Source organism: Pinus tabuliformis, chromosome 8 (genome assembly GCF_031772625.1).
Source record: "Pinus tabuliformis cultivar Carrire ecotype Pingquan chromosome 8, CPIR1, whole genome shotgun sequence".
In the NCBI taxonomy this organism is placed as follows: Eukaryota; Viridiplantae; Streptophyta; class Pinopsida; order Pinales; family Pinaceae; genus Pinus; species Pinus tabuliformis.
Genome location: NC_142294.1, coordinates 1,437,657,776 through 1,437,801,954, shown reverse-complemented (window position 1 = coordinate 1,437,801,954; position 144,179 = coordinate 1,437,657,776). Strand labels below are relative to the sequence as shown.

Sequence of the window (144,179 nt, the reverse complement as noted above, 5' to 3'; positions counted from 1 at the left end):
AAGGCTCGGGTTGAGCTTTCACTTGGAGGCATTGGGAACCATGGGGATGGAGTCATGGTGTTTGTTTCTAATTTTTTGCTCTCGGTATTTGTGATTTGGTTGTGCTTGATTTCATCTTTGTTATGTCTGGTGCAAGGCCTTTCCACTTTGTTTTGCAGTGTCATATTGTTATTGATTTTCATGGTTTTCTTCTTGTTTGTTTCTTGTATTTACTTTTATGTTTTGAATCTTGGGAATTGGTTTGGGGAAGAGGAAAGTTAATGGAGGTCGGAGAAGGTTGTGTGGTACCTAACATGTGATGTAAGGCTTGGATGAAGCTCTGTGCATGTATAAGGGCATCTGAAGGCAAGCGTATGACAATTAGTTGGATTGGTTGGGTCCATTGAGGTAAATGGACGGTGATATGACAACCATGAGAAAGGTAACAAAAAGGGTAAGTAAATGGATTTGAGGTTTCAGATGCCTTGGATATGCTGGGAAATGTTGTTCTCAATATTGTGCATGTTGTGCATGGATAAAGGAAGTTCTCTTAAACTTGGCCTTATGATATCTAGTAATTATGCTATGATCATGATTGCTTTATGCTAATGTTTATATGCATATATGTATGTATCTACATTGTTATCTGATAGGGTCATTAAGGATCATGATTGTTTTATGTATACATGTATGTATGTATGTCATTGTTTGACAGGGTCACCAGGGATCATTCTTGTGGAGGAATGATTGCTTATGTAGGTGAATGTCATGAAGAGGTTCCTAGTTTATGAGGAATCAAATGGGAAGAGTAGCCATGACAAATATATGGGGTCAATATCATGCAAATATGAATTGTTATTGTATGCTTGTATTATGCCTATGTTTATGTTATGACAGGTAATGTTGAAGGATACATCAACGGAATGAAAACAATGTGCTTTGCAGCATGCTAGGATAAGCATGGATGACAGAGAGACACTGGAAGAAAGGTTGCTTCATAGAGGCAATATGGTTTTGGCTGTGCACTGCTATTATTGTGTATATGTTGTGCATGTTGTATATTCAGTGATTCTACCTATGGTGATGTGTAATGTTGTATATGTAGTATTGTGTACATATGATGTTGTATGCCTATTGCATATATGGTGTTGTGTGTATATTACATATGCAGTGCTTGGTATAGATGGTGCTATGTACATGTTGGATATGTGGTGCTGTGTACATATTGTACTGTGCTCATGTTGGATATGCGGTGTTGTGTGCATATAGTGTTGTGTGCATGTTGTACATGCGGTGTTGTGTGCATATGATGTTATGTACATGTTGTATATGTAGTGTTATGTACATATGGTGTTGTGTGCATGTTGTACATATGGTACTATGTATATATGGTGCTGTGTGCATGACCATACATGTGGTGTTGTATGCAGGTGGTGTTGTGTGCATGTCATGCATGTGGCATTGTATACATGTGGTGTTGTGTACATGCCGTGCATGTGGTGCTATGTACATGTGGTACCGTGTACACATTGTACAAGTGGTGCGATATACATATGGCGTTGTGTACATGTTGTGCAGGTGGTGCGGTGTACATATGGCGCTGTGTACATGTTGTGCAGGTGGTGTCATGTACATGTGATATTGTGCACACGTTGTGTAGGTGGTGTTGTGTACAAGTGGTACTATGTACATGTTGTACATATGGTACTGGTGTTCATGTGGTATTGTGCGCATGTCATACATTTTGTGTTGCAGGTATGCGGTACTATGTATGTGCATTATGTAGTTGTGGTATCGTGACATGTGTAGTCATTGTGTTGTACAATGTGTACATATGTGTATTGTGTTGTGCACCAGATGTAAGAGTATGTATTATGTTATGTTGTACACTAGGTGTAGGTGTATGTGTCGTGATGTATATCAAGTGTAGGTGTATGCATTGTGTGATGTTGTACGCTGTTTGTGGATATATGTGTTGTGATGTACATTGTGTATGTGTATGTGGTTGAAGAGAAGCAAAGGAACTGGGTGCTTGCCAGGCATGGAAACCGATCCAATGTGTGTATAGAAAGAACAAAGGTAGAAGTAAGGACTGATGAAGGATAAGTATTAGTATTTTATTTCAGTTTTATTATACATATGACCTATGATTCTGATTTATGATGGTTATATGTGATCTATGATTTTGGTTTATGATGATTGCATGCGATTCATGATTTTGATTTATGATGGTTGTGTTTTGAGCTAACCCGATGTGATATGTTTATACATAATGATTTTATTAAAGATGTTAGTTTGACTTGTTGTGACAGGAAGTAAACAACATTGCAAGTGTACCTTATTGATGAGCTACCAATGAGGTATCATGCAAATTCATTTCAATTTATTTTAAATATAATGGAAGTTATGTGCTTAGTACAAGAAGCACGAAAATTCCTGGTTGGGTGGTTGAAACTGAGTACAAGGATTAGCAGCAACAAGAAAAGGAATTTGAACATGAAACAATATGCTGGTAAAGCACTTCAGGAGCAAGGCCATTGTGGGATATTGGTGCCCAATAATGTCCATTGATTGCCATGAGCATGCTATAACCAGTATGATGGTTTTGAGGTAGGTATATGTCTTGGTTGTTTGACCTTCTAATGTGAAGAAGCCTTTCCAAGGGATGGATCACCCGAGATAGGGGATAATAGAGAACTTGGAAGGTGAGTGACTACATGGAAGGGGTTGATTAGATCTCTTGAGGGACTATGTAGCAGAGAAGGGAAGGCCAGGGATGGGTTTGTTTTGGTCATTAGCATTGTCAGATGGAATCATATTCATATTGGGAGTGCGCCCTGGAACAATGAGTTAGTAATTATTCATTGAGAGGACAAGTGGCGCAGGATTGTAGTGCTGGACATTGGATGCAGCTTTGACTTTGACAATGGATTCTGGACTTCTTGGGAAGGAGGTGAATCTTGGTATTACCTTGAGGGTGGAGGTGTGAGCCTCTGGATTCCCTTGTTGTTGATGTGGGTATCGTATCCTTTTATTTGCTGGTTGAGTAAATGTGCATGAGTGTATGTGGTTATTATTATAAATACCACAATGAGCTGTCTTATAAAGCTCCAATATGTTGTATGTTGTCATGTTTTCTACAATGGTCATTGTAAATACTGCAACGAGATGGGTTTAAAGCTCCATAGGCAGTATGTTTTGTTTTCAACGGTTTGCTTTTTTATACGTGTTATTGAACACCGAGGACGGTGTTCCCCCAAGGGAGAGGGTTCTGTAACAACCCTTGTCAAAAATCCATGTAAAAAGTTAATAAAGGAAAACATAAGACCAAGGTCATGGGACACATATTCCAAGCTCAATGTTGGGAAAGACATCCTAGTGTGGGTGTTCATTGGTTTATTATGGCTAAGGAAATTGGCAAAGGCAATGGAAAAGGCTTTGAAAAGGAAAATGGCATTTTTGGCACATTTATTTATGAAAATAATGGAAATTAGGAGAAAAGGAATGTGAAAGGTCACAAGTTGCATGTGAGGAGTAAATTGAAGGAAAATAATGGAAAATGAAGCAAAATAGAGGCCTCATTGATAAAAAGGATTCTAAGGATCAGTTGGCAAGCTTTTGCTCAGGCTTGGTCAGTGTAACCTTTTGTCAGTTCAGTTTTGGGGCTCTCTCATTATTCCGTCTCTCTCACTCTCTTGGACACTTGGAGTTTTCTTGGAGCATTCTATCTTTGGAGCAAGGAAGGGAAAAACAAACAAAGAAAGGAAAATGAAAATAAAGGAAAATAAAGAGAAAGCAAGGAAGAGCAGTATCAAGCTGCTTCATCAGGAACACTTGTAGGTAACATATTGCATGTCTGATTTCCTAGTTGGTTTTGACATGCATGGCTTTGCATGTTGATATTTGGTTCTTTTGGTTGTCAGTGGCATGATCTTGTTGGGTTATGACAGTGGTTTTTCGCCTTGCCTTTCCTTTTTTCAGATATCCATGGTGTGATGGGATTGTTTCTCGGTTTTGAGCTTTGGAATTACCGAATGGTTTCAGAATCCGGGGCGGAGGTGGTCTTAGGAAAATTCCCAAATGCCTAGGAATCCCTTGACCATTTTTGGCGGGATACATGGTAAAGCCTAAGGGTGGAGTCTCGGTTTAGGGCCTAGTGATCTGGTGTGGATTGTGGTAAAGCCTGAGAGACAAGGAGACAAAAAATTCTTCAAGGATAGTGATGGAGTTCGGAGGAATTCCGAGATCAGTTTGGTTTTGTGATCTCAATGCCAGTTTTGGTGAGATCACGGTTTGGTGAGGGTAGAGGTGGTTTAACCTCTGGATTCGCTTGGTAATTTTTGGATTGGTTTATCCATAAGATCCCACATTCATGCTTGGAATATGGCACAAGGGTATCTGGCTGAAAGAAAGATTTAGTTCATGCATGTTTATGATCAGGTGGTATGTGGAAGTCCCAAACTTGGTTGGCTCTTGCCTATTTTTAATAAAATTCTCTTGCTTTTGTACTTGTTATTATGTGGCATTAATGGCTATTATCCCATTATTATTTAGGTGGTTTAATGCTGGATATAAGCATGGTTATATGACTGGTTATAGTCATGGTTATTTCATGTATTTACTTGTAACTGAAAGGATAATGGATGTAATACCTAATTGATATCAAAACAGTTAAGGGAAGAGGTTGGCGATCCTTTTTGTCAAGTCTCATAAGAGTTATCAATCATTTATGCTTTGTCTTGTATTCATGTCTTGTAGATTGCATTGATGTCAAGTGTTTGACAAAATGTCAGTCTTGGTTGGGGATGGTTAGGCATAGTCCTAGAGCCAATTTTTGGCTTGCAAGTCTTTTTGTCATGTAAATTATGGATTCTGAAAGCTACAGGGGTTTCTGGTCAGTGACCTAGATTTTTGGGCTTAAAATGTGGCACAAATCTTGGAGTCATAAGCACAGGTCTGAGGAGAAGAGTCCCCAAACATACCCATGCCTTGTTGTGGGAGCGTATGGATCCTCCCAGATGCACCCTTGTCCATATCAAGGGAGCGTCTAGGGGTTTGATGCACTAAAAACTTTGTGGGACACCGGGATTGGTCATAGGGATGACTAGGAAGACTTCTCAAAGTCCTGTAGCAGGTGTAGAAGGTCTGTGTTGTGGATTTCCATCGATTGCACTTCCTTAAGGTCACCTAGGAGGTTGAGTCTTATCATAGTAGCCCCTCATCTGATGTTTATTCCAAGTAAGTAATTGAAAGTGGATAGAAATGAGGGGAGGTGTCCTTACATCAAGACCACAATGGGGGAACAAATTACTTCACTAAGGAAAATATTCATACATGGGCCCTGGATCCAAATGTGGACGAGGGTAGATACACCAACGTAAGGCTAAATGTGGAGAAAGACTAGACTTACATTACGTGAAGGATGGATCCAGGGATTCAAGGTTTGGAGGGGTTAAATGATACCGCTGCATTAAAATGAAAAATTGGGCATAAAAAAATATAACTTGAAAAGGTTATAGAACATGATTGGGATGGACCAGGTGGGCCCCATGCTCTATGTTGACATGGAAAGGCCATTTGTAGCCCTAACACCACCCACTACTTAGTACTCCTTGCGTTTTCTCATCATTGAATGTTGCGGGCAGTGATAACCCTGGGTGGCATGACCTGGACATGGAGGTAGGCCCCTTTATAATGACTTGTCGAGGTGATGAGGAGGCCATGTGGGTGCCACGTGATTTTATCCTTGCCTTCCACTATAAGTTCGACATGTTATATGAGTGCGTTAGTGAAGAGGGGTTGATCCAACCACATTTCCAGTGTGGAGCCCCTACTTCCGCTCGTAGCCTAATGCTCTCATCTCTTTCATTCACACAGGAGCAGTAATGTGCTTGACAACATTAACGTGGACATGGTTCTGGAACAAAACCCAAACACCGCTCATCACACTTGGTTTTCGAGACTTAACAACAAAGGAGAAAATACTATGGAGTGCCGCATTGATCCATCATGACATGGGTCTACGAAACCCACCAAATTAGAAAATGGGTTGAAATGCGTATACCAGGAAAAGTACCGCAAACATAAGAAGGAGCACCCTGTGGACCCTGCACTTGAGACAATGTGGAAATGGTTGTGAGGATGCCATGTATGGGCCCAGACAATATGGAACTATTTTTGATGACATGGAAGAACCATGTCGATTACACATGGATGCCACATGGGACTCCCTTGTTAACATGGCATCATTAAGTGTTAAAATTGGCAACTAGGGCTAAACTCCATGTGGGTCATCTCATTTATGGTAGGTGATATTTTTATTGGATCCCTCTCATCGAGAGGTGTAGTATTGATCTAAAGATCATCCGATTCCGATAAGTATTCATAGAGTTATGAATTTATTTGTGTTATAAGACAAATTGTCAAGTTGGCTAGAAACTTGTGTAGGCTCAAAAGCCCAATAGTCATGTCTATTCATCATCTACGTTTTAGTATAAATAGGTGAGGACTTGAATTCATTTGAGACACATATTCTTCATGTGATCTCCTCCTCTCCATGTCTTGGGTTTTTGGTGAAGGAGAGACACAAAAGAATACGTTGGGCTAAGTGTATGATGCCCTAGCCGCAGTTCAGATATGCCCTAGCTGCAGTTCAGATGTACCCTAGCCATAGTCAAGGGAAGGCTCCTATCCACTGTCTAAAGGAGCTCCAATACACTATCATGTGATGCCCTAATCTGCTGTCAAGTGATTCCCTAATACGCTGTTCAAGAAGCCCTTATACGCAGTGAAAGATGGGGGCCCTAATCCTTATACACAGTCAAAGATGGAGGCCCTAATCATTATATGTAGTCAAAGATGGAGGCCTTAAAACACTTATACACAGTCAAAGATGGAGGCTCTAATACGCTGTCCAAGAGGCCCTTATACGCTGTCAAGGAGGAGCCTTAATACACTGCCTGTAGAAGCCTAAACGCAATCCTATCACGCAGTTAATAATGACCTGTTCATGCAGCAAAGGAGACCTGTTCACGAAGTCAAAGGAGACCTGTTCATGCAGGCAGACCAGATCTTGTATGGCATGATAAAGCCCACGCATCTCTGTAGTCTCACCATGATAAATGAGGACACATCATATAGATGCAAGGATTTGGATAGAGGTATATATTATAGTCTTGCCATGACCTAATAATGAAACAAGGGTCCGATGAAGAGATCCTCAACATACATATAGAAGGAGACTATATCATCACAGATCATGATCATACATAGATGTGATCTCATAGTCTCGGAGGAACTCAATGCAGCAGTGATCCTAGTGATACTATGGTAAAGGCCCCTATGTTGCAGCAGTGATGAAGAGCTATGTTGCCGCAGTGATGAAGATCATGGTATTGTAGCAGCGATAAAAATGTAGCATGATGGGCATGTTAGTAAGGAGAAGCATGATGGTGGGGGCAGCAAAGTGACGCTGTATGATGGGAACAACATAGTGATGGGAGCAGCTCAGTGACCAGGTGTAGCACAATGACGGGTGCAACATGAGTACGAGCTACAACACTATGAAAGATGAAGCAGTCACCTTGAAGAATCAGTTGAAGCAATATGTCTTCTACTGATCTTATGCAGATATAAAAAGTCAAAATGTTGACTCCTATTGTAAATGTACTATCTCTCTCTCTCTCTTTCCCTGCTGAAATTTGAAGAACATAAAAGAAGAATTGATCAAGGGTTTCCCCACATTGGGGTTTGTCCCTGGGTAGCACCACATCTTGTGTCCTCTTGTCTTGGCTTGTCTTCTGTGATTTATGTTTATGTTATATCTACAATTTACTTTAATGCTGATGTGATGTGCTGACTAAGAAAATTGAAATAAATTGCTCTAGCATAGAACATACCTAAAATTAACATGGTATCAGAGCTGAGGTGAAGACAATGCCCAAGCAACAGCAAAAGAGAAATCACCGAAGACAGTTGGGACAAGACAAAAGGATTAACGGGTTTCTCATCTCTCTTCTAAATTCACCAAGGGTGAAGTCGAAGCAGAGCATATTATCAAAATGACGTAGCAGAAGTTTCTGATGGCCTACCTTAAGATCACTTCATTGGGAAGTCCGGATCTAAAGGTGGAAGGAAAGGTAGATGCCTTGGTTGTAATAAGTTCGGCCATTATGCAAAGGAGTGTCTGAGGAAGGGACACATCACTTGATGATGATTGTAGTGACAAACCTAGGGTGCTAGATTAGGCCATATTTATTATCGACCAGGATAAGTAAACTTCGAGGCATGTGTCTAAAATATATAGACATAAAGGATTCCTAACTAAGTGTTCATTGTGGTAGGTTACAATACTTCTTTACGGAAGGTTAAGATATGCTCCCTATCACCTTGACACTCAGGTCATTCAACTCATTTAACTGTCCTAAAGACACTGTGTATTACTAAACTGAGATTTTGGTCCCCTTACAAGGACACTGTGCATAAAAACTCTGTCTAGTGAACACTCAGCATTTAACACTCATCGTTCATGAAAGATTAAAAGCATACTGAAATCAAAAGCACATTAAAATTCAAATGCATGGAAAACAAGGTCTATGAGGATGCTTTAAAAATATAACGAAGGATCAGACCTCTTACGAGATACAGTTCAATGATCTTAACGATAAATCCCTTAAGCTATCATCATAAACATCATTCATAAGGATTGCTAATTAAATCAACGAAATCATAAGCATAACTCTAATGACTGTGCTTGCTATTCAATATTCAAAAGTTGCTAATGAAATGAAAATGATAGTATACCCGTCCACGCAGGGCCCGTCCGCGTTTCAACGGTATACTGGAATGCGCGCAAGCAACTAAGGTATTTAACGCATGAACAAGGTTATATTGAAACCGTGACTGTAATCGAGTTCTGATATTAAGTTTTGAAGAGTATACAAAAGCTCTGTTCTCCAAATGATATACAGAGATCAAACAATAATCATGTAACTGTGTCTACATCCGTGTTTTTAAAAACAACTAATACACCGTTTACATTTGGATTGAATGTACATTCACTATGCAGCTGTTGCCGCTTTTACTATGGAATGATTTTTGGGTCATTTCCATTCAAAACCGATTTCCAAAAAGAAACAAAACGAAACCGGTTTGGAAACCTATGGCTGTTGCTGCGTTTGTCACCAAAAGGCTGGGGCTTTGACCAGCGTTGACCGCATAACAAGGAGTGTTGGATTCACTGTAGGATCGATGTTTCTCCATGCTTGTACATTCTAGTTTTCGTTCCTATCCCTTGTTTTAGCTTACCTGTCATGCCACGTGTCAGATGATGAAGCATTTACAGGATGTTGTAACTTCCTGTAACCTTTTTATTAAAAAATCTTAATTTCTAACATAAAAACTCATAAACTAACTTTAATGCAAACTAACAACTATAATACTGTTAACTAATCAACTCCAAGGAATATAAGGGATCTATGGAGGGAAAAGGCAGATAAATGATGTGTTTCAAGAGGAAAAAGAAGGTCATGGAATGGTACTAACAATAATAACAATCATTCTAGGGACATCTTCAATGATTAGAGGAATGACAAGTAATGCTAGTCATCAAGGAAACGACCGACTCTTCAAAGAATGCAAGGAACCCCTGGTATGAAGAATCAAATGTTGTTTCTGATAAGATAAAGAAGTGTTATCTTGCATTGGCCCTCTCCTTCAGATTATTTGGGAATCTGGCTTATTGATTGCAGTGCTTCAAGGCACTTCATCGGATAGATGGGTGCACTCTCTAATTTGGTAGAGATGGAAACAATCATGGGATTATACTTGGAGCAGATACCAGCTATCCCAGAAAGGGTGTAGGGAATGTTATTCCTCAATTGAATAAGGGTAACTCGATTCATTTACAGAATATCTTTTATGTACCTGATCGCAAGAAGAACCTGGTGTCCATTTCAGCAATGGAAGTTAAAGGTTTCAGGGTGGCACTCATCGATGGAAAGGTCCACAGGTTTGGAACAACCCGAGGGGTTTGAGATTCATGATCGGGAATCTCATGTATACAGGTGGAAGACAGCTCTCTATGGCTTGAAGCAAAACACCCCTGGCATAGTATGAGAGGATTGATAGCTGTCTAATGAAGCTGAGATTCACTAGGAGTGAAACCGATACAAACCATTATTGTGGATGATAGACCTCTCATACTGGCACCTTATGAGGACGATCTATTTTGACAGGTGCAGACCCTCTCATTTGCAGAAGTAAGAGGGAGTTGGATTCCGGATGTCGAATGATAAACTGCATGCCTGTGACTACCTCGAGGATCTTAACTTTCAGAAGTTATATGGTAGTGATGTCGGACCAGATTTGGGAAATTCCCCTGAGTTTCATAAACTCATTCACGTTGATGTTCTTGGTGAACTTCCATCCGGACATATGTTTTACAGTTAGCATGGTGAGCTCATATTTGGTTAAGCCTCACTGGATTGGTGCCAAGAATCTTCTAAGATATCTTCGGGGCACAATCTCTCATGGATTGAGATACACTGCGTGAAATATGAAATTGCATGATTATTCGAATGTTGACTGGACATGTAGTATGGAGGAACACTAGAGCACTTCTCAGTGCTGGTTCTCTTTGGATTCTGCTTTGATGTTATGGATGAGCAAGAAGCAGAAGTCGGTTGCTATAAGCACCGCCAAGACCAAATACACAATTGCATGATTGCAGAAGCTCTTAAGTGAGCTGTTTGTACACATGATGAATACCACTGTGATTCTCTGTGATAACCAGAGTTGGGATTCAACTATTGAGGAAACCTGTATTTGATAGTTGCTCTAGCAGAGAGACATTAGTGACTACCTTATCTGGGATATGGTAAGTCGATGAGCAAGGAGGCTCCATCACGCTGAGATGATGTACAGGTTGCAGACATTTTGTCAAAGCCCCGGGGAAAGGTCAACTCTGTGAATTTCCTGAACAACTTGGAGTTGTTGAGAGACCTTCTTATAAGGGTCCTACATGTTGCATGCATTGAGCTCTGGGAGCTCTGGGGGGCTTGGGTTCTTACTGGAGCAACATATGACGATAGGGCGACTCACCCTCCCCTGGTGGTGCGCTATGAACAAGATGATTAGTTCTCTTGTGGGCCAGGATGATTCGTTCTCTATGGTGACTATGGAACAGGATGATTAGTTCTCCTGTGGGCCTGGATGATGTGTTCTCCATGGCGATTATGGACAGGATGATTTTCTCTCCTGTCGACAAGATGATTCGCTCTCCTGTAAATAGGATGAATCGCTCTCCTGTGGACAAGATGATTTTCTCTCTTGTGGGACAGGATGATTCGCTCTACTGTGGACAGGATGATTCACTCTCCTGTGGACAAGATGATTTTCTCTCTTATGGGATAGGATGATTCGCTCTCCTGTGGACAGGATGATTCACTCTCCTGTGGACAAGATGATTCGCTCTCTTGTGGGACAGGATGATTCGCTCTCCTGTGGACAAGATGATTAGGGAATCCTACCCATGTAGTCTTGGACTCATGGGAAGTACCTCTCATATGATAAATGAGTAGGGAAATGAGGATAGGGACCGTAGTAGTACTGATGGACACATCGTTGTATCTACCGTACTCCCTATGCTAGGATGACCTTCATTGATCTGGGATCAATGATACTAGTCTAGGACTAGTGAGAGTGGTACCCACTATGACACTGACTTTGGGTCGGTAGAGGACTGGTTTAGGACCAGTGGTACACACTCTGAGACTGACTTTGGGTCAGTGGACAATGGTATGATACATTCTTGATCAATTCTTCTTCTTCATGGTTAAGCAGAGCCAGCATGTTAGAAAATTATATATTACGGAGCAATGGAACACATAAAATATTGCAGAAATATAAACACAGAAAATGCATAAAACAAGAGAGACATAGATATACGTGGTTCACCCAGTTGGGGCTACGTCCACCTCGAATAACTAGTCCTTCCTTTCTATTATCCAACAAAATGAATAGACACAACCTACAGCAGATCCGCTGTAATATCCTTTGTTTTCTCTCACAGTCTCACCTCTCTGCTTCTCGCTCGGAGAATACACATATATATTACACAGACTCAATACAATGCCCTCATACAAAGAGGGGGGTTTCCTTCTAGGGCAAAAAACCCTAAACTAAACATAAGTTCTACCCTCAGGTCATACGCCTAATGAACGACCCAGATTGACTAGAAATTACTATACTTTTACAAGGCAATTTTGCATCTGTTTTTAACTTTGGGGGCAGCGGGGGGCTCCCCAAAGGTCGCAGCTGCCCCCCTGCAGCAAATATTTTACGGGCGGCGTTGCCGCCCCATTTCGAACTGGGGTCCAATGTGGAGATACCTTTGAATACAGAAGATTATCAGGCTCCACACCCAACAATCTCCCACTTAGAGACTGATTATAGCAACTCCACCGCTGCTTCATTTGCTGGACAATGACTCCTCTTTGGACCTAGGTGTTTCTCATCTTCATCATCATCCTTGAAGACCAATTGAAACTGAGAATATTCTCAGTTTCTCCCTGGTTACAACTTTTGTTAGCATATCTGCAGGAGCGAGTGTGTATCTTTTCCAACTTCAACTCTCCATCTTCCAACACTGATCGTATGAAATGGTACTTGAGCTGTATGTGTTTAGTCTTGGAATGAAATGCTGAGTTCTTTGCAAGATGAATGGCACTTTGGCTATCACTGTATAACGTACCCATATCATGCTCCTTACCCAATTCACCCATAAACCTTTGTAACCAAATCATTTCTTTACTAGCCTCTGTAGCAACAACATACTCTACTTCTGTTGTTGAAAGTGCAACAACACTTTTGAAACCAAACTAACAGCTGTTCCACCAACAGTAAATACATATCCTGTAGTGCTCCTCCTGTTATCTCTGTCACCTGCCATACCTACATCAACATATCCCTATAGAGAAATGTTTGAACCACCAAAGCATAATGCTTGATTTGTGGTACCTTTCAAATATCTGAGAATCCATTTCACTACCATCCAATGTTCCTTTCCTGGATTGCTCATGTACCTACTTACAACTCCCATTGCATGTGCAATATCAGGCCTTGTGCAGACCATTGCATACATTAAGCTTCCAACTGCTGATGCATATGGAACTTTAGACATATAATCCATGTCTTCTTGGGTCTTTGGGCACATTTCCTTACTAAGTTTGAAATGGCTAGCAAAAGGTGTACTAACTAGTTTTGAATTGTGCATATTAAATCTTTTCAATACCTTTTGTATGTACTCATTCTGAGACAATGCTAATTTACGATTTTTCCTGTCTCTAGTTATTCTCATACCAAGGATTTGTTTTGCAGCTCCCAAATCCTTCATTGCAAATGAATTTGCCAATTTTCTTTTGAGCACATTTATTTCTTGCATGTTAGACCCTGCAACAAGCATGTCATCTACATAGAATAACAATATAATATAGCTACCATCATTTTTCTTTTTCAGATAAACACAATGATCAGAGTGACATCTAGTATAACCTTGTTCAGACATAAACTTGTCAAATTTTAGATACCATTGCCTTGGAGCCTGTTTTAAGCCATACAAGCTCTTCTTCAACTTGCACACTAGTTTCTCCTTCCCTTTCACTTCATATCCTTGTGGCTGCTGCATATATATCTCTTCCTCCAAATCCCATGGAGAAAGGCTGTATTTACATCTAACTGCTCAAGATGCAAATCTTCAACTGCTACTAGACTTAAAATAGTTTTGATTGAAGTCATTTTAACAACAGGAGAAAATATTTCATCAAAATCAATACCTTTCTTCTGTGCAAACCCCTTCACCACAAGTCTAGCTTTGTACCTCTGTTTTCCTCCATCTTCTTCCTTCAGCCTTTAAACCCATTTATTCTTCAATGTAGTTTTTCCTACAGGCAACCTGACTAAGTCCCAAGTCTGGTTATGCATTAAGGAGTCCAACTCTTCTTCCATGGCTACCTACCACTTCTTCTTGCTTTCAACCTGCATTGCTTCTTCATAACATTCGGGTTCACCAGAATCAGTCAACAATAAATAATATAATGAAGGAGAGTATCGTTCAGGGGGTCTACTTATCCTGGTAGATCTTCTAACACCACTTTCAGGTGTTTGGGGTGCCTGTTGCTGTTGTGGTGGTTGTTGTTGTTATGGCTATTGATTATTATTATTTTAAGGCACCTTTACTTTTTCAGTGATTTCATCAAGAACTGCATATTCCTTGTTTTCTTTTTCCTATTTCTTTTCCTGCAACTGATTCTTATACATGACCTTTTCATTGAATATTACATCTCTGCTCCTAATGATTCTGTGATTTTCGTAATCATATAAGCGATAACCAAAATCATTAACACCATATCCAATAAAGGTACATTTCTTTGACTTTGCCTCAAGCTTTGTTCTATTTTCTTTATCAATATGGACAAAGGCCTCACAACCAAAAGGCTTTAAAAAAGAGTAGTTTACCCTTTTACCTGTCCATGCTTCCTCTGGAACACCACCATCCAAGGAACTTGAAGGCCCCTGTTTATTAGATAAACAACAGTATCTACAACATCTGCCCAAAATTGTAAAGGCAATCCTGCATACAATCTCATGCACCTTGCACGCTCCATGATTGTTCTGTTCATCCTTTCTGACACACCATTTTCTTGTGGTGTTCTTGGAACTGCCTTCTCTCTACGCAGTCCATGCTCTGAACAATACCTATCAAACTCTTTGCTGCAATATTCACCTCCATTGTCTAATCTGAGACACTTTAATTTCTTTCCTATCTCGATCTCAACCAAAGCTTTCCATTTGTTGAAAGTATCAAACACATCAGATTTATTCTTAATACAATAAATCCAAGTTTTTCTAGTTGCATCATCAATAAAAGTAACATAATAACGAGAGCCACCGAGAGATGATACCTGAGCAGGTCCCCATATATCTGTATGCACAAGTTCTAATTTTTTGCTCTTCTTTTCTTTCCCAACTCTAAGAAATCTGACTTTCTTCTGTTTTCCATAAATGCAATTCTCACAGAAGTCCAAATCAACATTCTTCAAACGCAGCAGCAAATTCCTTGAGTGAAGAATCTTCATCCCCTTTTCACTCATGTGTCTGAGCCTATGATGCCATAATGCTGCATCTGCTCCTTTGGAAGTTAAAGCATTAACAGAGTTAGAAATACCATTGCATAAATACAATGTACCAACCTTTTCGCCTTTTGCTATCACCAGGGCTCCTTTGGTAACCTTCCAAGCTTTATCTGTGAAAGTTGTCACACAACCTTCACCGCCTAACTGCCCTGTTGAAATTAGATTTTTCTTTAGATTTGGAACATGCCTTACCTCTTTTAGTAGTCATTGGTTTCCATTCTGTTGTTTTACAAGAACCTTACCCATTCCAACAATTTTACAGGGTTTATCATCACCCAAACGAACTTGTCCAAAATCTCCTTGAACATAGTCATGAAAGTATTTCTTATCAGGTGTGGCATGGAATGAGGCCCCTGAATCTACCACCCAGGAATCCGTAATATTTTCGAAAGAAAGAATCAAAGCATCTTGTAACACCTCACTTGTCACATTTTCTTCATGATTGATTTCTTGCTGTGCATCTCCTTCTTTCCCCTTCCGAGATATACAGTCTTTCTTTAGGTGTCCTTTCTTTCCGCATTTCCAGCACACTATCCCCGATCTATACTTGGATCTGCCTTTCCTTGATTTACTGCGATATCCTAAGCTCTTTCCTCTTTCCATTTTTCTTCCCTTAGACTCTGCACTCAAAGCATTACCCGATGTCTCACCGGAGCTTTTCCGTCGCATGTCCTCGCCAAGGATAGCACCAACAACATCATCAAACTTTAAAGTACTAGATCTAGAAAGAGAGTTACTAATGGCCACTACTAAACCATTCCAACTTTCTGGTAATGAGCACAAGAATAAAAGAGCTCTAACTTCATCATCAAAGTTTACCCCTACAGAACATAATTGACTTGTAACAGTATTAAAATCATTTAAATGGTCTGCAACAAATCCACCTTATGACATCTTCATATTAAATAACCGTTTCATAAGAAATACCTTGTTTGAGGCTGAGGGTTTTTCATATAGTTTCTCCAACGCCTTAATCAAACCCTCTGTCATTGTTTCCTTCGAAATGTTGAAGGCGACCGATGCTGCAAGGCACAACCGTACTGTTCCGAGTGCCTTTCTATTGAGAAGGTCCCATTCTTCATCTGTCATTCCCATCGGCATCTTTGTTTTCCACCCAATGGTAGGTACAGATCTTTTTGATACAGATAATCTTCCATCTGCATCTTCCACAGCGAGAAGTTTTGGCCGTTAAATTTCTCGACCCTAAACTTACCATCTTTCGCCATTGCTCCCACTCGAACGAGGAACCCTTATTTCCTGCGAGTTTATCAACCAAATAGACCTTCGGCTCTGATACGGTTGTTAGAAAATTATATATTACGGAGCAATGGAACACATAAAATATTGCAGAAATATAAACACAGAAAATGCATAAGACAAGAGAGACACAAATATACGTGGTTTACCCAGTTTGGGCTATGTCCACCTCGAACAGCCAGTCCTTCCTTTCTAATATCCAGCAAAATGAACAGACACAACCTACAGTAGATCCGCTATAATATCCTTTGTTTTTCTCACAGTCTCGCCTCTCTGCTTCTCGCTTGGAGAACACACATATATATTACACAGACTCAATACAATGCCCTCATACAAAGAGAGGGGTTGCCTTCTAGGGCAAAAAGCCCTAAACTAAATATAAGTTCTACTGTCAGATCATCCACCTAATGAACAGCCCAGATTGACTAGAAATTACTATACTTTTACAAGGCAACTTTACATCTGTTTTTAGCTTCGGGGGCCCGCCAGGGGGAGGGCTCCCCAAAGGTCGCAGTCGCCCCCCTGGACCCCCCCTACAACAAATATTTTACGGGCGGTGTTGCCGCCCCATTTCGAACTGGGGTCCAATGTGGTGATACCTTTGAATACAGAAGATAATCAGGCTCCACACCCAACATAGCAGAGCTAAGCAGAACTGAGAAGAGCTAGCAGAGCTGAGCAGAGTTGGGCAAGGTAGAGCAGAGCAGTGTAGGTCACTGATGGCAAAGATAGTACAGTGGGACATATGGATCAACATATGGAGTTCTCCCTAGTTGAGAGGAAGTGTTAAAATTGGAAACTAGGGCCAAACTCCATGTGGGTCATCTCATTTATGGCAGCTGATATTTTTATTGGATCCCTCTCATTGAGAGGTGTTGGATTGATCTAAAGATCATCTGATTCTGATAAGTATTCATGGAGTTATGAATTTATTTGTGTTATAAGACAAATTGTCAAGTCGGCCAGAAACTTGTGCAGGCTCAAAATCCCAATAGTCATGTCTATTGATCATCTACGTTTTAGTATAAATAGGTGAGGACTTGAAGTCATTTGAGAGACATATTCTTCATGTGATCTCCTCCTCTCCATGTCTTGGGTTTTTGGTGAAGGAGAGGCATAAAAGAATATGTTGGGCTAAGTGTATGATGCCCTAGCCGCGGTTCAAATATGCCCTAGCCACAGTTCAGATGTACACTAGCCGCAGTCAAGGGAAGGCTCCTATCCACTATCTAAAGGAGCACCAATAAATTGTCACGTGATTCCCTAATTTGCTGTCAAGTGATGCCCTAATACGTTGTCCAAGAAGCCCTTATACGCAGTCAAAGATGGAGGCCCTAATCCTTATACGCAGTCAAATATGGAGGCCCTAATCCTTATACGCAGTCAAATATGGAGGCCCTAATACACTTATACACACTCAAAGATGGAGGCTCTAATATGCTGTCCAAGAGGCCCTTATATGCTATCAAGGAGGAGCCTTAATACACTGCCTGTAGAAGCCTAAACGCAGTCCTATCACGCAGTTAATAAATACCCGTTCATGCAACAAAGGAGACTTGTTAACACAGTCAAAGGAGACCTGTTCATGCAGGCAGTCCAGATCTTGTATGGCATGATAAAGCCCATGCATCTCCGTAGTCTCAACATGATAAATGAGGACACATCATATAGATGCAAGGATCTCGGATACAGGTATATATTATAGTCTTGCCATGACCTAATAATGAAACAAGGGTCCGACGAAGAGATCCTTGGCATACATATAGAAGGAGACTATATCATCACAGATCATGATCATACATATATGTGATCTCATAGTCTTGGAGGAACTTAGTGCAACAATGATCCTAGTGATACTACGCTAAAGGCCTCTATGTTGCAGCAGTGATGAAGAGCTATGTTGCCGCAGTGATTAAGATCATGGTATTGCAACAACGATAAAAATACAACATGATGGGCATGTTAGTAAGGAGCAACATGATGATGGGGGCAGCAAAGTGACGTTGTATGATGGGAACAACATAGTGATGGGAGCAGCTCAGTGACCAGGTGTAGCATAATGACGGGTGCAACATGAGTACGAGCTACAACACTATGAAAGGTGAAGCAGTCACCTTGAAGAATCAGTTGAAGCAATATGTCTTCAATCGATCTCATAAAAATATCAAAAGTCAAAATGTTGACTTCTATTGCAAATGTACTATCTCTCTCTCTCTTTCTCTGCTAAAATTTGAAGAACATAAAAGAAGAATTGATCAAGGGTTTCCACACATTGGGGTTTGTCCTTGGCTAGTGCCACATCTTGTGTCCTCTTGTCTTGGCTTGTCTTCTGCGATTTATGTTTATGTTCTATCTGCAGTTTACTTTAATGCTGATGTGATGCGCTGACTAAGAAAATTGAAATAAATTGCCCTAGCATAGAACATACCTAAAATTAACATCAATTCAGTTAAATTTTAAATGGGCATAGCTTTCAATCTAGAGTTAAATTGAGATCATATTTATATCACCAGAAAAATATCGATGAGATAAATGCAATGGTGGATTTGTTTTTGAGTTTTAATGAGAGTGGAAAAAGTGAAATTTTGTGACCCCATCTTTATAACAAACCTTTAAGGTCAAGTTAAATAACAAATAAAAACTTCCATGGCCTAAGATGGTACAAGGGGGTGAGATGGAGCATTACACCTTCAACTACCTTACTTGTCTTCTCTTCATTCAACCTTGTTCGTCTTTTGTCTTGTTGTCTTTGGTTCTTCTCCCCATTCCTGTCTAGTTATACCTTCATTCCATCATGAAATTCATGCATATATATGACTCATGCCGCAACAGTCGATGCTTAATTTCATTCTAGACAACACCAAATTTTGGCTTGCTACTCATCTTGTCTCACCTGATTGATGCCAAATTTCGGCATACCCATCTCATCTCACACAATTGACGTCAAATTTTGAATCGACTCATCTCGTCTCACCCAGTCGACGCTAAGTTTCAGCCCGAATTGTCTCGTATCATATTGGGGACTCATCCCACCATCCATTCCACCAAGGTTCCCTCTCCCTAGTCCAACTCATCCAAGGTCAACCTCATCTACCACTTGGTTGCTCATTTAGGCTCATTTTTTCCCATGTCTTGGGGTGTCCTTGCTTCTCCTCATGGTGTCGTCCTAAGCCTCCTCACCCATCATTAGGCCAATTTGGGCCCTCTGACACCTCGTGTTAGCAGGATCTCACCTAACATCTTCTTTTGTGGCATTTCTTGTGATATCTTCATCGCAAATCGTGCGATAGAGATGTTTCCCATGGCATACATCTCAATTAAAGGCACAACCAACTCTAGGGCCTAACATCCTCCCCCACTAAAAGTTATTATCGTCTCTTCAACAGTCCAACCATAACCTTCCACTCATCTTCGATTGGATGTCATCACCATGTTGAAGTCCCTCTAGATGATATCTCTAACTACGTCTCTGGAAATCACTCCTACATCCCAAGATGTGTTGGATTCCCCCATGAGACCTAGCCAATCAAATAGTTAATCTGATCGTTACACCAAGCTCCATAAGAACTCGTCCCACAGTGCAATATCCTCGATCTCAAATCATCAGAACTCCACCAATCTGCTGCTATGGAGGCACCACCCTAGGTACCCCCATGGTCTCAACTCACTATCTATATGAAAAAACAAGCCACCTCCTAATGGATTAATGAGCTGAATAGGAGTGTTGGTCATGGTGATATCCACTCACATCTCCCATCTAATCTCTGAGAATCATCTCTTCATACTTCCCCGTCATGTAAGTCAAAGAAGGAGGATATAACCTTATCCTACCTTCAGCTTCCTCAACAAGTCTCTCAAGCTCTAGATCCAATGTCCAACCTCTTGGGGTCAATGTCAATGTACTAGCCTCCTCCTTGGCCTCATCATACTAAGGCACCTCTCCTTGGTCACATCTTTGAACCACTATTGCCATCTTGCTTTCCTCTGCCTATTCCAATTTACTTGTCCTCTTCTCTAACTTCTCTACTCTATCTGTGAAAGTGGACATGATGTCCACATGCCGAGAGAAAGGATAGTACACATCACTTTTTATCAACTCTATACATGTAGCACCACAATATTGCTAATCATTGTCAAATATTGTAGCCATCCTCACTGTTGTATTCAAGTCTCCTCTCTAAGTCTTCACTATGATTAGATTAGGTCATGAAAAAATGAATCTAAACCCCATATGAGGAATCAAGACAACTTTCTCATCAATCAATAACCCGCACCCCAACATTAGGTCATAGTCATCAAGGTTTATCACTGTACAATCCACCTTTCCATGCCAATCTCCCATCTGAATAGGCACATCATCAACCAAACCAATCACCCACATATCTCTAGAGTTGATAGTCTTGAAAGATGCCTTCTATAGCTTGACCCATACACCAAGTTTCCTCACTACTTATTCTTTCACAAAGTTGTGGGTAACCCCATTATCAACCATTTCTATCACATGCATGCCTCCCAACTCTACCCCAAAAAATCCAACCAGGTACTCTCCTTACCCTTTCTTTCGTCTTGTGGGAAGATACTGCTCCTATAACCTACACCATACCAACTTTAGCTACATCTTTCTACTCCAAAGTAGCCACCTTATGCTTTATCGGGTAATTCTTCACCAAGTGATCCTCTTCACAGATCCAAAAAATATGGGCTTATTCTCTTTAGCTACACTTGTTGGTTTTCCATCCTTGTAAGTATTCCCTTTTTCTTGGTCCTTCTCACTCTACATATCCTCCTTATCTTTACCATCTGTTTGGTATTCTAGAAGTTTATCTAATGAAGTGATGGTTGATGAAAGAGATTGGACTCCCTATTTCATAGCTTCCTTCTTCGCCCATGGTTGGAGATTGTTGATAACGGCATATACCCTGTCCTTCCTAGGCATATCTCTAAGCTCCAACATAAGACCTGAGTAATTTTTGATATAGGTTTAGATATTAATAGTGTACTTCAACTTCCTTAGGTTATCCCTTGCCACCCATTCCTGATTCCCTAGTCAAAAATGCACATATAAAGCCTCTTTTTAATCTTTGTCCATGTCTTAATTATGTTTGTGATGCGACCTACTATGAAGTACTCAACCCTAGTTCTCTACCAAAGCTTCATTGTTCCTATGAGATACATGGATACAACATTGATTTTTGTCTCTTCAAAACAACCCTTCATTTATTCCAACATTTGTTCCACATCCCAACAAAAGTTTCCCAACACCTTAACTCCTCTTGTCCCATTGTACATATCTAGTTCTTTCAGTTTCTCTTTAATAGATGAATTGCCTAAACTCTACCCTATGAATTCCTTAAATATTACAATGGTATCATCCTAGTCTCTTATGAGTGCCATAAGTGACTTCACCTAATCCTCAAAGTCCTTCATCAGATTTTCCTAATCTTGGGCTTGTCTCACCACAAATTCAAGAGAGTAGGACCTTGACTCAGTGACCCCCTTAATCTCTTGAATATTTGCACAAATTTATTCAAACTCCTTTCCATGAACTTTTATACCTTAAACCATCCAGACCAAATTCATTTCAAGATCTTTGAATTTCTCTGATAGTGCCATCTCATCTTAGTCCATTGAAATAGACCTAGTGTTCACCATTGTGACTTGCTCCTTCCAGGTGCAACCTTGTGAGGTTCACTTCAACTTTATCAACTACAACCTATACTAAAAAAAAATAACCAAAACCTCTTTTCTTACTTGGTAATAGACTACAGTAGCACCTTCTCCTAATAACCTGCAACATAAGGCAACTGTCCCTACAATCTTTCTTCAACCATTCTCCCTTTAGTACAAATTGGTTTGAAAGCACTTGTTCAATATTACTATCTTCTTTTATGTGTGGTAGTTTCACACCAATTTTGAGTAGGAGAATAATTCTACAACTCTTCTACCACTTATTGGTATCGACTCAAATACCATTTGTCATAATCTATGGGTTTCCTACGGTTACAAGGTGCTTTTGGGTGCATTATGATCCCTCGAGCATGCTGCACCAACATTCTTCACCTCTGCCTCGTGGAGCAGAGAGCTACTTCACCTAGACTATGCCTCACAATAAGTTTAATTATATAATCTATATACCATTAGTTATATAACAAAATATTACACCTCCTTGATACACTGCAAGCAATCTTACAGTCACATCTACTTCAATTAATTATTTCATTCATAAACATATGAACATTATATGCAAGACATCAATCCATCATTATACACATGCATATATTTATAAATGAAACAACCCTCCAACCTTCTACTTTTATTAAATCCACATATTACAAAAATTCCCCAAGAAAAAGGCTCAGGCCATAAATTTACAGAACAAAGAAATCCCAAGCAATTACAAATAACTTTTCTTCACAGCCTTAAGACCCCATCGGGTCACCCTTCCACCTTACCTTGGGTCGTTTCAACACTTGTGCGAGTCATCTTGCCTAAGACAAGCCTAATTGGTTAAGGTTGTCCCATAGGACTTTGAGCCTTACATGACTGTAAGTCTGAGCTCATTCTGGCTCCCCTCACTTGTCTAAGACTCAAGTGCGACTTCTCTTTGGTTCTCTTGATTGTATTCTCTTCATTCAACCCTGTTCATCTTGTGCCTTGTCATCTTCAACTCTTCTCCCCCTTCTTTCCTGATTCTTCCTTCGTTCCATCATGCAAGGCATGCATATATATGAATCTTTCCACTTATTTCGTCTTGACCGACGCTGTATTTCGTTCTAGTTGATGCTAAATTTCATTCCAGTCGAAGCCAATTTTTAGCTCGCCTGTCTCATCTTCTCTTGTCTCCTCTGGCCAATGCCATTGAATTTCCTGGTTGATGCTAAATTGTGGTTCACCCATCTCGTCTCGCCCAACTTATGCCAAATTTTGTCTCACCCGTCTCGTCTCGCCAAGTTGATACTAGATTTCGGCTTGACTCGTCTTGTCTCACCAAGTTGATATCAAATTTCAGCTTGAATCGTCTTGTCTCACCTAGCCCATGCAAAATTTTGGCTCAACTTGTCTTGTCTCATCTTAGGGACTCAAACCACCATATGTTCCACCAAATCACCCTCTTCTCAACCCAACTCGTCCTGGGCTCACCTCATCTACCACTTGGTCACTCGTTTAGGGGTGTTTTGGCCCATGTCTTAGGGCGTCCATGCTTATCCTCATAGTGTTGTCTTTGTTGAATGATGTTTTAATTGATTTCAAACTAAATTGTTGATGTATATCTTCATCATTAATGAAGAGCCATGAATACTTGAATCCAAGCCCCTAAATGAAAACTTTTATTATATGTCAATGGGTCACACTAATTGGAAGTACTAATGGATAAGAAACCCTAGAAGAAAGAAAAGGAATCCCATAGGCAAGACATGAAGCCCCACATTCCCCACTCTTGTTATGACAAATGAATGTTAAATTTCACTCCAAACCATCATCATCTAATAGTACTCATCACACCATTTCTAATGGTTGGTGGCACACCACATGGTTCCTCTCGGTTGATGAGATATGGTCATTTGAAGATGGCGTGTTCTAATGCATGGACCAATTCACCCAAAGCCAATAAATAATAATAATAAAAATCATAATACGTGGCCTTCACCCAAGAAATTATGACTTGGTTCGTCAACAAAATCATCATGGTCAAAAGGAGGGCCAAGTTGGCCCTAAAAGAAGGAATTTTATTGTTGAAAAATAATTTCACGAGAAATATAAGGTAGGCCTCTTTTATTGAGGGTATTTTTAATTGAAGTTAAAACTAATTGATAGGTCGCTCCCCTCCCCCCACTTAAGCCCCTCATGGCAACTATAAAGGGAGGCTTCCATATGCCCATATGAGATATGATTTGACAATTAAAAAACACTCTGAAACTCTAAGGCCACAAAATAAAGATCATGTATAGAGGCTGAAATTACTGTGTCTTGGGGCTTAGTTTTGTTCTTTATTTTTGTTGGTGGTTCGTTATTTGTAGGGATTATTTTGTTGACCTAGACCGAGTCCTTAAGATCCATTTTTGAAGTTGTTTAATTCCAATTAAGGCTTGTTACAAGGCCTGAGTCTGAGGCTTATTAAGGGCATTTTGAAGGTCTGTTTAGGGGCTTATTTAGGCCAAGTTTTATTTGAGTAAGTGAATTGTTCTAAGGCTGAATTTTGAAGCTGGCTCCGAAGCTTCCTTTCTGATGCAAGTTATGATGTTATTCATGCTCGTTATGAGGTCCATTTAATTGGTGAATTGAATTATAGGTGGGGTATGAAAAGCCTAATTCAAGGCCACATTTGAATTAGTAAAGGCCGAGGCATTTCATATTCGAGAAATTCATTACTTTCTATGATTGTTCATTGTGAGATCAATTCACTCCTGCCTCATATTGTTCACTTTTGCATTGTTACATTGCTGCATATCTCTATAAGCACACTCTCCATGATTTACTATGTCACACTTGTGCATTCACTGTGGAGGTACACACCTATCTTGTTGAGGAGTCCTCATTTAATATGCAAAAAATTGTCTTTCTCCCTATTAACCAACCCACGTGAGGAAATGTTGACTTATGAATATATTGTTTCCATTATCATTATTTCTTGTGGTTAGAAGCTCTATGTTAGTTTGAGTTATAAAAACGTGAGCAATGCAGGTACAACGATGATAGTGACTAAGAAAAGTAGTGACCCAAGTTGTTAAGGGTTCAACTTAACGCTAAGTACAAGACACATTTGTTGGACAATAGATTGAAGACATAAATGAGCAGATCTAAAGCAGATTTGAGAGAAATAGACCTATGACACATTGAAGTAGTTTTTGAACAAGAATTTTGGACAAAGTTTGTTCACAACATTTACAACCTTCAGGTACTGCAACAACATTGCAATACATATGTCATCTGAGCAATGATCTGAGGTTGATGATTTTGTTTTATTAAGCTAGTAGTTAAGATAAATTAAGGCTAGGTACAAGAAAAACCAATGACATATTGGATTGAGCATGTGGGGAAGCATTAACAGTGACATGATTTTTCTTTTGTGAAAAATTCAGTGTTGAGGAGAACTATCTCGTTGGTGATAACTGTGACAACAATGACATTGACAACAATATTGTGAAAATGTTATGATAATGTACTAGTAGGTGATTATTGGACAGAAGAAAAGGCAATGCAGTGACAATGTGTGGTGTGGAAAACAGTTTAACCGAGACTATTGGCAAAAATGGTTGGATAGTAATCAAAGCAGTGATTATGAAGTGCAATGACCACCCTGAAGTGTTCTCCTTCAGGTTGCTGCTTGAGAACACTTCAGGGTGGTAGGATGGTGCTAGTTCAGGTTGGTGATTATGCAGCAGATCGTGTTAGTGAATCCTTTCAGTTTGAGTTGATAAAATTAGGGGGTCGGTGCCTCCTTCCAATCTACACTAGTAAATCAGGGAGTTGGAGCTTCCTTCAAGTTAATGCCTATAAATCAATGGGTTGGTAACTCCTTCCAGTAGTGCTGGGGAATCTTGGAAGTTGGTGCTTCCTATTTATGTAATCTTTAAGAAATATATTAAAAGCATTCCATGGTTTTCTCACGTTTAGGTTTCCATGTAAAAAAAAATATTTTGTGTATTATATGTGATGTTGTGCATTGTTGAATGGTATTGTTAATTGTTAATATTTGCATGAGATAATTGAAATGGTAAAAAGTGCCCAATACTAATTCACCCCCTCTCAATGTTGGTGAATATTCCAACAGTCTTCGGCTTCCTCACCCATCATTAGTCCAAGTTGAGTGCTCGACCACTCACATCCACCATGCGACCAAGTTGCCCATGCATGCCTAATGGAAACCCCAAGTGTTAGTTTTTCGACGCCATGTGTTGGTGTGCTCTCGCTCAACATTTTATTTTGTCACATTTCTTGTGATATCTTTGTTACAAATCATGCGATGGAGATGTAGCCCATGGTACACACCTCGATTAAAGGCACACTCAACTCTAGTGCTTGACACCCGACAATGCTCTAAAGTCTAGAAAGGGCCATTTCAAGAATAATTCATCATGTTTCGTACCTCAAAACAAAGAGATCTAAGATTTTGTAAGAAGACCGCATCCAATTGAAAATGATACAACACATACAAACATGAGCCACGTGGTGGCATGCCAGTACTTTTTTTTTTTTGTATAGATGAGTTTCATGCATGTAGTCTTAGTTTGTTTGACTTGGACATAATTTGATGGAATTTTGATTTCAAAATAAAGTTTCATTCAATGGGTATGATAATTGTAAATTTGAAACTAGCATGAATCAAGAAATCTATCAAGTTGTATCAAACTCAAAAAATTCTATTAGAAAAATATTAGAAGGACTTGGAAGACCATAAACTATTACCCTCTGAACTGCAAAAAATGCAAGAAAATACTAATACAATTGATTAAAATTACCATATCCCAGTAAAACCTCATTATAACAATCTTCCATAACCAAATGTAAATTATAAAATGTTGGTCAACTCCATATCATCATAGCTTCACAAGTTTATTCAACTTTTAACATATTCACAAGCCATTTCAAACATCAACAATGGCAAGAAGAAACGTTCCCTGCCATATTGACAGGGTAGAACTATACATTCAAGCTTTCATGAACCAAGGCCAACAAGGATATCATAGAAAATAGGGCATCCAAGCTTTCATAAATCAAGGGCAACAAGGATATCACAGAAAAGAGGGCATCCAAGCTTTCATAAATCAAGGCCAATAGGGATATCACGCAAGAAAGAGCAATCAACACACATAAATAACTTATACTTAGAGGAAAGGTATAATAACCAACTTCAACAGAGAAGACGATTCATACAAATATGGATGTAGGTGACAACAGAAGAAGTTTGGCAGAGGATAATTGACTTGTCAAAAAGCAGTTAATTCAGGAAGGATGAAGGGATGGTACTCAGAGGAATGAATTGGGAGAAGGAAATGGAAGATAGAAAGGCTTGTGTCAAAAAAGAATTGAAGGAGACTAGCCAAGTGACTTCAATAAGATGACATCAACATTTAATGAAGTAAGAACTAAATCAAAGACTACAAGAGGAACCTGAAGCAAGGTATCCCCCAATGGTCCGAAAACGAGTTGATCAATGGGCCAAAGAGCGAGCATAACTCAGAGAATGGTTTCAAGAGATTAAGGATAATATGAATCACTGGTTCCAATTTTCTCCTAGGAAACTCAGGAAAGATAAGAAGAATAGGGTCGGTCTATAAAGAAACCCTAGGCATGTCTTGCTTTGTGGTTGCAAAGCAAAAATTGGATGAGAATATTCAAGGATGCGTCGAGAATGTGAGATAAGGAGAAATTGATGCTCAAAGATGAGATGAAAAAGCTCCCATAAAAGATAGAACGCCAAATCAACATCATCAGTACTACACAAACCCTGCTGCCATCAGAGAAATTTTGAGGTCTAAAATGAGTCTCCTAAGGAATATTATAAAATAAATTGATTATGATACTGATCAAAGCTACATGAAAATTGTTAGAGAACTAGGAAGGTCGAAGTGCTTTATTATTCGAGTGTATGATGCAGATAAGAGCTGGGAAGCTACAAAAAATCCCCATAGAAGTACAAATAGCTGATGTAAGGGAAGTATGATTCCGACACAATCTTATGCTTGTAGCTATCTCCTCTCTAGTTTAGAGGGAGTGAGTATGGACACCATGTTCTCCATGTGTCATGTACTATAGCCAAGACTAACAATTGTAATCCTAGTGCATGAACACTGGTAGGGAGAATGGTGGATTGGATAAGCATCAGGGATGTACATTCTTGAGTCATGTATTATGGTTGACTAGGATTAACATCCTAAGATTGGATATATGGACTTGGTAATTTTTTTTCAAGTGGACGTTGTTTTCCTTGGATTAGGAAATGGTCCTAAGAGGTCATACCCTGGGAACACCCGGGTGGGATATGTGCCTTGAGAGGTGGTGGTGTTCAAATTTATGCCTCATAGCATCTGCTATGATATAGTGGAGAGATAAAGTGTACTTGTCAAGGCCTTGGTATTTTGAAAATGTTAGTTACAATGATGTAAATTTCATATCAAACCAAATCCTTTCTTATATGGATATTTCAACATGAGAATATCTTCTTGAGTCATTATGAATACCTCCCTAGTTAAGAGGGTGTGTTGAAATTGTAACTAGTGTCTGTCTTCATAATGTAATGTAACTTCATCATTAATGTATTTATCATATCGATTATTATTAATATTTTGTTTTGATCGAAGCATGTTCTTCATGCTTATAGAGTCAAAAGACTAAAAAATAATTTATTATGAGTAAGAAAAAAATGTATTTGAGTCAAGTCCCATTTGGACTTTTGTAAGATTTTTTTGTTTGAATTTTATGTTGAATCAATAAGTCCATAAAATGTCAATTCGAACCTCCTTGGAACAATTAATCCTGGGCCTCCAAGAGACATTGGTTCGACCTCCTGGAAAACTATATATAAGAAGCAAGTTTGACCCTCTTGGAGATCATTCATTCACACACAAGAAGTACATATGAACCATGCAAAGCAATACAAGAAGCAAAAGCAAAAGGAGAGAGAAATGAAGTCAAAGAAGAGATAACTTTTCTTGATTGAATTTCAAACATGAAGCCCAAATTTTTCTATGCTACTGCAAGCCCGAAATTTCAGGAGTTGACCAAATTTGGAATAGTTTGACCTTCGTTGACTTTGACATTTAAGGTGACTTGGCATTTTTGGTGGTAGTTTTAGTCTTGGTCTTGGTTTTGGATATCTCATTTTGATCTAATTCTATAAGAGAAGGATTGTTGGGTTTTCCCCCTTGTGGGGTTTTGTCCTAACTTGTTGCCTAATTTTTGTGTCTCTTTTCTCTTTGCTTTTCTTGAAAGACTCAATATTTGTATAATTCCTTGAAGAAGAAATCTTAAGAAGTAATAAGAAGACATTAAACATTCACAAGTAATTATCAAGTTAAGAGGAATCAAGCCTAATCTACCCTATGCTTGATTTCTCAACAGATATTGTATTCCAAATTCAAGTAAAAAAGACCCAACTCTGCCTCTTCCCAATAACATGATGAGGTTCAATTTACCATGATTTTAATCAGTTTTAGAGAAAATCCCTGTCGTAAACATGTGAGGATAAGCTTGGTATGGATGGCATACCTTCCTAGCTACTTAATACACATTCTCAAACACTAAATAGGTTCAACTTACCTTTATTTTGCTCATTGTTTTTTCAGAATCCCTACAATTATCCACTTTATTGTTCTCACTATCCCCCATACCGTTGCCTACTAAAATAGGAATGATGTCCCAATACTACTATGTGCGAAATACCAGAAAAAATAACACGTGAAACAACAAAGTTCTCAGCCTATCTTATGTAAATGTTTACACGTATCCCCTGCAATCAATTCTTATCTATTAACAATGCTAATTATGTTACCCATGTTTCTTTCTCTAGAAAGTCGTTGTGTAAGTTCTTGAAAACGAAAATGATGAATTTTTCAGAAAATGAGTATGTAGATTTTGTGATTGCATACTTACATTCAAATTTGTAATTTGAGCTTACTAAAAACAACATAAAACCAACCACTCTTTTGGCATAGCCTCCTCAATGTCACTTGCAAAATCATTCTCAACTGTTCACTCTAAAAATAATATTAGCTCAACCTTTAACCTCAACGAACTTTCTCCTCCTTCAATTTCCATTATTAACACATAACAAAGTTTTGACATCATTCCAGGTCTCCTCACTAACTGGCTCAGAATGAAGATCTTGTAGCTTTCTTTGTGCCTACAATGACTCTTTGTTTTCTTGGAGGCGGGGCATTGCTTAGTGGTAAGTGATCCATCTGCTTCTAAACTCCCTTTTCTTCTGTACTCTTTACCTATATAGCAAAAGAACCTACTGAAATATGCTCATTGAATATAGACTCATTGTAGAGTTTATACTTAGTATTATAAATTATGCCAAAGAAATACACACGATATATAGCCAATCCTCTACAAATCCCTTCACATGTTCCAAACTTCAAAAATACTTTTAAATTGCAAGATACTAGACCAATAATGCAAGAAGCAACATGTTTAATCCTTGAATTTTCAACGATCATCCTTTAATTTTCAAATATTTTGAGGAAAAACATAAATCCAGAGAAAAATTAAAAAAATATTTACATGGACGTTGCTCTTTACTGTCTCTAGTCGAATAACGACATTTTTCTCCTTAGTTGTGTCAAAGAAAATCAGTCCACCTCCCAAGTAATCAACCTTTAAGCGAGCATAAAGAAGAATGAAAGGAATATCATGTGAATAAAAGCAAAATGAAAGCCACTACAAGTCTCCAACTTGTTGCTGCATGCCTCTTTCCTCTCCTCTACTTCACCTTGATCCTTTGTTAGTTCTATGAAAGTAAAAGAATCTGTTATTTGTTATCAACAAGTTTTTCAGTGATCAATCTATATGTTGTTGTCAATGTACTTAGAAATATTTATCGAATCATGCCAATCAAGTAATGCAGCGTTGGGCTTTATCATGTTTAGTGGGGACCACACCACGTCCCGAGACTAGACTAGGGATGCAAATATACATTTCCAGCTCACTTTCAAAACCACCCACAAGTCATTTCATGCTAATATTATAATAATGGCATTGGACAGGATAATATTGGCATTGGGTAGGTGTTGTTGGATACCTAATCCTCAATGGGTTAGTGTGGAAGCCGAATAGACAAAAGGAAGTCCAAGAGACCTTGGGATGTGAAACCCAACGATCAAACCATGTACTATAAATGTATATGTTTTGTTAATAAAATTGTACTCTCATGTTTTATCCTTTAGATACTATTGCTGCCCATGTTTTTTTAACATGGTACTAGAGTGGGTACCTTCCTAACCTGCTCAATCTCATATTTGAGCCACTTGTTTTGTGGTCTCTCTATGCATATTTGGAAAAGCGTTTCTGAGCGAGTGAGCATCTTGAACTGAGTTTTGTGATTTCTCCGGTTGACTGGTGAATAACATAATTCTCACACTGTGTGCATACCATGCTGAACGCTGCACTGTCCTATTGATCTGACATTCTGGATGCTTTGTCATCTATTTTTGAGTTGGGCTCTCTCCATACAATCTTCTTGCAAAAACGTTACATTTACCTGAGAACTAATCCTGACAGCTATTAATCATTCACTTGTCACTGCACCTTATTATAGCCTGCCTTCTACAGTGTCCTTCCTGCAAAAACGTTACATTTACCTGAGAGCAAATCCTGACAGCTATTATCCTTCACCTGACGCTGCACTTTATTATAGCCTAATATAACGTTCCTATCCTCCATGGCAAGTGGACCAGGCATTTTCAGACCAGCTTCAACCTGCATTCATTCATATGCTGACAACATTTCATAGCTTAGTTGGTGCATTGGAATTAGCGTTGAAGACTGGATTGTCTTGCTATTCTTCGAGCGTTCAAAACTAGACAACAGAGAGCAGTGTATGGAGCTTGCTACAAACAGAGAGAGCAATGGAACGTTGCTACCAAGTCCACCAATCCTGCTTGCATCGCTGGAAACCTGTATAAGGAATAGGAAGAAATATTCCAGAGATTTGCACTAGGTCACCCGGCCCAACCTTCCTCGTAAGTTCTCCTCTTATGTGTACTATCATTGATCTAGGTATATGCCCTTTGGGCACATGCTCTAACAGATCCTGAATTTTAGCCTCTTGAAACTTCAAGAACTTTGAGGCTCTCAGTTGCAGAATGAGGTTACCCTTTGCATTATTTGTCCTACAACGATTTGATGGGCATTCAAAAAGTGGCATGAAACTACGAGATGTGACTTGTTGATATATTTCAAATCCGCATTCCTCACAAGTGTAGACAGCGACCTGCATCAATGGCTTGACATCTGAACAACGAGTAACAATACCAACAACTTTGACAAGTTGTCCGATGTGGCAGGCCTTCACTTCCCTCAGTGTGAAAGCCTTCTGTTTTGCAAAGCCGTTAATATGAACTTCAAAGAAACGCTTGATCTCTGGTGGCATCTTTTGAAAAGGGTCTACATTGTCTGCATTTTCACCCGCTTCTTACAATCTCTGTCTCATTAGAATATCATAATCATTGTCCCTTGCAATAACTTCAGTGGGTTTGGGCAACAATTCATCTATTGCTTCTGCAAAAATGCCGACGTACTGACGAGTATTTGTTCTTACTCTATCCAAGAACTCCTCATCCAACCCCTTGTAGCTGCCGATGTCATCGAGTTCAATATCAAAAGAATGGATTTTCCTATTTGCAACATCTTGCAGTAGATCCATGTACTTCATAACTCCATTCTCCGCTACAAAATTCTTCAAGAAGTTTGTAGAACTCTTTGTCAGCTTTGAAGTCTGGACTAGGCATTTTCAGACCAGCTTCAACAATGCAAAAACCCGAAATCGATACAAATAATCTTGTTTCATCGGTATCACATCATCTACATTGTATGCATATATCTTGTATCGCCGAATCAAGTACTCCAACGTCTTTTGAGAATGTGCAAGAAGCAGATATCTAGACAGTAAATGCAAGAATGTGGCAATAGATTTATCTAGTTTTGCATTGTATTCTCTATTCTGAAGCTCCCTATCTATCTGTAGGCTTTCTAAATTGAAAAAAGTCTTCATAAATGTAGCAAAGGATCTCAATTGTGGAGAGTTCATCAAGCCCTCTGAGAGCAATATCATAAACGCTTTCCAAACGAACGTCTGCTGCTTCAGTGGGATCGAAAAGAATTGATGGCCACGTGAAAGGCCTCTTTTTCAAATCCTCAACTTGCACATGGGTGGAGACAATAGCTTTAAGTTGTGATTCCAGAGAAGTTGCCATAGCTGCGATTCCAGAAAAGTCCCCTCGAGCTGGAACTTTGGTGGCTGCGAAAAGAATAGCAGGGTCTTACTTCCTCTTGCACCTAGATTGTATTCTTAAAAAAAAAAAAGGGACGAGTTCAACTCTAATGCGGGGATAATTTTTCATGAAGATAATTCTCAGATAAATGGGCTGCTGATTGCTATTATATCAGTGGGACAAAATTTATCAAGTTCAGTGCAGATTTAACAATGGACAATTTTATGAAGTTTACTATCATTCCCTTGGCATAGCAGGCAATCCTAGGGCTGTAGCAGACTCTCTAGAAGTTGAATTTGTTATACAAGTGGCTAGGTCAGGTTCCTTTTCAATTTGTGCACTGTATTTCTTGAATAGATGACTGTGTAAAGTTTGCATCCTTGCTGATATATATTTCTGAGTATTCATAATGGAGAAACAAGTATTTTATTTGTTGTAGCATTTGAGTCTCATTGTTTGGGAATGCACAATATACTTTCCTTGTATATGAATGCAACCAACCATCGTTGTGTGTGGATTTGGAGAATAATTGTAGAGTTAAAATCTTGCTTTTGGTTCATTCCTTAAGGAATAATATCACTTGATTGTTGTAGTTTTCTGGGAGAACAAATTTTGGGAATACCTTGTAGTGATATTGGTTCATAGTTGGTTTAAAGTGTAAGATTGGAGAAAATGGCCAGAATCAATGAAGTATTAGAGTTCCTCAAAACTTTGATATTGTCTACTACTCATGATACATTAAAAGTCAACAAAGTTTCTCTCATAGACATTCAGGTCTGTCTACAAAATGAACAAGAGAAAATTGATTTTTTGTAGCTCGAATCTCAGCTACAGCAAGAAGAATTAAAACAGAGGAGTCATTCTGAACCTGTTTCTGTTTAGAACAATGAAACAGACTCCCATAAACAGCAAGACAATATTGTTGAAGTTCATTTAGATCCAGTAGCAGTTGTACATGCAGATGCAGAAACTCAGCTTGCACTTCCCAAGCCCATCATCAGACCTTGGGAAGAGCTTGTCCACAACAAACACAGAACTGGTCTTGGATATGACAAGGATGTGTCCTTTCATATTCTAGACTACTCAAAGCCCATTCAGTTTCAGAGTGTTGGATTCCTTCATGACAGTTCACATCCAGCTGTTCCAGATTCTGCTCCTCTTCCACAGCAACAACAACAAATTGTGAAATGCCAACACTGTGATCGAGTTGGCCATTTGAAAGATCACTATTTTGATCTTCATCCATGTAAGCATTGTCATAAAACCACCCATTCTTCACATAGATGATTCAGAAACAAATGTCCTGCAAGAACAAAGATTCATCTTGGATGGATCGCTTCTTGGCAATGGGCATCAACAGCAAAGAAGATATTCCAATCACATGTCAAAACTTGTTCCAGAGTATTGAACAGTCTTGCAGTTGAGTTTTCTCCATCATCTCACCTTGTATCTGACATGGGGGGAAATTATGGTCATCTACAAGCTTCAAAGGCACATCAAGCGAGCTTGAGCCACAACCTGTCACACCAGTTTCAGAGTTGTAACCAGATACAAAGATGCCCCTGAGCATGCCTTTGGTTGGTAATCTGGGACACTTCCTCTAGCAGAAGACTTCACCTTCTTGCCAGTTTCAAAAGAATTCCAGAAATAAATTGGGAACACTTCCTCTAGCAGAAGACTTCAACTTCTTACCAGTTTTGGAAGAGTTCCAGGAATTGCATTAAGCATTCCAGAGTTGTTGGTCATCCTTAAACCATCACAGGTTGAGACTTCCCTTTTTAGGTTGAAGTTCTCCCTTTTATGTGGGGTGAGACCTCCCTTTCATGGTTGAAGGTTTCCCTATTCAAAATAATAGGAGCACTTCCTCTAGCAGAAGACTTCAGCTTCTTGCTAGTTTTGGAAGAATTCTAGGAATTGCACTAAGCATTCCAGTGTTGGTGGTCATCCTTAAACCATTGCCCTTTATACCAACATTTCAGAGAGCACATTCAGCCTAGTGTTGCCATGCATTTTTTGCACATTTTGTATTACAACTCTCTTCTTGGACTCATACATAACCCTTCAGATTAAGGGGGGGAATGTTGGACACCTAATCCTCAATGGGTTAGTGTGGAAGCTGAATAGATAAAAGGAAGTCCAAGAGACCTTGGGATGTGAAACCCAACGGTCAAACCGTGTACTGTAAATGTATATGTTTCGTTAATAAAATCGTACTCTCATGTTTTATCCTTCAGATTTTGTTGCTGCCCATGTGTGTTTAATAGGTGTATGGGGATGTGCCACTGCATTAGGCTTTGGAGCCCTGATACTGTGCCACTACTGACATCATCCCTAGAAAAATGCGGAAGACAAAGTTTTTTTTTTGTTTTTTTAAAGAAATGGGTAGTTTTATATTAATCTAACTGGAAAACAAGCCAACTCCTTTACAATAAAAAACCGTTCTTCTTCAACAATGTTCCAACATTGTTCAGAAAACAACCTACATCTACCCTACCTTGTCTTGATTATAATTCTAACAACATTTATCTTGTAAAGTCTCCAGAAGACTCCACAAAATATTACATAATTACAAAACATTCAAAATTATGACAACAAATTAAACAAAAGAACTACAGGCCGCCTACATTCTCAGCACGAGGGCTTCCAAATGGTTCATCTTGATCAACTTCCATAGGAAGAAGGGGTGCCAATCTCATTCCAAGCTCTCCATCATCTTGCGGGACTACTTGTTTTTTAATTTCGTAGCTCAATGACAAATTCCAATCATGGGACTAGATTCCTCTTTCTGAGAGGACCAATTTTGACCTTTGAAGCATTGGATTTGGACAAGGGAAAGCGTATTTTTGAAGTGAAGCCCATAATGTCACATTTGATCAAGTCAACCCTAAAGTGAATTGGACACCCTTGGAAGCTTATAAATACAAGTCAAGTGAACCTCATTTGGACATCATCATCAAGCATCTTGTTCTTCTCTCTTCTTTGGTATGGTTCACGTAGGTTTGATGTGGGATTGTACAGTTCCGCAATTACAGGGTCTGAAGCTCACATGCGTGATTAGGGTTTTTTGGTTCTAGGTGCAGGTTTGACACAAGAAATTTTCGGTTGCAACCGTATTCACATAGGCCTATCCATGTGGTTGGAAAGCTTTAGTCGCATGCATGACCCTCCCTCCATGCCGCTGGGACATAGGGTTTCATTTTTACAGGTAACTGCAATTGACTGTAGATTGGGAAAACTAACTCTGATTAGTATTGTTGTTGGGATCATATATTTTAATATTGTTTGGTGGAATTTTGATGGATAGTTTTGTATTGGCACATTGTACTCTCTACTGAACATTTTATAACAATCTAATAGAAGAAGAATTTCAAAGGGTTTTCCTCCTTGTGGGGTTTTTCCCTGGCCTTTGGCCAAATCTATGTTTCTTGTTGATGCGACTGATTGCCTTATATTGTCATTGCATTATTGTTTTATCTTTAGTTACTATTGTTTGATGGAAATAATGATTTCTTATTGAAAGTTTACTAATTGAAGAATTGAATTAGGATAAAGTAATTGAAACAACATAGAGCAATGTAAAAATTAACATGGTTTCAGAGATAAGGTGAAGGACAAGCCCAAAGGAGACAAGAGTTGAAGAAATCATCTTTGGAAAAGTTGAAGGAGCCTATCTAATCAAGTCAAGATGTCAACCTCTTACTTCAAGGAAAATGAGAAGCTGGGTGACTCATCTAACTTTGTTGCTTGGAAAATCAGGTTAGAAATCATAGCTGATGACAATGATGTTTGGGAATACATACAACGAAAAGTACCTGAGCCTTTAGAGAGTGCTTCTGCTGTTGCCAAGTGTTGGGCCTCATAATTGTTATATTTTCCTTACCTTATTTCTTATATTCTTTTCCTAAGTCTTTCTTGCATTTAGGACATGATAATCTATGCAATATGGATTCTAGAAGCATTTAATGTATTTATATTATTCTATTGACTCTATGAAATGACTCGATCGCAAAAGCATTATTTACTCACAGTTGGATTCTTATTTTGAACAGGAATCTATCGATGAGCTGGCACTTGACTATGTTCCTTGGATTGATCATAGAAGATCATATAGCTTGATGTTGTTGATCCTTGTTTGGAACAATTCTGTTAAGGACAGGCTTCCAACTTAGTCATCCATAAATATTAAGATTTCTTGTAACCTCAAATGAGCATCCTGAGAAACTTCAGATTCTCAGGATTTTTCTTTGTCAAAAAGAGATTTACTACAGTTGTAGTATAAAGACTAGGAATTGAGCCTCGAGAGAGGTTGTTCAGCTATAATACCTTTGACATAAGTTGTGAACTTGAGAAGACATTGATTGTAATCGATCCTCTATAATTCAATGAAAGCTTTTATTATCTAGAGTTAATTTTCTGTGTTAATTACTTTTACAAGGCATTTTGATTCTGGTGATTTGGGCCTAATCCTCGAAGAAACGTTGTCTTCATCTATATCATTAAATCAACGTTATGTTCTTTCGCTTCAATTATTTCTTTTTTTAATCATTTTCAATTTACAATTGCCTGTTAGTTAAGTAATTGTCAAATCAGTTGTTCTGTTTTACATAGAAATTACAATTGGTTGTTGCAGAGTGGATTTACTTTAGCTAACTCATTTGGGATTGCTGTTACTTTATTGCTATTTCTTTTAGATTATCATAGGATCATCATTTTGCGTTGCTTAAATTCCTTTCGATAATATAATTCTGTAGTGTTGTTCTATCATTTTGTAGTTGTTGTTCTTTAGGTAACAACTCAATGTTTGATAGTTTTTCTTTCTTGTTTCTTGCATAAAGTATTTAGGATTGATGCTTTGAGTGGTTTGGTTTCGTTAGAAGCAAAGTTCTTAATTGTGTTATGGGTTGATTCATTTATTATTGCAGTTTCGCTTTCCATTAGGATAATAGTGATTAGTCATATCAACATCTCTCTTGCATAAACTATGGATAACCTTGAAATAGAAAGACAAGACCACAGGTTGACAATCTTGTAGGTTTTAACCCCGTACAGAAATTACCTGCATACGAATTCTAGAACACAGAAAACAAACAATGCGAAAGCATAACACATAAAACACATATACACAGAGATTTTGGATCCCAAAACTGGGACTACCAGCTTGATTTTTCATTATGTTCCTTTCAATGTTACAATACATATTTATACATGCCGAAGCATCCAATACCATGGACCAAAAACCATCGCGTCCAAAAACATGTGCGAAAATCATGCACAAAACCATAGGTGGGTCCGCCCAACCTAACATAGGGTCCAAAACCAAAATTTACCCCATAAAGTGGGGTTACGAGTGCCCATCAAACCCCCTGTTAACTACGTGGAAAGAATATAACACAACCCAACATTCTCCCACTTGTTGTTTTCTTTCTACAGGGGGGCACAAGAGAGTTTAGTCATTTTTCCAGCCCTGAAATGCCCATTGTCTCTCTACACCAAGAGAACTTCTCAGAGCACACAGATTTTGTCAATGCATCTACAATATTCTTCAAAGTGTCCACCTTTACCAGCAATACCTTTTTGTCTTCTATCATATCCCTCACAAAGTGATACTGAACATCAATGTGCTTTGTCTTTGAATGATATGCAGGGTTCTTTGCCAAGAAAATTTCACTTTGGCTGTCACAGTCTATCCTTATAGCTTCATGTACTAACCCCATACTTGAACACAATCTCTGCAACCAAACTGCTTCCTTGCTTGCATGAGTGGATGCCATGTATTCTGTCTCTGTAGTTGACAGTGCCACTACAGATTGTTTCTTACTCATCCAACTGACTGTACCTCCAAAGAGGTTAAACACATACCAACTTGTAGATCTTCTTTGATCCAAATCTCCAGCCCAGTCTGCATCAACAAAGCCATGAATATCCAATACTCTGTCCAATCCTGGTCTTCCTTGATAGCACAAACCATAATCACCAGTGCCACGCAAATACCTGAAAACCTGCTTCACTACTGTCTAGTGCTCCTTCCATGGTTTTGACATAAACCTGCTCAATACTCCCACTGCATGTGCAATGTATGGTCTAGTACAGACCATTGCATACATCAGGCTATCGACTGCACTTGCATATGGAACACGAGACATGTCCTCTTCCTCTTCTTGTGTCTTGGGACACTGTTCAACAGATAACCTCACACCTACAGGAATAGGAACCTTCACCGGTTTACTATCCTGCATATTAAACCTTTGCAGTATTGTCTCGACATACTTCCTCTGGTTTAACCAAAGCTTCCTCTTTTCCCGATCTCTTTTAATTTCCATGCCCAAAATATAGTTTGCAGCACTAAGATATTTCATGTCGAATTTGGAGGACAATTGAGTCTTCAAATATTGGATAATTTCTTTGTCATTTCCAACCAACAACATATCATCCACATACAAGACCAGATAAATAACACGGTCACCAATTAATTTAAAATACACACAGTGATCTGCTTTGCTTCTAGTGAAGCCAAGTCCCCGTATAAATGTATCAAATTTTTGATACCACATCCTTGGTGACTGTTTTAACCCATACATAGACTTCTTTAACTTGCATACCAGTTCTTTCTTACCCTTCACTACAAAGCCTTAAGGTTGCTTCATGTAGATTTCCTCTTCCAGATCCTCGTGAAGAAATGATATCTTCACATCCATTTGTTCTACCTCAAAATCAAAAGCAGCAGCAACAGATAAAAGTAATCTAATAGAAGTTACCTTGGCAACATGAGAAAAAATATCACCAAAATCGATTCCTGGCACCTGGGAATAACCTTTTGCTACCAACCAAGCTTTGTATTTCTCCACTTTTCCTTTTGCATTTGTCTTCTTCTTGAACACCCATTTGCTGCCAATGGGTTTCCTTTCAGCTGGCAACTCCACCAGATCCCAAGCCTCATTTTTGTGCAAATATGCCATTTCATCAACCATGGCCTCTTTCCAGAATTTTCCATCCTCTGAATCCACTGCTTCCTTCACAGTTCTGGGATCATCATTAGTAACAGACAAAGAAAAATTTGAACAGAAAGCAGATGGACTATACCTTTCTGGCTGCCTTCTTTCTCGAACTGATCTTCTCATAGTCGGAGTTTGTGGCTCTTCATCTTCTGATTCCTCCTCTGCTGTAGAGTCTGATTCTTCCTCCTTTAGCTCAAACTCTATCTTCTCAAGTTCCTTTGGTTGGACTTCATGTTTAATAACATCTTTCACCTCTCTGAACACCACATCTTGGCTGTACACAACCTTTCATGTGACTGGGTTCCACAGCTTATAACCCTTTAAACCATCCTTATACCCAATAAAGATGCACTTTTCAGATTCACTATCCAACTTGGTTCGTTTCTCCTTTGGAACATGTACATATGCATCACATCCAAATACCCTCAGATGTGAAAGAGAGGTTTTCTTACCAGTCCATACCTCTTGTGGAGTCTTATCCTCCAACGCTGATGAAGGTGACTTGTTGACCAGGTAACATGCAGTATCCACCGCCTCTGCCCAGAATTCCTATCCTAACCCGGCACCACTGAGCATGCTTCTTGTCCTTTCCATTAACGTCTTGTTCATTCTTTCTACAACTCCATTTTGCTGAGGTTTATATGGAGTAATTTTTTACCGTGCCATACCACACTTCTTACAGAATTCTTCAAATTCCTTACTGCAAAAATCTCCACCATTATCTGTTCTCAACACCTTTATCTTCTTCTCTGTCTGGTTTTCCACCAGAGCCTTAAATTCTTTAAACCTGTCAAAGACTTCATATTTCTTCTTAAGGAAATATATCCATGTATTCCTTGAGAAGTCATCTATAAATGATACATAGTACACAAACTTACCTAGTGATGGAACCTTTACAGGTCCAAACACATCACTGTGCACAAGTTCTAATATCTGTTTCGCCCTCTTACTACCAGAGGGTAAACTCACCTGATTCTGCTTCCCATATACACAATTTTCACAAAAATCAAAATCCAGAGAGCTATTACTCATACCTTCTACCATACCTTTACCATGAAGTATCCGAAGACCCTTTTCTCCAATATGTCCAAGACTTTGATGCCACAGCATGGTCTTTTCTCTAGAGACCACTAGATTTTCTGCTCCACTTTCAGGAACCACGGAACTGTTGCACCCATCAACAACAGTGCTACCTTGCAGCTTGTACAGAGTTCCAATCTGAACTCCCCGCATCAATACCAACGCTCCCCGAACCATCTTTCAGGTATCCTTCTCGAACACTGTTTTTACACTTGCATCATCCAACTTACTAATAGAAATCGGATTTCTGGCTAATGCAGGAATATGTAGAACACCTGGAAGTGTTCTAACCCTTCCACCTTGCAACTTCAACTTTACTTTTCCACGACCAATGATTCTAGCCTTCTTGTCATCCCCCAAGAAGACATCACCACCATCATATTTCTCATACTCACAGAACCACTCTTTATGGGGAGTGAAGTGAAAGGATACACCAGAGTCAATCAACCATGCCTCATGATCTACATGTCTACTTGAAGAAGCCAAGTACACATCCCCACCTTCATCTGAGGTGGTTTTCACCTCTGTAGAAGGAGCCTCATCAAATCCCTTTCCTTTGTCAAGAGCTTTCGATTTACAGTCCCTTTTGTAGTGCCCTTCCTTTCCACATTTCTAGCACACCACCTTTACAGGTTTTCCTGGAGATTTAGATCTCCCACTCGATGACTTATTTTTGTTTCTATTCTGGGACCGTCCTTGTACAGATAAGGCATCACTATTTTGGCTCTCCATATTTTTCCATCTCATCTCCTCCGTCAGCAAGGCTGAGACTATTTCATCAAACTGCAAGGAAGTTGCATTGCTACCTATTGCGATAACTAGACTATCCCACGGATCTGGTAGAGAACACAACAAACTGATGCACTTATCTTCATCTGAAATTTTAATATCAACAAATGCTAACTGACTTACCACAGTATTAAATGCATTCAGATGCTCTGTCACCGAGTCTCCATCTTTCATCCTCAGGTTATACAACTTTTTTCGCAGGAACAGTTTATTCACCAGAGACTTAGATTGGTACAAAGTCCCTAACTTGTCCCACAAAGCCTTTGCTGTAGCTTCCCCTGATACATTAAACAATACTGAATCTGAGACACACAATCGTATTGTGCTCTTTGTCTTCCGATCCAAATTCTTCCATTCTTCATCAGACACTCTCGTTGGTTTAGTTCCCGGATCTACCGCGATCCATTGATCTTTATCCACCAATAGATCCTCCATTTTGAGTTTCCACAACTCAAAACTCTGACCATTAAATTTCTCGATCTCTATCTTTCCACTGCTCGCCATTTTCTTTCACCACTAGAATCGATCTCGTAGATCTCCCACTGAACATGGTCTACCACAAACCCGAGCGAAACCCCTTAGCAACAAAGGCGTCCCCTTGAAGCCAAATCTGCTCCGATACCAAATGTAGGTTTTAACCCCGTACAGAAATTACTTGCATACAAATTCTAGAACACAGAAAACAAACAATCTGAGAGCATAACACATAAAACACATATACACAAAGATTTTCCCCTAGATCCCAAAACTGGGACTACCAGCTTGATTTTTCATTATGTTCCTTTCAATGTTACAATACATATTTATACATGCCGAAGCATCCAATACCCTGGACCGAAAAACATTGCGTCCAATACCATGGACCGAAAACCATCGCGTCCAATACCATGCACTGAAAACCATTGCGTCCAAAAACATGTGCGAAAATCATGCACAAAACCATAGGTGGGTCCGCCCAACCTAACATAGGGTCCAAAACCAAAATTTTCCGAGGTGCTGCCCTGGACCCCATAAAGTGGGGTTATAGGTGCCCCTCAAACCCCCTGTTAACTACGTGGAAAGAATATAACACAACCCAACAAATCTAATGTGCAGTAGTTAGTTGGTCCTTTAATAACAATTAATTGGCTCAACACCAAGAACTAGTACAACAATGGTGAGTTAAAAGCAAAGAAAATTACAACTGATGGTTTACAAGATCATTTACTTGCATTCTGCATATGTTGGAAATTTGAAAAAGTTTAGGATATGTATGATAAGCTAGATGACGTATGAATTCAACAATTTGAATGAAATTATCTCCTTGAAAGATCAACTCAAAGATATGAAGATGAATAAAGGAGAGTCTGTGCAATCCTACAATATGAGGATATCTCATCTTTGAGATCAATTGCAGAGAGTTGGAGAAACTGTATATGATAGGGAATTAGTGATTGTACCCTTAGAGGTCTCCCTCACATTTGGGAACCTTCATTATTAATATAAGTAACAACAATAATTTCCCGTCATTTGATGAGATTGTTGGAAAGCTTGCTCAAGAAGAATCAAGACGATTTCTAGAGGCATGATACAAAATCATGAAGATGGAGAGCTCATTGCATTCATCACTCATAAAAAGAAAAAGAAAGGAAAAGGAGGTCCATCAAATTCAAGGAAGCCTACTCGAAATTCGAAGAGAAGGAATGAAAGAGAAGCATCGTACATTGAATGTTACACTTGTCACAAGAAAGGTCACTATGCCCGAGATTGACCTAAGATGAACAATGGTCCACGCTACAACACTAGAAGAAACAATAACATGTTTAATAATCAAATAAGAAGAGATGATCAAAGGAATGATCGTAATGGAAGAGATGAAAGAAGAAGAAGAGATGCTCTGACTGATCATGAAGAAGACCATCATCCCGAAAAGAAGTCAAGAAACACCAGGCATGAAAATAATGCTGCTTATCAATTTGAATATATTCTTATTTTTGCACTTTCTAGTTCCTCTCCTCCGAATACTTGGGACAATTGGTTGATTGATAGTGGGGCCTCTCATCATTTCTGGGTATAAGGAAGTTCTCACTAATTTTGTGGAGAGGGAGTCAAGTTAGCAAATTATTCTTGGATACAACTCCACTCATGCCGTTAAAGGTTTTGGGTCTGTTAAATATCATTTGGACTTTGGGGAATCTGTTTAGCTTCATGATGTGATGTATGTGCTAGGATTGACGAAGAATTTGGTATCTATATCTGATTTGGAAGACAAAAGGATGAGGGTATCTATGCCCGCCGCCAGGTGGTGGCATTTTTTTTTAAATATGATTTTTTTTTTAATAAAAAAATTAAAGTTGTTTAAAAAAAATTAATTTTTTTTAATATATATCTATATATATATATATATATATATATATATATATTAAAATAAAAACAAAATTGTTTAATATATATATATATATATATAAAACAAAATTTTGTTTAAAAAAAAAATTTAAATTTAAATTTTTTTATTTGCTGGTTTTTAAATAAACAATGAAAGTTTAATTAATTAATTTTTATTTTTATTTATTTATTTTTTAAAGTCAAAAACACATATTTTTTTATAAGTTTACCTTTTTTTTTTTAAAGATGTATATTTTTAAAATTTTGATATATATATATATATATATATATAAATTTGAGTTTATTTTTGTTTTTTTAAATGTTTTTAATATTAATTTTACTAGTTTTTAAAAAAAAATTTGGGTGAGTGTTTTTTTTTTTTTAAATCTAGTTTGTTTTTAATTTTTTTCCTAGTTTTTGTTAATGTTTTTTTAATCTTTCTATTTTTACTTACTTAATTATATATATATATATATATATATATATAATTTTGTTTTTTTTTTTTTGTTTTTGTTTTGTATTGTATTTTTTTTTTTCCAAATTCTTTTATGGTTTATGAGATAATTTTTTTTTTTTATTTTTTTATTTTTTTTGTTTGTCTTTTTTTTTTTAATATATATATTTTTATATTTGTTTTTTTAAGTAATCAACACTTAAAAAAGAAAGATAAAACAACTTGAAAAATAATCATAATTTAAACAAAAAAGAATTGGACATAAATAAATTTTAAAGTGTGAAAAATAAGTCCTCTAAAAAAAGGTATGCTGCATCAACACGTTGCATCTACACATTTCAAAATCAGCATGAAAATCACTAATATTTAAAAACAAATATTTATATTTGATATATAAGAAAATTTAAAATGCCAAAAATATGCTCCCAACAAAAAGAAGTGTATTCTGCATAACCACTTTTGAAAATCGGGTCACGTTTTTACTACCCCTACGAAACGGGTAATTGTATCAGCTATTTAAAGTGCCAAAAATTATGCTCTAAAAAAAATATGTGAGTTCTGCATCGCCCCTTTTCAAAATCGGGTCATTTTTTTGCTATTTCTATGAAATGGGTAACGCTATCAGTTCCCATTTCAAAGTTTACGTTATTCTATCTTTAGTCCTTGCCAAAAAGATAATACTTTTGCTGGGCTATTTGATATTATTCCTAACCCTAATCAATTTTCCTCTCTATTTCTCCTTCGGGATAATAAAAAATCCCTCCACTCCTACCTCCCCAAAATGCAAAAACCAAAATTAATTTTACACATTGTATAATTTTTTATACAAACTACTAACCCAATACAGATCCTATATGTCACTATAGTGACATAACAAACATCTTTCTATTATAAAGTATCAACATTCCATAACAATGGTTAGAACTTCATTCTAAATAGAGAGGAAAGCATTGATTGGTGAACCAATTATCATTTTCAAATCTGTTCAAACCAAACCCGCGCCTCTAAATCGTATTCTACAAATATTTGATATTTTAAAAATATATAAACTAGCATTTGCACCAGATGTTGCAAAGAAAACGCCGTAAGGCATAAAGTGCAGAAATCCATTATCCATGTAGTGTGTGCATTATTCAACAAGGTGGATCTCTCTAAATTCGTTGCAAACATTTATGTTGTTGCATTTCTAATTTATTTAGAATCTACTACCACCTCCTCTTCTTGGAATATTAAATTTCTTATCACCCCATGATGACAATCCCTCTAATTATTGGCATCTCAGTTTTTTCCACTTTAGTGGGTTTACCTTCAACCTAAAGAAACATGAATTTGAGTCACTCAATTAAAAAGAAATTGCTAAATTGCTATTTATCAGGTTTTGAGTAAAAACAATTAATAACTCATATTTACAACCCTTTAAATATTTATAACCTTTTAAGTCTTGTATTTATAACTCATATTTATAACCCTGTAAAATGAAACTGACTATCTATATTTTTATTAATAATAAAAAGAATCTTCTTTATAAAACCGACACTCACATGCTACTCCTATATATTTATGTTATATCTAATATTCAGTGTCCATCAATTGAATGACAAGATGAAAGCTGAACTTAATTGCACCTTTAAAACGTGACTTAAAAGTTTAATTGGTAATTATTTATTTAGTAATTTGTACATTGTTAATTGCAATTTCTCTTGAAAACCAATGTTTATATCAAAATTTTAAAAATTAACACTCACTTCTCCCGTAGTCCGGTGTTTCTTTATTTGATCGTGGTACTCAAGATTGCCTTTCTCCAAAGTATCCAATGTGAAGATGATATCTTATGTGTTTCCGTGTTTCTTTATTTAATCATGGTACTCAAGATTGCCTTTCTCCAAAGTATCCAATGTGAAGATGATACCTTATATGTCTAAATAATATATACATATTTGGTTATCAATAAGACATACATATATATATATATAGAGAGAGAGAGAGAGAGAAAGAGATTTTGTAACTTAAGGTTTTATATTAATCAAAGACCATATTTACATGGGTTTATAAGGATTTCTAGAGTGACCATGGAGGATACAACCTCTCATCGTTTGCTCCCTGAAAATATACCTTCAAGGTTCCTTAGGTGGATAGCAGAGCTACTATACTTGACATTGGCAGTGTCCAGTAGCTTTTCTAGCCCAAAACCTGCTATGTATGGCTCCATGTCAAAGCCTAGAAGGATGTTGCTTGGCTTAATATTTCCATGAACAAACTTCCTTTCATGTAAATAAGCCAGGCCTCTGGCTACTCCCTTTGCAATTTTAAATGATAAGTCTGTGTTTACAAAACATAATCTACTGCAAGGATGCTAAGCTGGAAATGGCTATCTACCTTTCAGCGAGCATTGTTGACCCTTCCTCAAAGATTTCCTGGACAATGTCTATATTTTGCTGCTTTTCAACTGACTTAGACGATGAATCAGTAGATTTCCTTCTGAAAAGAATTCTTAAATTTGCCTTCCTTCTTAACTGGAGCTGGTGGTGCGGATTTCTTAGGTGGGATCAAATCCACTACAATGCATGTAGTGTCGTCCCTAAGTCCTCTTATCCTCAAAGCCTCCTACAGTTAAAACGGTTAGGCTATGATAGAATATAAACTTAAAGATGGTGACATTGGTCGCTTATCCTTGTCAACAGTGTTTGTACCTTAACAATTTGTTTTGCAGCAAGTTATGCTGGCAAGCCTCGGCAGCAATTTGCAGCCTTCTCAGAGCTCAATGCATCCCAAACACCATCAGTTGCAATGATAAGCCTTCCTCCAGCATTTGATAGCTATTGAAACAAAAAATTACCAGTCTAAATCAAACAGACACATTGTGACCAGGTATTTTTTTCCTCCAGTAAATGGATAAAATCCATCCCCTGCCACTGCAACAATAATACACCATATATCACCTTCCCATTAAAACTGAGAATGAGCTGCAAGTAAACTGTGAGAATGTGGATGCCTCATAAGCATGGAGTTAAGTTTGATCCCTGAGCTTTGCTACAATTCTCAACTGTAGAAATATTGAAATTCTTAAGAAGACTTTGGCCATTTCATAAGCAGCTGAGTTGACAGCAGAGTTTGTCTGTTGCTGAGTCCCAATCATAGAGATGTCTATATGAGTTATGTCAATGTCTAAGTAGAGTTGTTGAATATGGAATGTGGGTGTAAGTCCTCATCTCTGTCCAACTTATGTCAAAGCAAGGATGCTACATAGGAAGAAAGAATTGGTTAATCGGTTGTGGATGATGGCATTTTTTCTAGAAAATGCAATACCTTCATCATTGATGGTCTCTTTTGAGGGGAAGCAGAAGCACAATTCAATGCAATCCCCACAGACACTGAGATTTCTTCCCTTCCTTCAACATCTGGTCGAAGAGTAGGATCTATGATGTGCAAAAGGTGATACTTGTCATCTACAAAGTTTTGACCCTATGCTGCAAAATCCTTATCTGAAGACCAGCATGCACAGAAATGCCCTCAATAGGTGTGATGTCAGTTTGACAGACAAGAAGCTGCCTTTACTTTTATAATTTCGAAAAACAATGTGATAGAATGAATAAAATATCATAAAATATCATAGACTGAAATGAACAAAATTATAATAAAATATAATATAATAGACTGAAATGAATAAAATTAAAATAAAATATTGAACAAAGAAAGTAGTAATCTTTCCATACAAGTAAAATTTAGTAGCTAATATTGCAGAGGGAAATCCCATCATATTACAGAATTAAATCCCATCCTATTACAAGTAAAACTGAGAAATTTCATATACCACAATACAAGTAAAACTGAAACCAATCTTGTAGAGTGAAATCCCATCATATTACATAATGAAATCTCATTCTATAGGATTTACTAGGGTCATTACAGAGAAAATAAACATAAGTGGAGAGCTGATTCACAAGGCATGACATGGACTCTGTAGAGTGAATCCCCTAATCTTGTAGAGTGAATCCCATCATATTACAGAATGAAATAGCATTCTAAAGGATTTACCAGAAACATTACAAAGATCGCTATCACAATGGAGAGCTGCTTCACAAGGCAGGACATGGATTCTACTTACAGGATGTAAGCCCTTCATTCACCATAGAAACTCTTGTTGTTGAAGATGAGAAGCAGCACAAAAGTTAGTCATTCCACATCTACTTCAAACTTACAACAATATTAACATCCTGCAAATATTCTCATCTATGAGGAGCTTTGGGGGCCTATAGATTACAAGAGAATAGCAGAAATTCTTCACCAAACATGTTAGTAGCGTACTGATCATCTTGGTTGTTGGAGACAGAACTGGTGTTGAAGCTCTCTTTCCTCACAAACCCGGCAGGGGCTTTCTTGTCATAATTCTGAGTAGAGAAAGGTTGGGTAACCGAGCTGTATGGCACGTATGGCCACAGTTGTGCATGCTTCCCAGTGCGTTTCACTTTCTTCAGTACATTGTTCAGCTTCACATATCCCATGACTGTCACTTTCTGCATCTTTCTATTTATATACACCATTTGAACTCCTGCACAAAATGTCCCACAGAAGAGAAACAAAAGTTATTACAATCATCAAAACCCCAGCTTATATTAACGTAGAAAAGAAAATGATGGGCCACTTTGGCCTGTGGCTTAGAGGTAGATCTCGGTTGTAACAGGTGACAAAAGTTAGCATCTCCTTACAGAAATCAGTAACAAAGCTAATGGATTGGTAATGAGCAAACATAGATCCTGAGGTGCAACTTTTCAAAAGCCCAAAGCTAAAAAAATTGGTAAAACAGAGCAAACATGAACTCTGAGCTGAAAAACTGAAGAAACTTTAAAGAATTAATCAGCACACAAGTAGTTAATGCTGAAAGCATTTGCAAGGCAGTGTATCATTCTTCCACTTTGATCCGCATTTCCACCATATGTGTCAGTTCTCCTTGTGGTTTAAATAACCAAGCAATGCCTCTTAGTTTTCCAGTATTGAACAACAAATTTCAATGACAGTTTCACCAGAGGCGAGGGAAAGATTTTAGTTAAGTAGTTTTCAAATACTAGGTTTCCCTAAGCTAGATACATTTGAAGAAACATCTTTGTTAAGCCATGGAGAATTAGTATGTAGATTTGCTTTTCAACTGAAAATACTTAGGCATCCATATGCACACAATAAAGATATCATAACCTACAACGATAATTTACTGTATGTGCTTTTGTGAAGATGGACATTGCAGTTCATAAGATACTTTTGTTTGGAATTAAATAATCAAATAGCCATTTGGAAGATGGAAACAAGTATAAGAGTTTGACACAAGCTACATTGAGGATTTGAACAAGTATCTTTGAGATGGGTTGCTCTTCATTTGAAATTAGGTTTTATATCATAAACCACTTGTGAATTTGCTTAGCAACTTGGAAGGCTACTCAACATAGTTTTTAAAGAAATTAAATTAATAAGATCTTCCACAAATGTTTTACATCATAAACCACTTGTGAATCTACTTAGCAACTTGGAAGGCTACTCAACATAGTTTTTAAAGAAATTAAAGTAATAACATCTCCCCATGACCTCTGTAACAACGACTATGGAAATATAGTGTCTCACCCCTATGCATGAGTGAAATTGGTCTGAAATTTGTTGCACATAATATGCCTATATAGAAGGTTCACATAAAGAAAGACAATATGGAAGGTTCCTTGTGGCTGCTAGACTCAATGTCTGTGATATTATAACCTTTCTTGATCACTGATATACCTAGTCTTTATTTTCATTTTTACAAAATTGAAAAACACAAAATCCCAATACCACACATAATTCTCACAAATTTAAATTTAATTCCTTTTGACAAAATTTAATAACATGGAAAACCCAAAACCACACAAAATTTTCACAACTTAAAACTCTAGCAACTTTGAACAATTCTCTTACAAAAAACCAATATTACACTAAATTCTCACAACTTAAATTCTAGCAATTTGAATTCTCGAAACTTAAAATTTAAGAACTTTAAATAGGTACTTGCTACTTTGTAGCTACCCTTGTTTAATAATAGCAGAGGACTCTATGAAAAAAGTGGTAGATAACCCTTTCTCACTAAATATTTTTCTTGGATGAAAGATTAAAAGTGTGTTTGAATTTTTTTTTATATGATAAAAAGGATTAAGTAATTTTTCCATTAGTCTATGACACGTAGTTGATATTTAGAGAAATTAGAAGAGAATGACTTAAGAATTTTATGCAGACCTTTAGAAAGTGAATACAAGTTGTATTTCTCAAGTGCACCATCTATATAAGGTGGTTAAATAGTGTGCAAGACAAGTTTGATTCCAAGCATCAAATGAAAAGGGAAGGAAATATTTAAGTATCACTCAACCTTCTTATATTTATGAACACACTATTTGACCACAAAAAGGTAATAAGAAAATATTTATTGAAATATTAGTGAGACAATCATATCAGCTGAAAAAAAGATAGTTCTGTGATGAGACTTATCCTACCAAAAAACATTGAATGAAAAGGAAAGGAAACATTTAAGTATCACTCACCCTTTTTATATTTAAGAAGACACCATTTTGACAATATATATATATATATATATATATATGAAAAATAAATTATTAAAATATTAGTGAGACAACCATATCACCTGAAAAAAATTCATAATTTCGTGGTGAGACTTATCCTATCAAAAAGCAATTATAGGATTAATACATCACATTAAAGTGATAACATTGACATTAAATTATATTTTGAAATGAAGATCTAAAAAAGATTTAAGAAACAAATGTAATGTTAATGAAAAGTATTGGCCACATAATCTAATAGTTTGGACAAGCCATCCTTAGATAGTGAAAGGTAAGGCATGGTTATATAGTGTAAATACGAGAGATTGATTATTGTTAAAATGGAGCTGCACACTATTTCCCAGTTGATGTGTGTAAGTTTGGAACTATGATCCTTTATTAATTAGTAATGCACTTGCAAAATAGACTTCAAACCTATGTTTATTTAACAATAAAAATTTATTGGGACAAAATATGATACACGACTTCTCCAAAATGCTTAAGATGTGCTCTTTAGAAAAACTTTACAGCTGAATTTTAAAAGGTCAGATTGTGAAGTGAAAGGATTTAATGTGCATGTCAAAACATTATTGCCAAAGTTATCAGAACCACACAGGTCAAGAACCAAAATTTCCAAAATCACAAAATAAACTGTACTTACCAAAAAAGTAGATTAAAACATTGGGCAACCGAAAAATACATAAATTCCCATGGATCAGCGTCATCCAGTAAAGTTGGAAAACACAGCTCCAAACCAGTTTAGGGGCAAAATTGGTCTGAATCAGAACTGAACAGTTTTCATAACTATGGTTCATGCAAGCTGGTAAGTGACGTACATCAGACGGTCATCGATTAAAGCTTGGTGGATTGGACCATCGAATTTCAGAAAGAGATAAAACGAGAATGACTGGAGCCGGTGGAGTCACCAGGAAGATTCTGGCCTTGAAAAGTATGGCAGTTTGGACAGTGCAGCGCTAACCATGTGCACAACTATCTCAACGAGCTTGCAGACCAAGTAATAAGGATCACAAGACATAAGGACGAAGATGCTGAACAAGCATATGAGATAGTACACCAAAAAGTGAGTCAGTAGGAAGGATTTGCACCTTTTTTTCAATATCTTATTACAATATGCCAATGTGTAACCTTACAAGAAATATTGTAGTTTAAGACCCAAGTTCTTTTGAAGAAGCTGGATTATATGGGAAATTGTGCATTGACCCAATTTTTTCAATATAGGGAAACTTTAGCAAGAAACATGGTAATTTGAGCAAGGTAATGCATCTTAAAATATATCTATAAATCCCAGCCTAGTGTGCTATACCCAGTGATGGTTTAATACGGAGAGAAACATACTATATCCAGTGAATTAGAAGCCATCGTAGAAACCTCATAAAACTCATCCTCAAATTCACAAGAAAAGAAAGACTAGTGAATAGTTGAAGAAAATCAAGAAAGGTATCCCAATTCCAATTTCAGGAAACTCTTAAAACACTCACAACTTAATGCTATGGAAAAAGATCTTAGAGTAAGGTGGCTGCTTTTCACTTCTAGCCCTAAGAATGAGAAAATGGTGAAAATTATTGATGGTCATCCTACTAACTAATAACCATCAAACTCTACCTTGCCATTGGGCTTACTTTGGTATCAGACATGGAAGCTCCTCAAAAAAGAGAGACGAATCCAAATTCGTGACCCCAACCATGCATCCTGCTTTCTATGTCCTCTATTGAGCCCCCGAGAGCAAGTCAGTATTTCCATACTCTTAATTTTCAGATTTGATAAGTTCAAAAGCTTGCCATCAAATATCTAATTCCACATCATCTAATGAAAAAGAAGTCAGTCCTTACAAAGTGAATAAAACGAAATTGGCACAAAGTGCTCAAGCAATTAAGGACCAGGAAATCATTAAAATAGCAAAGAACAAGAAAAACACAACAGGGTTATTGTGGCCTTAGCAATGTTCACATGTCAAGAAAATCAAATCATGACATAACTAGTCAGTGTCATTGGAAGATGTTTACACCATGATTGATAAGGATGATTCAATATTCATTCAGGTTATGAAAGAGACGTCATTAAATTGGAGAAAGATCACTTGCAAAACCGTGGGAAAAAGTTTAGGTCCTTCAAAATTGTTCTCGAGATACTCAAGTAAATCGGGCAAAGCTACAGAGGAAGAAGAAACAGAGAGCAATTGTCAGGACTCAAAACCGATTGATCAGTTCTCTGTTACAAGTATCAAATCGGCACAGGTAACTTAGATCTCTAAAGGAAATCTTCTCTGGCAGTAAATATTAAACACAACCGTGATTGATGTGTTTGTTTGGATTAATCGGTTTTATCTTGCACTTTATATATCTTTTTTTTTTATTAATAAGAATACGAATTTATAATAGAATATAAAAACTGGTCAGATTAGTTAGGTGTAGTGGACAGTTAGAAGAGGCTTGCTTGAGATCAACTCCCCTCTCTGCCTACCTGTCATCTTGTAAGCCACACGATTATATGTTAGACGTTGATTCTTGATTCAAAAGGGTTGCCCAAACGGTTTGGGCGTTTCATTTGGCATCGAATAGTTTCATCCGGGCAGCTGGGTTTGTGCCTAATTGTTCATCATTTTGTGCTGTTATTGCCGCCTATGGAAGATTGGGTTCCAGAAAGTACTTCAAAGTTCAAACTGTAGATGGTTTTAAAAACTTAAAAAGAGAACCTATCCAAATAGGAGATCAGATGATCAAGACATGGCAGTTTAAAAGCCATACCAAAAGCATGTTTCTACTACGGCCGTGACTATTATTTCAAAATTTTGGCTGTTTTTCATAAGAAAATTCTAGGTTTGAATTACCCATTGGAAGTCCATATTCTTAGCTTCGTATTGAATCTTGATAATATCATATGTTTTATTTGGGATGTATAATGAAAGAAGTTACTGATAATTTCAAATTGGATGAGCACATTTTTAATTTCAGGACATGAAATTTTTTATATATTGCATATCTCATAACTTTTGATAGACTATCGAAATTGAAGGCAATCCAACACGACTTGAAAGTTAAATTCTGCGACGACAATATGCTATATTATTTGTTATAATTCTGAGAGATGTTCAACGAGTTGCATTTTTTGAAGGCTGCCATTCTTTTTCAGCTTCAAGATCGCTGAGGAAATGGGAAAACCACCATAATTTCAATTTGGGGCAAGCAAATCAAGTGCCGTGTTTTACTGTTTCATGAAACAACTCAAATCAACTTGCATACACATTCTTAGTCTCACATTTGTATTATTAAGGGAGATTTAGTGAGTGCAACTGATCTTTTATTTTTTGTATGAAATCCTAGCTTGGAAAAAATGTTGAAAAAACGAACACATATTCAAGCAAGGCTAGGATGGAAATGTTGGAATAAAAGATGGATGCATGTGACAAGTTTATTATTTCAATTGGCATAGAAAGAGAAAATAAATGCATGGTCAGGTTTGGGACTGGCTTGTGAAGAATGATATGTAGACATCATCCAACCATGTGAACATAATTACTTTTAGCTTCTGGTTCTGGTTGAAAAAAAAATCACATTTTCAAGGAAGGCTATGATGGAAACCTTGGAAAAAATGATGGATGTATGTGACAGGTTTATTATTTCAATTGGCATAGAAAGAGAAAATAGATGCATGGTCGGATTTGGGAGTGTTTGTGAAGAATGATATGTAGACATCATCTATGTGAATATAATTACTTTTAGCTTCTAGTTCTGAATATAGTCCTCTGTATGATGAATCTCCATGTGAATAGGATTTAGAAGAGGTAACGAAGATCTCTTAACTTCTCTTTGATGGAATTCTCACCTTTTATCATAAATTTTCTGATCAGCATCATGTATTGTTTGAAAAAGAAACAAAAGTCATTGAAGGTGGTCATGGGCAAGTGGTGAAAGAGTGTTTTTAACTTTTTACCTTGAATCACCTCCATTGGTAATGTTGTCACCAGCAACACATTTGTCATTTTACACCTATGTGGATTGACAGTGTTGGTTACCCAATTCCAAATGTTTTGCTTGAGCCATACTTGGATCTTTGTGATCCTATTGATTGTTTTCAGCAGAGTAGAGTGAATATCCATTCATTAAAGTAGATTGTTTTATTAGATTACATGCATTTGGATGAGTGCATACCATCATGTCCAACCCTGAAGGGTTAGCTCAGTCAGTTGAACCATCACTTGCAAAACCGTGGGAAAAAGTTTAGGTCCTTCAAAATTGTTCTCGAGATACTCAAGTAAATCCAGACTCTCTCCTGTGGCCTTGCCATTGTGCTCAAGAGAAGGAACCTGAAAAATTGAAAATAGCGAGTTATTTGCAAGTTCCGCTCTATATCTTGCAGACATTTGGCCCTTTTGTAACATTTGACATTTGGCACTTCTATTTCTGCACATTCCTTGCTTGAAAGATTAGTGATGATCACACAAAAACACACAAGCAATAGGTCTTCCTAGCTGACTAGGAATGTTAAAAGCAATCCCAAATCTGTGTTGGTCTTTCTTATTCCGTGCCCAAATTGTAAAAGGATAAAACCGTGATGATCAAAAACTCATTGCAGCCTCTCAAGCAACAGTGAGAGGATGGCTCATAAACTTGGAGTAGCATTTGAACTCTAAGCTTCAAACCTATCAGGACACAGTGAGAAGTGTGTGGATCTTAAGCTTGGAGTTGCATCTGAACCCTAAGCAACAGTGTGTTATCTCATAAATCACTTATTAATTCAAGTTACATCTGACAACATACTAATTTGTAGCCAGCACAATGCACATATAATAAAAGATTTGGGTTTGTGGCAAGACAGACCCCAAATTTGGCAAGGTAATAACCTTATCCAGCTCATGCAATAACCCTATGATCCCCACCCCAATTTACTTGGTCATAGATCAAATCTACTGAGCCAAACAGAATACTCTATCAATTAACAAAAGGTTGCTAGACTGCTGGTTAATGTGCAAGCGTGTTCCCTTTTACCTGAGCTAAGGTAAAACGAGGACCAACCCATCTAATTTCTCTTTTGCATCTACTTGGATCAGGATAAGAAACTAATAGCAAAGTTTTTACACTACAGGCCCTAATTACATAGCAATTAAACCATGACCCAAATAGCGGATCCAACTGCCCTTGAGTAACTAAAAGTAAAATAAAATTAGATAAACATAGAAACAAGTGCCAACCTTGTTCGGAGGATAAACTTTCTCCTTGTACCATGCTGGCATGTCTTGCAAATCAATCGTAACTATCTGAATCTCACCAAGACCCTGCATTTTATTTTCAATCGTTTCAGACCCTGCATTTTCTTTTCAATCGTTTCAGTCATTGCATAATGGTATCTTATATCAGTAGAAGAACTACCCACACAAAATAGGGGATCAACATGATAAAAACCTTGATGTTCCTGGCACTCCAAACTCGCTGGGCATATGGGCATGTCACACTGATATACAATCTGCAAACCCCAGATCAATTTCAGTATTTAATCGCTAAACAGAGTATGATACTATACACATTCGAACAGAAAGTGATGATTTAGATACAGTAACGATAAAAATTTAGCTACCCACCTGGTCGTTCCATCAAACAATGGAGGAGGCTCTGATTTGGACGTGAGAGCGGGTGGAATTGCATAGCTGCAGTCAAGCAACACGATGCCACAGAAAATATTTTGGTAAATCGGGTACAAGTTTGGATATAATAAATTAAATATATAATCAAACAATGTATCGACTTACAGTGCTGCCATCTTAACCTGGTTGCAGTGTTCTGGTAATCATCATAGCCGTTTTCAAACCACCCCCTGCAGTGTTCTGAGAGACCTTACTGCATACATGATTGTTTCCTTTAGATCTCTATGCTTCCTATTACCATGGAATATTGACAAAGTTACAATAAACCCATTGAAAGACATCACTGTCAACATGAGCAAATATCCCAGCCCTGCATTCAGACCAAAAAGGGCGGATTCCATGACCCTAAATCCAAGTGCTCTAAGGTTTCTTCCAATCAGAGGAGCATTGAGGTCCAAGGCAGCTTTACCACTCAGAAAATCCCCTTGAAACGAGACCGCAGATTGACAATATAGTCATGAAATACAGAAAAAAGCAATACAGCAAGAAGGGTAAGCGAGTAACCAAGGCATGATTGAGTCTTCCAGCCGTTGAACAACAGCTCCTGCAGTAAAAAAACATTATGTGCATCATCTGGGAGGTCTGGAGTTCGAATCCGGATGAAACTCTTTTCCACAATTTCCCTGGAAATGCCCCTAACAGATCCAGGGCCTGGTCCTCCATATTGAAATAGATACAAAGCAGATCATTCCGATACGGTATATTCTTCTCCATCCAAGACTGCCCCCTCCAGCATGTATACAGAAACGCTCAAATGCAAGCTTGAAATCAGAAATATACGCCTTGATTTTCATCTTCAGAGGTTTTCTTTGCACATCAAAAACCGCTGCTGACCCATAAAATTTCGCTGTGTCGCTTGAGACCTCAGGCCGAACGACCCAATTTCGCTGTGTCGCTTGAGTACCCAATTTCGCTGTGTCGCTTGAGACCTCAGGGCGAACGACTCTGTTGCAGTGATCCGATGGCTGGAGATGATTTAATCGTCTAACAATCCATCTAACGGCCCACATCGAGACACGGTAGCATGGAGGGGAGTTCGCTTCAGAGGGAACGCCTTACGGCGTAATAATAAAAATATTTATATAATAAAAATATTATTTTTTAATTAAAAAATTAAACGTGAATTGGTTTATTGGCGTGTCATTATAATTTTATGTTTTTAAATTTTATATTAAAATATAAATTTATATATTTATATTGAAGTGAAAGAATAATTATATTGAAGTCTAATTTTATGCATTTACGTTGAAGTCTATGAGGATTTTTATTTTTATTTTTTTAAATGTAATGTATTATTAATTTATTTTTATAATTTAATTCTAAATTTTTAATTTTAAATTTAAAAATTAGTTTAGATTTTTTTAGTGGTAAGTTTATTATGTGTTAAGAGAGATTATTTTTTTTGAAGTATTGATTTTTTAAGAGTGAAAAGAGATTTGATTTTTTTTGGTGTTTGGTAGATGTAGAGCGAAAATGAATTTAGATTAGTTTAAATATAACCTTTAAATAAGTCACATTAGAGAAAAATACCATGGGAAAAAACCATAGATTAAAAATATAATAGGAAAAACCATGGGTTGGAAATTTTTTTATTTTTTATTTTAATTTTAATTTGACTAAGTCAAAATGTTAAACATTGTAACATCTCTCTAAAATAATTAAATTCAATTTAATTCCATGCTAGCTCCCATCATTTTTCTGCTCAGAAGATAGGCGTTCTCAACACCTTAGCCACCTTAGCCACTTCGGCGGGCGTTGCGAGTTTATGACGAAAATCACCTTGAAGATGAGAAAACCCACCTCCTGAAAGTTTTTAATAAGAATGGTTATAGTAGGTCTCAAGGTCTTAAGGCTTTTCAAAATGCTGAAAAAGGTCCTAAGAGTAAGATTGACCCCAAGGATTGGTCTTCTGGTGTTCATCTTCCTTTTATTCAAGGGACCATGGATAAAATTGCTAGGATCTTGAGGAAGCATAAGATTCATTCTTCTTTTAGACCCCTTAACACTATCCGAAGTTCTCTTTATTCTGTTAAGGACTCGATTAACCCCAAGGATGGGAAGGGTGTTTACATCATTCCCTGTTCTTGTGGAGCTCCTTATATTGGTGAGACCAGTCGATCCATTAACCAAAGGATTTGTGAACATGCTGCCGACATCAGGCATGGAAGGTCTCGCTCCTCCGCTTTGGCAGAGCATGCAGAAAAAACCAATCATCACATCTGCATTGAAGAGGCTAAGGTCATTGCGAGGATTGACCATTTTCATCATTGTAAATTTAGGGAGGCCTTAGAAATTGAAAAAAGACTTGTTAATTTAAATAGATATGATGGCTGGAGTATCAACAAATGCTAGATTCCTGCGCTTTCTTCCTAAAAATTTATTTCTATTTATTTATAGATTAATTAATTAATTTTTTTTGTTAATCCCCATATTTCTTAGTTTATGACTCTCTTAAATTATTTTTGGTGATATGAATAGGATTAAACCTTAATATTAATATATTATATATAATAAGATTCATTAATAAGATTATATAGGGTTATAATAAATATCTTTTATTAAATCAACTTATTATTTTATTAAAATAATTTACCTTTTTTGTCAAAATCCTTTTTAATTTTTTAGCCTAAACATTTTTTTTTAATACTATTTGTTAATCCCCTATTACCTAATTTATGACTATCTAAAAGTATTTAGTATTTATTTGAATAGGATTAAACCATTAATTCTTTTTAGAATATCATATACAATAATATTAAATGACTCTTTAAAATTATTTAATATTTATATGATTGGGATTAAGCCTTTAATATTTTTTTAGAATATTATATTGATTAATATAGTTATAAGCAGTTATAAAAAGCTTTAATTAATTAATTTATTAACATATTATAACTTTTTATATAATATTAATTTTTCAAAATTATAACTTTTTATATCATTATTTCATTTTTTTTTTTTCTTCTTTTAAGATTCCCTTATTTTTTTTTAGTCAAAACCTTGTCTAATTTCTGTCCTTAGTTAAGCTAGGTGTTCCTTGCCAACGACTAGTTAGCAGCTCTCTACATCTATTTATCTTAATGTCTGGATCTGATTCCTTATCTTGTCCTGAAGATGAACCACCCACACTGGGTGGTTCGAAAAGCGTTGACGAGAATATCTCTTATATGATTTTTACTTAAAGATGTTGTTATAATTATTATGGATCATAGAAGTCTAAGTTCAAAAATAAATTCAATTTATTTGGATGAAAAATAATTTTATTAAAAATGTGAAATATTAATTTTTATAATATTATTTAAAAAAAAGTTATTTAACATAAAAATTAATTTTGTGCTAGTGGGCAGTTCAATGGGTGATTGAAATAACGTGACTAGCAGGCCTGGAATTTCAAATTCCATCAGCTGGTCAAATGAAAATTTCACGACGTTTTTACATTTTACATGCCCTTCACTTTACATTTTACGCTAATAAACCACTTTTCATACTAATAAAATAAACTAGTAGCATTGGATCTTCCTGCATTGAACTCTTCTATGTAATAATCAAGAAATAATTCTATGTTTGTTCATAAAGCTTCAAAGTAGAATCATATGGTTTTCACACCTTTCATACTAATAAACTAAACTAGTAGCATTGAATCTTCCCGCATTGAACTCTTCTATGTAATAATCAAGAAATAATTCTATGTTTGTTCATAAAGCTTCAAAGTAGAATCATATAGTTTTCACATAGATGCTAGTGAGCAGTGTACAACATCCGCAGTGTGAGCATGGTCATCCAAGCCTCCAATGTGAGTATAATACTAATCATCTTACACTGTATGATGTTGAAAATATAGTGAAATTATGGTAATTTACTAAAAGTAACAACTACTAGCATTTATTCATGCTTAACACAACATTCTTTAAACCAAATTACCAAAGTTGTGCTTATAATTGCAAACTTTCAGACTTCACATAGATATATCCATCTCTAACAAAAACAAATGGCTGAAATATCAACAGGTGATCCCCAATCTGGACAATTATATCAACAGGTGATCCCCAATCTGGACAATCTTCAAGCAGCAGAAAACTTGAAAGCAAATATGGACAGTGTGGACTTTTAGTTAACCATTCAACTATAAATTTTCACCATTAAAGCAAGAGGATTGAACAATTACAAATCGTTCTCGTAAATTTATCTTTGGGTTGACAATTGGATTATCCCAAATGATGCTAGAACATTAATTTAGGATTTTTTTTACACAGATCAAGACTAGAGTTCAATTCATAAATGGTTCAATTCATAAATTCTTCTCATGCGTGTACAAACCAGATTGAAGTGATTTTCCTCATAAACTCCGAAATAAGGAAGGGAAAATTATAATCACTAACCTTTTTCATTTTTCTAAAAAGGCTCAGAAAATTCTAATCACAGACCTTTTTCATTCTTCTAAAAAGGCTCAGAAAATTCATTCAAATCACACACATTTTTCATTCTTTTGTAATATTTTATGTAATCACACACATTTTTCATTCTTCTGTAATATTTTATGTAGTTTTACCATTAACAACACATCTGCAACAATGTATAGAGGACAAAATGTTCAAACATTTGTCAACCCGGAAACATTATTTTTAACATATTCTGGTCTATAAGTATATACATTTGTCAACTCAGAAACATTATTTTTAACATATTCTGGTCTATACGTATATTATATATGAAAATTTTCAATCTCCCCTCACTAACAGACTCGAATTCTAGTTTTATTACAATTTCCAGATCCAAAAAAATAGGATCAATTTGACTAAAATTAAAAAGAAATATTTGTTTTTCATTTTTTTAACTTAAGTAAATAAAAATAAAAATACAACTGACACTAGTTAGTTTTCAAACTAGTTTTATTATAATTTCCAGATCCAAAAAAATAAGATGTCTCACTAAAAATAGAAAACAAATATTTGGTTTTCATTTTTTTAACTTAATTAAATAAAAATAAAAATACAACACAACAATTAGTTTTCAATCAATCATGCAGATTTTAGCAGAAGTCATTTATTGTTGTGCACCTCACTACCATACTCAAACAAATCTAGCATTATAGAAGTCAACAAACAAAATAAAGAAATTTAATGACACCATGCATCATTGTACGTGGGTAAAAATAGTGGAATTGTAGTCTATCATATTTATAGTCCAAATTTATAGTGAGACTATTTAAACAATGAAAACCATGCAAATGTAGTATAAATAAAACATTTAGTGGAATTTTTCCAAACTATAGTGTATTTCATTGAAATTCAAACTTGTTAGAGAAAATACAAAAAAGTTTTTAATAATAGATCGTAATTATACTTCATTTAAAGTCAATCTTTCTAGAGAAACTACAAAAAAACTTTTCAATAGGGATATCTTAACATAACCTAGAAGAAATTTCAAAGCTCAAGAATCCTTCTTGACTTTGTATCAGTCCATACCTCATATACTGCATGCCAATCAACATTAGATGATTCAGGTCCATTCAAAGATATTCTCATTAAAGCATCCAATGTATCCAACCCTAGCCTTGATTTTCTGATGTCCTTGATGATGTTTTTCTTAGAAAATCCCCTTTCACAATCTACTGTACTTGTAGGAATAGTGAGCACGACTTGCCATAATTTCATCATATTAGGATAAGTTTTGTGCCATTGTTTTGTGTTACAAAAGACTTTCCATGCTTCTTTCATAGAAAAACCCTCACAAGCCAGATTTAATGAATCAACAAAAGGGTGCAACTCTCTTTTACAATCTTTAACATCAAATAAGGCTACAAATCCAACATCACTTGAAAAAGCTTTAAAAGCCAACGTTCTGAATTTTTCTCATGATTACGACGCTCTTCTGGATAATAACAAGGGCTGAACAATTTTGCTGCATTAAAAAGATGAAGGTTTGGAAATCTTTCATTTAAAGAGTCTATGAGAGTCTCTATATAACCTTTTGTGAGTTGCTGACAACTCTCTTGTGTACCTTCAATACAAGGTTTCATAGATTGTTTCCTTACTTCATTGCATTCAATATCCATGGCTGAGATAGAGATGCATCGTAATTCATGTCTATCTAACAATGTCCCTTCATCTTTAATATCAATGTATCCATTTTGAAAATCACTTAAAAATTTTGAAAGATAAATTGTGTCTTCTGCAAATGTCTCTTTTCTCAAAAACCATCTAGATAATGTGCTTATAGTTACTTCAAGAGCCAACCCAATAGTTGTAATGTCTACATTTTCTTCTTGAAAAGTCATATTCAACTTGTTCAATTCCCCTAGAACATCAGCAAGCATATGTAGGTAATATTGGATAGAATATATCCATGCCTTATCATACCATGATGAAGTTTTTTTTTCATTTTTCCACAAAGTTAAAATTGCTGGCATAAGCTTCACAAGCCTTATAATAACTTCCCCTCTCGATAACCATCTCACTGAATGTATTTGTAGAACATCAAGAACATTAATTTGCATGACTCTAAGCAAATCATTAAGTTCATTATTTCTTTTTGGGGAGTTTTGAACCCATGAATACACTTTGTTTGCAATTTTTTCAACATATAATAACTCAGGTATTTTCTTAGAAGCATCTGCTGCTACTAAAGACTCACGATGAGCCACACAATGAACTGTAATAAGGTTTGGATTGTTCTTTTTCAAAAATGAAACAAGACCATTTTCATGTCCAATCATTGTTGAAGCTCCATCTATAGAAACAACTATCAAATCTTTATATTGAAGGCCTCTAACATTTATTAATTGATTGACACTATCATATATTGTTTTCCCTTTTCCATCCACTACATCATTGAGCTTCATAAATTGTGAGATAGGTGGCCCAAGACCCTTTGAGTCTAAATATGTTGCATAAACAACAAGGTGTTGCTCTAAGGTTCGATCAGTGCTTTCATCAACCATTAATGAGAAGAAAGGGCTTTCCATCATATTTTTTATCTGAATCTGTTCAAGATGTTTTGATATGCAATATATAAAATCATTTGCAGACTTACGATTTGTGTATGAAGAGTACTCTTGAGACTTTGGCATATATGGAGTTTTTGCATCCATTAGAAATTTGCAAAGTTTCTCATACTTTGAAAGAGATAAATCTTCTTGACAAATGAAATATGCTACTTTCATTGTAGAAATCACTCTTTCCTTATTGGCATCTTCAAGCTGTCTAATATGATCTGGAATTGGTTTCATCTTTCCCTCTAGAGAATTTATCCATCTTGCCTTCGCATCTTTATGCACCAATGATTTTTCATGAGTAACAAGAGCATCATGTTGTAATGTTGTGCAACCATTACCTAAACCCCATGGTCCATTCATCTTATACTTCTCACAATAACTACACTTCATAGCTATTTTATCATCAAACCTCACATAATTCAACCAAAGAAACTTATCTAACCATTCCATACAAAAGTGTCTTTTTGTTTGCACTTTCATTTTTGAATTATTAGCAACTTCTTCTTCAACTTCATTTGTTTCTTCATCTAGATCATGATCATCTAGATCATGATCAGAAGAACTTCCAAAAATTTCATGTAATTGTTGTTCCACATCAGCATTATGGGTTTCTTCACATGTTTCTAAGTCGTTTTGAGTCTTGGAAGTTTTTCCTTTTGTCCATCCATACATTTCCCCAATTGTAGCTTGTAGTGTTCTCTTTTGAGACATTTGTAAATTTGTAATCACCTATATAAAAAATACATATGAAAATTAAAGTTCATTAAATCATACAAATTGGCCGAGTTAATACTTTCTAATAATGGATATTTATTTATTACCTAAAAAAGCATAAACATTGTTAAACCCATTACAATTTTTTTTTTTTGTTAAAAAAATATTAAATGTTAAAAAACAAGGTATTAACAATTGCATTTAAAACAAAAGAAATTGTTAAATAAAATTTAACTATTATATATAACTCAATTCAACAACCTCAACGACCTTCACGTGCAAATCCATAATCACGTAAAGTTATACCATCACATCTAATTATAAAATAAATTTATATTCATTTCAAACTATTTAAAACCAGACATGAAAATTTGAAATAACACTCTCATAGTTCTAAATTTTATTAATACAATTTTATGAGTTAATAAATAAAATTAATATTCATGGCGAACCTAAGTTGCAGGAAACGTGGCCCTAGGGGGCGTTTCGCCAAGGGAAACGAAACGAAACGCGTTTCCCCGTACCGTACGGCCTGGAAACGCGTTTCCGGCCGCACGGCCACGTTTCCCGAAACGGAAACGTGGCCGTACGGCCGGAAACGCGTTTCCAGGCCGTACGAGCCACGTTTCCCCCAAAAAAACATTTGTTTTTTAATTTTTTTTTTCTAATGTAGATCTCTTACATTTGTTTGCCCTAGTGTTGATATGCAGTTCATGGTAATGTTAAATTCTTAAAGTAAAAGTGATATTCTCCTTTATTTTTCATTTTCATCCTTTTACTTAAATTTTTAACATTACCATGGTAATGTTAAATTCTTAAAGTAAAAGTGATATTCTCCTTTATTTTTCATTTTCATCATTTTACTTAAATTTTTAACATTACCATGAAATGACTCAGGATGTTTGAGAGTGGTTTCGCCGTCATTGGATTTCATATGGAGAAAGTAGAATTTTAGATCTTACTCAAAATCCAGCAGACTTATCTGTTTTTCAGGATTTCAGGATTGGAGGGATTTCAATGTTTCCATTGGATTTTATCATGTACTAGGGTATGGAACTTGTATTTAATCGAGAGAACAAAGCCCTCTATGCAGGGGAGACTCCCAATAATCAAGAGAATGTAGGGTACTAGGGTATGAAACTTGTATTTAATCAAGAGCACTAAGGTCATTCGACTATGTAGGAGGAGACTCCCAATCAACCACGAGACAAAAAATTAGAAATTTCTCGTGGCTGATTTTGGATATTTCTATTTTCATTATGTGATTATTCATGAGTAAATGTGATGTAAATTTAGATGCTTATAGTCTATGCATTGACAATTGACAATTTTATCATAATGTAATAAATTAGAATGTATCATATATGCTTTATGATTGCACATATTTCTTAAATTCCTAATATATATATATATATATATATATATATATATATATTCGCGTTTCCCCGTTTCCAAAATTTGGGGAGGTCGCGTTTCGTATCGCTTCCCGTTTCAGATACTCGTACCCGTTTCCCGTTTCGTGCAACCTTGTGGCGAACGTTTTCAAAATCTTAAAGTCACAGAAACGATAAGCTTTAGGATAGAAATTTTTCAGCTCCCTTATAAGATCACGGTTCTAAATTTTACTAATATAATTTTATGAGTTAATAAATAAATTAATATTCTTGCAGAATGTTTTCAGAATCTTAAAATCACAGAAATGATAAGCTTTCGGATAGGAATTTCAGATTACGTTATAAGATGATGAATGATAATGAATGGTTTCAATTTTGAAGTCACGTCCCTGTAAATATAGAAAGGATAAGCTTTCAGATAGAAATTTCAGATCACATTATAAGATGATGAATGATAATGAATGGTTTCAAATTTCAATTTTGAAGTCACGCCCCTGTAAATTTTAGCCCCTGTAAATTCAAAATCTTCAACTTCCCATTCCAGAAAACTACCAAATAACATTAAACCTCTTATCCACTGCAATTTTGAAAATTCAAAATACCAAATAACATAAAACCATAAAACACATAATAGATTAGAATACAAAAAATAAAATACACACTTTTTTTCTTGAATTTGAGGGTTTATCGCACTACCAACTTGAGTTTGAGCTGCTCCCCAAGCTGGTTGGAAGAAATCACGCCTTAATTTACTTCAAAATTTCTTTAGGGGCTCCCTAAGCTGGTTGGAAGAAATCACACCTTAATTTACTTCAAAATTTCGTGAAGGGCTGTATACCATATCAAAATGTACATATAACTTGTAAGTATTTTTCAGGTTTTACAATAACTAACTACATAAGTAAATAAAGCAACCACGCCTTAATTTACTTCAAAATTTCCTCAGGGACTGTATACCATATCAAATTTGACATAACTTGTAAGTATTTTTCAGGTTTTACAATAAATAAAGAGTACATACCTCATAGGCTGATACCACTCAAATTTGACATAACTTGTAAGTATTTTTCAGGTTTTACAATAAATAAAGAGTACATACCTCATAGGCTGATACCACCAGTATAGCAGTTTTGAACGAGAAATCATGCCATATTCAGAGGCTAACAAATTCAACACTGCAGTAGAGTAAAAACAAATTCAAAAGCAACCACGCCTTAATTTACTTCGGGTAAAAACGAATTCAAAAGCAACCATGCCTTAATTTACTTCAAAATTTCGTGAGGGGTTGTATACCATATCAAATTTTACATAACTTGTAAGTATTTTTCAGGTTTTACAATAAACTAATGACATAAGTAAATAAAGAGTACATACCTCATAGGCTGATACCACCAGTCTAGTAGCCATGCCATATTCAGAGGCTAACAAATTCGAAAGCATGCCATATTCAAAGGCTAACAAATTCAACACTACAGTAGGATAAAAACAAAATCAAAAGCAACCACGCCTTAATTTACTTCAAAATTTCCGGAGGGCTGTATACCATATCAAATTTTACATAACTTGTAAGTATTTTTCAGGTTTTACAATAAACTAATGGCATAAGTAAATAAAGAGTACATACCTCATAGGCTGATACCACCAGTCTAGCAGTTTTTAAGCATGCCATATTCACAGGCTAACAAATTCAACACTCAACACTGCAATAGGGTAAAAACAAATTCAACAGTGAAGTAGGGTAAATTAAAAGATTGCAGGGATGTTATTGCTTTTCCCAATTAGCAAGAAAGAGCAATCACAGAGGAAAATGTAAGACCATAAAATACATAGTAAATTCTAAAAGCGAAAGTAGTAACTGGACTTAAGGGCCATGCCTAGGAATTTTAATGAATGCCTCAACATTTACATAAATGTATGATCCACGAGGGCAAGCAAGTCCGAATTTAAAGATGTAATTCGGCCAAAGCACGTAGGGCTTCCAACCTGTAGGGCAAGAGTTTGCCAGGAGTCAAGGTCTTTTTTTTCCAGAGCAACATTTGTTAAAATGTTCAGAAACCAAGCCAAGGTTCAAAATGTACCTGTAAGAGGACAATTTAGGGTCTGTTAATGAACCAATAATAAGAAAAAAACAGAGATAAAAATATTCAAATATACAATACTAAGAAATAGAGATAAGAAAAGCTTATCACCTGAGAAGGGGCTTCCACGAGATTCATCTGGGATACTTGCTGGACAAGAGAACACGTAATTTTAAGCAGAGGTCGAAACAAAAAACAGACACATCAACATTTCCACATTTTTCTCAATTGTGTCAGACAATGACAGGGTTTAATCCCTTGCAAGATATGAATAAGGAAAAACCCTGAAAACCCTACTAAGGGTTAAGCCTTGTCATTAGGGTTGGCATAACAACCCTAGCTCTCGTCTAGATTCAAATATGTTTTGGAATGAAAAATACGTCCCACAGGACATCAAATTCAAGGCTGTTTGGTAGGTGGCGTGCCTTTTAAGAAACCTGATTGTTCAATCACACACCTGGGATTTACACCTCTAGCAGGCTCGAACCACCGCCTCTTGGCAATGCGAACAATGCATGCCCTGATACGCCACTCTCATCAACTTTCCCTTAAACACCGGCCCCGCCCAGAGGGGCTCCATGGGGAGTAACACATCGTTATTTCCAGGCATCCCCTCTTTGTAAATACGCTCAAGCCGATCTAACAATGCTGCCTAAGAGGATCGAACAAATTTGGTGAGTTTGCAGGGTCGGGAATCGTCCAAGGAGCTCAAGCTCTCGCCTCCCTTGATGGGAGATACGCACATCTCAAAGCCATAGCCATAGGCCTGTACTAATATATTGACCTGGAAGCCCTATGCGTATAGACATAAGGTAATGAGGGAGAGATTCACAGATATCTATGGATAGAGTTTACTATATAATTTCCCATAATTAGTACCAGTCGTATACTGATAAATGAGGTATCATAATGTTTGACTGCAAGCTGGCTACTTTGTCGCGCTCCAGGTACAATAGATTTTTACGTCTTAAATTTGACATTGAACGTCAAAATGACAGCTTCTGGATTTATAAACACGTCAAACCTGATGTGGAAGAATTTCAACCACATGTCAAATACGTTTAGAAATCGAAAATATCTCCTGCTGGACGTTAAATTCCAGGCCTGCTCAGAAGGGTGAGGTTACCGTAAAAAAATGTTAGTTTTTATTTCTACTGGTTCTTTTTTTTATAAATAATATGAGGAAATGACCTCTGAAGGGCTGCGACAAGGCAGATATGTATGGACCCTGGACCTTACATAGCCGTTGAACTTCCTATGTTATGCGTTATTCAAGGAGTCGTCTACGAAGGCCCGGGAATTGACGGAGGATTAAAAATGGTTAGAATCTGAGTAAAAAAATTTCAAAAAACATGTAATAGCAATATTTGAATCATATTTTTGATAATGGAAATAAATTCAACACTATTAAAAACTTCTCTGACACCCAAAATATTGAAGACTAACAGCTATAACTAAAATTTAAAAAAATTCCTACCAAATTTTTTCAGAGCAGAATTTCCATAATTTTCGGAAAAAAAAAAACAATATGGTTAAACTATGACATTATTTAATGCCCCTAAGTACATCCTCTGCATCTCTCCATAAAGACGAGGCACATACTGCATAGCTACCGTGAACATGCATGTAATTTCATCACCGTATTTCCGATCGCTCAAACTTTCCAAAGTAAGCTTGCCCTCATTTTCCAACTGACGACGATTTGATATAGTCACTGTGAACTTTGAAGTGCTGGCACAACCATAATTAATAGTTAATAAATAGATATGTGTAATTATTGAAAGCGTGGGTGCAGGTATGAGGTAATAAAAGCTCAAAAAGCGTGGGTGCATGTATGAGGTAATAAAAGCTCAAAAAGCGTGTGCAGATAATGGTTTAATAACTGGAACATAGTACACTGAGTTTTGTTTCGGATTAGATTCGCTTTCAAAACTTTGCTTCCTCCATTGCCAAACAGGGTCCTATAAAATTATTTAGACTTAATTAAAACTCACCCCTTCACTTCAGAGATGTGATCATGTGGATAGAATAAAATAACTAAAGACATGACGCTAAAATAGAATTTTTTAAAATATTTTAAAAAAATAGAAAACTAATAAAATATAAATACGAAAATATTAGATATTAGTTAATAACCTATGTGTGGGAAAGATATATTCAAGGGTATAAGTAAAGAAATAGTTTAATTTTTTTTCATAGAATTATATTAATAAAATTTGGAGTGGTAAAAATTGCGAGGACAAATTTATTTATAAGATAGGAGAGAAATAAATATATCATAGTTAATTTAGATTTTATTATTTATGTAAAATCACCGTTTTTTTTTTTTAACATAAATTTGAATTTCATATTTTTGAAAAAAATCAAGTTATATGGATAACATTTTGTTTGTCTGATATTAATTTCTACTCAAATTTCCATTGTTTAAGAGTTTTTCTGAAAATAAGATTAATATATAAAATTTGTGGTGTATGATTTAATCTCATGAAAATAACAACTAAATTTATAATAATTATTTGAGTAAATAAATATTAAGGGAATTTTGAGATCAACAATGAACCTCAAAACAAAAAAAATGTATTAACAAAATACAATTTAAAAGAACAAATAATATTCAAGCAAGCAACAAACGAGAATCATAGCATTCGTGCGACGGGCAGGTGAGATGGATCGGCAAGCCCAGACATTTAATGAATGTCAGATAAGGCGAAGAAAGGATATAATGGACAGGCATGCTGTAGTACAGCAAAAGTGTGCGTCGACAGGAATGAAGAAACCACCTTGCAGCAAAACAATTAACGCAAGTGATCGGAGAGGAGGAAAAATAGGTATGTCAGAATTCATAAATGGAAATGAGGGAAGACGGATAATTGATAGGAAAGGCAGAGGGCAAAGCAACAGGTGGCAATGGAAGGCCAAGTTGACAGGTAAGCGGATTAGAGTAAGAAGGATTATAAATGGGCGGAAACAAAGGATTCGACAACGAGAAAATTGCTTAGGAACTCAGAGAGCGAGGAGAGGAAAGGTGGTGGAGAGCTGTTACAGAGCGAGGTTGCGCTGAAAACCTGCGGAGATTGCCATGGAAACCAGGAAGAGAGCAAGGGTAGCAGAAGAAATGGAAGCCGAGGTACGCAGAGAAAGGGACAGAAAAGGCAAGGCGGTAGCGAAGGAAGAGACAGTTGAGGAGATATATGAAATTTACGATGATTCTGAGGAGGAAGAGGACTGGCAAGACAAGTGTAGGCGGGATAAGGAGCGAAGCCGAACTGCAGAAGGCTGGGAGAACCAGCAAACCAACGACGAGCAGCTCGGACAACGGGGAGGAAGGGGAAGGCAGAGTGGCAGACAGAGGGGAAGCAGACGCGCGGGAAGCGGGATGGAACCGAGCAGCACGAGAGGCAGAGGAACGAGCAGATACCGAGGAGAAAGGGGAGGACGACGAGGGCAGAGGGGGAGACCGGGCAAAAAGACAAGCCGGTCGCTGGATAGGAAAATTCAGCAAGCAGAGAAGGCATATAACCAAAACACGAACCCCAGAATTAGAAGAATTATTCAGAATATGGAGGAAGACGCCATTCAAGCTCAGTCCGACTCCGAGATGGAGGAATGGGAGTTCCTTCTCCATGACCCTGGTAACACTAGGGGTAGAATGTCCTTATTTAAACAGTCCTTACATATATACTGGGTGATGAAAAGATTGCTGGCTAAAGCTCTGGAGCAAGCTGCAACAGAGATGGCTGAACTTGCGCAAGGAGTTCCCAACCTGAGGAGGGAGCTCAGAATTATCCAGATTACCTTGGAGATGCAAGAGAAGAAGCTGGAGGAGATCCAGCAATTGATAAAGGAAGGAAATCAGAATGCAAACAAGGAGACTACCCAGCGTCCAGAGGCAGAAGCTGATTAATTATAGATATGTATTAATTTTGATGAAACTGCATAGTATAGATAATTTCAGTCTGTTTCAAGTATTAGATGTAGAAAATTGTTATATGCAAGCAAGTAGGATTAGAAACCTGAAAGACTGTTTAGTGTATTTAGCTTGGATACTCAGACTATGGATCTTTTATTTCTGGTCGGCTATTAAGAACTTTAGGTGGCTTAAATACTCGGTTTCCCCAAGAGGGCGAGTTGAAGGCAACCTTATTTTTGATGTGTATTTTCATTTGAAGTAATAGAAAAAAGAGAGCAACACCTTAGCCTACAAAAAAAAAAAAAGAACAAATAATATTCAAAATGATAAATAAGATTAATATATAAAAATTGTGGTGTATGGTTTAATCCCATGAAAATAACAACTAAATTTATAATAATTATTTGAGTAAATAAATATTAGGGGAATTTTGAGATCAACAATAAACCTCAAAACAAAAAAATGTATTAACAAAATGAAATTTAAAAGAACAAATAATATTCAAAATGATAATAGAGTCTTTCAGAAAATAAGATTAATATATAAAAATTGTGTTGTATGGTTTAATCCCATGAAAATAACAACTAAATTTATAATAATTATTTGAGTAAATAAATATTAGGGGAATTTTGAGATCAACAATGGACCTTAAAACAAAAAAATGTATTAACAAAATGAAATTTAAAAGAACAAATAATATTCAAAATAATAATGACATCCATGGGGTAAATATTTTTGGAGGAAAACAAATAATAATATTATATTCACCTTATTTCAATATAGGTTTACTCAAATGGAGTTGGCACTTCTTGGATGCAAAATTCAATTCCTCATCTAGCAAGTGCCCACTTGATGCCTAAAAATTCAATTCCTCATCTAGCAGGTGCCCACTTGATATTTGAGTAAACCTACACTTGATATTTGAGTAAACCTACACTTGATATTTGACTAAACATACATAAAAAAAGTTTTCTTTCTTTTCATTTATAAATTCATAACTCTTATTTTATTGTTTTAATTGTTATTTTATTATTTTAATTGTTATTTTATTATTTTCCTTAAAAAGCCCATTTTAAACCTCAAATTTCTCTTAATAAAAAACCTATGTGTTAGAGTATCATTAAATAATGATTTTTTTAGAAAAATATTGTGATAAACTGAATATGGATGATTACAATTGGATATAGTTTCCATTTCATATTACTTAGCAATCAATAATATGATTCTATATATATTCTCAAAATAGAATAAAGAGCCACATTTTACAATAATACTCAAAAATACCAACATGATGATATCTAAAATCCTTTCATAAAGTGTCCTCCCATTTGCTACTAAATTTTTGGATAGAATGGGGTGAAACCTTCCCAAAAGTTTTAAAGTTAGACCTCCTCAATTAGATGAATCTAGGAAGTGGTAATGATTGCATTCCAATCCTTTTATGCTCCACCAAGAGCCAAACAAAAAGTGTCCATCCATCTAACATGGCCCACATAATTATTGTACTTACACCAATTTGACATATATTAAGGCATCCTTATTCTTAGGCAAATAATTAATTGAATTTTTAACCCATCGATCAATCAAAAATATGGTGATGAAGTTACATGCATGCTCATGGTAGCCATGCAGTAATCCATGTTTTTCGTCCTTATGGAGAGATGTAGAGGATGTACTTAGGGGCATTAAATAACACATAACAAAGGAAAAAAGGCTTGCCTTGTTTCAATGGTTGGTTGTGGCACTTACTTCGAAAGTTCGAGGAGGGTTAAAGTCATTGAGACATCATTTCAATTTTCAGTTCCAACAATTACTTCGAAGTCATACGATTTTGTAATTAATAACTATGACTCTCCAGTGACCTACTAAACCCTCGCTTCCCTGTACAACCCTTTATTGTCTTGTGCTGCTAATTTCACAGAAAATCCAGTCAAAGTACTTGGTTCTGCCATTTTAGTGTGTTTCTTCATTGAAACAACCATTTCTTGAAGATCTAGAGGCGAAGTTAGGTTTTTAAGATCTGTGCACAAATGGTAGCAATGACGATGTTGGAGTCATTACCGGAGGAGAATGTATACATGGCAAAGATGGTTGAGCAGACAAAGCGTTATGAGGAGATGGTGGAGTTCGTGGAGAAAGTGACCAAAGGCATGGAGGTGGAGGAGCGCAACCTGCGATCTATCGCCTACAAGAACGTGATTGATGCCCGCATGGCCTCCTGGAGGATCATCTCCTCCATCGAGCAGAAGGAAGAAATCAGGGGCAATGATGAGCATGTGGTGGGAGTATAGGAACAAGGTGGAAGTAGAGCTTTCCAAGATCTGTGAGGGCATTCTCCGCCTCCTCGACTCCCATCTCATCACTTCTTCCACCGCCGCGGAGTCCAAGTTCTTCTATCTTAAGATGAAGGGTGATTACCATCGATACATTACGGAGTTTAAGACAGGCGCCGAAAGGAAGGAGGCCGCTGAGAACACTTTTCTTGCTTACAAGTCTACGTAGGATATTGCTGCAGCAAAATTGACTCCAACACATCCTATTAGGCTAGGGTTGGCTCTTAACTTCTCTATATTTTACTATGAGATTTTGAATTCACTAGAGCCTGTAATCTCTTAAAACAGACATTTGATGAGGTGATTGGGGAGTTAGATACATTAGGTGAAGATTCTCCCAAGGACAACACTCTCATCATGGTTCGTGACAATCTAACATTGTGGACCAAATATATCCAGGAGGATCTGTGGAAGAGATCAAAAATTAATTTATTCAAAAAGTTTTGACCATTGTTGAGAACAAGAGAAGACATTATTGAGGGCGGGATAAAATATTAGAAGATGGATGGGAATGTGTGTGTATGGAGGCACCAAGGCAACCACTCCCATCACATGGAGTTCATTTCTGTATATAACTCTTCTGAGGGGCCTCCTCGGCACAAGGGAACTCCACATACAAACTCTCCAGGCTCTGGGTCTTTTCCCATTGCATCACACTATCGTCAAGAATAACACCTTCACGGTCAGAGGTATGATTAACCAGGTGTACCCTTCAGCCACTCACACCATGTCATTTTTTTTAATTTTCCAGAGAAACCATGGAGGAACTATGAAACTCTTATCATGTACAACAACATCGTAAATGTGACCTATTTCTAGCTTTACATGCTCGATAAATATGGAATAAAATGCATCATTTTCAGACTAGACTTTGCTCTATTCCAACCAACCAAATCCAACCCAAATCACTAGAAAATTGGTTTAAATTGGTTTAAATGTATGCAACCGATGCAATAGATCAAGGGGGAGACATAAAAAATAAAAAAAACATGCAATCTCAACAAATAATCCAAAAAACATGCAATCTCAACAACTAGATTTCACCATTACATCAATGAAAAACCTTACTTTTGTTTTTAAATTTAAATCTTCAATGAAAAACCTTACTTTTGTTTTCAAATTTAAAACTTTATTTTATGGTTACATATTAAAGATGCTGATATATGTGTGATGAAATTTAATTAAAGATGTTGATATATTTGTGATGAAATTTAATTAAAGATTGGATGTTTTTATTTTTCAATTTATTAATATAATTTGTTATCTCCATATTTTTGGAAAAAAATCAAGGTTTGACTTTGATTATGCTAGAAAAGACCCTATAAACCAAACCAAATAGTAGGACATGAAAAACAAAAGGTAAAAATCAAAAGTGATTACTTTGATAGAGAAGAACAATACTTAAGTGGTCATTTAAGTTTTTGGGACACATTTGTTATATAATAAAAATTCGGGATAGATGGTTTAAGGACCATTGTTGGAATAAATTTGATTGAAAATGAAATGTAGAAATGATATATTGTTGTTTGTTAAAATGTCTTTTTTTTTGGAAGTGTTGCATGAATATATGCCCTTTTAATTGAAATTGATGTATGAGACCCCCTTGTTTGTGGGACAAGAGACCCACCTCCACGGAACAATTTCACTGCTAAGTCTACGAAGGCATACATACGGTGATCTATTAGGAGGAAACACATGCTCTTAACCATTAGGCGCACTCACGCTGTAATTTATTTATTGGGATAACATTATTATTATTTTATTTTGAAGTTAGGCACTTTGCATTATGTTTAATAAAGACTACATATAAAAAAAAAATTATTACTTAGTATGGATGAAGATAAACTAGACCATTAACATAAATTCAGAGTTTTGAGGTTGCCAAGACCTCGTATAACCAAAACATATTGTAAATAGAAACTTATAAAAATAGACTAGGTGTGCTAAATCTTGACATACAATGACATGGGAAGGCAAAAAAGATAATTCCTACTGCAAGCAAAAAGCCAATGAGTCATAGCAACCATTGTGCAGAATCTAGCATCTATGCTGAGTGGTCACTACTCTCATCCGAAGAGAATGATATGTTAGCTAATCTCCTGGCTAAAATGATCACCTTGCCGTCTACATTGTTATTTTTTTCTTTTTTTGCACCAACTTTACTAATCTATATAATTCTCCTATTGAGTCCTCTTTTACCTCCCTATAAAACTTGCAATATTCAATATTCAAATGATATTTAAAGTTATGCCAACTTTATACCATTATAGATATAATGACTAAAACACATATAATGGGCCAATTATAATAAAAGTTATAAGCCCCTTTCATGCAAACTAGCATCAAATCAAGAAAAAACGAAAGTTGAATTATTAAGATAACATTATTGCTTTATCATCTTTAATCATATTTTTGAATCTAAAAATAAATTTTTCATTTTAAAAATGAAATTATTTTTAAATTATAAATATATAATATGATTGTTTTAAAAGTACATTCAAAATATCGATATCTAAAGCATATTCTTATAACATATCTGGGTAGGTTTACAGTGTAAACTCTTATCTTTGCATTTTGACTTGTCACTCTTTAAGTTGGGAACGTGAATAATTTGGAATTTTTTTTTTTTAATTATAGATACTTTAGATAACATTTATTGTTGACACCTAATCAGAGGGATTGGGTGTACAACTGTAATTAATGTAAATAAATAATAGAGAAGATAGAGAGTCATCGGGAGATGAACCGAACAGTCACTCCCTCTTGTATATAATAATGAACAACCTGAATGAATATATGAGTTTTTGATTTGAGGAGTTACCTCTTGGTCTAACATGGTATCAGAGCAGGCACCATTTTTTGGCTTCCTTTTAATTTGTAACTCCTATTCTGTTTTGCCTTTGTTTTGCATCTTTTGCAGGCTGACATTTCTGTCATAACCCTGCGAAATCTCATTCATTGTTGTTGCGTCGAATGGTGCATTGAAGCCGAAGGAGAGCTTTCGTTCATTTTTCGTTTAATACATTTGTCGAAGGTGCTGTAATGACTTGGATTTCCTCCTGCTCTGAGTATGGTATATATACCCTTTCGCATTGAAAAACCATATATCTTTTTTCGTATTCACATATATCCTTTTTCGTATTCCCTTGAGCTGGATCTCAAGTATTATAAACCCATATATAAATCATCGGGTCCACTTTTTAATTGCATATCACAAATCTCTTTCCTCGATCAATACCGCTGCATGTTTGCGATGCGATCATATCCTTCATTAAACCCGCTCGGACACAGTTCCCAAGGTTTCACTTTATCTGGCTCATTCTCCACCGTTGATCTCAACCTCCAGATCCGACGACTGACATTGATTTCGGAGGGGACCACTTGCACGAGGTTACCCGCCCGAAAAGTGCCTTTTAATCTCCACCGTTGACTGTAACCTCCAATCCGACAGTTTATAGCGATTTCGAGTGCATTAGTTGCACGAGAGTTACCCTCTCGATACGAGCGGTTTTTACTACGTGTTAACCCCTCAGTGGAATCGGGCGCTCCCCTCTCAATACCACTTACCATTTTTATCTGCCCGAAATCCCACTTGTAACCCGAAATCTGCCTTTAGCCGTGGTTATGCCCCGACTTGTTTTTCTTGTGATAATCGTTGATCACTTACCATCGATGACCCTCCTCTGCTCATCTCCGCTGTTCATCTCTTAAACATCAAACTCTAGTATACGGGTGAAAGAAGGCGATACCAGGTTGAACGATGTTGGTATAACGATATGCATTCAAATATATCTATTGTGAGAATAGTTCTCATTGGTAAGGAGAATTATCCTAAATGGTCGAGGAAAATCCAACACACTCTCATTTTTAATGAGTTATGGAAAGGAGTGTGTATTGGAGAAGGAGACGAAGTGCCAGTCCAGCCTACCTCAGACATGGAGCTCGCCATTTGGGAAAATAAGAAAAACAAAGCCTATGCATTGATTGCAGCGTCTGTAAGTGAAGAGGTGAGTCGACACATTTCGCCATTTTCAAATGCATTCGAAACCTTACAAAAGCTGAAGGAACTCTATGACTCACACTCTGCACTTGAAGTTTTTCAACCATGATTAAACTCTTCACCCTTGAATTACAAAATAATGATCCTCTTGCTCTTGCATCCGAAGTAAAATCTATAATGCATGATATCAAAGCCACTGAGGTTGAATTGGATATTCCTCTTATCGCTTTTCTCAAGGCACTTTATCCTACTTACTCCAATTATCTTGAGTCATTGCAAGCAAATGGAAATCTCAAAGATATTACCTTTGACTCTCTTGTGAAAAAATTTGCTGAAAGAGAGAAAGCTTTTGGAAAGAAGATAGCCCCTGAATCTTCTGAAGAGGTTGTGTGCTTTGCTCATAAAGAAAATAATTTTACCCAAGATTCTTCCAGAGGAAGAGGTGGTCGAAGAGGAAGAGGAAGATATTTCAGAGGCAGGGGGGTAGACACTCTCAAGGAGAAAAATCGGATTTTCACTGCATACGCTGCAAAAGAAATGGATCACATGATGTCTCCACATGCAAGTTACCTTGGGACAAAATTGAGCAACAAAGAAACCAACCCAAAGGTAAAACTAATGACACAAACAAAGGTAAAGCACCTGAATCCACTCATTATGTTGTGGCACAATGTAATATTAGAGTAAATGAAGACTTATTTAATGCTTCACTTGCTTCTTCGAAAAATGATTGGTTGCTTGATTCAGGAGCAACTTGCCACATGACTCATAGAATTTTTTTTTTTGAAGAATTTATTGACAATGTTGATGGAGCAGTATACTTTGCAGACAAATCAAAAATCAAGCCATCAGGGCTTGGCACAATTAGGCTTAAATTTCCTGGTCTTCCAGACTTTCTTCTGCATCACGTTCTATATCTCCCACAGTTGAGGAGAAACTTGCTGTCCTTGGTCCACATCCTCCAGCAAGGTCACTCCATTCATATGTTTGATGGCAAGCTTGAGGTGAGAAAAGCATCTGACCACTCACTTGTCATGACAGGGATAGAAGAAGAAAGGCTTCTCAAGCTGCAGGGTACCTCTGCTCGTGCACAACATTTCTCATACAATTCTCATTATGAAGAAGGTACACTTCCATCAAGTTTATCATGGCATGATAGATTTGGAAATTTGAACTATGAGATTCATCGGGAGATGAATCGAACAATCACTCCCTCTTGTATATAATAATGAACAAATTGAATGAATATATGAGTTTTTGATTTGAGGAGTTACCTCCTGTCTGACATTTATAATTAAATTATATTTCCTTGATCTTGGTTGAAATTCCAACAATATTATTTTTAATTTTAATTCCAATACTATCCTCGTTACAATTTTTTTTTTTTTTTTTTCAAACAAAACAATTGGAAAATGCACCAACAAATCCCATTTTTTTAATCTCAATTCGGATACTATCCTATTACCATTTAAGCAATTGGAAATGTAGAGATGCTAGAGATTTAAAGAGGTTTAAATTGAGTTTGGACAGTTAAGACTAGCTTGTCATATAGTCTTCCTTGAAAGATGGCCGCACCAAGTCGGTCGCGAAACCTTCTAGAAGCATGACGAGGGGATCAGGGATTCTACCGGTACATGGTAACCAGGTGTTGATCAAGTCATAGATAGAACACAACATATATTTAAGGTTCTAGTAGTTTCAAGTTTAGACCTTAACTTTGTTCAGAGAGCAGTAGTCGGATATGGATGACGAGAAGATTCAGTCATAGCCTATGGAGTGGAAGATTAATGTCAAGGAAGGAAGGGCTGTGAATACCATCAAACCCCGCAAGCCTATGGTCGGGAGAATTTTTGAAGCTTTGTGGCGATGGGAATTATCTTTTTTTTTCTGTGTGCAGGAGGATTTGGCAAGTGGGTGCAGATGATCCTCGAAGAGTTATCCATTCCATCAAAGTTGGTCTGGAACCGCCTTTGGTGTCTCTTGTGTACTTCGTGAGGCCATTGTTTGACACCGTTGCAGTCATGACTGTCAGCCTGGTTGTTTGACACTGTTGGTGGAAATGCCATATGGGCGGTCATGACTGTTGGCCTGGTCTTTGGATTCAATGTAGGTAATTATTCACAGAAAACATTGATTAGTTTAGAGCTATTCACCCTCCTGAACATTCAACTTGGGATCCATGGATTGTAGTTACAGAAGGTTTAAATACTTAGTAAATAGTAAATCTGAAAACATTATTATTATTTTTTGCTGTTATTAGTAATTAGTAATTAATTATATTGGAATATTTTGAAAATTTGATAAACAACAACAAAATTTCACTCCTTCCCATCCCATTTTCTAAATATTCCTAAATTTACAGTTACTCAAGTATCTATTGCAATATTGTTCTCTCTGGAATTATAGAATTTGGATATGAAGATTTCGTGAGTATATAGTATCAGTAGAAACTTACTGCGCTCATTCGAATTATTTTTTTGCTCTATAATGATATATTACAGGTGCCACGTTGGTCAAAATTCTGAACAGATGTTGTGCCACTTTGTTAGCTGTATTATTCGGAGTAGAAGTCAGTTGTGTTGTAGAACATGCATGGAAAAATTTCGAACTAGTTATACCGGGTGTCTCTGTTTTTTCCTTAGGTCATTACATTCTCATTTCCAACATTTACAAATGAGTAGTGAGTCATATATTCAAATTTTTAGTTTTCACGGTTCTGATACATATGCTAAATCGTTTGGGTGATGCAGGCGCAGCGTCCACATATTCACGTTTCTTTCCAGTGATCAAGAAAAGATACGATTACGGGGTGGTCATCTTCATTCTCACCTTCAATCTCATCACTGTCGTTGGTTACAGAGTGGGAAACCTTTTCAAAATTGCCAGTCAAAGGATATCTACAATACTCATTGGTTGTGTGGTCTGTTTCGTCAATAATTTGGGTGTTTTCCCTATATGGGCTGGAGATGATCTTCACAATTTGATCATAGGTAACATGGAAGGACTGGCTGGATCTCTTCAAGGTACGGTGGGGTTGAAACAATAATAACAGACTAATCAACGTGAATGTTGAGAGTATTGTAGATTTGGGAATGCTCTTAACAAAGTTAATTGTACCACTGTTTGATTTGGTTTATATTCTTTAAAATATTCTAAAATTTATAAACATTTTAAAATTAAAATAATATTTATATAATATTTTTTTTTATATATATATATATATATATATATATATATATATATATATATATATATATATATGATTTTTTTTTATTTTTTCAACATATTTCAAAATATGTCTTTTTTCTTATGCATTCACAACCTAATTGTTTAGGGGCTTAATAATTTTTGATAATATGAGAGTAAATATTAACTATGGATAGATGTGTTTATTTTGGAATAGAATTTTTATAATTTTAATTTAATTATTTTTTTCAATAAAATTGGTACCTTTTTTATTAATAAACCTCGAAACGGCTCAAGTTCCATATATTCAAGGAGAGCAAGCTCTCAATATTTTAACCAGAAAGACCTTATTGCAGGTCCCACATATTCAAGGAGAGAAACCTCTCAATATTGTTCAACATTTTAACCAGAAAGACCCTGTTGCTACCTGTGTTATTTACATACGAACCTTTTACATAGTTTATACTATAGAACTTCGAAAAGACTGCACCATACTCTATTTTTCGAAAAAAATATATATGTAAACTAGAAAAAGACAACTATTACGCTGCTACCAAGGTCAACTTCTCCCAGAGCCTCGTTAGAGGCATGACTAGTTCTTCAACTCTGCCAACCCTAGGATCCAGGTCCTGAATTGTAGCACTACGACACCTTTATCATGAGGGACAAAGGCATCCCCAAATCCAAAGACTTCTTTCAACACACCCATAGTCGTTGTCTCAACTTTAACTTCAATGTTTTCAACCTTATGGCCTTGGTTCAAGACATATGTGTTTAGACTTTCCATGGTTTTCTGAAGCAATTCCATGTCCTTACCAAGACCCGACAGTTGGGCATACAAGACCACCATGTTTTCGTTGTTTTCTTTCAATATTTCCTTGATTACTTGCTTGCAGGAGCTATCAACAACGTCCCATATGTTCCCATCGTGTCCTGACTTCGTAGCGTCACCACTTCCATTGCTTCCATTGCTTGCTGAGGCCATTTTCTTGGCAATTCTCCCATGTACTGACAAAATCCTTTGGTTTATCTGCCACAACCAACTACTATAAATAATAGCCTAGTTCATCCCGACATTCCTTCCTATCTTTTCCTCCATAAATGAGCATCGACTCTGCATTATGGCGAAACAACTAATCAAATATTTTAAATTCAATTTATAATAAATTTTCTAATATTTATTATACATAATTTAAATATATATTATTAATATATAAGTATTTTTTATCCTTTTATTATGATTATACTATATTATGATATCATAAAAGAGGGAACAAAAATATTTAGCAACAATGAATAACAAAGCAAAGATGTGATGGAGCTTCAACGAGAGTGTAAGGAGACATTTAATTCTTGTATATTAATCATCGAGTAATGTCGCTTTTGTGCTACATTCTGTTAACACCCAGGTTGTTCCCTTTGACTCCTGAGGGAATACGGCCGGGGTAACCACTAACCAAGCTTTGGATTACAGGTTCTAGCCAACCTGTAATCAGAGAGGGCTCTCTCTTTTAGTTTTTAACTTTGTTCTTGAGGATTTTAGGCTAGTTATGAGGTGGGATTTTTGATTTAAATTTTGGTTGAATGATGTCTTCCAGTAGTTAAGATGAGATCTTCAGAGGGTTTCAGTCCATTGGGCAATGGAGTCTGTGATTATGGGTTGTTTGAGATATTGAGTAAGATTGCTAAAACTGCAGGGCCATATAGATATATCATGAAACAAACTTAAAATTGTGAAGATGAAATATGTCTAGCCAGTGAAAGGCAACTAAGAGTTTTTCACTAAGCTGGTGATGTGAGAAAGAGATATATCACTCAGGAGCAGATTTGAATTCTTGAATAACACTCACTGTGAAGTTTTATTCTGAAGGTGAAGCAATTAAGAATTACACTTTCATAACTAATACTAGAGGAAAACATTCATAACAACATAGATTGAGTTCAGGGTATTCAATGAACAAATCCTGAAACTATTCTTTTTCTGTGCTATTAAACTGTGAAATATAGAGCATGAACGGACTATGATAGAATGAAATGCATAACAAGAAGGTTGAGGAAACTTATTGTGCCATAAAATATGTAGGAATCCTGCAGCAGTAAGCAATCACACCAGAACAAAACAACTCAGAACTTTAGAAATTCCATCAGCTCCCTGTATTAAAAGTCTGAAATTTACAGCATAAGTTCTCTAGAAGAGAAAATCAACAACCCCAGCAAGCTTATGCGAGGGGAAATATATACAATCGGTTTTACAAAATATCTGAACGCTGAGTCATTTGTTCAATAACTGCGTTCACCAACTTTCAGAAATAGCAGATAAGAAAGTTATTGCTATTCTAAATATACAATGAATACCCTTCAGTTCTGTCAGAAACCTTTTTGACTTTTGGAGGCCACTGAGTCGGTTGAGCGCTCTGCATTAATTCTGAATGATATGCCTTTAATGTTCTGTCGTGCTGTAGCTTTCTTGGCCCTGTCATCTGCATCTGTCGGGGTTGCTTTAGTGGCCAAGTTAGTTTGCTGAGTTGGCTCAGTCCACTCTTTTACAGTCATAGTGAATATATCAACTGTCTGAACATGATGATTTGTAATTTGATGTAAAAATTTGATGAAAACCTGTTTGTTCACAGCAATGTCTGTATCATGCTGGTCCACCATTCCTGAGTAGGCAACTGATGTCTCAAAATTGTGCCTAGTGTTTCATCTGCCTCAGTATATCTGTAGTAATTAGGAGGCACTTCAAACAGATGTCTGATTTCATTCATGATAAAAAATAAATTTTCTATTTTCTCATAGAGGTTCTGCCCAGATGCAGGCCCTGTTTCCTCTGGGGTACTTGATCCTACAGTGATCTGATTTGTGGCAAATGTATTTACCCTTTTGGCATAATTTTCATGGGACAACAATCTACCTGCACTGATTAGCAGGCTGGGAAGGCCTCTGTTATGCAATGCTGTGAATTTCTCTGTGAACTTGTTCACCTCTGTTTGCATTTCCTGGCACCTTCTATCCAATGTTTGCACCAGATTTCTCAACGTGAGGACCCTCTTTATCAGTAAGATGGTGTCAGTTCTATTGGTGATTCCTATTGCTGCCAGCTGAGGGCCTGTGCGGTTGTTCATGACATTGATCATCCTATTGGCTATCTCAGGCATAGTGCCTAGAGATGCCCTTGCTCTTTGACTTTCCTTGTGAGCCCTGCCTATGAGGTCCATGTGCTCATGAATGGTTTCTATGTATTGCCATTGATCTGTTATAGATTGACCAATATTGGCCCATAGGACTTTCTTGATTTCTGCCACTATTTTGTCAAGAGAGAGCTCTTTCTCCAGCTCTTTTATCCTTTTCTCTAGAGCCTTCACTTCTCTTGTTTTTTCAGCTACAGTTTGCTTTGATTTATCATACTTTTCATTAATTGTAGCCAATTTTTCCTTGGCCTCATTTAGTTCAGCCATCTGGGCTTCTAGAACTTGAATCTCCTTCATCATCTTCTGCATATCAAGGCTTGGTGCCTGTTCTGATGCTGTTGCTGGTGCTGATGTTGATGGGCCTGTCCCAGCTGCTTGTTTTGTGGGAGGACTGATAGTTTGAGGAGGCTCCTCAAGATTAATCACTGGCTGAGGGGGCTGAGATGTCTGGCCTCCTTCTTTCTGCTTCAGGGCTGCCTGTAATGCAGCCTCTGTTTCTACCAATTTCCCTTCTGTTTGCACCAGCTGTTTGTGTAGTGTTAGCAGCATGGCTGCTACATCTTGGTCCTTCCTCTGCTGAGCAACATCTTCTGTTTGAGGGTGAAGGGTTGCTGGAATTTTTACCATCTTCCTCAAAGCTGCTATATCTGCCTCTTTTTCTTTTAGCAATGCCTGTACAGCTTTGGGATCACTTGGGTCATGCCCAAGCTCTATAATAATATCCTCCAAAGACCTAATCCTGTTGTCTTTGGCTTGTGAAGAGGCCTTCTCCAATTCTAATTGGGCAGTTGTATTATGAAGACTGTTTTGCAATTTGTGTGCAAGGAAGGTCTTGTCTGCAAGAGTTGAATAGACCATCTCACCCGTTTTTTTGTGAAGCTCTACCTGGTCCATTGGGTGGATGTCTTTTGCAAGTACCTCAAGATTGGTTCTTATGTAATCTGCAGCTGACTGTGGCTGCAGCATAGTAGGCATGAAATGACTCATAGTCATTTCCCCCTCTGTTATGTCATATGCTGACATAAGCCTTTGTTGGTTTGTGGGAGCCATTTTAAGCAAGTGATTATATAGCTGGAGTCTAACTGGCTCATTTCTCTTCTTGATGTCAATAAATTGTTGCTTTATGCTTGATTCAACCCTCCTTTGCTGGCTTGAGGAGCTGACCTCTCCTCCAATTGTTCTTTCTTGTTCCTGCTGAAAGGAACTAGCAGATGCTTCCATGCTAGGGGGGCCCATACCCATGGATTGCCCAATAGGCATCTCTTCCTCAGAAAGAGGATTTATTCTCTGCCTTTTCTCCCCTTGTTGATTTGTTGATGTAGTAAGGGGGGTTTCCTGCTCTCTATCCCTCTTCCTGCTTCTTTCTTCATTTAGTGGAGTTTGGAGCACCGAGGTCTCCACTATTGTTTCCTGCCTTGGAGGCACACTTTCTTGAGCTTGCTGCTCTGTAGATATTGGGGCCTCAGCCATTTCCTCTTGCTGTTTGGGCTGCTCTTTCTGCTGTTCTGCTGTTGGGGGTGGCTGCTCCAGTTCCATCTCTTTTTCTTTACCTTTGTTGGTTGCCTGAGGAGTAGTTTTAGCTGCCTGCTGGGGGGCTGTAGAGGATGAGGCAGCTGCTCCAAGAAGAGGAAACCTACCCACAATTTTCCAAGTCAGCTTCCTTCTCAAGATTCTTTGCTTCTTTTTGTAGAATTTACTCTTTAGTACTTGCCTCTTCTAACGTGCCCTCTTTCCATCTTAACAGATTGGCATATTTTTCAATATGGGGCAGCCTGACATGATCATAGCTAGCCAATTTATACTTGACCCTTCTAAGGCTAATGAAGTGATTTGGGTCATAGGGTATCCAGAGGAAACTAGTTTGCAATCCAAGGCGTTGCAGGATCTTGTCTGCTTCTTGCCATGCCTCTTCTCTTTTATTATAAATGAATGGGCCTAGTTGATTTCTGACTTTTAGCTGTACCTTCTTGTTTTTGCTGTGGAAATGGACCATGTTTGCATTTCCAAACTGCTTGAAATACTCTAAGGCAAAGAGTCTCATAGGGACATATCTTGGCAGCCTATATGGGGCTAACTCACAGCCATATATTCTGATCACTGTATGGTTTTGGTAAAAGTACCAATCCCCAATGCTGTAGGCCTTTGAGAGCTGGAGAATCCTTTGCATCTCATCTGTTAATCTTGGAGGAGGGGCACTCAACAGCAAGGACATGGCTGGATGGATAAACAGGTCTATGAATTCACAATAATTGTATGGTGAAAAAGATATGTGATGGAAAACTGAAGACCAAAACACTACAAACCTTTGGTTCCCTTGGGCATCAAGCCTCTTGAGAGTAATAGGGAAGCTATCAGGCTGATAGAATAGGAATAAGTGATAGATGTAAGAAGTATATCTAAATATCCTTTCCCTCTCTAGATTCATCAATTGCTCATGAATCTTATTGGCAATGTAGGCAGCATAATCATAATGAACAGTAGGAGGCTTTCCAGGGGAGAAGATGGACAACATGGCCAGAATGGTTTCATCAACATCCTCAGATGTTCTGTATCCCAGGACATAACTGATCATATCCACAAGCATTTTGCCCAGTTCATTTAGATACACATTTCCAATAGGGGGAGTCCTCACAGTTTCAGAGCCTGATTGAATGAATAATTGATTGATTTTTACAATTTGGGCACTGGACAGCTTGCCTCCTTTCTTTATCAAATCCATGATGGAGAGGGGAGTCAATGGCCTTGAAGTTTGAAAGTGTAGCATTTCATTTATGGCCTCAGGGGTGACATGGAACAAAACTGAGCCTGAGGAATTGAGGACAGCTCTCTGACAGGGGTCATAGTTGGCACTGCATCTGTGAATCAAGTCTGGGAGGATATTGAATTGAGGGAGATTGAAAATGGGCAAATTGGAGTCCCAAATCCCTAGGATATCATTCCCACTGAGGTGTTTGGCTTTAAGGTCATTGAGTACTTGAATGTGGTACTTGCTATAGTCTGGGATTCCCTCTGCCATTTGGTAGTCTCTGTCAGCTAAGGGCAGCCACTCTAGCTCTCTTTGTGGGGCATTTAGAGGTGTAACATTCAATGCAACTGGAGTTTCCATGGTTTTGGTACTTTAAATTGTATTTGAACTTGCTTTTCTGGGCTCAGCAACACAGAGCAATGAATTTTGCAGGAACAGGGCAATTTGCAGGGGAAAGAGGGTGAATTATGGTGAAAACAAGTTGAAATGCTCCTGAGAAAAGTTTAATGAGAAAATACTGGGATTTAAGGGTGGTTTTCCCGGTGAGCTAGTGCAGCAGAAGTTTTAGTTTGCGAATGCGCAAACAGACTGTAAATTTGTGGAAATTTGGCTCAATGCAGACAATCTGTAGGTAAATTCGACCGTATAGCTGGAGATAAATGGTGGTCACCGAGAATTTGCTGGTAATTACAGTGTTTTTCTCTCTTTTCTCGCTTGTTTTGGTGAATTATGCAAAAAACCAGGCGCGGAGGGGAGATTTTGATAAATACCTGGTAAACTCTGGCAATGGTGGCAATGCAGGCGAATTGAGGGCGCCCACGGTCTTTAAATCAATTTCTGCAGGTTGGCGGCGAAATGGTCGTAAATTACATGCAGGGAGCACAATAGTTCTTTTGTCAAAAAATGAGAAAAAACGCGAATTTTGGCGAAAATATGGACATTTTGGGCTTTTGGCGCGTTTTTTGGATGACGTCAGCATGACGTCATCGGGTGGGGTCGGGTACGGCAAGGTGACGTGGCGGCCTGTGAGTGGTCCATGGGAACTGCTGAGGTGGCAGACAGAGTGGAGCAATGGCGGGCTAAGCGCTGATGCGGGACCGACTTGGCATGACATGGGCGTGACGTGGGCGGGCGGTAAACAAAAGTGGTAAGTGGTTCCATCGGACCGCTCATGGTACGGGGGCGGTATTGGCAGGCGGCCTCCCGATATAACTTGGAAGCGACGCGTGGCCGAGCCCTGACGTCACCCTCTGACATTTTTCAGGTGCTAACGTCCGGACATTGGGGGCGGCCCGATATTGATATAAGTCGTCGGATGGGAGGGCCCAGATCCGACGGGCGACGGGTTGTGAAAACGATAGGACAATACAGCGGGCCCCGTCAGCATTTTTTAATGATTTCCTTTATTTTTTATGAAATGCGCATTATAACCAAAACTTTGGATAGGCGGCAAAAGTGGGTTTTAACAAGGTTTTTGCAAATAGGGCGGGTAAAACATTGCAAAGGGGTTGTAAGGGGACAAGGGTAGAGTTTAGGTTATTAAACCAACCAGGGGTTAGTTTAATCCCTGACTTTACACAACCATATACAACAAGACTTTATTTCTGCATGGTTTTCCAATATTCGAACATATGGCTATAATGCCAAAGGGGAGGGATATATACATATTTTTGGGGTTTTTATACACAATAGTGCTATAGTAATAGGGAAAGGGGAACATAGGGAGTTAAGTATAGATAGAGTTAGTAGTTAGTATTGGATGGAAGATATGGAGAAGAGGAAGCAAAGACTAAGTTTTATAGGAAACAAACTTAGTTAGGAGAGTAGATCAAAATGAAAAGACTTTTACACAGGAAATGTGGCTCTTTATGCAACAAGGATCAATCAATGAGTTTCTTTTCTCTCATGAACAAAGGTGGTATTGGGATGTTAGCAAGGAATGTGATGGGGGATGATTGGGAAGTTAGACATGCTTCATTTTGTTGCTGCAAAACTGCTGAATAAGAGATCTGCATTGGCCCTCATGTGTTCCCTTTGCTTAGGCCAGTGATATGAAAGAAATCATGCTTCTGCAACCCCATCTACCTACCCATTCTATTGCCTAGCATTTTTTGTTACTTCAAGGAGGGTGCACTTAGACTTGCAAACCCTCATTTGCCTTTTCTTTTCCTTTGGCTTTTCCTTTTGATTTTCTATCTAAGGCTAGCCTTATTACTTCCAAGGCCCCAGATTAAACAGTTGGGAACCTTCGTTCTCTACCTAACTACTTACCTGCCAAGATTGAACATTTTGGACAGATTTCTTTCTCTAGTCTACAACAAGAAATTGAAATATGGCATGACCTAGCTTAGACTGTTGGATCACCCATTCAGAAGTAGGACAACATCAACCAACTGTGGATATGTGTTTTCCACAACAATATGAGATCTTTGCATCACCAAAGTAGATCATATTGGCACTTCCCCTGCCAATCATGAAAAATGAAACCTATTGGTATAGGTAGCTAACAATGGCTCCACTTGGGGATGGTTTTTCTACTTGAAAGACCAAGAACAGCAGGTCAGAATGCCTTGGCTTTTGACTTCTTCTCAAAACTTGCAAACTTTCTCTTTGGACCTCAAAACTGGAATCTGTCACCATTGTGGAACTTCTGAAATAAAAGCTTTTCCCTGCTTATTTACAAAGCTTCTTAAACTGAACTATCTATATGCTGGAAGAAAATAGTATATACAACTGATTATGTACAGGGGAAAGCCATGCTATATACATGGAAAGTAATCAAAATAGTGCTTTAACATCTGGCCATTTACAGGGCCCTCTTCAGCTTTAGTGCCATCCAAATTCTTCAAGAAATAGGTGTTATTTCCTTGTACTGCTTGAATAACAAAAGGCCCCCTCCAAAGGGAGTCAAATTTTCCATGCTTTCCCTTGTCTTCTCTTCTTGAATCCCATTTAAGCACTTTATCACCAATAAAGAAATCTTCAGCCTTGGTTCTTCTATCAAAGGCCTTCTTCAGTTTCTCTTGTAGGACCTGAACTCTGCTGTACACTTGATCTCTGGTTTGCTGTAAACAGATAATCTGATTGATTCTTCTTTGCATGTCATTTGGTTCAGCTTGACTTTCTTGAAGTAGCTTCATGACAGGGACCCCTAATGATGAAGGAAATTTGGCTTCCATCCCATAAACCAACTCATATGGGCTGACCCCAATAGATCTTTTGGTTGTTAGCTTGTCTGCCCATAAGGCATTTACAAGCTTCTTGTGCCAATTTTTCTTATTCTCCTCCAGTATCTTCTTAATGATGTTGATAAGAATTTTGTTAGATGATTCAGCTAAACCATTGCCTTGAGGGTAGTATGCAGTAGAATGGCCCAAAGTAATGTGGAATTTGTGGCAAAAGTTCACCATCTTCTTGGATCTAAAAGCAGCAGCATTGTTTGTTATAATCTTGTCAGGACAACCAAATCTGGAGAGAATATTAGTTTCAAGGAACTGAATGATAGTAGAATCATTTGCTTGTCTACATGGAACAACCTCAATCCATTTAGTAAAGTAATCTGTGGCTGTTAGAATCCATCTATGTTGGCCTGAAGATGAAGGATGAATTTCCCCAATGAAGTCCAAACCCCATTGCTGAAAAGGCCTTTCTGTTGTAATAGGCTTTAAGGGAAGTGGTAGCAACTTTCTTTTTCCCTCAAACACTTGACACTTGTGACATGAAGTGGTAAATTTTTTAATATCAGAGAATAGAGTGGGCCAATAGTAACCTACTCTTAATATCTTATCCACAGTGGACTTCCAGTACAAATGTCCACCACAATCCCCTGCATGGAATTCTTTTATAACATTGTTAGTCTCATCCATATTCAAACAATTCAGTAGTATACCTTCATGATTTCTCCATAGTAAATTACCATCTATAACACAAAATTTTGAAGCTTTCATTTTTAGAAATCTAGATTTGGTTCTGGACAACCCTGGGGGAGCACACAGGTTTTGCAATATATAACAGATTTCAGAATACCACAGGGATTGTTCAAAGGCTACATTGATCTTTGGAGTCGCCAGCTCTGGTTCATTGTCCAGTTGGTTAATGTCCAAGGCTTGGAAGTTTGCTTCAGACATCAATTTAGCCAAACCTTGCCCCTTTATCAGTTTTGTAGGTCTTATTTCAATGGCAAATTCTAATATGTTAGCAATCCATTTTCCTCTTCTTCCCTCTAAGTTTTCTTGAGTCAATATGTCTTTCACAATGGGATTTGGTACATAAGCAATAACATGAGAGTATAGGATATAAATCCTAAAGTCTTTGATAGCTTTGACCAAAGCATAAGCTTGCTTTTCCATGATCTGGTATTTCAGAGGTGCATCTCTAAGAGCTCTGCTAAAGAAAGCGATAGGTTTTTCATTTCCTTGATCATCTTTCTGCAATAAGACAGCAGCAATGGTATGCTGGGAGGCAAAAGAGAAGATGATAAATTCTCTGTCAAATTTAGGATTTGTTAAGACTGGGGTTTGGGTAAGGGCCAATTTAATACCTTCAAAAGCTTGATTTGCTTCTACTGTCCACTTCACTTTTGAATCCTTCTTTAGCATGTTGTTTAGTAATCTGATCAATTCTGCTAAGTTTGGGATAAATCTCCTTAGAAAGTTGATCTTTCCCAAGAAGGCTTGTAATTCTTTAATATTTCTTGGATGGGGCATTTGCAAGATGGCATGTATTCTGTCTGGGTCAATTCTAATGCCATCCTTTGAAATGATATGACCCAATAGCTTGCCTTCCTCCAAACCAAATAGAGACTTCTTGGGGTTTAAGGAAATTCCATATTTCCTACATGTTATGAATATTTGTCTCAAGTGTTTCAGATGTTCTTGGTCAGACTTTGAGAAAGGTGTGAGGTCATCTAAGTAAATAACAAGGAAGTCACGAATCTCTTTAGCAAAAGCAATATCCATTGCTCTTTGAAATGTAGCTCCTGCATTTTTCAACCCAAAAGGCATTTTAACATATTTGAAAGTTCCCCATGGGGTTGTGAAAGCTGTTTTATCTTGATCATCAGGGTGGACTAGGATCTGATTGAAACCTGAAAATCCATCAAGTAATGAGATTCTTGAAGCCCCCACCACTCTTTGGAGAATGTGATCCATTTTTGGTAAGGGATAATTGTCTTTAAGGGATACTTGATTCAAATTCCTTAGATCAACACAAAGCCTAATCTCCCAAGTTTTCTTTCTTGTGGGGACCAAGTTTGAAATCCAGTCTGAAAACCTGATTGGTGCTATGATACTGGCTTTGAACATTTTTTGTACCTCTTTCTTTATTCTTCTCAATTTTTGCTTGAATGGCTTTTGATTAGGCTTGAGAGGGATAGTGTGTTGAATAACAAAGGTGTCATAGGATTTCAAATCCTCATAACTCCAGGCAAACACATCTTGGAACTCTTTAAAGAGGTCAATGTATTTAGGTTTCTGGTCAGGAGGTAGAGAGGCAGACAATTTTATTATCTTGGGCTTTTCAGTAGTTCCAATGTTGCATTCTTCAATGGCAGCATTAAGGGGTTGCATTTTTGGTTTTCTAGGAACATCACTTGAGTCAAAAATGTCCTCCAATGGAGTTAGGCCTGTTGGTAGAAAATTGTCTTTTAGCTGTATGACATCAGCCTCTGCACCAGTTGTTTCATCAAAATGCAATTGTTCAAGTTCTTGTATATTTTCCTTGTCAAAGGTTGTCGGACAGAGTATTTGATTTGCTGTTTTGAGTGATATAGCTGTTTGATCCTGTTCACTTAATGGTTGTGTGTCTTTCACAGAATCAACATCAATGTTCAAGCCTGAAAATTCATGCTGCAAGGTTAAGAAACTGTTTATCTGTGTGTCATCCTCAAACACTTGCCAATCTTTGACATTGTTTGGGACAGAAGGTCTGTGTTTTATCTCAGCTATAAAACAATGGTTGGGTTCAAAAGGCAATTTGCATGTACTGGAAAATGTAGCTAAACTGTGTGCATGAAGGTTGTGGGTCCTAGGTATTTTGGTCATTTGAAATTCAGTGAAAGCTTTGAGTATTTCAATAGTGGCAGACCTGTATGATCTTAGTCTTTTGTCATTGGTGACAAAATTGCCTTTCACTTGTTGAATAATAAGGTCTGAATCTCCCATGATTGAAACTTTTGTGGCCTGTAGGGATTTTACCAGTTTGAGGCCTAACAGGAGAGCCTCATACTCTGCCATATTATTAGTGCATATGAAATTAAGCCTATAGGCTCGACCTTCTGCATGATTTCTTTGTTTGTTATGAATCCACACTCCGGCTCCTGCCCCTAATTTGTTGACTGATCCATCAAACTCAAGGAACCATAGGATCTCTTGTTTTAGGGGATTTTCAACATCTCCTTTATGACTTGGGATTATGAGTTGGAGTTCTTGTCTTTCATCTGGTTTGTCTTCTAGAATTGCCTCATTAATTGATTTCTCAATCTTGATTTCTTGGGAACTTGGTTGCTCACTCGTATGCAGATCTTGTTCAAGTATGACAGATTTGTTATCACTCATTGGACTTATATCATCATTGAACAGAATGAAGGAATCCAGATCAGAATGGACTGCATAAATATGGAAATTTTGAAGTTTTTCTTCACTGCCCACCATGTATTTCATGAGTGATTCTCTGTATAGCCTCTTGGGTTGCCCAAAGACAGAGATGGTGGCATATGACATGTCTAATTGCAGGGAACCTTGGAGTTTAGCCCCCCATGATCTTGATAACAACATTCCATACTTGGGTGGGATATCAGCAACTACCACATCCATTAAGATTGTTTTATTTGGGTACTGGACAAGGGACACACATAGATCTTTTATCAAGCCTAAACACTTAACTTGGCTGGAGTCAAATGAAAATAGGTCCTTATATGGTCTTGTGATGTCTAGATTCAGTCTTTCCATTACTGACTAAGGCATCAGGTTATGAGAAGCGCCTGAGTCAAACATTGCATTGTGTAATATCTTATCATGAACATGTAAGCTGACATAAAAGAGATATATCACTCAGGAGCACTTCCCCTGCCAATCATGAAAAATGAAACCTATTGGTATAGGTAGCTAACACATTCTTTTAATCAATATGGATTGGATGTGCCTGTAATCTATCAAAGTTTTGGCCAAAATCAATGCCATTGGTGTTGCTTTTACCCCATAATGGCAAATTATGGGGACTTGGACGATGACTTGAAGCATTCAAAGATTGGTAGTTTTATTTGCAAGCCCAAGACTAAGATCACAGACAATGTGCTTGGGATCTCATAATTGACCTAGAAATTGGTTGGTGAATTCAAGATTGTCTACTTTAGAAGATAACTCATATTAAAAAAAATATTATGTAATTGTAGTCACCACAAGTGAGATGTGCTACCTTTTTTTAAAGGACTTTTATATTATCATGATTCCCATATTCACAAAACTTAGAATACAAAAGTTCAAAACTAGCACATAAATGAACTTAACCAGAATATGATTAACGAAATTAGATTGTTTTTCCTAGAAGAGTGTCTCTCTTTCCACCTCTGAAAGAGCGTCACTCTACTCCAATTCCACTTCCTCTGTTGTCATCCCCATTCCTCTTGCTTTGACACTAGACTGTACTGAAGGAACTGAATGATGTCTTTCTGAATACCAAAAATGCCTTCTTCAATCCTAATAATAGCCTAATTTTACTCATTAGTCATTAAAATCTAATAAGCAAAATCCTCTTCAGAAATTTGTATACCCTTTTTAACTTCTCTAAGTGACTTTAGATATCTGTCATCTACATATTCTTATAGAAAAATGATTTTACTTGCATTAAAATGAGTAACAAAATAATCTTCCGAAATCTTCTATTATACTTTACACCTTTGAAAACCATTACTCGTTATTGATTAAACTAAATAATAAATATCCCGCAAGAAAGGCTAACGATGTGTTGGGTGTGGAGCCTGATTATCTTCTATAGTACCGGCATATTGGACCCCAGTTCAAAATGGGGCGGCAACGCCGCCCGTAAAATAATCGCTGCCGTGGGGGGTCCAGGGGGGGGGCGGATTAGGCGGATGATCTGACGGTAGAACTTATGTTTAGTTTAGGGTTTTTTGCCCTAGAAGGCAACCCCTCTCTTTATATGAGGGCATTGTATTTGAGGCTGTGAGATAGATGTGTATTCAGTGAGCGAGAAACAAAGAGGTGAGACTGTGAGAGAAAACAGAGGATATTACAGCGGTTTTGCTGTAGGTTGTATCTCTTCATTTTGCTGGATAATAGAAAGGAAGGATTGGCTGTTCGGGGTGGACGTAGCCCAAACTGGGTGAACCACGTATATCTGTGTCTCTCTTGTTTTGTGCGTTTTCTGTGTTTATATTTCTGCAATATTTTATGTGTTCCATTGCTCCGTAATATATAATTTTCTAACAACTGGTATCAGAGCCGAAGGTCTATTTGGCTGATAAACTCGCAGGAAAGAAGGGTTTTCCTGGTTCGAGTGGGAGCAATGGCGGAAGATGGTAAGTTTAGGGTCGAGAAATTTAACGGCCAAAACTTCTCGCTGTGGAAGATGCAGATGGAAGATTATCTGTATCAGAAAGATCTATACCTACCATTGGGCGGAAAAACAAAGATGCCGACGGGTATGAAAGACGAAGAATGGAACCTTCTGGATAGAAAGGCACTCGGAACAATACGGTTGTGCCTTGCTGCGTCAGTCGCCTTCAACATTTCGAAGGAAACCACGACAGAGGGTTTGATGCAGACATTGTCGAAACTATATGAAAAACCCTTGGCCTCAAACAAGGTATTTCTTATGAAATGGTTATTTAATATGAATATGTCGGAAGGTGGATCTGTTGCAAACCATTTAAATGATTTTAATATAGTTACAAGTCAGTTAAGCTCTGTAGGGGTAAACTTTGATGATGAAGTTAGAGCTCTGCTATTCTTGTGCTCATTACCAGAAAGTTGGAATGGTTTGGTAATGGCCATTAGTAACTCCGTTTCTGGATCTAGTACTTTAAAGTTTGATGATGTTGTCGGTGCTATCCTTAGCGAGGAAATGCGATGGAAAAGCTCCGGTGAGACATCGGGAAATGCTTTGAGTGCAGAGTCTAGAGGAAGAAAAATGGAAAGAGGAAAGAGCTCAGGATATCGCAGTAAATCAAGGAAAGGCAGATCCAAGTCTAGATCGGGGATAGTGTGCTGGAAATGTGGAAAGAAAGGACACCTAAAGAAAGACTGTAAATCTCGGAAGGGAAAAGAAGGAGATGCACAGCAAGAAAACAATCATGAAGCAAATGTGACAGGTGAGGTGTTACAAGATGCTTTGATTCTTTCTTTCGAAAATATTACTGATTCCTGGGTGGTAGATTCAGGGGCTTCATTCCATGCCACACCTGATAAGAAATACTTTCATGACTATGTTCAAGGAGATTTTGGACAAGTTCGTCTAGGTGATGATAAACCCTGTAAAATCGTTGGAATGGGTAAGGTTCTTGTAAAACAGCAGAATGGAAACCAATGGCTATTAAAGGAGGTAAGGCATGTTCCAGATCTAAAGAAAAATCTGATTTCAACAGGGCAGTTAGGCGGTGAAGGTTGTGTGACAACTTTCACAGATAAAGCTTGGAAGGTCACTAAAGGAGCCCTGGTAATAGCAAAAGGCGAAAAGGTTGGTACATTGTATTTATGCAATGGTATTTCTAACTCTGTTAATGCTTTAACTTCCAGAGGAGCAGATGCAGCATTATGGCATCATAGGCTCGGACACATGAGTGAAAAGGGGATGAAGATTCTTCACTCAAGGAATTTGTTGCCGGGTTTGAAGAATGTTGATTTGGACTTCTGTGAGAACTGCATTTATGGAAAACAGAAGAGAGTCAGATTTCTCAGAGTTGGGAAAGAAAAGAAGAACGAAAAATTAGAGCTTGTGCATACAGACATATGGGGACCTGCTCAGGTATCATCTCTCGGTGGCTCTCGTTATTATATTACTTTTATTGATGATGCAACTAGAAAAACTTGGATTTATTGTATTAAGAATAAATCTGATGTATTTGATACTTTCAAGAAATGGAAAGCTTTGGTTGAGATTGAGACAAGAAAGAAATTGAAGTGTCTTAGATCAGAAAATGGAGGTGAATATTGCAGCAAAGAGTTTGATAGGTATTGTTCAGAGCATGGAATTCGAAGAGAGAAGACAGTTCCAAGAACACCACAAGAAAATGGTGTGTCAGAAAGGATGAACAGAACAATCATGGAGCGTGCACGGTGCATGAGATTGCATGCAGGATTGCCTTTACAGTTTTGGGCAGATGCTGTAGATACCGCTGTTTATCTAATAAACGGAGGGCCTTCAAGTTCCTTGGATGGTGGTGTTCCAGAGGAAGCATGGACAGGTAAAAAGGTAAACTACTCTATTTTAAAGCCTTTTGGTTGTGAGGCCTTTGTCCATATTGATAAAGAAAATAGAACAAAGCTTGAGGCAAAGTCAAAGAAATGTACCTTTATTGGATATGGTGTTAATGATTTTGGTTATCGCTTATATGATTACGAAAATCACAAAATCATTAGGAGCAGAGATGTAATATTCAATGAAAAGGTCTTGTATAAGAATCAGTTGCAGGAAAAGAAACAGGAAAAGGAAAACAAGGAATACGCAGTTCTTGATGAAATCACTGAAAAAGTAAAGGTGTCTGAAAATAATAATAATCAACAACCACAACAACAGCAACCACCACAACAGCAACAGGCACCCCAAACACCTGAAAGTGGTGTTAGAAGATCTACCAGGATAGGTAGACCCCCTGAACGATACTCTCCTTCATTATATTATTTATTAGATATCATTTTTGGGATTCAACTGCGTTAAGTAAGTCATTCAAACGTATGAACATTTCCATGAGAGGTAGTCGTAACTGACTAATTTCTCATGATTTTTGAATAGTTCACTTAGCACTCATTGCATCGGGTGATGCTCACAGGGGTGAAGAAGTGGGATTGAAACTAGTGAAATGTGGAGAACGAATCACATAGCATCAATCATCACTTCCGGGGCTTGCACCCGGTAACCAGGACTTCCCAGGAGGTCACCCATCCCAGAACTCCTCTGGCTCAAGCGCGCTTAACTGTGGAGTTTTTCCCCACAATCAAGCCCACTTAGCTTGCTACCCCATTTGCAAAACCTTAGCAAGTATTGTGCCTCATGAACCATTCAAGTAGAGATCCCTTGACTCTTTTTGAATTTAAGTATGGGGGATTTACGCAGTGCATTATATTAGATATCATTTTTGGGATTCAACTGCGTTAAGTAAGTCATTCAAACGTATGACCATTTCCATGAGAGGTAGTCGTAACTGACTAATTTCTCATGATTTTTGAATAGTTCACTTAGCACTCATTGCATCGGGTGATGCTCACAGGGGTGAAGAAGTGGGATTGAAACTAGTGAAATGTGGAGAACGAATCACATAGCATCAATCATCACTTCCGGGGCTTGCACCCGGTAACCAGGACTTCCCAGGAGGTCACCCATCCCAGAACTCCTCTGGCTCAAGCGCGCTTAACTGTGGAGTTTTTCCCCACAATCAAGCCCACTTAGCTTGCTACCCCATTTGCAAAACCTTAGCAAGTATTGTGCCTCATGAACCATTCAAGTAGAGATCCCTTGACTCTTTTTGAATTTAAGTATGGGGGATTTACGCAGTGCATTATATTAGATATCATTTTTGGGATTCAACTGCGTTAAGTAAGTCATTCAAACGTATGACCATTTCCATGAGAGGTAGTCGTAACTGACTAATTTCTCATGATTTTTGAATAGTTCACTTAGCACTCATTGCATCGGGTGATGCTCACAGGGGTGAAGAAGTGGGATTGAAACTAGTGAAATGAGGAGAACGAATCACATAGCATCAATCATCACTTCCGGGGCTTGCACCCAGTAACCAGGACTTCCCAGGAGGTCACCCATCCCAGAACTCCTCTGGCTCAAGCGCGCTTAACTATGGAGTTTTTCCCCACAATCAAGCCCACTTAGCTTGCTACCCCATTTGCAAAACCTTAGCAAGTATTGTGCCTCATGAACCATTCAAGTAGAGATCCCTTGACTCTTTTTGAATTTAAGTATGGGGGATTTACGCAGTGCATTATATTAGATATCATTTTTGGGATTCAACTGCGTTAAGTAAGTCATTCAAACGTATGAACATTTCCATGAGAGGTAGTCGTAACTGACTAATTTCTCATGATTTTTGAATAGTTCACTTAGCACTCATTGCATCGGGTGATGCTCACAGGGGTGAAGAAGTGGGATTGAAACTAGTGAAATGTGGAGAACGAATCACATAGCATCAATCATCACTTCCGGGGCTTGCACCCGGTAACCAGGACTTCCCAGGAGGTCACCCATCCCAGAACTCCTCTGGCTCAAGCGCGCTTAACTGTGGAGTTTTTCCCCACAATCAAGCCCACTTAGCTTGCTACCCCATTTGCAAAACCTTAGCAAGTATTGTGCCTCATGAACCATTCAAGTAGAGATCCCTTGACTCTTTTTGAATTTAAGTATGGGGGATTTACACAGTGCATTATATTAGATATCATTTTTGGGATTCAACTGCGTTAAGTAAGTCATTCAAACGTATGACCATTTCCATGAGAGGTAGTCGTAACTGACTAATTTCTCATGATTTTTGAATAGTTCACTTAGCACTCATTGCATCGGGTGATGCTCACAGGGGTGAAGAAGTGGGATTGAAACTAGTGAAATGTGGAGAACGAATCACATAGCATCAATCATCACTTCCGGGGCTTGCACCCGGTAACCAGGACTTCCCAGGAGGTCACCCATCCCAGAACTCCTCTGGCTCAAGCGCGCTTAACTGTGGAGTTTTTCCCCACAATCAAGCCCACTTAGCTTGCTACCCCATTTGCAAAACCTTAGCAAGTATTGTGCCTCATGAACCATTCAAGTAGAGATCCCTTGACTCTTTTTGAATTTAAGTATGGGGGATTTACGCAGTGCATTATATTAGATATCATTTTTGGGATTCAACTGCGTTAAGTAAGTCATTCAAACGTATGACCATTTCCATGAGAGGTAGTCGTAACTGACTAATTTCTCATGATTTTTGAATAGTTCACTTAGCACTCATTGCATCGGGTGATGCTCACAGGGGTGAAGAAGTGGGATTGAAACTAGTGAAATGTGGAGAACGAATCACATAGCATCAATCATCACTTCCGGGGCTTGCACCCGGTAACCAGGACTTCCCAGGAGGTCACCCATCCCAGAACTCCTCTGGCTCAAGCGCGCTTAACTGTGGAGTTTTTCCCCACAATCAAGCCCACTTAGCTTGCTACCCCATTTGCAAAACCTTAGCAAGTATTGTGCCTCATGAACCATTCAAGTAGAGATCCCTTGACTCTTTTTGAATTTAAGTATGGGGGATTTACGCAGTGCATTATATTAGATATCATTTTTGGGATTCAACTGCGTTAAGTAAGTCATTCAAACGTATGACCATTTCCATGAGAGGTAGTCGTAACTGACTAATTTCTCTTGATTTTTGAATAGTTCACTTAGCACTCATTGCATCGGGTGATGCTCACAGGGGTGAAGAAGTGGGATTGAAACTAGTGAAATGTGGAGAACGAATCACATAGCATCAATCATCACTTCCGGGGCTTGCACCCAGTAACCAGGACTTCCCAGGAGGTCACCCATCCCAGAACTCCTCTGGCTCAAGCGCGCTTAACTGTGGAGTTTTTCCCCACAATCAAGCCCACTTAGCTTGCTACCCCATTTGCAAAACCTTAGCAAGTATTGTGCCTCATGAACCATTCAAGTAGAGATCCCTTGACTCTTTGTGAATTTAAGTATGGGGGATTTACGCAGTGCATTATATTAGATATCATTTTTGGGATTCAACTGCGTTAAGTAAGTCATTCAAACGTATGACCATTTCCATGAGAGGTAGTCGTAACTGACTAATTTCTCATGATTTTTGAATAGTTCACTTAGCACTCATTGCATCGGGTGATGCTCACAGGGGTGAAGAAGTGGGATTGAAACTAGTGAAATGTGGAGAACGAATCACATAGCATCAATCATCACTTCCGGGGCTTGCACCCGGTAACCAGGACTTCCCAGGAGGTCACCCATCCCAGAACTCCTCTGGCTCAAGCGCGCTTAACTGTGGAGTTTTTCCCCACAATCAAGCCCACTTAGCTTGCTACCCCATTTGCAAAACCTTAGCAAGTATTGTGCCTCATGAACCATTCAAGTAGAGATCCCTTGACTCTTTTTGAATTTAAGTATGGGGGATTTACGCAGTGCATTATATTAGATATCATTTTTGGGATTCAACTGCGTTAAGTAAGTCATTCAAACGTATGACCATTTCCATGAGAGGTAGTCGTAACTGACTAATTTCTCATGATTTTTGAATAGTTCACTTAGCACTCATTGCATCGGGTGATGCTCACAGGGGTGAAGAAGTGGGATTGAAACTAGTGAAATGTGGAGAACGAATCACATAGCATCAATCATCACTTCCGGGGCTTGCACCCGGTAACCAGGACTTCCCAGGAGGTCACCCATCCCAGAACTCCTCTGGCTCAAGCGCGCTTAACTGTGGAGTTTTTCCCCACAATCAAGCCCACTTAGCTTGCTACCCCATTTGCAAAACCTTAGCAAGTATTGTGCCTCATGAACCATTCAAGTAGAGATCCCTTGACTCTTTTTGAATTTAAGTATGGGGGATTTACGCAGTGCATTATATTAGATATCATTTTTGGGATTCAACTGCGTTAAGTAAGTCATTCAAACGTATGACCATTTCCATGAGAGGTAGTCGTAACTGACTAATTTCTCATGATTTTTGAATAGTTCACTTAGCACTCATTGCATCGGGTGATGCTCACAGGGGTGAAGAAGTGGGATTGAAACTAGTGAAATGTGGAGAACGAATCACATAGCATCAATCATCACTTCCGGGGCTTGCACCCGGTAACCAGGACTTCCCAGGAGGTCACCCATCCCAGAACTCCTCTGGCTCAAGCGCGCTTAACTGTGGAGTTTATATTATTTATTGTTGACTGATTCCGGTGAACCCGAATGTTATGAAGAAGCAATGCAGGTTGAAAGCAGGAAGAAGTGGGAGGTAGCCATGGAAGAAGAGATGGACTCCTTAATGCATAACCAGACTTGGGATTTAGTCAGGTTGCCTGTAGGAAAAACTACATTGAAGAATAAATGGGTTTACAGGCTGAAGGAAGAAGATGGAGGAAAACAGAGGTATAAAGCTAGACTTGTGGTGAAAGGGTTTGCACAGAAGAAAGGTATTGATTTTGATGAAATATTTTCTCCTGTTGTTAAAATGACTTCAATCAGAACTATTTTAATTCTTGTAGCAGCTGAAGATTTGCATCTTGAGCAGTTAGATGTAAAGACAACCTTTCTCCATGGGGATTTGGAGGAAGAGATATATATGCAACAGCCACAAGGATATGAGGTGAAAGGGAAGGAAAAACTTGTGTGCAGGTTGAAGAAGAGCTTGTATGGTTTAAAACAGGCTCCAAGGCAATGGTATCTAAAATTTGACAAGTTTATGTCTGAACAAGGTTATACTAGATGTCACTCTGATCATTGTGTTTATCTGAAAAAGCAAAATGATGGCAGCTATATTATATTGTTATTGTATGTAGATGACATGTTTGTTGCAGGATCTAACATGCAGGAAATAAATGTGCTCAAAAGAAAATTGGCAAATTCATTTGCAATGAAAGATTTGGGTGCTGCAAAACAAATCCTTGGTATGAGAATAACTAGAGACAGGAAAAATAGAAAATTAACATTGTCTCAGAATGAGTACATACAAAAGGTGTTGAAAAGATTTAACATGAAAAATGCAAAACCAGTTAGTACACCTTTTGCTAGCCATTTCAAACTTAGCAAAGAAATGTGCCCAAAGACCCAAGAAGACATGGATTATATGTCTAAAGTTCCATATGCATCAGCAGTTGGAAGTTTAATGTATGCAATGGTCTGCACAAGGCCTGATATTGCACATGCAGTGGGAGTTGTAAGCAGGTACATGAACAATCCAGGAAAGGAACATTGGATGGCAGTGAAATGGATTCTCAGATATTTGAGAGGTACCACAAATCAGGCATTATGCTTTGGTGGTTCAAACATATCCCTACAAGGATATGTTGATGCAGATATGGCAGGTGACAGAGATAATAGGAGGAGCACTACAGGATATGTATTTACTGTCGGAGGAACAGCTGTCAGTTGGGTTTCAAAAATCCAAAGTGTTGTTGCACTTTCAACAACAGAAGCAGAGTATGTTGCTGCTACAGAGGCTAGTAAAGAAATGATTTGGTTACAAAGGTTTATGGGTGAATTGGGTAAGGAGCATGATATGGGCACGTTATACAGTGATAGTCAAAGTGCCATTCATCTTGCAAAGAACTCAACATTTCATTCCAGGACAAAACACATACAACTCAAGTACCATTTCATACGATCAGTGTTGGAAGATGGAGAGTTGAAGCTGGAAAAGATACACACTAGCCAGAACCCTGCAGATATGCTAACAAAAGTTGTAACCAGGGAGAAACTGAGAATATGCTTAGTTTCAGTTGGTCTTCAAGGATGACGATGAAGATGAGAAACAGCCAGGTCCAAAGAGGAGTCATTGTCCAGCAAATGGAGCAGCGGTGGAGTTGCTACAATCAGTCTCCAAGTGGGAGATTGTTGGGTGTGGAGCCTGATTATCTTCTATAGTACCGGCATATTGGACCCCAGTTCAAAATGGGGCGGCAACGCCGCCCGTAAAATAATCGCTGCCGTGGGGGGTCCAGGGGGGGCGGCAGTGACTTTTGGGAGCCCCCCCCCTGGCGGGGGGTTTCGGGGGCAGCGCCCCCGAAGCTAAAAACAGCTGTAAAATTGCCTTGTAAAAGTATAGTAATTTCTAGTCAATCTGGGCCGTTCATTAGGCGGATGATCTGACGGTAGAACTTATGTTTAGTTTAGGGTTTTTTGCCCTAGAAGGCAACCCCTCTCTTTATATGAGGGCATTGTATTTGAGGCTGTGAGATAGATGTGTATTCGGTGAGCGAGAAACAAAGAGGTGAGACTGTGAGAGAAAACAGAGGATATTACAGCGGTTTTGCTGTAGGTTGTATCTCTTCATTTTGCTGGATAATAGAAAGGAAGGACTGGCTGTTCGGGGTGGACGTAGCCCAAACTGGGTGAACCACGTATATCTGTGTCTCTCTTGTTTTGTGCGTTTTCTGTGTTTATATTTCTGCAATATTTTATGTGTTCCATTGCTCCGTAATATATAATTTTCTAACACGATAAAGTTTACGTAAACCAACAATATATTATCTTTAACTCTCGCTCATAACAAACAATTAAGATTATATTAAACACGGTATTGATAAGTTGTAACATCCTTAAAAAATAAAAGTTAAAAAGGATTGTCATGAAAAAAAAGTAATAAATTTTCGTCCAATATTTAAAAAACATTTTATTATAAAAAAGTTATTTTTTTTAATATGGTGATAAGTTAAATTATATTTGTGAGTGGTAGTTTGTAAAGAGTATTTAATAATGACTCTTTTTATTTATGGTTAATTTATAATAGATTTTCTAATTATGAAAAAAAAAAATGTTTTTCATTTCAAAAGCAAAAATATACTTGTGTTGTTATTATTATTTTGTGAAATTTTATTAAATTATTTAATTTCTTTAAATTAGAGTTTTATCTTTAATCTTTATCATCAGGGTTGAACTTGAGACTTAATAGAGATTAAATCTCACTTAAAATTATAGTTTAATTCCTTTAAAATTAGAGTTTCATTCTTAATCCCTATCATGAGGTTTGAAATTGAGACTTAATAGAGACTAAATCCCACTCAAACTAAATAATTTATGCCTCATCATAAATATCTATTTAATTTTTATTTTTGTGAATCAAAGCCATTCTATTAATCATAAAGATTTCTATAGTGCTTACATTTTCTCAAAGATATGTTGGCCTCACTCATATCAGATTTATTGGCCAAAAGATAGATCCCCAAACAGATAGGTAAATGCCTAAATATTCTAAGTAGTCTAAACTTAATAGAACAAACATACCAAAAGGTGTTCAAAATTAAGATATATCCAACAAACATTATGCACATGAGAAATTAACTAGAGCTCGGTGATCAAGACCAAATCCTAGAGATGGAAAGGGTTTGAAATCACATTGAATGTGTTTCTCCATGTGGGCTAGCCTTCCTTCAATATTCTCCATCTTTTCTTACAATCTCCCTTTTCCTCTCTAAATACTGGCCAAATAGTTTTGCATGTGCCATTAGTTGTGTTGTAGAGCATTCATGAAACTTATAATAACATTGCGATCCTCATGCTGATCCTCACCAAGTTGTTCCAACAAATGGGTAACTTCATTGAGTTGATTCTCCAAAGATTCCAAGGAAGGGGGATGAACAACGTTGCCTTTGTTTAAGGGGAATGAGGGTCAACTACCTCACCATGGACACGACCACTCAACCCATCCTCGCCCAGGTGGCTAATGTCCCCTATACCCCTCCTAGCCCACCCACAATGATGAGGCATAACTAATTCCCCAACAATCTTAAAGGTCCATGAAATGGATGAGGAATGGTTCATTCCTGAAGGAATAATGTATCTATGTTTACTTATGATTCATGTGTCGTATATTATATTTTCGCACAAAGTTGTTAACTGCCTAGATTAATGGTCAAGGATGTGAATTGGACATGAAAAATATATTGCAAGTGCTGTGAATATCTTTACAAGAATATGCTTATTTCTGTGTGCATTCTGGGCTTGAAATTTGGCTTAAGGTCTGTGTATGGTGAGATAAACATATCTCTATTAATTAAATAGATAAATAAACTAGGAATGAATTGGTTGTTTGGCCCTGATCTAAATCCTGCAAGCTTAGGAGGAATATTAAGGAAGGCCTGCATACACCATTGTATTTCCAACTCCACTATTAATTCCATATAAGTGTCTATAAATGCATTCCTTATTATTGAGCTCATTATTGAGCCATAAGCCATTGTTGTATTTATTATAAGAATGGTTCATGGTTCACTATGGTTGGAATGGTTAAATTCTGATGGATGTATGCTTGTTACCATGAGGATTGCATTACTTTCCTTTATGCAGGAAACCCACACATATATAATTATCTTGGTGATGTTGTAGGACTAAGTCATGCCATTATATTAGATATGATTGTTGAATGTCATCTGTGTTGGTTTCAGGTCTGTAGCAATGAATGTTTGATGACCAACTATGTGGCTCATGCCTGGAATTCTCATCCTTAAGAATGAAATGCTTGTAGGCTTGTATTATAGTCACTTATGTGCTTGTATTTATGGCTTATGTCTATAATCATACCACAAAGGAGGATTTCTTGTTTATTTGAGGAACGTTGAACTCCTTGAGGCCTATAAAAGTATGCATCGAGTATGGTCTGTTCCCTGTATGACTCGTTGGACGCAAGGGACTACAAAACTCTTATAGACTGGATGGATGAGTCCCTGGGTTGTGTTTAATAGCTCTGCCATCAAGGACTCAAAGATGGTAACCTTGCTGTAAGCTTAGGAGGGATATGACTAATGTTTGGTTCACATAACTTCAATAGTGATGGTTGAACCTTGTTGTAAGTCTAATCAATTGTAGAATCACCATGGCCAATCCATGGTTGATCCTTTTGCAAATGGCACAAAGTGTAGTGTGGGAGAAAGAATTTGCTACATTCTTAGCCTCGTAACCTTATCCATGACTTGGATGGACGTATTAGGCTCCACGAGGATCACTTGAAATCTAAGTCACTAGCCATATGACTACAATGCATAACCAAGCACGAGGCCAACTATGGAAGGCCAAGATTAAGTGGGGAAATCAACAACTGAGCAAGGAAAGATATATATATATATATATATATATATATATATATATATATATATATATATATGTAGATATAGATATAGATATATATATATTATTGCATAACATAAGGTTATGGAACTCAACCCATGAATGGGTCAACAACAAATAAACCACTGCTAGGTGGCGCCAACAAATTAACTATGGTAACCACGTGGTAAGGCTGATGATGTGGCACTCTCTAATTCACTAGAATTTCAAGGTCATATCTCTTGATCAGAAGGCCAGATTGAGGAAAATTTTTATATCCCGAGAATCGTTTTGATGAGATGAACACAACAATGATGTCTAATTAAGGTTTTAAGATAGTTGAAGAGATCAAAATTTTTAGAAATCCAAAAATCTCCTAGTCTACCATGATCCATTGTCGTGTGCTTTCGAATGCAGGTGACCGTGAGAGAGTATAAGGCTCTTAAGCTGCGCAAGGCAGATTTCAAGTTAGGATGCGGGCTATGGGCACTGTTGGTGAAAATTGCGCAGAGGTCACTGGGAGACTAAGATGGACAATCCAGATCAGCAGTGACTGTCTGCGGGAACTGGCTCGGTTAGAGGGAAGATCTGTGCAAGTTTTTCAGGGAGGTAGTGCAGGCAACAGAGGGGGATTGGCAGTAAAAACTGTGCAATATCTCTGGGGAGCTGGTAGCAGGCTGCAGGAGTGTTGCTGACAAAAACTACACAATTTTTATGGGGAGATGGTAGTGAGCTGCGAGAGTGCTGCTGGAAATAACTGCGCAATGCTGGGAGGTTGTCCTGCTGGACATCCTTACATAGTTTCTGAGCTGAGCAGGACAACTGGGGAACTCCTCATGAAAACTGCATAGTTTTTCGAGCGAGCAGTAGTTCGGCTGACTGGGTGACTGGATGGAAAAACTGCGCAATTTTTTGAGGGAGACAATGACGGACACAGCGTGTCTATCTGACATGTCTACATAGTTTCTTTAGTTAGCGGAGCGGGCATGCTTTGAAGCTTTTGCACAATTTTTTTGGGGAGTGAGACCTAGGATCACTACACGGTCAAACTCTCCAGTTGACCAGCTGGAGGCTCGGTTGATGTGCTTGCAGGCAACATAGATTGAAATGGTTTACTGGGAAACTTCTGCGCTGTTTTGGGTGATAGTCGATTGAGTCGATTCCAGTATTCTAAAGTTTAGAATGCCTAGGAGGAAACCTCAAGCTCTGCACAATTCTAGGCAACAATACATGATCACTGAGAGCTGAAACTGTGCAATGTAGCTCAGTGGATGTCTGGCTATTGGAGGATGGTCCAATTGACAAAGTTTCAACAAAATGACCAAGTGTGTGAATGAGTGACTTCGTACATGCATGACCTCGCGAAAACACACTCAACATGACTTGACGACAAGACACCTCGAACCATCAAGACAACATACACTCAGTGTGACTGACTGACGGTGTGAGAGACAAGTGCGACACTTGTGATAGATCGTTGAAAAACCGCAACGACGCTTGTGCGACAGTGCATACAACTTTGCATATGAGTGTGACAAATGTTTACATAGAGAATACAAATTGTACACACAAAGAGGGAATTTGTGTATGGCAAGAACATGAATGAAAGCATGACATTGCAATTAACATGCCGAAGACGACAGTTGGTCAAATAAGTGAAAATGAAGCAAGACATGTAGAAGAAACACACAAATGTATTTTCGTATTTGCACACATGCATGTCACTGAGGACAGGATGATATGACAATGACGAGCAGTTCTGAAAACTCAATTAAGAGGTGTACTTTGAAAGGTGTTCTTTACTTACCATACTTACCCTCAAGATGATCATGCATCTGACGGAGTTTTCATGTGGTCCTGATCTTTTCCATTACTTGGTTCCTTGGACCTTCTCCTCAACTCCTTGGAAGTGATTTCATCATGTCACCTTTTCTTGTAGTCACTGAGAGATAGATCTGCGCAATTTTAGCGAACAATGACTGTTGCCATAATGAGGTCCTAAGAGGCCCATCTGCGCAGTTTCTGCATGCAAGACAGACAGGGCATCTTGGACAACACTGCGCAATTTTGAGGCACAGGACACTGCTGCGGGATGGGGGTCCTGGGAGGACACCGCTGTGCAATTTCTGAGTGCAATGTAGTTGGAATGCTCTCTGCATTTCTGGAGAGCAGTGCTGGCTGCCTGACTGCTCTACGCATTTTTGGAGAGAAGTGTTCGCTGGGTTCTCTGCGGGCTGCGGGGTTTCAACAGGCAATGGAGGTTAGTGTCTCTATGCACTCGAGGTTGCATCAGGCAAGGGAGGAAGCTTGATGGTTGCAGAAGCAAAGCGCACTGTTCCAGGAGGTTGGATGGGGCTAGGTTGCTCGATAAAATGACTAAGTCTGAGATTAGTGAAACATATGTAAACATTGGTAGGACTTGACTGTGATCGCACACGGACACTTAGTGACACAACGTAGACCATCCAGAATGCATGAGACATACTTTGCTCGATGCAACAACCTTTGTGACAAGAGTGCCTGAAGTGCGTGTAAAACATGCCTATGTGATGACAACCACTCATACACACACAATTCCCTTGAAGCAAGACAATATTCCCTTTGCATGAGAAACAACAACCCCTATGCCCGATGATGACACATGCTGCATGAAGATGAGAACGCAAACAACTTTTAGGATTAGGGAGGGGAGCTTGAAATCATCAGCTTACCAACAAGTGACCAAGGATGATTGATCACATGATCCAAGGTAGGCTCCGAAATTTGCTTGCTAGCCGAAATTTTGGAGGGTGATTGTTGGCGCTACAACACTTGGCGACACACTGGTAGAACTCCAACTCTCTGTATGGATCTTGTTTTGTGAAAAGTGAGTCTAACCCTTCCAGAAGTATTGTTCAATTCTTTGATCATCGTGGTTTCCACACTAACTTGGTTGAAAGATGTAGTCCCTACCATTCTCTTGATCAGTCAACACACATCCAAGCCAAGTCAACCCAGTTGTTTCGATTGGGGATGAGGGGTATATTGGTGCACAAGTAATATGACAATCAGAGTTTAAGTTTCATCTCTGGTGTTGCTCCACTACCAACAGGCCTAGACAGTACCCCGACAGAGTCACGCAGGAACACAAGCATCGCTCCACTACCAACGAGCCTAGTCAGTACCCCGGCGGAGTTACTTGCATCACCTCTCTGCGCAGGAATCCTTTCTCTTCTTTCACCTTATTCATTTTTTTTTTTTAGAATTTTTATATTTTCATTTTTCAAAGAACTGTGTGTAGGCACTTATTTATTTCAGAGGCAGAAGAGGGATCTTGACTTATTGAGAGAAGAAGAGGTTGTTCCTTCAGAAAATCATGTTATGTATCCTTTGACATAATTGTTAAGGTTTTCCCCTCACCTTACTCTACTTGAATGAGCTGACAGGGGTTAACCCAAAACAACCGACTAGAGTAGGTGGTGCTAGTTAGAGCGCAAACATTGTGTTTTCACCAAGACTCACTTTATACAGAACATATTTTCCATCAAGGCATCATCGACTGAAGACAACAAGCTCTTCATAAAGAGAGACGACAAAAAATAACCAAGTGTTGATAGTTGTACAAGTCCTCTTAGATTTTCCCATCTTGTCTCAAGAGCCAAACACGGTTTCACGAGAGGCTAACCTACAAGTACAAGCAAGCAAAGAAAGAAAAAAAAGAAAAAAAGCAGAAGTAAAGCGAAATAAAAACAAGTAAGCAAAGCAAGAAAGCAAGAAAACCAAACTAAGTGAGTAAGCAAACAAACATGAAAACTAGAAAGAAAAGAAAATCAAAGCAAGAAGAAAAGACTACTCCTACTCCTATGCTAAACAATGCATGGGCCTACTCACGTGAAGTAATATTTCCAATACAACCACTGGCGCATTGGCTGACCCATGTTGGTGAAGGCATGGTTAACAAGAAAGATATGCATGTAAACCAACGAACAAGAAAGATAGATCAACGAAGACCAACACGCTCTGAGTTCTAAAACATCCACAGAATAGAAAAGAGTGAATGCACAAAACAAACATTTTGCAAACGTACCATGGTGTTGCGACGCACTGCGTGCAGACAGTAAACATACACACTCTTTGGACTGTGACATATGAGCGAACATGAGAAAGACCAACAACTTATGCTTTGCAAGCGCGCTCGTTGTGTAAGATTCCTCCAAAGCTTGAGCGATGGGATCATGTGATTCGAGTGGAGGAAGAAAAATCTGGGTGTTTGGTTGATCTTCAATGCGAAGAAGAGAGTGATGAGGAGCCTTGGGTGTTTAAATTTTTTTTAGATCGAAAGTGGAACCAACCTCAGGACAATGAGGGCCTGACATAACCATCAGCCCAGGCTGAAGTGCCTCGACAACTTGCAGGGTTTCCACTCTTTCAATAGGTAGATCATCGGAGACCAGTGGCTTAGAGAGATTAACAACGAGTGAATCAACATCGTGATCAAATGAAGAAGTACAAATATCATGACAACCACGATCAGAAAATTCGGGATGTTCATCGACATCCTCATGATTTGATGAATCATGCAGAGGGGTAGATGAGAAGAAAGGATGTTCACCCTCTGTGTTTTCAGAAATGATAGATGATAGATGGGACAAATTTTCAGAGGAAGATGTGTCCTCTTCGCAATGTAATGACATACTGACATTCGGTGTGTCCTGTGAACGATCGGAAGTAGAAACATCTGGAAATGAGTTTTCACAGGGAGAATCAAAAGTGGCAGAATCATAAGGGATGTCAGGATAGAGTGGATGATGCACGGATGGAAGGGAGTCATCCTTCACAATGTGTTCTTCTTTAGATTCCCGCACACACTCATCATGAATAATAGTGCAGGTTGGCTCCAAAACACCAACTCCGTCAACAACTTGATTCTCGTTCATAAAAAGTGTGGAGTTCGGAATGGAAGAACACAAGACAATACAATACGGAGGACCATCAGAACGCGAGGATGGAGGTTGAGGTAACAAGTCCACATGACAACCAGCAGGATTGCAAGCCAAATATGCATAGATATCCAGAGCAAGTGGGGTAGGAGGATGTGACAGTTCAACAGATGTGCACGCACCTTCTCCCACCTTGCATTGCAAAGCTAGCACTGTTTCGTGAGAAGAGGATAGACAATCACTTGTGACAACAACCTTTCCCGTCTTAGATTTAGCAGCTCTAACACCGAGGTATGCTGGGAGGGGTTTGAATGATTTTAAGAATTGCGAATTTTTAGAAAAGTAAAGAAGATACTCAATTCTTCCATCAAGAAATTCCCAATCAATCTCATCTTTAGGAAATCAGTGTGCAAGATTACAAAAGCGTGTGTGAAATTTCTCAACGGATTCATCAAGTGCTTTCCATATTCAAAATTTCTTTATTGAGTGTTTTATGATCAAAATGATTGAAAGCACAGTCTATCTCTGTGACCAGATGAGGGAGAGAGTGAATAGATTTTTTGGGCAACATGGCACACCAATGTAGCGGGTGCCCTCGAAGTGTGCATGCGAACAACGCACAGGTCATGTAATCTTCAAAGATTTCATTCCTTTCACAGGAGCCTACAATGCCAACCGTGTGTCTAACCAAGGCTACTTGGCCTCCACCATCGTATGTTTTATGTGACAAGTTATTCCAGAGCTCTTCCGAGATTTCAAAGTCATTTCCATAAGACATACACTCCGGAAGAGAAATTTTGTGTTTAGTCATGATAAGTATGTGGAGATTCAAAATAGATTGTGAGGACTTAGCTTGTCATCTGGCCCTCCTTCTAGTGCTAGAAATGTTGACGGTACTGGACCCACCAAAATTCAAGGGATCTCCCTGGTATGAAGTCCCAACTAGACCTCACACCATTTGGTGTAGGAGTCCCAACCGGTATGATGGCCCAGTTGCCATTATCTTAAAGATATGCCTTGGCTCTTGCTTATTAGCACCTAAGAGTGGTTTTCTTTGTCTTTGAACAACGAGATTCGCATGCCTCGCGAGTTCTTATTGCTGCTTGTGTCAAATTTCTTTCACTAAAGAGGGAGAGGGTGGAAGTGAGTTTCAAGTTGAAAGGGTACAGTCCAAACTTTGCTAGAGAACAGGACATGCACAACTTCCGGCGGAGTAGCCCACACGACTGCGACAATCACAAACATAAGGTGAGAAGATAGCACGTACAACACCCAACGGAATAGTTCACATGAGTGCGACGGACATTATTACAAGTTTACAAGAATGAATCTGTCGAGTGTTTGTAGGATAGCCCACATGGGCAAGAAAACGTTAACAACTGATACAACACATTTCCAATAACATATGTACTAAAACAACTAAAATATTTCAACTGTCTTAATACAGGTTAAAGCAACATGCATTACAAGCTTCCAAAGAATAGTCTTACAAACAAATACAACACATGTGTGAAAACATCCTGGCCTATTAACAGGCTTCTGAATTAAGCGAAAGTTCCAAGACACATTCGTACACCATTACATCACTAACCCCAATAGTGGGGTGTTGGAGCCACGACTCGCTCTTCAAAGAAAAGATTATAGACTCTCAAGGCTATGTGGGAGGAGCCAAGGTGAAAAGTCTATTGCATGTACAAATGAAGGGTATTTATAGCCAAGGGTAAAATTGGTCCTTGTGACTGTTCGACTTCCCTCATGAATGTTTGACTTACATGACTCTTTAGATTTACATGTGGGTCTCTTGGACTTCCATGTTACATTACATTGATTACAATAGCGTGGCCCACAGTAGTGATGTGGCTGATATGACTCATGACATGACTCGACACGACAAAGATGGTGTGTTCATGCTGGTGGTGGTGTACATTTCAAGCTGCAGTGTTTCTAGGTGATGGATGTCCTCTTGGTGTATCATAACTTCACCTCCGCATGGCAAGGTGTGTGGAGTGTTCGATGGTCTTGGTGTTCGCTTGATGTTGTATCTACATGTCGCTCCTTCGCTTGTACTTTGGCATGTTTCATGTGTTCTTCCATTCACGAAGAAATATCCTTGCATGAATTCCTCGTTCGTTCATTCGCAAAACAATCCCCTCGCATGCATTCCTCGTTCGTCCATTCGTGAAACAATCTCCTCGCATGCATTCCTCATTCTTCTGTTCGTGAGCAAATCTCCTCGCATGATCTCGTTATTCATCCCATTCATCGTTGCATCATGTCTCATCCATGTACCTGTATCTGCAATCACTCATGACGAGACGATCTACCATGATGAATTGTCGTTCGATTTTAGATGCAGGTGATTGGGAGAGAGGAAAAGGATATGAAGCTGTGCAAGGTAGATTTCAAGCCGATATGTGGGCTTCGAGCATTGCTGCTGAAAATTGGGAAGAGGTCACTGGGAGACTAAGATGGACGATCCAGATTAGTAATGATTGTTCGCGGGATCTGGCTTGACTAGAGGGCAGATCTGCATAATTTTTTCAGGGAGGCAAGGCAGGCAGTAGAGGGGGATTGGCAAAAAAAACTACGTAGTTTCTCTGGGGAATTGGCAGCGGGCTGCAGGAGTGTTGCTGACAAAAACTGCACAATTTTTCTAGGGGGCTGGCAATAGGCTGCAGGAGCGCTGCTGGAAAAAAACTGTGAAATGCTGGGAGGTTGGATTGTTGGATATCCTTGCATAATTTCTGAGCTAAGCGAGATGTTGGGAATTTGGGGAACTGCTCATCAAAATTGCGTAGTTTTCTGGGCTAGTAGCGGGCCAGTTGACTGGGTGACTGACTAGAAAAACTGTGCAATTTTTTGAGGGAGGCAGTGACGGACACAGGGTGTTTATCCGACATGTCTATGTAGTTTCTTCAGTCAATAAAGCGGGCATGATTTGCAGCTTTTGCACAATTTTTTGGGGGAGTGAGGCCCGGGGTCACTGCTCGTTCAAACTCTCCAGTTGACCAGCTGGAGGCTTGGTTGATGTGCTTGCAAGCAACACATATTGAAATGGCTTGTTGGGAAACTTCTGCACTATTCTGGGTGACATTCGGTTGAGTCGATTCCAGGATTCTGCAGTGCAGACTGTTTGGGAGGAAGCCTCGAGCTCTGTGTAATTCTAGGAAATAGTACATGATCACTGAGGGCTGAAACTGCGTAATGCAGCTCAGCAGATGTCCAACTGTTGGAGGATGGTTCGATTGATAGAGTTTCAACAAAATTACCAAGTGTATGAATGAGTGACTTCGTACATGCATGACATTGCGAACACACACTCAACATGACTTGACGACAAGACACCTCGAACCATCAAGACAACATACACTCATTGTGACTGATCAGCGATGTGAGCGACAAGCGCGACACTTGTGATAGATCGTTGAACGATGACGATGACGCTTGTGCAACAGTGCATACAACTTCGTGTGTGAGTGCGAAATATGTTTACATTGAGAATACAACTTGTACACACGAAGAGGGACTTTGTGGATGGCCAGAACATGGCTGCAAGCATGACATTGCAATCAACATGCCGATGACAATAATTGGTCAAACAAGTGAAAATGAATTAAGGAATGTAGAAGAAACATGTAAATGTATTTTCGTATTTGCACACATGCATGTTACTGAGGACAGGATGATATGACAATGAAAAGTAGTCCTGCAAACTCAATTAAGAGGTGTACCTTGAAAGGTATTCTTCACTTAACATACTTACCCTCAAGATGATCATGCATCCGACGGAGTTTGCATGCGGTCCTGATCTTTTCCATTACTTGGTTCCTTGGTCCTTCTCCTCAACTCCTTGGAAGCGATTTCAACATGTCACCTTTTCTTGTAGTCACTGAGAGATAGATCTGCGCAATTTCAACAGACAGTGAATGCTGCCATAATGAGGCCCTAGGAGGCCCATCTGTGCAGTTTCTGCACGCAAGACACACAGGGCATCTTGGACAACTCTGCGTATTTTTGAGGCACAAGACACTGCTGTGGGATGGGGGTCCTGGGAGGACACTTATGCGCAATTTCTCAATGCAGTGCAGCTAGACTTCTCTGCGCATTTCTGGAGAGCAATGTTGGATGCTTGACTGCTCTGCGCATTTCTGGAGAGCAATGTTGGATGCTTGACTGCTCTGCGCATTTCTGGAGAGCAATGTTGGATGCCTGACTTATCTACACATTTTTGGAGAGCAGTGCTGGCTTGGGTCTCTGCGGGCTGCGGGTTTTAGAAGGAAATGGAGGTCGGTGTCTCTGTGCACTGCAAGGTTTCATCAAGCAAGGGAGGAAGCTTGATGGTTGCAGAAGCAAAGCGCACAATTCCAGGAAGATGGATGGGGCTAGGTTTCTTGGGAAAATGGCTAAGTGTGAGATTAATGAAACATATGTAAACATTGGTAGGACTTGACTGTGATCGCACACAGACACTTAGTGACACAACGTAGACCATCCAGAATGCATAAGACATACTTTGCTTGATGCAACAACCTTCGTGACAAGAGTGCGTGAAGTGAGTGTGAAACATGTCTATGTGATGACAACCACTCATACGCACACAATTCCCTTGAAGCAAGACAACATTCCCTTTGCATGACAAACAACAACCCCTATCCTCGATGATGACACATGCTTCATGAAGATGAGAACGCAGACAACTTTTAAGATCAAGGAGGGGAGCTTGAAATCATCAACTTACCAAAAAGTGACCAAGGATGATCAATCATAGGATCCAAGGTAGGCTCCAAAATTTGAATGTGAGCCAAAATTTTGGAGGGTGGTTGTAGCCGCTACAACAAGATCCCATTTCCATAATGACACCTTGGATCTTGGGTCAGCATAGTAACCTCCTCCTCTTAATCTGTGTTATGGTAAGGATTAGGAGAAGGGATGTTACAATTATCAAAACAAATAATAATATTATCATAACGAATTCCTACTATTATTTCACAAAGGTTTCTCTTATTTGATCTTGCATACTATATAGTGAAGTAATGTTGTTGAGATGTAACAATTATTACTTTAAACAAAAATATTCTAGTTAGTTTTATTAAATCCATTCATGCATTAAAGCAGTTGAGAAATTTATAGAAGCTTAGGCAATATCTAATTGCATAAATTAACTAGGTGTTGAAGAGATAGTATGAATACCCTTTGAATCTAGGAACCAGGCATAAGGGATCTCAGGAGTCAAAACCCTCAAATGTTCCTTCATTTGTTTATGTTGATTTTGCTCCGTAATGATATGAGTCATCCACTATATTTCAACCTCTTCACTGTTCTGAAAATCTCGAGATATTTTTCTTTTAGGCTTGCACTCGAGGGGTTGATTTGGTGTACAACAAGAAGTTGAAAAACTTGCTATTTTTGGGGTGTCTAAGGACATGATTGGTTGTTGTTTGTCAAATGAATGTCCCATTTTCATAGCAGTTGGCAACATCGATGGATAGATTGAGCTCATGATTCAAATTCGATGTCTTTTCATAAGTTGAAACATCATTCACATGTTCTAGATGATCTGAACATGAATTACCATCGGTGTGATAATTTCCATCATATTCAATGGCGAGGGTTATCTATACTTCATGAATATCTTGATCCAAGTTCTTATGATCAATTGGCTTCTGATGATCGACTGCCAAGACATGGAACTTGAGAAAATAAACTGGATCAAAACTGTTTTCTGGCCCTGATCTTCCAGTGGCTTCATTTTCACCATCCATTCCCTGAATTAAAGCCACTTTAGATCCATAATCTACAAACTACATCACATATACGAAGTTGATGTTTTCTAGAGAAGTAGAACATCCAATTGAAGATCCTAAAGATATATGATGAACGTTAAACATATTGAGAATCCCGCTTCCCATGGAGTTGTTGTCAGTATTCTTTATGAAGGTTGTAGTCCTAGGAGGCTTCCCTAACTGTAAGTGATCCAACGGATGTTCAATACAAGTTGGTGAAAACATTTTTGGCACCTACTACAATGAAAAACAAATTAGCCTCTGAATTTTAAAGCAATATAACAAATGATACAAATGGAAATCCATATAAAACTTGTTAAAAACTACGGGCTCTAGGTTACATGATTTGAACAATTCCATGTGTAATAGAATTGATATTGAACACTGATAAAAAATTATATTGAATACAATCAAGTTGCTTGCTCAATTATGTTTTGATCCTACCAATGTTAAGAAGAAAAATGCAAACTTTAAATTTTATCTCTCAGTGCATCCTGAGAGAATTTTTTTTTCCAAACTAAGATAATTCTAAATAAATTAACTAGAGATGCAGCTTAGATATATAGACAAGTACATTTCTCAGAAAACCTACAAGGAGAGTTGCAATTTCTATTCTTATTATATGATTGTAGAGAATATGAGTCTATGTAATTTTTCACAAAATTAACATAATACCCATATCAATAAACATATCGAACTATTTTCTTCCTTCTCCATATGGTTAAGAAATCTAAAATTGACCATAAAAAGAGCCAGACCAACTCTTATTTTCCTTCAAAGATTTCCACTGCTTACAAATAGGCTTCAGATACGAAATTTAGATTGCACTCATTCTGAAAACTCCAAAAAATTTCCCAAAACACAAAAAAATGAAACACAATACATATAGAGATATAAAAAAACCGAGTTCTGCAAAATAAGGCAGTCTTGTCTCATTTTTTTGAAGATACAAACATATATTTTTCAGGCCTAATGACAATAATAATCATATATGATAGTAAGTTGTAGCCTTAAAAGAACATACCTAATTTTGAAGATTCTGCAACTATTAAGGATGGTCCTTCAAAAGAGACCAAATATGCTTGATTGTTGCATGCAAAGAATATTTTTTGTCATTACAAGCCACTAGAGAAATTTTGACGTAAAAAATGGGCCTCAAATAAAAAATGTACAACCAAAATTAACTTTATAAGAACCAATAGGACTCAAGATGGTGATGTCAACCATGGGGGATGTTTCACTATTTTTGGAGTTAAAAAAATAAAAAATAAATAAATAAATAAATAAATAAATAAATATTTTCAACTCGTATTTTCAACTATTTCCCTACGGTTTTACTCAAATTTTGAGTGAGAGTACTCTTTGGATGCAAAATTTAATTCCTCATCCAAGGAGTACCCATGTTGCATACTTTCAATGGACCCTTGTTATGAAACCAGCTCACAAAAAGATAGAAAATATAGATCAATGCCTTAGAAATAAGCCTCTTTGAGGGGGCAACCTCCTTTACATTACACAAATGAACAATTCTTAGATGATACAAATGAAAAGACCTCCTTTCTATATATAGGAGTCTATGGGGTCATAACATAACCAGAGCCAACATAACAATAATAATGTAAAGGTACAACAATAACAATAGTGGGCTTCTATGGGGCAGAATAATAACAATATGGGGACTAAATAGGTACAACAATATAATAAGGGGGTTTCACTATAACAATAAGGGGTTACACTAGTAGTATAGGTACCTAACATGCCCCTCTCCTTCAAAAAGTGTTGTCCTCAACGCTTGAGTAGTTCTTGATGCTTCTGTATAAAATTCTTGTCCTCCCATGTGGAATCTTCAACGAGTAAGTTCTTCCACTTGATGAGATACCTTGAAATTGATCGATTTCGTAGCTTTTGGGTTCTTGTTTCTATGACTACTCCAGGTTAAAATATGATTTTTCCTTCCTCGTCAAGTTCTGGCAATATTGTTTGAATTTGGATCTTTTGCAAATTTTGAATGAGTGGCCACACTTCTTCGTCCTTCTTCCATTCATCCCTTGCTTCGTTTATCCAATCTAGTTGGATAATAGAAATAACACAAAACAATGCTTCCACATCCTCATCCTTTCTTGAGAGTGCATTTGCAACAACATTTATCTTCCCTTTTTTGTAGATGATTTCAAAGTCATAACCCCACATATTTGTGACCCATTTTTTCTGTTCTTCTAAAGATAATCTTTGTTCTAAAAAGTATTTAAGACTATCATTATCCATTTTTACCTTGAAGTGTCTTCCTATTAGGTAAGGTCGCCATTTCTTAAGTGCATGTAGTATTTCCAACATTTCCTTCTCATAAATAGCTTGCTTGAGATGTAGCCGTAAAAATACCCAATCACTTACATCAAAACTTCTGTCATTGCAATGTTGATCTGCCTGTTGTTTCATTCGATTCTACACCAAAGTGGCGTTATCCTTTAAAAGTTGGAGAACTTGTTGTTGATGCTCGATGTGATCTTTCACTCCTTGAATCTTTTTCTTCTTGATATGTCCTTCTATCTTGAGAGTTTTAGGAGTGGTAATTTCTTCCAATGCATTACAAGATATGGTCATATTCATTTCTTGATGCTCGATTTGATCTTTCACTTCTTGAACATTTTTCCTCTTGATATGTCCTTCTATCTTGATAGTTTGAGGAGTGGTAATTCTGGCCAATGCATTACAAGATATGGTCGGATTCATTTCTTCTTTCTCAATGTGATCTTTCACTTCTTGAACCTTTTTCTTCTTGATATGTCCTTCTATCTTGAGAGTTTAACGAGGGGTAATTCTTGCCAATGCTTTACAAGATATGGTCGGATTCATTTCTTCTTTCTTTGGGGTTGGTTCCTAGTGTATATCCTCTTCTTTTGATGTTTCTTGATCCTTTTCTTCCTCCTCTTCATTATATATGTAAAATAATTTCTTCTCAGCACACTTATGACCTTTATTGTATTTTTTATCACAATTGTAACAAATCCCTTTTGCTCTTTTTTCTTCCAATTGTTGTGGTGTAAACCTTGTAGGTTGTGTAAGGATAGGAGAAACAATACTTCCATCTTTATAGTTGTGAGGGGTAGACTTCCTTGTTTCCATAATTTTTCTTTGGACTTTTCTTTCCCTCTCCAATGAATCAGGTTCCCAATGACAAACCTCATGTTGAATCTTATCCTTTAAAGTCCCTATGGAGACATCAATCCTCTGCTTCTATGGAATATCATTTTCCCTTATATTTAATTTTTGAAAGTCCTCAATGTTCTCTGCCATTGAGCACTTTTTTTTTGAGATTTATCAATAGGCTAAAGAAGGTGTTGCTCTTTGTATCCTCATAATGTGCTATCATTTCCTCCGTGAAAATTGACCACGTAACAAGTGGTTTACAAGAACAAAGCCCTTTATACCATAAAAATTGATCTGGTTCTAAATAATTAGATGCAATACGTACCTTTTGTAATAGTGGTACGCCATGTAGATCAAAATATTTCTCCATCTGTAGTATCCAATTTACCGGATCCTTGCCATCAAACTTCCTCATCTTGCTTTTTCTTGATTTTAGGAGCTCGATCTTGAAACGATTGTAACTCTGTAATTTCAGATCTCCAAGTTCTGAAATTTCATCCTGTAGTAGCCCTCTAAGTCCTCTTTCTAACCCCGAAATTCTGATCAATATTGGATTCTGTAAGGAAGCGTTATGTCAAATCTCCCACGACGACCCCATTATAGACTAGTTTAGTAGAGCGAACTTGTACTAAGTGCCATGTGTCACTATTTCAACCTTGGGATCTGAAACTGATACACAAAAAAATACAGTCTGTCCTTTTTTTGCAAATTCTTATGAAATTTTAATTTGATGCTGAGAGAGAGTTATGATGATTTTCCCAAGGTCACCTGTTTAGGATGTAATTTGGGAGCCTGCAAAAACCCTAAATGTCTCATATTATATCTTTGAAACTATAGCGAGACAAGATCTGAAATTCAAACCCTAGCTTCAAACAAATTTTTGTTCAAATGGGTTTTAATTTCAAAGTCTGAACCTTCATAGAACAAATATTATATCGAAAATTCCATAATGACCTGTTTGAGATGAAATTTTGGATCTTACAAAAAGCCCTACTTCCTTAGATCATATCTCCGAAAATATAGCGAGACAAGATCTCAAATTCGGACTTGAGGTTTAGACCGATTTCTTCTCAAACGGGTTTCTTTTTTAGCTTCTGAAACGTCGCAAAAAATAAGTTATAGTGAAAATTCCACGATGACCAGTTTGGAGCAGCGAAACCCTAGAATCCAAAGCTCTGATACCAAATGTTATGAAACCAGCTTGTTGAGCCCCAAACTTGCATCTTCCCTATACACCTTTCTAGCCTTTTTTCCATTTACCTGGACTTCATAAGCTGTCAAATCATTGCATATTAGTTTAAAAAGAGCATATAAAGTGGTTTCCTAACTATGTCTTGTGTATGCTGTTTGAATTAGATTTTTGCTCATTCAGCTGCGAAATCTTGTCACTTTCTGCAGCCAGCTCAACTTTCCGCAGCCTTTTTGTTAAAGTCTATGTTACAGGTGTCTTCAGGCAAATCCGGCCACATGGGCAAGTTGCAAATGACGTGGACATGGACCATGTCCTATTGGCTCAATTAAATCCATCAAAGAAGGCCGTGGTCAAAGATAGTCAAGCGGTGGTCAACCTAAGAGTCCTACAGTGACAGAACTCTGTTTTTCACCACGTGAAGACTTGCGTGGCCGTTCCTAAATCTCAGGAGATGTGTTAACACCTGTGGACTGCTCCATGAACCGAATCCAACAGCCACCCTCCTTAGATTTAATCTTCACGGCTACCATAATGCTAGATTCCTGGACGTGGTTGTTCACGTGTCTTTTATTAGTGCAGATTTTAGGAAAGTAGTCATGTCATCCTCTGTTATAAATAAAGTGTTCTCATACGCATAGTAGCTAGCTTTTGTAATGTAATTTTGACTGTCAACGAGCCCACTGTGCCGTGACTTTATTTCTGTGTTATGAATGCATTTTAATACATGAGAAAACTCTGTTTATAAGTTCAATTCGTGGTTGATTGCTGACTGCCCGAGGTTGTGCAGAGGGCCCCTGTACACACCGAGGTTTTGTTAATTGCTGTATAGTTTCATGCTTTATTTCTTTACGTTCCTTATGCCATAATCATTTACTTGTATATATTGCACTGCTTATGGTATTCACGTTGATTGTTGTCCATAGTTTTTATGCTTTCTAATGTTGTTAACTAATTAGTGTCTTTGTTTCAGGTTACAATAGGCAGCCCAGGTATTTACACATAGCTTTATAATGACTAATGACATGGAATTATTCTTGTCCTTCTGCTGATTTATTTTCTTAGTTTTTAGTTCCAGCACTGTTTTATTTATTTCAGTTTTGCTCATTTACTCTTCTGCAAGATAGATATTAAATTACTCATGTCATTTTCAGTTACCTTCAAAAGCCAGAGCGAGACGAATGGTGAGGGATTGAAGTATGAGTGCGTAGTTTGATATTAGTTTATTTTTCTGCAAGTTAGTTATTGAATTTCTCATGTCATTTTCAGTTACCTCCGAAAGCCAGAGCGAGACGAATGGTGAGGGATTGAAGTATGAGTGTGTAGTTTAATATTAGTTTTATTTTCTGCAAATTAGATATTAGATTGCTCAAGTTGTTTATGATTACGTCCGAAAGCCAGAGCAAGTCGAATGGTGAGGGGTTAAAATATGAGTTGATGTAATGTGATTTTAGTTTACTTTGCTTGCAATTTTTTGGATTTCTTTAAGTTCAGTTTCTTTTATATTTATACAGCAGCAAGGATACTGGGTTTCATGGTCACTAGCTCACTGTTTGTTTAATTAGAATAGTGGCACATTTTCATTCTATTTTAGGAATTAATTTCATCATTGCATGTTTTAAAACCTTTTAGAAAATTTTGAAGTTTTGGAAATCATTTTAAAGGACATCATTGCCTTGAACATTTGAATTGCCATCTCACATTAGGGAATGAACAAAGATAAACCCAAAAACAAACTAAAAACCAAAAGCGACAAAAAGTAAGAAATCGGTTATCTTGCATATATAGTGCACCTCACTTCAGTAGTTTACGACTCCTGGATTGACAATTAATATAGCAATTTAGGACACTCTAAATTGACCAAACATTTTGGCGCCGTTGCCGGGGAAGTGAAACTAGGTAGCCAATTTCTTAAAAAAAAAAACAGGAAAATTTCAAGGAAGGTAAAAATTGATAACTTCTCAAAGTATGCTCTCCTCTTGCACCTAGTGTGATCTGGAGGATCAGAAAAGAGAGTTATTGGTTCAATAATTTCTTGAGTATGCTCTCTTCTTGCACCTAGAGTGATCTAGAAGATCAGAAAGAGAATTATTAGCCCGACTTGAAGAAAAATAAAAAATGACATGCATAGAGCAAGAGATTCTAGGGGAAGGTTTATAGCTAGGGCCAAGAGTTCGATTTTTACAACTCCATCTACTTCAAGGCATAGACAAGATACACCTCCATCATCTCCAACTCACACTCCCAGCCTTAGGATTCCTGGAATTCAAGGGGCAGTAGCTGAATTAGGAGACTCTCCCACACTATCCACCGAATTTGACTTAGGAAAAGAACCTTTCTTTACTTCTACAGGAGAATAAATTATAATCAAGGAAGTAGAATCACCTGAAGAAGAAGAGGGAGAAATTCCTCGTTTGCCATTAGTAGAAGAACCAGAGGACTCTGAAATCTCTGAGGAAACTATCATGACAGAGGAAGTAGTCAACAGATTTGGAGGAGGAGGTAAAGGTAGAGGTAGAGGAGGAGGAAACAATGGAGGAGGTAGAGGCAACAATGGGGGAAATAGGGATGGAGATAAGTCATTTGGATTTCCTATAGTTGATGAGGAATCTTGTACAAAAATGAAAAACATCTCACCATCTGTCCTCCCAAACTTTTATGGGTTGCGAAGTGAGGATCCTGAAACATTTCTATTTGAGTTTGAAGTCGTGTGCCGAACTTATGATTATATGGAAGACTCTCAAAAACTCAAATTGTTTCCTTCAACATTGAAGGGAGCTGCTCTGAAATGGTTCATGGGATTAGTCACTCAATCTATTAGGACTTGGAATGATATGAAACAAACATTTTTGGATAGATACCTGGACTATTGCATGCCCACCAATCATAAGGATGAGGTATTCAAAATGGTGCAAAAAGAAGATGAAAACTTGGAAGATTTACTTGAAAGATTTCAATACAACCTGAAAAGAGCAAAAATGAGTAACTTAGATGAGGAGACCTTGAAAGCCCTTCTATTAAAAACAATTAGATATGAATTGATAGATATTTTAAACATGATGGGAAAGGGAGATATTTCTCAACTTCCACTTCATGATATAGCAGAACTATGTGTCCATCTCTCAAGGGGAAAATCTAAAACCAGAAAAGGGCCTAGAGATCCTTCCCTCATTAGAGCAAACAAATCTGCAACTGGATCAGTAAGTAGGGCTGAGATTGGCAACATGCTTGATGAGTTCAAAACTGATATTTTAGGGAGCCTTAGTGAACAACTAGACACCCTTAAAATACAAAACAAGCAGAAAGCAGAAGTTGAAGCTTTGGCCATCTTTTGTCCAAAATGTAGGAAGAAACATGCTCTAAAGGAATGCCCCTTGGAAGCAAAATTCGTATAAACATGTATGATTTGTTCATAAAACCATGAGACCAAGGATTGTCCTTCAATTCCTGAGCTCAAAGTTGTCTTTCAAGAAGATCCAAATTCAATTGAGTCTCTCTGCTTTGTTTCAAGGAGACCTTGGCAAGGGCAAAAAAATCAAGGGTTTAACAACCCCATGAACTTTCAACCCCCACCAAATTGGAATCCTTGGCAACAACCTTGGTCCCAACCTCAAAATCCATTTCAATCATGGGTACAAAGTATGAAAAATCCTTATGGGAGATTTGCTCAATTTTATCAATATCCTCCATCTTTTCAAAATCAACAAGCTCCACAACTTCCAAATCAAAATCCACAACTTTCATTGCCATTTCCATAACAACAACAACAACCTTCTCAACAAAATCCAAATTCTCAACTCTTGCTTCCATTCCAACAAAAGACAAATCAACTACCGTCCCAGCCATTTCCAAATCCCAATAATAAAAATCCTCAAAATGCTTACATGGTAGAAGGACAAATTTCCTACCTATATGATTGTTCCTCTCAATGATGTACAACTCAGATCTATTAGAGTTTTAGAAAAACCTTCTATAGATACTCAAAAGCAAAGTATTTCTGAGGAAGATTCTCTTGAAGCCAATAAAGGTTCTGAAGCATCTCTTCAAAACCCAAACACTCAAAAAGAAAAAGAAAAAGAGTCAATCCCCACAACTCCTATAGTTGAGCAACCTGCATCATCATCCACACCTCCTTTTCTTGAAAGATTACAAATTGACAAAGGAGTGGAAAAACAAATTTTTTTGCCTGAATATGATTTCCTAGATGAATTAAAGAATGTCTGTATCAAGATTCCCTTGCTACAAGCCATTAGAGAGATTCCTATTCTAGCAAAAACAATAAAGGAGTTGAGTCTCAAAAGACCAGGAAGGAAACCAAGAGATACAAGAAGAATCCACCTGGTAGGAAAAATTGCAGATATCATGATGGGAAAACTTACCATGCAGAAGTATGTAGATTTCGGTAGTCCAATTGTCAAAGCACATACCAATGGGGTAGAAATTCCAAATACTTTGATTGACTTAGGGGCTGCTATCAACATTATGAGTAGACAGACTATGGAACAGCTAAAACTTCCTAATCTTCTTTTTACGCCTACTCTACTGCAACTTTCAGATCGATCAATTATCAAACCAAATGGTGTATTAGAAGATATTTCAGTCTCCTTAGATTATTGGGAATATCCAGTAGATTTCATGATTTTGACTCCCAAGAGTAATCTAGGAGGGCACCCACTCATCTTAGGAAGACCTTGGCTAGCCACAGCTGATTCTTTCATTAGTTGTAGATCTGGGGATATGTACATTTCTGATGGTAATTCGACAAAGAAATTCAATTTGTATCCTCCAGCAAAAGCAATTACAGAAGTAAGAGATAATGAATGGGTCGATGATGAGGACACTATACAACCTGTCTTTACCATTTCTGAAATCAGTGAAGATAGTCAAATTCTGAACACATTAGAAAATTTTGAAACATCTTCAGAATATGACCACACACAATTTCAGTTAGATTCTGACATTGAGTATCTATCATCTAGACAAATGTCTCTTTACTCTATGGAAGAGTTTGGTATTTCCGCCATTGAAATTTTTCCAGGAAAAACTTTGAATATCAACAAAAACTTGGAAAAATCACAACAGGGAGAGCTAACCAAAATCTTGCAAAAACATTTTACTGCATTTGCATGGGAGTATACTGATATGAAAGGTATTGACCCTAAGACTTGCATTCATCACATCTACATCGAGGAAAACAGTAGACCAATCAGACAACCTCAGAGAAGGATGAATCCAATCCTTAGGGAGATAGTGAAAGAAGAGCTCCAAAAACTACTCAATGTAAACTTCATTTATCCAATTTCAGATGGCCGATGGGTTTCTCCTTTGGTTATAGTACCTAAAAAGAATGGTAAATGGAGAGTATGCATTGATTACAGGGAATTGAATAAAGCAACTTTGAAGGATCACTTTCCTTTACCCTTTATTGATCAGGTATTAGATACACTAGCAGGCAAAAAGCACTTTTCATTTTTGGATGGTTTTAGTGGCTATAATCAAATTTAGGTAGCACCTGAAGATCAAGATAAGACCACATGTACCTGTCCATGGGGAACTTTTGCTTACCGAGTGCTTCCTTTTGGATTATGTAATGCACCCGCAACATTCCAAAGAGCAGTACTAGGAATCTTTTTTGATCTAATCCATGATTGTGTAGAGGTTTATATGGATGATTTTACAGTTTATGGTAATTCATTTGAAGAGGCATTAGATAATTTGGAAAAAGTCCTTATAAGATGTAAAGAAACAAACCTTTCATTGAGTCATGAAAAATGCTTTATGATGTTTACTGAAGGTATTGTTTTGGGACATCACATTTCAGGGGATGGGATTAAAGTTGATAGATCAAAAGTTGAAGTCATCTCCAAGTTGCCTATTCCAAATTGTCAAAAAAATGTTAGAAGTTTTCTGAGATTTACTGGGCACTATAGAAGATTTATAGAGAACTTCACCAAAATAGCCTCTCCACTCTTCAAATTGCTTACAAAAGACTGTGAATTCAAATGGGATCTTGATTGTCAATCAACATTTGAAACTTTGAAAACAAGAATATTTGAAGCACCCATCTTGAGAGGGCCAAATTGGAAACTTCCTTTCCATATTTCTACAGATGCTTTAGATACAACTCTAGGAGCTGTGTTGGGTCAAAAGGATTTAGTTCCTTATGCCATTTACTATACCAGTAAAAATTTGACTCCCACTGAGTTGAACTATACTGTGACTGGAAAAGAGTTCTTAGCTGTTGTTCATGCAATCAATAAGTTTAGACATTATATAACAGGCTATGAAACTTTTGTCCATACTGATCATTCTGCGATTAGATATCTAATGAAAAAACCTGTTACTAATGGCAGAGTTACAAGATGGCTCTTAATTTTACAGGAATTCAATATTACTGTGTTGGATAGACTAGAGAAACAAAATACAGTAGCTGATTTCTTGTCTAGGATCCAAAATACTAAAGAAGATTCTCCTGTAGAGGATATGTTTCTAGATGAATATTTATTTGCAGTAACTACTAAGACTCCTTGGTATGCAGATATTGCTAACTATTTGGTTACAGGGAAACTACCTCCACATTTATTTCCTAGTGAAAAAAGAAAGATTATTCAGGAGAGTTCAAAATATTCATGGATTTCTAACGAATTGTTTAAAACAGGGCCAGATTTTGTGATCAGAGGATGTGTTAGGGAAGATGAAATGCCTGACATCCTCAAGGCATGCCATGACGAACCATGTGGCGGACACTTTGCTGACAAAAGGACGGCCTATAAAATCCTTTTTTTAGGATATCATTGGCCTTCCCTCTTCAAAGATACAAAAGAATATGTCAAAAGGTGTGACAACTGCCAAAGAGTAGGGAAACCGACTCTTTCAAATGAAATGCCATTGCAACCACAGGTACTCATCGAACCCTTTGAAAAATGGGCTTTAGATTTCATTGGACCTATTAATCCACCATCTAAACAAAAGAAGTATATATTGGTATGTACTGATTATGTCACTAAATGGGTAGAAGCCAAAGCATTACTTTCTGCTACTGAAAATTCAGTTGTTAGTTTTCTTTATGAGGATATTTTTACTCGCTTTGGTGTCCCAAGAGAAATTGTGACAAATCAGGGAAGTCAATTCACATCCAACATGATGGAGAAGCTGATGGAAGAATACAAAATCAACCACAGAAAATCTACTCCTTACCATCCGCAAGCAAATGGTCAAGTGGAGTCCACAAACAAAGTTATTGAAAGCATCATCACCAAAAATGTTCATCTACACAGAAGAGATTGGACAGAAAGGCTTCCTGAAGCCTTATGGGCCTGCAGAAGTACATGGAGGAATACAAAATGACATTCTCCCTATGAACTTGTTTATGGGAAAGAAGTCCTGCTCCCCATTGAGTTTCAAGTCAAAACTTTCAAGATGGCAGTTCAGTTGGGGATGGATCTATCAGAAGCCCAAAAGCACAGAATGGAGCAGTTGAATGAGCTGGATGAGATCAGACAAGAAGCAATCCTAAGAACTGATCTAGTTTAGCATCAAAGAGCTAAGTGGCATGACAAATACATCAAAGAGAAAAAGTTTCAAGAGGGAGATTGGGCATTACTATTTGATTCCAAGTTTAAAGATTTCAAAGGTAAATTTCAGACTCATTAGCTTGGGTCATATGAGATTGACAAAGTCTTTAGCAATGGAGCGGTAAGAATCAAGACCATTGATGAATTTCAAACTCCTCTTATTGTGAATGGCCACAGATTAAAGATTTATCATAAGCCACTCTCAAAAGAGGAATTTGTCAAAATGTTTCAAGAGAATTCTGCAATAAGGCTGGTGAAGAAGAATCTTTCTTCTCCACCAGCCTAACCTTTGTTCCTTTCTGTTAAAAAAAAAATAAAAAATTATAAGCCTGAAAACCAATCACTGATTGGCAGTCTTATACAAAAAATATAGAGTGAAAATCAGGAACACCTGACACCCTATATTTTCCAAAAAAAAGATCTCTCTTTCTCTCCCATTTTCACTTCACTTCACTTCGTTTTCATTCCACTCCATTTCATTTTCATTTCACTCCACTCCATTTCATTCCACTCCATTTCATCCATTTCATCAATAAAAGTCTCTTTCATGACTATTTTCATTCAATTAGTTATCATCTATCCATCTTCATTCAGCTAGGTGGTTGTTGTGTCAGTTTCCGCAGCCACCACTCTGTTTTTCAAATTGACAGTCAAGATGTTAGTTCAATAATCATGAAAGCAAATGTAGGTATGACCAAGGATATATTATGAAGACATGGAGCATCTAAAGGTATCAATGAGCAGTTGATCAAGGGTTAATGGACAACAAATGGCAAAGATTCCAAGGTATGAGTAAAAATTTCTTTCAAATAGCAATCAAAAGCACAATTTTGCATAGTTATTAAACCATAAGCTCCACTATATGCAATGATTGCTATGATAGCTCCATAACCATTCCACGACATTCCTCCACGAACCATGCATTTATTCTCTAAACGGTCTCATGATTAATTCTCGAGTTTAACTCGTATTTAACTGCACTTTCACACTCCACCTGTAATCATGGGATGTGACCGATTTAATTACAGCTCCTCTCCACCGCATAATTTCCACAGCAATTTCGTAAACGTGTTAACATCTCCTCCGTAGCCGTTTAGTTTAAAAATTCTGTCAGGTTCACTTCACTCCCCTGCCATTTTATTGAAGCCACGCCTACATTACCACCTCGTTCACATACGTCTTCACTCCACTTCGTGAACTCACCTCAGCTTCCTGTCCTCTGTTTTCCGCTTACAGTCCCTGAACACTCCCGTTACCTGTTCTCTAGTTTCCATTTTCAGCCACTGTGTTATTCTCTATAAACCCCGTAACCTAGCCGTCTTACCTCTGCTAAACCCCTCACACGCAGACTAATTTCAAATAGAAGAAAGGATGGGTCTGTTATTGAGGGCAGAACTGGAAGGGCCCAAGTTCTTAGAAGGATACCCTCAAGTGAAAGGCTTATTGAAGAAGGCAAAATGGCTACGTTTCATTCAAAAATTTAAGGGCCACAATAAGGAGATAACAAAAGCTTCTGCAAGGTCTTTTAACGGCCAGGTGGTAGAAATTGGGGACCTTAAGTTCACAGTCACCGAAGCATCCATAGTAGCTGCTACAGACCTGCCCCAGGAAGGTGAACGCTGGTTTAAGAACAAGAGTTTGGACGAGCAGGCTTGGAGAGTCATATTACGCAACCCAGGTATGGACGTAACTGTATTCACAAGAGGAATTCTTGTTCATGCTTTAAAAAAGGAGTGGGCCAGCTTACTGTTAATCATTTAAAAGTTCATTACTTGTGAAGGCCATTTTGGGGCAATGTAAATGTATCATACTCGGTTATTGATGAACTTTTTAGAGAACCAAACCCTCAATCTGCCCTACTTTTTATTGCTGAGCTTGAAAAAGATGTGCACAACAGTCCAAAAGAACATAGAAGACATAGAACCTCATTTGTATCATCATGGGCTTGTGAGAATTCTAATTGAGGACCAATTGAAGAAAAATAGGGATACCTGGGAGCGGTTTTTGGTGAGAAACTACTTCCAAGAGCCATCCGAGGCACCTGAAAGCAGTACACCAAGAAGGAGTAGGAGAAAGGAGAAAAGTGCAATAATTCAAGACCCTCCTATTAGCAAGACCAAAGAAGTTGATCAAAAAGAGAGGGAGGAAAGAACCAAGGATAGAAAATAGAGAAAATTGAAAGGGAAAAAAAACATAGAGGATGTCTACCAATCACCAGAACCTTCTTTAGAAGAAGACCATCAAGTATTGTCTGAGAGACTAGTGCATCTTCGAAAACAAGCGGCTACAGCCAAGAAGAAAGAAAAAGGAAAACAGAGTACGGAAGAAGAGAGTACTAGCCCACAACCTTTAAGAAGAAGCAACAAGCTTAGAGGAAAGTGGAGGAAAGCACAAATAAAAGGACCCCACTTTATTGACTTGGGTGGGGAAACACCAAAGAAACCTCAAACTGGTCGTAGCCCACCTCATCTTCAACCAAATATTGAAACCAGTCCTCCAGATGTTGATATGAGTCCTTCTCGGCCAGAGTTAGAAATCAGTCCTCCTCAATAGGACTTTGGGGTTAGCCCAAGGAAAACACCCGAAATAGACCCAAATTAGCAAGAGTGTATGATTATCTAAAATCCTTAGAGAAGACAGCTGCAGGCCTGAGCACGTCATCCACTCTGCCTCACATAGCACAAGAAGCACAAGTCCAATCATTGAAACAAGAAGTGTTTGAATTGGAGGTCTTAAACAGGCACATTAAACAATAAAATGAAGCATTAAAGGAGCAAAGCAGATTGGACAAGATCATTCATGACAACACTATGTTACATTTGGGATTGTGGCAGAAAAAGAACAGGAAATTAAAGAAAAAGTGCAGGAAGTTGAGTAGAGAATTGATCAGTCTCAAATTCAGATGGTAGTAGTAGTACCAAGGAAGAGGAGGAGAGGACTGGATGTACTAGCAGAAGCTTCAGAGCACATGGACTAAAGGGAAGATGATCAAAATTTTGGTTGCATGAGGACATGCAACACCTTCACAGTGGGGGTATGTTGAGCCCCAAACTTGCATCTTCCCTATACACCTTTCTAGCCTTTTTTTCCATTTACCTGGACTTCCTAAGCTGTCAAATCATTGCATATTAGTTTAAAAAGAGCATATAAAGTGGTTTCTTAGCTATCTCTTGTGTCTTCTGTTTGAATTAGATTTTTGCTCATTCAGCTGCAGAATCTTGTCACTTTCCGTAGCCAGCTCAACTTTCCGCAGCCTTTTTGTTAAAGTCTATGTTACTGGTGTCTTCAGGCGAATCCGGCCACATGGGCAAGTTGCAAATGATGTGGACATAGACCGTGTCCTATTGGCTCAGTCGAATCCATCAAAGAAGGTCGTGGTCAAAGATAGTCAAGCGGTGGTCAACCTAAGAGTCCTATGGTGACAGAACTCTGCTTTTCACCACGTGAAGACTTGCGTGGCTGTTCCTAAATCTCAGGAGACGTGTTAACACCTGTGGACTACTCCATGAACCGAATCCAACAGCCACCCTCCTTAGATTTAATCTTCACGGCTACCATAATGCTAGATTCCTGGACGTGGTTGTTCACGTGTCTTTTATCAGCGCAGATTTTAGGAAAGTAGATATGTCATCCTCTGTTATAAGTAAAGCGTTCTCATACGCATAATAGCTAGCTTTTGTAATGTAATTTTGACTGTCAACGAGCCCACTGTGCCGTGACTTTATTTCTGTGTTATGACTGCATTTTAATACATGAGAAGACTCTGTTTATAAGCTCAATTCGTGGTTGATTGCTGACTGCCCGAGGTTGTGTAGAGGGCCCTTGTACACACCGAGGTTTTGTTAATTGCTGTATAGTTTCATGCTTTATTTCTTTACGTTCCTTATGCCATAATCATTTACTTGTATATATTGCACTGCTTATGATATTCACGTTGATTGTTGTCCATAGTTTTTATGCTTTCTAATGTTGTTAACTGATCAGTGTCTTTGTTTCAGGTTACAATAGGCAGCCCGGGCATTTGCACATAGCTTTATAATGACTAATGACATGGAATTATTCTTGTCCTTCTGCTAATTTATTTTCTTAGTTTTTAGTTCCAGCAGTGTTTTATTTATTTTAGTTTTGCTCATTTACTCTTTTGCAAGATAGATATTAAATTACTCATGTCATTTTCAGTTACCTTCGAAAGCCAGAGCGAGATGAATGGTGAGGGATTGAAGTATGAGTGTGAAGTTTGATATTAGTTTATTTTTCTGCAAGTTAGTTATTGAATTGCTCATGTCATTTTCAGTTACCTCCGAAAGCCAGAGCGAGACGAATGGTGAGGGATTGAAGTATGAGTGTGTAGTTTAATATTAGTTTTATTTTCTGCAAATTAGATATTAGATTGCTCAAGTTGTTTATGATTACCTCCGAAAGCCAGAGCGAGTCGAATGGTGAGGGGTCAGAATATGAGTTGATGTAATGTGATTTTAGTTTACTTTGCTTGCAATTTTTTGGATTTCTTTAAGTTCAGTTTCTTTTATATTTATACAGCAACAAGGATACTGGGTTTCATGGTCACTAGCTCACTATTTGTTTAATTAGAATAGTGGCACATTTTCATTCTCTTTTAGGAATTAATTTCATCATTGCATGTTTTAAAACCTTTTTGAAGTTTTGGAGATCATTTTAAAGGACATCATTGCCTTGAACATTTGAATTGCCATCTCACATTAGGGAATCATCAAAGATAAACCTAAAAACAAACTAAAAACCAAAAACGACAAAAAGTAAGAAATCGGTTATCTTGCATATATAGTGCACCTCACTTCAGCAGTTTACGACTCTCGGATTGACAATTAATATAGCAATTAAGGACACTCTAAATTGACCAAACACAGCTCACAAAAAGATAGAAAATATAGATCAACACGTTAGAAATAAGCCTCTTTGAGGGGGCAACCTCCTTTACATTACACAAATGAACAATTATTAGATGATACAAATGACAAGACCTCCTTTCTATATATAGGAGTCTATGAGGTCATAATATAATCAGAGCTGACATAACAATAATAATGTAAAGGCACAACAATAACAATAGTGGGCTTCTATGGGGCACAATAATAACAATATGGGGACTACATGGGTACAACAATATAATAAGGGGGGTGCGGGGACTACATGGGTACAACAATATAATAAGGGGGGTGCACTAATAACAATAAGGGGTTACACTAGTAGTATAGGGACCCAACAACCCTACTATACGAAAAATGAGAAATACATGGAAAACGTGATTGCAATCGCATTTTTTCATGTATTTCTCATTTTTTTTGTAGCAGGGCCCATTGAAAGTATGCAACATGGATAATCCTTGCATGATGAATTAAATTCTGCATCCAAAAAGTTCTCTTGCTCGAAATTTGAGTAAAACCATAGAGAGATAAGTTAACAATACGAGTTGAAAAATTAGTTTTTTCTTTATTTCCCTCTAAAGTTTGATGATGTAATCTAATATTATTTTATTAATTCCACTATTATTTTATAATATTCCTTAGGAGACCTATTTTAGACCTCAAAATTTCTCTAATGCACAATATTTTCTGTTAGTTAGATCGATATAAAGATTTACTAGTTTTCTCCTTGATTCAACACATTGCGTAAAAGGCTCCTATTGGAATTTGTCTAACATTATTCTTAGGATACCACAGTGAGTACAAAACACAATTAATGATACAACCCTGAAAACTAAGAATGACATGGAAATTCTAATGGTTACATTCATATTGAAAAATGTTGTGCCAAAATTGAATTAAAAACCCAACTTGAAGTTGCAAGCAAGCCTTCAAACCCTTGTACCTTACAAGGATAAATATCTGAGTTGATTACCTAATAAAGTGTTCCCATTCCAAGAGAAAAGAAAATAATGTACAATGTCAATTCAATAATAGCCACCCAAGGCTTGGGCATCCTCAGTGAACCATGGTTGAGATTCACCCTCGCAAACATGCCTCACTATTGAAATTTACACTGAATACGCTTCTATCAGTAATTGGTTCCCTTTAGATGCACATGATCCACATTAAGTCTTGGCCTTTAGACATCTCATACGGTCCTATGTTGTAGTTGGACATTGATAACCTGAAAATTGTTGGGTTTCTTTCTTGTTTACCAGAGCATTTAAACCTAAGGTTATTGAAGACATCATGCAACATACCCAATCATGCTCGCACGCTAGTCACCAACCATCCACTTCACATATCCAAATAATTTCATCATCAATTAGTTGGAATCTCCATTGTGAATGGAACAGGGGCTTCCAACAACACCCGATAGACTAATAATGCCACTACTTGCAGAATCTATTAACAAAGCCATAAAATCTCATCGACATGTCCTATTATAAAAACATTTCATCTTTACATTGAACATTTTCACATAATGCATGATAACAAACAAATTCATATGAATTTACACCATTAAACACTGGAATTCAAAACATCTCATGTCCTCTTTCAATTTCATGAAGATAAGATTGATTGAATTTGACACAAAGAATGCCATACTAGGTCTCTCTCATAGGCAATTCAATGGTTTGGGCTCTGTTGACAGTGTTGGACCCACCAAAATTCAGGGGGGTCCCACTGATATGAAGTCCCAATTAGACCTCACACCATGTGGATAGGAGTCCCATCCGCAATACAACCCGGGTGTTGAAATGATGGGATTTAGCGTTATGCCTTGGCTGCGATAACACATAGAATGTCGTATTCATGAATTTGGTGAAACAAGTGTATAAATTTGTGAAGGGTCAAGTGCAATGCATGAAAGGTTCTAATAGTATGCAACTTCAAAGTAAAACACGAGCATAAAAGGAATCACAAGTTAACTTGCAAAATAGTTCACAAGTTAACCATGATGGAAATATACAACAACACACATTCAACAAGATTCATACTAATGCAAACAAAATATTCATAAGCGTTAGCATAAATTAAATAACATATATTTCAAACATAACAAGAACAGTCCTACTATATTCAGAACATATGCATTAAAACGTGCCGATTCTGAGCTTTTATTAAAGTGAAAGTCCCAAGCATACGTATACAATTGACGAACCACTAGACTTAATATTGGAACATGGAACCAACACTTGCTCCTCCAAATAATAATACTCCCTATATGCTACAGAGAAGCTTTGGCTCAAAACTCCCAAGCTTATGCTCCTAAGCTAAAAGCCCGACCAAAAGCCTTTACATGACTAATGAGGGTATATTTATAACAAAAGGGGTGACTATTCATCTCCCTTTGTGACTCTTTGACTTCCCTCATGAATGTTTGACTTCCTTCAACCATGACCTTTGGAATTCATTACAAAATGACTCTTCACATTCCACAATTGACACTTGGAATTTCACTTACAATTAATTACAAAAAATATTACAATATCGCTCATACCCATGTAAGACAAAATTGGGTAGAGTCAACTAGACAGCCTAATAAGACAAAACAAGTTAAGCTTGAGTTTGGGGAAACTCCAGCTCAACCACTTCAACTTGTAGTTTCTTGGTCATATAGTGGTGCCAAGCCTTGTACTGTGCGATGACTTCCCCAAATTGTGCGATGGGATTAGGCTAGAAGCAGACTCTAGCCTCCATTGCATCCGAGTAGACTGATTTGGAACCAGTTTGAATTTATTTCTTCAACAGGAGAAACATGGTGTTAATATGGACAAGGCCACTAATGTACTTCTGCATATTGTTCTTTTTCACCTCCATATCTTCCTTAGTAATGATCTGCCTGAGCTGGTCCAAGTATTCTTCAACCTCCTACTTGACTTGATTCCTATGCTTGGCTTCGATGAGTGAGCCAACTGAAGGGATCTTATGTGATTTCACCATGAAATCCATGCTATTGTATAATCATGCATATGAGGCTTGAATGTTGGCGATGAATGAGGCAAGTTGTTTGTTACTTTGGATGATCATCTAAACTTGTGCTTTCTCCAACTCTTCTTGTTGCCTTGTTTTCTTTGCCAATTTAGATGGTGCCCCTTTGTGTTGCATTGACCACTCATGCATGACAACGATGGTTGTATGGAAAACCTTGAGGGCTTTAAAATTATATTTTTACTTCTACTGCATTCCGTGCAAGTGGACAACTTCTTTATGCATGGTGAAAATCTCCTCATAAAAGCTCCGCATGGTTTCTCCCAATGCCGATACTTCACCAAGTATGACTGCCTTAAGTTCTTCCAGATATACCTATGTGGGAGCTTCTTTCTAGACCTCTATTTGGAGATTCTCAATTTGTTGCCTTGAAGCCTACAAGTTCTTTTCCATATTCCTATTCTTGACCATGAGATATTCCGTATTTGACTTGGTATCATCTACGAAGGCCAAGTGGCTGCAGTAATGGCCTTTGAATTTCTTCTGGTATCCATTACAATCACCCTTCTCTAATGAACACAGAAGATGTAAGATCGTCTAGAACATGTTTCTTTCTTTCTAGTACAATATTCTTCTAAATCTCATCATAAGTTAAATTGTACGTATCCATGACCAAACCATCATAAAAATGAAAACTTTCCTATTCTTCGCTTGGAGATTTCTTTGTTGTCGAAGGAGGGGGACACTGAATGGTGACCTGCTGAGTGATCGACATAAGATCAACATCTTGGTTTAGTGGCTCTGGTTCCACCTCCATGTCTTGAATCACAATCAATTCTTCGATTTCTTGAGCAAGTTCCTTCTCCTGTAACTGTTTTCTCTCCTCTTCTAGTAGTTAGTTCTACTCTTGTTCTTCAGCCAGTTTCCGTGCTACTTTTTCTTCTTATATTCTTTTCCTTTCTTCTTCTTCTTGTTTCTTCCTTTCTTCTTCCAATATTTTCTTCTCTTGTTCTTCCCTATGCTTCATCTCTTCTTCCTGCTTCCTTTGTTTCCTCCTCTTTTTTGCTACTATGGCTGCTTTCAAGATGATTGGATCTGCTTTCATCTTGCGACTCTCTTGTTCCACTAGACTATGCGTAACTTTCCTCTTGCCCCTTTTGGGTACTGGGTTGTGCCTTTCTATTGGTTCTACCTCTGGGGTGACTTCTTTCTAAGGAGTAACTTGTGATGTTCCTGCGAAGATGATTGGTTTGTGGGACTTGGAGGCATTGTAACAATTCTTCATCTCTTCCTCCTCGTGCCTGTAAAATGTCCCGCTTGGCCATTGAAAATGAAACCTCTAACAATGTTCTTTACAAACATTCCTAAGATCATACGGATTGAATTCCAAACGAACAAATGCAAATTTCTCTATCTCCTTGCCTTCAGTGTCTGCAACCTTCAAATTCTTGATCTCGTACAATCCAATTTGCAAAGGAAGAACGAGCCAAGGTGCCTTCTTCTTCTTGTGCAAAACTACTGATAACCCTATGGAAAGATGATAAGAAACTTATTTCATGACCAACTTGTCAATGGCATACCTCAACAGAAGATGTGGAGACTTCTGACCACCAAACACTCTGAGGAAAGTGCCATCCAATGAGGCAAACCAATCTATTAATTTTGACACTACTTCCATTTCCCCATGGGACATGCAAGGTGGCTCTTCCTGAAATATTAACCTGTACAATGGAATGAGGAAGTGATCAGTCAAATTTTTAATTACTCCTTTGTAACTACACTCCGAAAACAACTTGCAGTAAATGTGCACGATAGGTTCTCTTGGTGACCACATCCAAGTCATGCCAAGAAAAGAGTTCTGAGCACATATTGCATCTAGTAAGTAGGAAAACATGTAGAACCTGACTTGATTACCCTTGGGAGGGTTTTTAGAATATTTACATGGGTCCTCAATTTTTGAGCCAACAAATTCGACCAGTTGAATGGATTTCCTTCATTCACAACCTGATTAAGCAAGAATGCTCAACCTTATGGAAAGGTCTCAGTACTTCTTTGGCCATATATCTGAAAACATAAGGCTATCAAGTACTTCTAAGCCCTCCTGAGATATTTGGTATTGTAAGTGTTGTTGTGTATTTGACGGAATTTGGAAGGTTCTTTCACACAACTTTTGACGATATCCTTTTTTCTCAGGTAGATGGTGACTGCATAGAAGTGGGAATCCATGTAAGATTCTGGCAACAACAAATGATACATACTCTGAAAATCATGTGCCATAAAATATGCAAGCCTTTGTCCACTAGCACTATTGAGAGTCACAACCTTGTTATCCATATGGGAAAGTATCAAGCTAAGAATGTATGCACATGGAAAGTCTAGGTACTTGCATGCAACCTTGTGTAATTCTAACCTTTGGACATTGATGTAAACCTGCCGATCTTCAAGATCTGATTTGAAACTTTTTGCTAAGAATACCTCATTCACCTTCTACCATGTAATGTATGACTCTTTTTCTATAAACAACTAAGTGTCTGAGAAAACTGGAAAATTCACTAGAGTACTCTCAACTGCCTCCCCAATGCTGATCTCTATAGTGTCCTTTGAGACAAAACTCTTGGTAGCCATAGCAACAGTAATTGATCAAGAAAAGTGCTAAAAAATTGTGGTACTTGTAGGAGAAAAATGCACTCATGCCCAACATAACTTAACTCAAGAAAAATGACTCACAAAGCAAGATCAAGGCAACAACCAAAAGACTAAGAGGGAAAAAAGAACAATTAATGGACTGAGGGAAGAGATTGGACTCATGAACAACGTATTGTGCAGTCTCAACAGTCAAGGGAAAGGCTAGAGGCTTGATACTGAGTAATGCACATTCTCAGCCTGGGCAGATTAAGGGATAGACTGTGAATTGCGCAGTTTCTGTTGAATTTTCTGAGTCTATCGGTTAGAAAATTACTGTATTCTACTGGTTTATTTCTTCTACTTGTAAATCCTGAACAAGTTATTTAAAAAATTTAAATACCGAAATAAACACAATATAGTCACAACATCTACAGATCATCAACTGAAAGAAAATAAGCACACAAGTGACACCGTTATTTTTGGACAAATGTCCTCGAAAAAACCCAATGCGGGAAAACTGGTGCAACTATTATGAGGGTTCATTATTATGCAGTACTTCCTTGAGTATAATTGGGTGCCTAACCGGCTCACCCGACAGAGAAAAATACACGGCAACAATACCTCTATATTCGGAAACATGTATTCAGAAAACCTGTCCCACGAAACTCTCTGCGACACAACTGAAGCTCAGCGCTGGCCCTTCTGGCCTCTGCGTCAACCTCCTGCTGACCTTCGTCAGCCCCAGGATCCTCTGCGCCAGCCCTCTGAGGCACTGTGCAACCTATGGGACCCTCTGCATCACTCCAACAGCCTCTGCGTGAATGACGCAGTCCCTCTAGCCTCTGCACTACCTCTGTTGGGCTCTGCGTGGCCTGAACTGGCTGCTGCTCTCTTTCTCCCCGCTTTTGCACTAGTCTCTCATTACTGTCTCTGCCTCTCTTCCCAGTACTCACTGCCCCTCGCTGCTGATCATTGATTCAACTTTTCTTAGCAGCCTCGCTCTAGCAAAATGGATGACTGATCACTCTGGTGTATCTTCCAACTGACCCTCAAGCCTCCTCTGATACTTTTCTCGTTGGTCCTTCAACGACTGAGATTAAATCTCTAATCAATGACTAATATTATATTTGGCTTGATCCATGAATTTTGGAACCTTCTAACCCGGTTTTATATTAATACCCATTAATATTTTATTTTTCCTACGTTTAGACTTAGGAACTCCATTAAAAATATTAATTATTTTAATATCTCCCAAACCATGTACAATCTGTCCAAACCATTTATGGGTCTTGGAGATCTCTTGTGCTTTATCCTCTCCACCAATTTTCATGGCTAGAGCACATCCGATGCTACCCCAAATCAACACTCCCTCTTCGCAAGCACTGTGCTCTAGTAATACTCCACACTGAGCATCACACTGATTATTTGACACCGGTACCTGTTATGATGCTAGGCCTCCCCACCCAACATCCTCTGCACTGCTACATCCTGTATTATTGCCCATGGCCTTGCCACTGCCACTGCTGCATTCGCATGATAGCTCCCTCTGCATCCGTGTTGCTGCTGGCCCTTTCTCCCAACACTTCATCTGCATTGCGTCCCCCTCTCATCATGATGCATCATGCTACTGCATACTGCAACTCAGTACTGAGAAGTAAGTAACTGATCCACCCAACTTCTGACATCCCTGTCAAGATATAAACACTCCCGATTCTAAAGCTCTCTCTGCCACTAACAAGTGCTCCCTCTATTGACCTCTGTGATGTTGCAACAACTCCCTGCATCTCGTACTGTTGCACACCTCTCTGCGCCATCCTGCACTGGTGCAACACTCTGTGTGCCTCTCACACTATTGTAGCCTACAACCTCGCGCTCCCCGGGGACTTCACATCCATTTTTACCTACATCCGCCAGTCCTACTACTCTTCACGACTCCCGTAGCAAGGTATAATCCAAGAGGTTGACTACCTCAAGGATCTTGCCCCTAGCACTCTCTGCCACTTCATCCGCATCCGTTTTTACCTATATCTACCAGTCCTGCTACTCCTTTTTGCGGCACCCGTAGCAAGGTATAATCCAAGAGGTTGGGTACCTCAAGGATCCGGCCCCTCATCGCCTATAGTCCTCCTGACTACAACTCGATGTCTCCCCACCTCTTCTTTAGAGATATGTGAGCACTCATGGCACAATCATCATCCTCCTCGACTTCTTTCTCCGCCTTTGCTGACGCTATCTTAGACTCAGAAGCCTCTCCCTTTTTCTTCTTCGTCAGACATTGGTTCACCTAGTGAGCCAGTTCCCCACAGTGGAAGCACTTGACCTTGGAGGGGTCCTTATTCTTCCTCTTCTCTTGCTTTCCCGCAGATGCCAGAGGTGCATCCTCTTCCTCTTCCTTCTTGATCGTGACCCCTTTGCTGCTACTTCTGGTCTTGGTTAGTCGTCTGATCTCTTCTTGACGAAGAGCTGCCCACAGTTCTTCCCAATCTGGAAGACTCGCCTTGCCCAGTATGCTCTAGACAAATGTATCCCACTCCTCGGAGATTGCGTTAAGTACGTTCCTCACCATCAAATCCTGATTCGTTGTGGCCCCTACGGAAGTCAGTTGGTCACAGATCTCCTTCAACTGACCGAGGAAGACATCTATTTACTCTCCCTTCTGCATCTGGTATGACCTTAGCTGATTCTTTAGGAGCATCCTCCTTTGCACAGAAGTATGCTGGTACAATTTCACATCTCCTTTGCCGTTTCCTCCTCGGCAATATGTTTGACCACATGATCCTTGACCCCATCAAGGATGATGCACTTAGCCCTGGCCATTGCCTCCTCGTACCTTTCATTAACTACCGGGTCAACTGGGATAGCCATTACTCTTAAGGCGAAGCCGTTGATGCGATGTCTGTTTAGAATGGACAGGATCCTGGCCTTCCAGACCAAAAAGTTGGACACTCTGTCCAACATATCCTGATTCCTCAGCCCATTCACAACCATCTCTCTACTCTTCTCTGTCGACTCCTCCAAGTCTCTCTACTTCCCTCCTGGAAGTTCTCGGTTCGACTCCTGCTGAGTCTCTCTACTTATCATCTAGAAGTTCTCTTCTGGACTCCCTCTGAGACACGATTTCCATCTTGGAAATCCCTCTGCCAATTGTCAAGTTGCCCTTCCCTGATCGTCTGTGCAATTGCAACACTGATCTAGATTCCTTGGCTAGAAATCTGCCTCGGCAGCAACTCCCTCTACCTTGTTTTTTCCCTGTTAGGTG

The 144,179-nt window shown here is 37.9% G+C and overlaps 1 protein-coding gene and 2 pseudogenes across 4 annotated transcripts; 1 reads left to right on the top strand and 2 right to left on the bottom strand.

Annotated features, from left to right (window-relative positions):
* Positions 1–49,183: 49,183 nt before the first annotated feature.
* Positions 49,184–58,325, bottom strand: LOC149241092 (glutathione S-transferase L3-like). Of its 4 annotated transcripts, none has more exons than XM_089373876.1 (6): positions 57,377–58,325; positions 57,209–57,274; positions 57,033–57,093; positions 56,822–56,905; positions 55,782–55,936; positions 49,184–49,592 (listed from the first exon to the last, which is right to left on the bottom strand). In XM_089373876.1, the coding sequence occupies exons 1-5, from the start codon at positions 57,385–57,387 to the stop codon at positions 55,784–55,786; spliced, it is 375 nt and encodes a 124-aa protein (XP_089230002.1). In that variant the 5' UTR covers positions 57,388–58,325; the 3' UTR covers positions 49,184–49,592; positions 55,782–55,783. The 4 variants fall into 4 exon arrangements, with proteins under 4 accessions (XP_089230002.1, XP_089230003.1, XP_089230000.1 ...); XM_089373877.1 differs by lacking the exon at positions 49,184–49,592 and having other exon boundaries at positions 53,054–55,936; positions 57,377–57,464; positions 57,776–58,325; XM_089373874.1 differs by lacking the exon at positions 49,184–49,592 and having other exon boundaries at positions 53,054–55,936.
* Positions 58,326–74,406: 16,081 nt separating this feature from the next.
* LOC149241091 (14-3-3-like protein GF14-C pseudogene) lies at positions 74,407–75,141 on the top strand (annotated as a pseudogene).
* A 7,331-nt stretch (positions 75,142–82,472) lies between these two features.
* On the bottom strand, positions 82,473–119,249 carry LOC149241090 (uncharacterized; annotated as a pseudogene).
* Between the last annotated feature and the right edge of the window lie 24,930 nt (positions 119,250–144,179).

Bases quoted from the DNA above. Each gene is read 5' to 3' on its own strand.
- LOC149241092 (XM_089373876.1), bottom strand. The intron at 57,094-57,208 runs GTGGGTAGCTAA...TGGGGTTTGCAG, and splicing joins TTGTTTGATGGAACGACCAG to ATTGTATATCAGTGTGACAT. The intron at 56,906-57,032 runs GTTTTTATCATG...AATAAAATGCAG, and splicing joins GGAGTGCCAGGAACATCAAG to GGTCTTGGTGAGATTCAGAT.